General features: G+C 41.1%; 8 protein-coding genes across 9 annotated transcripts; 2 read left to right on the forward strand and 6 right to left on the reverse strand.

The window, feature by feature from the left end:
• Window positions 1–21,366: 21,366 nt before the first annotated feature.
• Window positions 21,367–30,971, reverse strand: wnt11 (wingless-type MMTV integration site family, member 11). The gene is made up of 6 exons (XM_061086124.1): window positions 30,774–30,971; window positions 28,983–29,177; window positions 27,024–27,268; window positions 25,091–25,368; window positions 24,629–24,921; window positions 21,367–22,382 (listed from the first exon to the last, which is right to left on the reverse strand). Exons 2-6 carry the CDS (start codon window positions 29,063–29,065, stop codon window positions 22,208–22,210), a joined length of 1,074 nt encoding a protein of 357 aa, XP_060942107.1. The 5' UTR covers window positions 29,066–29,177; window positions 30,774–30,971; the 3' UTR covers window positions 21,367–22,207.
• Window positions 30,972–37,696: 6,725 nt separating this feature from the next.
• si:dkey-250d21.1 (uncharacterized) lies at window positions 37,697–50,594 on the reverse strand. Its single transcript, XM_061085594.1, has 11 exons — window positions 50,255–50,594; window positions 48,197–48,317; window positions 46,847–46,954; window positions 46,725–46,761; window positions 44,737–46,532; window positions 44,623–44,653; window positions 42,521–44,286; window positions 42,335–42,383; window positions 40,405–42,203; window positions 40,017–40,053; window positions 37,697–39,871 (listed from the first exon to the last, which is right to left on the reverse strand). The coding sequence occupies exons 1-11, from the start codon at window positions 50,341–50,343 to the stop codon at window positions 38,337–38,339; spliced, it is 7,368 nt and encodes a 2,455-aa protein (XP_060941577.1). The 5' UTR covers window positions 50,344–50,594; the 3' UTR covers window positions 37,697–38,336.
• A 578-nt stretch (window positions 50,595–51,172) lies between these two features.
• On the reverse strand, window positions 51,173–55,056 carry thap12a (THAP domain containing 12a). Its single transcript, XM_061085844.1, has 5 exons — window positions 54,895–55,056; window positions 53,762–53,879; window positions 53,573–53,671; window positions 53,438–53,474; window positions 51,173–53,306 (listed from the first exon to the last, which is right to left on the reverse strand). The coding sequence occupies exons 1-5, from the start codon at window positions 54,978–54,980 to the stop codon at window positions 51,490–51,492; spliced, it is 2,157 nt and encodes a 718-aa protein (XP_060941827.1). The 5' UTR covers window positions 54,981–55,056; the 3' UTR covers window positions 51,173–51,489.
• Window positions 55,057–56,349: 1,293 nt separating this feature from the next.
• Window positions 56,350–59,154, forward strand: si:ch211-266i6.3 (cytoskeleton-associated protein 2). The gene is made up of 7 exons (XM_061086243.1): window positions 56,350–56,407; window positions 56,731–56,785; window positions 56,895–57,697; window positions 57,781–58,078; window positions 58,175–58,235; window positions 58,327–58,555; window positions 58,676–59,154. Exons 2-7 carry the CDS (start codon window positions 56,744–56,746, stop codon window positions 58,932–58,934), a joined length of 1,692 nt encoding a protein of 563 aa, XP_060942226.1. The 5' UTR covers window positions 56,350–56,407; window positions 56,731–56,743; the 3' UTR covers window positions 58,935–59,154.
• Window positions 59,155–59,806: 652 nt separating this feature from the next.
• Window positions 59,807–69,742, reverse strand: stt3a (STT3 oligosaccharyltransferase complex catalytic subunit A). 2 transcript variants are annotated; one of them, XM_061085508.1, is made up of 18 exons: window positions 69,686–69,742; window positions 68,832–68,952; window positions 68,685–68,745; window positions 68,477–68,598; window positions 68,123–68,268; window positions 67,081–67,171; window positions 66,886–66,992; window positions 66,290–66,454; window positions 65,921–66,101; window positions 65,616–65,771; window positions 65,095–65,186; window positions 64,795–64,950; window positions 63,473–63,661; window positions 62,885–63,001; window positions 62,705–62,807; window positions 61,995–62,183; window positions 61,082–61,197; window positions 59,807–60,435 (listed from the first exon to the last, which is right to left on the reverse strand). In XM_061085508.1, the coding sequence occupies exons 2-18, from the start codon at window positions 68,917–68,919 to the stop codon at window positions 60,397–60,399; spliced, it is 2,118 nt and encodes a 705-aa protein (XP_060941491.1). In that variant the 5' UTR covers window positions 68,920–68,952; window positions 69,686–69,742; the 3' UTR covers window positions 59,807–60,396. The 2 variants fall into 2 exon arrangements, with proteins under 2 accessions (XP_060941491.1, XP_060941492.1); XM_061085509.1 differs by lacking the exon at window positions 69,686–69,742 and adding an exon at window positions 69,518–69,590.
• A 652-nt stretch (window positions 69,743–70,394) lies between these two features.
• ei24 (EI24 autophagy associated transmembrane protein) lies at window positions 70,395–78,432 on the reverse strand. The gene is made up of 11 exons (XM_061085951.1): window positions 78,327–78,432; window positions 77,255–77,391; window positions 75,875–76,020; window positions 75,272–75,332; window positions 74,359–74,425; window positions 74,150–74,274; window positions 73,550–73,669; window positions 72,903–73,014; window positions 72,694–72,805; window positions 71,584–71,658; window positions 70,395–71,507 (listed from the first exon to the last, which is right to left on the reverse strand). The coding sequence occupies exons 2-11, from the start codon at window positions 77,294–77,296 to the stop codon at window positions 71,345–71,347; spliced, it is 1,023 nt and encodes a 340-aa protein (XP_060941934.1). The 5' UTR covers window positions 77,297–77,391; window positions 78,327–78,432; the 3' UTR covers window positions 70,395–71,344.
• A 3,695-nt stretch (window positions 78,433–82,127) lies between these two features.
• Window positions 82,128–88,987, forward strand: LOC133019834 (beta-galactosidase-1-like protein 2). Its single transcript, XM_061086405.1, has 18 exons — window positions 82,128–82,291; window positions 82,368–82,436; window positions 82,860–82,955; window positions 83,290–83,398; window positions 83,488–83,580; window positions 83,704–83,785; window positions 83,877–83,941; window positions 84,059–84,143; window positions 84,725–84,862; window positions 85,057–85,137; window positions 85,220–85,326; window positions 85,424–85,570; window positions 86,309–86,380; window positions 86,514–86,592; window positions 86,697–86,784; window positions 86,871–86,982; window positions 87,084–87,200; window positions 88,901–88,987. The coding sequence occupies exons 1-18, from the start codon at window positions 82,254–82,256 to the stop codon at window positions 88,985–88,987; spliced, it is 1,665 nt and encodes a 554-aa protein (XP_060942388.1). The 5' UTR covers window positions 82,128–82,253.
• A 2,822-nt stretch (window positions 88,988–91,809) lies between these two features.
• On the reverse strand, window positions 91,810–93,502 carry b3gat1b (beta-1,3-glucuronyltransferase 1 (glucuronosyltransferase P) b). Its single transcript, XM_061086285.1, has 4 exons — window positions 93,391–93,502; window positions 92,683–93,194; window positions 92,180–92,476; window positions 91,810–91,896 (listed from the first exon to the last, which is right to left on the reverse strand). The coding sequence occupies exons 1-4, from the start codon at window positions 93,500–93,502 to the stop codon at window positions 91,810–91,812; spliced, it is 1,008 nt and encodes a 335-aa protein (XP_060942268.1).
• Window positions 93,503–144,179: the final 50,677 nt, after the last annotated feature.

Here is a 144,179-nt window from a genome sequence, read left to right on the forward strand (position 1 = left end):
CGCCAAAAGAAAAAAGTACAAAAGAAAACAACTTTTTCAGGATGAAAAAATCAAAGCCATTCACATGTTTGGTGAGATAATTTGATGCCAATGTTGATGTGCTGTAACCAAGAACCCATGATTTCCACAGGTAGATTTTACATCTTGGTCGTGTCTGAGTGTTGCACATCCCGTCGCCTGAACGCTTCCAAGATCTCTGTGTTGTTGTGAGCATGTCCTAGTGGAGAATCTCCTGCTGTGTTGTTCATGTGTGAAAAGCAAACTCTGTATAATGTCCAATCCAAATCACGGGATATTCTCTCGAGTTCATTGTCTGAAAAATGGTTCAGAAACACACACTGGGTCCAGGTTGGATCGGCCGGTTTTTGATCCGCCAGTTTGGCAACCTCAGAGCGTCAGAGGAAAAAGAACCTCACAAACACATAGATGAAGAACAATATGAGATTAGAAATCCTTGAAATGTTTGAACTTTCTGTCTCACGTAGTTAAACACCTGCTGCTGGATTCAGGCCTGTGGCAGATGCTTACAGTCTGGCTGCATCGCTGTGTGCTGAGTGAAGGATTGCCGGCGTGTGACCCTTCCCTCTGATTAGCACAAGCTGAACAAATCATACCTAAATGTCAGTTCTGGGTGTTCTGGCTCACAAGGACCAACACTCTTATAGCTAATAACTCACCACGCAGATGAAAAGTCACAGGAGGGTTTGAACGCAGAACTGGAAGTGAGTTGTTAAAGCTGCACAGGCAAAAGATTTAACTGTAAAAACAAACGTGAACAGTCCAGACTAAATTATTATGAGGAAGTGTATTATCAGGCCAGAGGCTGCACATTGTCTTGATGATGTGATGTCAGCTTTGGACTCGAACACGTCCACCCGGTGTCAAACAGAAAATCTTAGAGAGGTTTTCTGCAGGTGCTGCTCTTTTTTTTGTCCTCTCAGCCTCGGCTATTACTGCTCATGCTAACTACACATTTCCTCTCATATTTATGACAAAGTAACCACTGTTGCAGCTGCGACTGGAAAAGTAAAAGACTTCACTTCCTGTGAAGCTCGGGCCTGTTCCCAGTGAAGACTGCTCAGGCACGTTCACCAGGGCAAATGTAAAAGTTTTCATGCACAGGATATTGGTTGAATTGTTGTTTTACAGTATGGCCCGTTAGATTGAAGCCCAGCTTGGCTTCAGCTCCACAGCTCACTCCATCAGGGCAGATGGACCCTCACCTCGTAATCCAACCACAGCACAGAGCAACAGGGACAAAAGGCAGCTCAGCCTCTGTAACGGACAGAAACTCCCTGCAGGGTCGGACTCCAGTAAAATCGCTGTTCCCCAGTGAGCACTACATCTCAGGTCTTCCTCAATGCCCTAGTTTGGAGCTTCAAGAGAAACAATATACCCTGTGGCTGCTTTCTCCTTCCTCCTCTCGTTGATAGTGGAGCGAAGAGGCTGGAGAGTCAGCTAGTAGTTTTAATATATTCTTTGCAGAGCTCTGACTGACATACTTCAATGATCTCCAGCACAGAAAAATAAACACTGAGTTACTTTTCAATTTAAACCTTTCCTCAGTTTATTATTTTGTCTCTTGTTTTTGTTGCAGTTTGTTCACTACATAAAGATCCTTTATATTTACGACTTGCGATAATCATTTCCATTATTAATTAATCCTACATTCTGGAGAGCAATAACTTGCTTTATAAAGTGTAAGAAAACATTCTTAAACTTCCATATTCAGGTCACTATTGTAAGAGGATAAAGAAAAACAAAAGAAAATCACAGCTGAGTTTATTGTGATCCCTCAGTGGTTACTGCCCTGGTCCAATAATGTTTTTACTTCCATTACATAAAGTGAACTGTAAACTAAAATTACATCACATCCATAATTAATATGGCATAAAAAACATGGAAATAGATATTAAAACAATGTTTTAAGATAAAACATTTATAACTAATACATTTTGTAATCCACATATATATGTAATACAAATACAAATTTAGAAAAACATTCAACATTCAAGTGACTAATTGAAGAAATCCAAACAGACTTATGAATATTGTTAATCCTGGTTTATATTACTTTCACCTTGATCCAGAGAGGAAGAACGTTGGCTGGATGTTTCACTTCTCGTGCAATCAACATTCTCCATGAGCTGTAAAACAAGTCTCTGCTGACTCACCATAAATTCTCGACAACAACACTGTCATTTCACCGATCTCTGGTTTTTGCAGAGCTATTAAAACTCCAGTTCCTCGGAGCTAGAGGAGTTTGTAATCATACACTTTCACCACACTGTATGAGATTGCTTGTGATTACAGAGACTTCTCTGTCTGAGAGGTAATTTTAAAGCGGTGGTGTGTTTGTTTCTGTTGCCATGAAGATAGGTGAATACCAGAGGCCTGACCTTAGCAGCTGCATACTTTGAGAGACAACATGCTACAACCTTCCAATTAGCACTTTGCTCTTTTGGAAGCAGTTTGAAAACATTGAGAGGAATTTGATTTAACGGCATGAATTATGATATTTGTTCTCGTGCTGAGGAGCGTGTGCTGTCCTGTAATGATCCTCTGGATGTCAGACCTCTAAATCAGCTGTGAAAGAAAGTTGCATGAATATCTAAATCATATTTTATGGGGATTGTTATTTTCCTGTCCAACTATGCCACGCTAGACTATTATCAGAACCGTCTAAATGCAGGGAAATAGCCTTGAACTTTGCCAAGTCCCGTTTGTTAATGATTCTTCAGTTGAATCTGTTTACATCTATTGGACATCTCAGCATGTGAGACAGGAGAGGCCACCATGAGAACAATGGACAGAGTAAATATTTGATCCATCTTTCCTCTCGTGTGTTTCTCGCTGTCATTACGAATAGAGGGTGAGATGCAAAAGATTGCATGGCTGGAGTTTGTAATGACTCATAAACAGCTTGTGTGAGAAATGAAATATGGTTCTAATTGAAGTATAAATGTTTATGACAGTATACAAAATATCAAAGCCACGACTGAAACTCTGTATATAACCCTGGCCGCTATCAGAGGCTGCTAATAATGCTTATCCGAGCTGTGGACCGAGTTTTCATTGTTGGGTTCTTCGAGCAAACAAACACATCTCTCTGAATATCTGTCTGTCAGTGAGAAGTGTCTTAACATCCACTTCTCATTATTCAGGCCAGTTTCCATTCAGGAGAAGCAGAATGAGGGAATACAAGATGGTAGCCGTCCTCATCGCACAAGTACAAAGAATCAACTCAAAGCACCAGTTTCAGTGGTGCTCTGAATGTTTGCATCAAAACTGGGTGAAGCCGATAAAAAACAACATGAATTTACTTCACAGGTCAAAACAAAAGTGTCATTGTTCCAGTTATATCGTGGATATGGCTCAATCCAAATCTTTAAATCTTGGGATTTATAAATGTTCACTAATCACCGCAAATAAAGCTCATTGCTAATGTGCTGAGTTGTTCAAATTTGTCTGGATTTGCTTTTGAAACTTTTTTCAATATCATTTAAAGTTGCCCTCGACTCCGCCCCTTCACTGTGAACCTTGTGTGCAGTTCGTTTTCATATATACTGTATATCTATATCTATATATATAATCAACTGAATGCAGAAAATGTCTGAGTATACCCTCAGATTTACGCACAAGCGTTAGTTTTCTATATCAAAGGTAGTCTGGAAGTTTGTCATGGTCCTGATTGAAAAAAGAAATGTGATGTGGAAAAGTTAAATCTATACACTGAAATTTACCATATATAGTGCAAAATAGGGGATGTGTCATATCATTCATGATTCTTTAAATAAACTTATTACAGTCATTTCTCGAAGCAAATAAATAAAGTGTTTTAAGGCGACTTCCTGAAACAATTAAATCACTAGGTACATCAGGTACAATTGTCTTTCACTGTTGAATATCGTATTAAATTGAATATTTTACATGGTAGACTACAGCACTTCAATGTAAATGACTATTATCTTTTCATTTTGTAAATTAAATTATTATTATATATTATTAATATATGAAATATCAAAGCAGTATTCATTCTTCTGCTTTAAAACTTATAAATGAAATTATAAAGAAAGTTTAAATTAAAAATCCCACTGTTACTGTTTTGTTCTTGTTTATAATAATGACGACACATAACTCACATATATTGACACATTATTCATTAACGCAGTAGTAGTCAGGAGCAACCAAGTTAAACTGAAATAGAAAAATAAATAAACTTACATATTATACATACATATTTCTAAACAGCACAGTGAAGTGAACATCAGATCCTCTGTCCTTTGGCCTGACCTCTCCCACACACACTCAGAGACACACACTGACACCACATCCAGATGCGTTCAAGCACCTTCTTTGCATGTGCATTTCTAGCCATGTAGCTTCTGGCGTGTACCAAGGTTTTATGTTCCCAGAAGTGTGGAGTTATTTCCATGTGCATGTGGGGAACCAAGTAACCACAGGAGCGCTCGCATTACTGTCAGTAATAACATCTACATTTGTTACTCGTTTTGATATTAAAGGTACAAGTGGCATGAAAGAAACAACTTGGATTATAAATTACCATGGCTGTTTTATCTGAATATATGTGCATACAGCCTGATTGTTTCTGTTGGAGGAGATTTTAACTAGAATCAAAAGATTCAGATTCAAGCTCATGATCAATCACAATTAAAAATTCAAATTTAGTTAAAAAGAATAATAATAAAAAGATACAACTATCATTAAACCTCTGCTGATCCAGACTGCTTCCTGAAACTGCTTTCAGAATTAAGATTGAGTAAAACTGGATTTAATCTTCAAGGAAATTAAATGAGACTGATAATTAAAACTTATGATACTACACCCAATTTTCATAATACACAGACCTATTGTATTGTACAGATGAAATATGGGTATTCTGTCTGTCATAGAATGAAAACTAAACAAGCTATTGTAAGGAGCGGTGTGTGTGAGACAGAAATGTAGCGCACGCTAAAAAAAGTTTCCAAAGCCGCGGTTGAAAGAATTGACTGTTCTAACCATTTCTCCTCCACCTCAATGGAAAAAATCATGATGTCAAAGGAAAGATACAAAGGAGAATTCCTACGGATTTAGCCAAAGACAAGTGTGGTGTGAAAAAAATCTGACTGCACTCAAACTGGGCAACATAATTATGCCGTGGCAGATGTTGTTGACATGGAATCGTCTTGTAAGTGTTGCAAGGAAATTATGGGACTGCAATATATATTTTGCTTGTGCACTTTATGCAAGTACTCAGTGCTAAAAACATCTGTTGTGTGTTTTATTATTAAATATAGTATAGTGTTGGATTATATTGCTGATTTGAATTAATTTTTTTAGTAGATATAAGTTAGTTTTCCTGTTGTAAGCTGTTTGGTGTAGGTCCTGTTATAAGCAGGAACAAGAGTCCCAACCAACACCCTGCTTATAACACCAAAATGTTTCCTTATTGTGGGAGATTTCGGGTTCCTCTCAAATTTCTAACATCTCAACTTTACTATGTAAACTAACGTATAATGTGTGTTATGATTTGGACCTATACAAATCAAATTGAATTGAATTTGAATTGAATTGCTTTATAGTCAACATTACTATTAACAGCTAGTTACCCTTCTGACAGAATTATTTGGATTTAAACATCGAACTACATTTCTCAGTTCAAGAGTGGTCCCCAGCAGTCAATGTTAACTCCTCTTCCTTGTTTCTACTGAAGTTGACATGATAACCAGATCGCCTTGACAGATTCTGATAGCAACTCACTGTAGTGTCCAGGATGCCATGAAGTAACACTACTAACAGTGCATAGTATTACTTCTTCTCATATGAATGTCACCATGGCTGAAGTGACCATCAACCCACTTCCATCAATAATCCACATTTAGAGAAAATTTACAAAGGCCACTTACTGACCTCATGTATCATTAACAATAATCAGTAATAATTATATATATATATATATATATATATATATATATATATATATATATATATATATATATATATATATATATATATATATATGTAATTTTATGTTTGTATGTAAAATCCTCATTTGTAATTTTGTATGTGTACTAAAAATAAAAAATTTAATGAGGTAAAAGTACAATATTTCTAAGTCTGTTGTAGAATATTAGCACAAGTAGACATACTATAATAATTCCATTATATTTCATTTCTTTATCCTTTGCCGTAATATTTTCACTCTGTGGTCGACTACTCCACCTTGGATGTGTCAGTGTCTGCGTGTTTTACAGAGTGTCAACTGAAACAAATTGGGATATTGTTTAGACTGCTGTCATTACTTTAACATCCCCATGGTGCTTGTTAATTTTATTTACTAACTCGTTTCACTGCATTACATTTAATTTAACCAAAAGCACTTACCATCATATGAGGTTTTTATTTGATTCTTGGTTAAACGAGCATGGAGAAAAGTGTTCATTGGGGTTATAATTTTGCGGTCAGGTGATTAGAGCCACTGTCAGCGAGAGAAAAGGCAGAGGGGCACAGGAAATGATCGTGGCCCCCGTGAAGGGAAGTCAGAGGCCAGGGCCACGAGTCCAGCTGCTGCAGTGTGTGCAAGGTCAGGAGACTGTTCAGAGAGAGAGAGTGAGAGAGAGAGAGAGAGAGAGAGAGAGAGAGAGAGAGAGAGAGAGAGAGAGAGAGAGAGAGAGAGAGAGGCTGAACACACGAGCCACAAGAGAAACACTCAGGGAGGCCAACACTTACAGAGAAGTTGAGAAAAGAAAAACAGACACACTCAAGAGCTTCATGGCCCAGAGACAAATGTTGAGTTTTTACATTTAGTTTGAATTTTGATTTGTTAAGTAACCTTGTCCTCTGGGCAGCACAGGGTCAGGCAGGGGAGATCTCTGTCTAGTTGCTCATAAATCATATGTGTTTGCTGCTGATGGCTGCTCAGACACATTGCGCAGGCATGTGGAGGAGGAGGAAGCACGCTAGTTTGATTCCCCGGCACGGCATTCCATTTAGAACAGAGGTGTTTTCTGACTCATTGAGCTTTTATTTTCAGCAGCCGAAGAAGTTCTGAAGGTGCTAATTGATTCTGGCAGAGGAGCTCTGGTTCGCAGTGAGCCAAACATCTAAATGTAAACAAATGGAACTCAGCTAATGTGGAATTTCTTTATTACCTGATACGGCCATTAAAAGGATCAGTGCCACTCCAATCATAGAAAATCCAGAGATGGTGTCCAGGTCTGTGTCATTTGAGCCAATGCAGCTTCAGCTCCACCGAACAAATGTGTCCAGGCCACGTTCAACGTGACGAGCGAGCAGAAGTGAAAACAGCCGCGAGGAAAATTCATCTGTCAAAACAAAAGTGGGATGCAAACAAACAAAGATGCAGCTTGAGCCTGCTAGAACACAGACATGAAATGGTTCCTCCCAGTCAGGGTGAGCAGTGATCAAAGGAGAAAGCCTGGCGGGGTCTTTCATGTGGGGACCATCTCGTGTGCCCCTCCCGCTCTCAAGGCCAAAGCATTTCTTCCTTCTGACTGGCGGCTACACAGACAGATAATTTCTTCCGCTGCACCCCCACCCAAACCAAAGTTTAGCTCGGGTCCAAAAGTCTCATTGCAAATAATTTGTTTCCCTTGTTCCGGTACTGCCACAGTTAAAATACCTCAGTAACCCTGGTCGTGTTTGGCAGAGAGACAGACAAATCTGAGAGCAATTGAGGGTCTTGGCACTTTCCAGAATTATGACCCAAAGAAGATTTCCGATCTCTTCTCTCTGACTTACGGCTAAAGGAAGAAGGACTTCCCTTGCCAAGGTTTCGGGTGCAGATGTTAGAATCTAACTTCTACAAATTGCAACAAATGGATAGTGACACAGCCGAAGCTGAAAGAGTAGAGAAGGATAACTCAGAATGAGTAAAACAACTTACAGATTCTGTTGAAATTAAGGAGGACGACATAATGGAGAGCTGATGCAGAATATGAATGAACAAAGGGCAGGACTTTTAGTTCTTCTCAGCAGTCCAAATCATCTCCAGTCCTCCGTTTGTCTTCTGTTCATCAGCCTCTATTAAGGCTGTTTAAGGGAAATGAGTGCTATGACCCTCACCTCAATAGAAACCAGCCGATTGAAACTGTGTGCACATGTGTGTGACAGAAAACGTTACACATGCAAAATATGAACATTTAACAATTTCCATTCTTTGAAACAGCTTTCACGCCCACGCACAGCCAAAATGCGGCCAAGGTCAATAATATGAATACACCGATTCAACGTCTGACTAAGTCGTTCTGATTGGCCAGAGGCGCAGAGAAGAAATGCTGCGAGGAGACTCATTTCAAAGTTCTCATCAAAGCCTCCTCAAATACCCCAGCCAAAATAGAGCTTGACACACAGCTGCAGCTTGTTGAGGAGCTGGGTTGATTTAATCTGTGCTAAACATGATCTAATTTAAAGCTAATAAGGCCCTTGTGTGGTCGAAGTGCAGCACAACTTCAAACTATCAAACTGATAAGAAGAAGTGACCTCTGTCAAAGAAGGACACTTTATGCAGCCTCTTCCAGGGGCAAGAGTCCTCCTTTTCATTCTCCATGATTGGTCATTATCTGTCACTTTTTAAAATCTTTGGCTATATCCATACTTCAAGGTTTTCATTTGAAAACGGCATTTCCCAACTAAAGCAATCTCTGTCCACACAAGCATTTTGGCTCCATATCAGTGTTAATCCCCCTCTGTTCTAACACACTTGAAAACGTATAGCACTTGACCACTCATGTACACTGGGCGTGCATGTGCCAGTGTAAACGGAGATTGCTTGAATAACATCTCATCTCCTATGTAGACAGTTGTGTCTTTGTAAAATGCAGAATTTAAATACACAATGACAACAGGGTCCATGTTGCGTTCTACACTGGTAGTGAAGGCTGATGATGGTTGTTTTCTTCTGGAAGAGGGTCATGTGATAGTAGCCTGACTACGTCTCGACTGAAAATGTCTTTTTTCAATCAGAGAACAGTTTGTTTCAAAACATCTCCGTTTCTCCCTGACTAAGCTGCGGCCAGAAGCATATCCAAATGTTTACATTTTAGCGTCTCTAAAACTCATAGTATTGCGGACGTGAAGCGCATTCTGCAGCAGAGTCAAACCGAAATGTAGTCGTATGGATGTGGCCTAAGTCTGTTAATTTTTGTTTAGTCCTTTCTCACTAGCAAGGATATGATGTGTTCTTCCCTGCGTACTCAAATTCTGTGAATAAAAAGTATGCTAATACAGCTAGCCTTGTAGTGAGCATTCAGCTCAAAGTGGCATTTCCAAACCAGAGCCAGGTGATGGGTGGGACACCCCCTGGCGCTGTGTCCACCTGTCACAGCCAGTGATTGTTGAGCAGCAGTAATTGTACCACGCTGGCATGAAAGCCCACAGGAAATCCCTCCAACAAAACACCCGCCAGGCTGGAATGTTGGCACCGCGCTGGTACTCGAATCTCTCGGCCTGGGGCAGCACCGGCCGAGCTCGAGGCCCATGTGACGCACAGAGGAATGCTGGAGGCCAACACTGGGTCGGAGGGAGGGAGGGGGACGGGTCAGCGGTTGGAGGACAGTGGTGGGGAACCGCCGAGGTTAGCGGAGGATTTGGGTAGGGGATTTGGGGCCAGCAGCCGAGGCTGCAGCGCTAATCCCCAATTGGCAGGCTGAGGAGAAGTGTGAGGGCCTCTATGCTTCAGAGGCCATCTGTCACTGTGAAGTGCTCTGCATCCTTTCTGTCAAACACACTTAAGGAGTGAGGGGTGTTTCTGCCTTGACTCTGGAGTTGACACAACGAGGAGTCCACTGATGGAGAGGGTCAGATAAATCTAATTTCATTGCAGATTAGCAAATGTAGAGCTGGTTATAATGTGATGTCAAAAGCTTCAAGCTCATTTCAGCTTTAATACTCAAATATAAGCTATATTGTACACTTAACTATCGATTTCATGTTTTTACTCATGAAAAGTAAATAAAAAGTTAGTAAATTATAGATATTCACAGTATGAGTAAGCACTGTTTCACAATACCATCAGGAGAGGATTCTGATCTATGCCAATTTTTTTCTGCAGCATGACATCGGCCCCAAACATAACCTGTCATTTACTGTATGTGGTTCCGTGACAAGCCAAGTGACTGCCATTCGAATCTGTGATCACAGCTGCCCAACCAGCTCAGCTATGAATTGTGGTCCACTGTGGAACGAACACTGCCATGGACATTCTCCTGGAGACATATTCACATAGGAATGCAGTGTTATCTAACCACCCAGTCAACAATCTGGTTCTGTTGCAGAGAAAAGAGATGGATGAAGAATAATGGAAAATGTGAGGAAACAATCAGTTGTACGTCTTCATCTCAATTTGTTAACTGGCCTGACGGGAAGAGGAAGGACAAACTGCAGTAATAAACATGACAACACTGTTCACCATTTATGATTTGCTGGACAATCACATAAACACACCTCCAGTGAGAGACTGGAGGCAGCGTTGATGGGATATCTCACTGGGAACTGTTCCACACGGCAGATTGTTGTTGTCTTTGTTTGTTCATAAGATGTTGGTGCTGACAGAGATAAGAAAAAAGTTTCCTTAATCATTTACTTGACGTAGGATAAACATTAAAACTGACTCAACTGCTGCCCCCAAAATAAACAGTGGTTATGGAAATTCAGTTATATTTTATCCATTGTTATTGTTATTCTATTGTGGAACAAAAAAAATGTTCCTTGGAGGTCAAAGTGCTTTTTAAACAAGAACAGCAAGAAACATACAAGAAAGAAAGAAAAGACAATTCTAGACTACTACAGATATTTACACTGACACAACCCAGATAGCATACTGATGTGGGCCTCTTCAGGCTTTGATGCAGCACTTCTGGCCTTTCTTGTGCTCAGGACAAAATGAATGTGGGCCTATAAATATTGCAAAACAAATCACAACCATTTATGGCAAACATGCAGGGCTCTAGGCAAGATGTACTCGGTATGTGAACCTAAAGTGGCCCGTGTGGTTCATGATGAATAATGAACACAAACCAATTTGGCCTAAACATAGAATGCAGCAAAACCGGCCAGGTTTTCTTGCAACATATCTAGGCCAGTTTTGGCAAAGATTTGGCACAGTCACTACAACCCAATCAGACACTCACCAAGTGACCTACATGATGCAGCAAATGTGGCCCTTTTATAAAAATAAATATTTGTATGTGGGCAGGATAAAGATAGAATATGAACAGTGGGCTAGTTTAAAAATGTACTATGGTCTAAATCTGGACCACAATAAAATTGTAATCTGGCAAAGATCTGGCAACAGGAGTGGACCGCACAAGTGTCATCATTCCACATAGATTATGGAGAGTGGACCAAATCTGGGCCAGACTATTTTGCTATTTGGGAAAGCTCTGCTACACTAAGTTTAACAATAATAAGAAGAAGATAGATAGATAGATAGATAGATAGATAGATAGATAGATAGATAGATAGATAGATAGATAGATAGATAGATAGATAGATAGATAGATAGATAGATAGATAGATAGATAGATAGATAGATAGATAGATAGATAGATAGATAGATAGATAGATAGATAGATAGATAGATAGATAGATAGATAGATAGATAGATAGATAGATAGATAGATAGATAGATAGATAGATAGATAGATAGATAGATAGATAGATAGATAGATACATAGATAGATAGAGAGAGAGAGAGAGAGAGAGAGAGAGAGAGAGAGAGAGAGAGAGACAGACAGACAGACAGACAGACAGACAGTCAGACAGACAGACAGACAGACAGACAGACAGACAGACAGACAGACAGACAGACAGACAGACAGACAGACAGACAGACAGACAGACAGACAGACAGACAGACAGACAGACAGACAGACAGACAGACAGACAGACAGACAGACAGACAGACAGACAGACAGACAGACAGACAGACAGACAGACAGACAGACAGACAGACAGACAGATTTAGTTTAGTTTTGTTTAGTTTAGTTTAGTTTAGCTTGGTTTAATTTAGTTTAGCTTAGTCTATTTCACACAACATAAATACAAAATGCATAAATTAAATGTATTTGTATTTTGTGTATTGTTTTTGCACCTAACAAGACAAACTCTGCAATTGGATAACAGTCAAGATTGGCTCACAAACACACACACACACACACACACACAAATATTAACCCGACAAATAAGGCCACTCCTGTCAGTCCATAGCAGCGCTCCTCCACAAAGTCACACAAGGCCCTGAAAGGACGAATGTTTGTTTCCCCCAGCAGAATTAATGAGGGCATCAGTTCCCTCCACCTAGGCGCTCCTGCACCGAGGCAAACTGCACCCATCTCCTGCTTTGCCTGGGCTTTAAAGCGAGAAGTAAATATTAGGACTTGACTATTTAGAAAGAGCTGGAAAAGTGCAGCCCACAGCAGGGCCATGAGAGGGGCAGCAGGAGAAATGAGCAGCTCCACTGGCAGAACATCGGAAATCTGTTCACCAGCAGGATGTGACAGAGATGTGTGCTAATTGCTTTAACCCTTCACACCTACTTGCTCCTTGTAATGGCCCTCCAGTTATCCCTCTTCAGATGAGATGAATCTGGCCTCCATGGCGCACATATGACATTTGTTTCAGTGTAATAAGAATGTAATTGGCCAACTCTGAGAACAGAAAAGTGACGACAGTATGTTGTGCTTTTATTACATCTGTTCCTTGGGCAAACTCAAACAACTGCAGATTGTCATCTTACTGTCGTGCATGAAGAATGTGTCCCCTGGTAAGACCCAGCGAAACAGGTCAATGCTTAACCACAGAGAACAATATTGTCTCAACTAATAAGAACATAATCTTTATTAGCAGATCCTGAATGTGAATATGCAGACTCTGTTGGCGAGGAGTGAGGTCAAGATGTCTAGTGTCTGTTTCTACTTTGACCAATCACGCTTGAGCATGCAAACAGTCCGCGGGGACAGCAGAAGAGGCTGAACACATTGACGGGAATGCTAACAGCGTTACCTTCTGCAACAGATTAGCCAAAATGTCGTCAGGACCTAAAACACCTACAGAAACTATACAATGTGTATTGTATGAAGAAACGTTCAACTTATTTGATGAATTTAAGTAGTCAGCCTGTAAACAGTGTACGGAAATCTACACTGGAAGCTCATAAATATTAGCTGTTGTCCCCAGTGGCTAATTGTGTGTTAATGTGGTGGGATAATAATTAGAAAAAATAGTTCCTGACTTGGAAGAGGGGTAGAGTGGTCGTCCTCCAACCTGAAGGTCGGCGGTTCGATCCCCATTCTGAACCATCTGCATGCCGAAGTGTCCTTGGGCAAGATGCTGAACCCTGAATGGCCCCCCATAGAATAACTAAGTGCTGCAAATAGATGCACTGTATGAATGTGTGTATGAATGGGTGAATGTGAAACTGTACTGTAAAGCGCTTTGAGTGGTCTTCATCAGACTAGAAAAGCGCTATATAAATACAAATCCATTTACCAAATCCATTTACCTGAACATCATCTCAAAGAAAGTGGGGGTACACAAGTTGCTGACATCATCACTGATAGAAAAAACATGATTTTACAATCACCTAAAGTCCCTTCCATTGTGAAATGATACACTTTTGCCCCAAACTGTGCATCCATCTGTCACAATGAACCTAACTGCACACTTTGTAACCAATATATAATTTTTTCTGATAAACATCCACACGTTTAAAGATTTGTATATGCCTCTATTGATGCCTTTTTCCTTGCCCATTATTTTGGAAATTTTAAAAAGGGGTACTAAGAGTGTTTAAATGCTGTAAACACGTGAATACAACCCATTTTGTTTTCAGCCTTCATGTTTTTTCTACTTTAAGACTTGGAAGCACATGAACACACTGAAGTCGGAGCAAGACGTCACAACACATCTTCCAAGAAGCACATGAAAGCCCAGTCAGTCGTCATAAGACGTTAGCCGACGGGCTCCGAGGTTCATAAGAACACATCATGTGTTGTGTGCAGTCCTGGTTTAAACATGCATCATAAAATCCTGCAACTAAGTCTGATTGATTTTGCCCTCTCCGATCAAAACACTTCATTTCCACAGTGTTTCTTGATTACTTTTATAAATGATAAACTGTTCATGTAATCCCCCAAATGGAAAATTTGCTGAAACTTTGTTGTATTAGGAACTTTTTCTAGGCTACTGCTTACGTTCTCTGTTGCTCCACGTACTTTTCCATTATTGAGTGTTGATCTGGATTCAGGTTAGACTTCTGATATGGCTTTTGGAAACATATTTCTGTTCACACAGATGACATATGTGTGTCTAATGTAGGCAAGAAATCCTTTATGCTTTCATTCTGCCTTTACATTCGTTTGAGACCATGCGTGACCAACTCCAAATATGATTTGTGTGGACAAATTCTCTGTGCATCTTGAATGTGTTCACACCTGTATATTTACACCTCTGGTCACTGGACAGAGCCCCTGCTGTGTAGCTGTGGGTGGGGGTTTTAAAGACAGCCTCTGCAGGAGTTTTTAATCCATCCACCATTGTTAGGTGAAAACAAGCTAGTGAGCAGGGTGTATCTGGAGGTGGAGCCGTGGTGGCTGCTCCCCTCCTGGCTACACCAGCGTGTAGATTTTACAGCCCAGCCGAGGGTTGAGTCCATTCCAGCACTAATGCAGGCCAGTAAATCAGGCTGGTGTCAGGCTGCAGGTATAATGTAGTGGACCTGTGGCCTGTGGCTGAGGTCTCTGGGTCAAACACAGAACAGGGGATGGTTTTCTGCACCATCATTGTGCCAAAGAGCTCCACCTACCAGAACCTGACAAAACCAAAGAATTCCCAGTATATTTTGTCACTCACCTGTGAAAGAATAAGGGCGGAGAAACATAGGTCTATTCCTTATGGCACCAAATCAGAGATCGCATATTACATTGCACTATATGTGTATCCAAAGCGACTTACAACTGGTGAATTCAACATCTATGAGGGGCCATGTAACTGCCAACCTTCTGGTTGGAGGACGGCCCCTCTACCCCTCAGCCACAGCCGCCCACATCATGTGACCACACTAGGCATGTGCGTGCCATGTACTCAGGAATCATTTGGTTGTAGGTCGCAGAGTTGCCGCAGATTGCCTAAATAATAGCCCCTCTCCTGCACATGTGAGCACTTCTATCATTGTAAATTCAGAATTGAACTGCACAACAGCTGCTAGGGAAGACAACAGGGTATGCAACACTTGTAATTGTATTTTTAGTGTGTACAAGTTATTGTTGCTAAAGTTTTTTAGTACAATTCTGGTCTATTTTCACAGCTATGGGCATCCTTTCTGTTGACAATGAAAACACTGCACTCAGGTTTATAACCTGTCTTATTCTGCCTTGTGTCCTTTGCTCCGGATTCCATTGTAGCAACACCCCTGCTCTTTAATCAACAGTTAACCCAGATAGGACAATGTCATAGGAACTGATATAAGTTTAGCTGTCATTTGTAGGTTGCAAAAACTTGAAAAAATTAAGCAAATGGAAATAAATAAAATGTAACAAGTAGATATATAATGTAAAAACATCTTGGCACTAATAGTTAAAGCAGCTGTCCTTATTCCAGGCATCAGTAATAATCATTTCTTGGTAAATAAGTAGTGTTTCCTCACAGTAAGAGGAATTGAATCATCAGGTGAGTGCAACTGGTGCTTGAAATTGTTGACAAGCTGCTTAGATTGGCCTGAGATTGATCTAATTATTTCAGAAAAATGTCAGGAGCAGTTAGTTTCCAGTTGGGTATCCCTATTTAAAAAATGTTAAAAACTCCCTCCTGTCAAACCAATGCAATGAACAGTGCAAATCACACATAATGGCTCTGCTGGCTGCCTATCTCACAAAATAAAAGGTTTTACCTCATTCAGGCTGAGGAATATGGAAGCAATTAAAGAGCAGGGGGGTAATCTGGCTACCACTCAAAATGACCCTCAGGTTGGAAATGTAGAAGAGATTGGAACAAATATGCATGTGTATAAAGTTGTTTCCCTCCTCACATCTATCGCTCATTCTCCCTGTAAAAAACGTCTCTTTTAAATGAGAGCTTGAGTTGAAAGATTTGTGAGGACGAAAGACGGATTTACTGTGTCGCGCTTGAGTTGCAGCAAGAGGAGAAATGTCTGAATTTCATAGCTGAGCCGTTCATTCGGACAACTTTAGAGAGCAGCGGCGTTTAACCACATCATTGGGGATTTGAGCCGTGCACTGAGCTCACATGGTGTGTCTGTTTTAAGCCGAAGTTGTGTGTGTACGTTTCAGCGGCTGTGGCTGTCAAAGGAAGCGGAGGAGCATTTTTAGCACTCAGGCCTCAACTCTTCGTCATGTTCTAGTGATCGGCAGCATCGTGAAATAAAAAACCTCCAAGAAGAATGATTTTCACATTCAACCTTTGGGTCACAGTCAGGGTAGATTTTTTTTTTTTTTTTTAAATAAACAGAACTCACATCTGTTTTCAATACGTCAATATATATGACAAACAAAGTCCTCTCCCAACAAAATCCGCTTGTGCATTTATTTGATAAAAGTGGACAGTGAAACAGAAGAACGCTCGAGCTGTGCCGAGGTTCAAGTGAAGATCCACAAATCAGTACAGCGTGGGACACTTTTATTGTACTACTGCAAATGTTTCCAAATTTTTTTCTCATTTAGCAATGAACGAAAAAAATCTGTTCCTCGGTTCATAGAAACATTAAAAATAGAATAAATGAATTAACCATGAACATCTGAGCATCTTTCATCTCAAAACAAATGAAAAAGTTAAACCTTTGCATCAGTAAGCGAACAGAAAAGTAATAATATTAATTCTTGTGCAACATCGGGTCCCTGTTCTAATGTTTTCGTTCATATCCCAGCTTTCTTTCATACCGACCATTAACCAGTTTCCTTTGATGTGTTGCGTTACATCAGTCAACTCGGCAGCACATGGCTGCTGACTGTTAGATTAGAACATAAGCAGAGCGAAAAATACTTCACGCAGGGTGATGAAATGCAAAGGCAATCGGCCTGACGCCTTAACTGATCTGTGGTCGTGCGGGGGGCCAGGCCGCTCCATTTATCGGATCATCACAGCTGATCTTGGCTAGGTGAATGTTTTTCATCACTGGCAGAGAGCCGCTCTGGCCTTAGACAACGGGAGGTTTCATGTCAGGGGTGGTTCAAATAGTATCCACCACCACACTCCCCACAGGACACACACGCACACACACGCACACAATAGGCGACACTCCTCTAAAACTGTGACTGAAGTCATCCTTACCATTGTGACCTGATTTCTTTCCTTGAATTATATGATAAAGTTTGCTCTGTTTAAGTCGGCCAGACAGCGGGCAAACAAGGCGGCATTTCACTAATCTTCATGTGAATGAAGCCGTGCCGCTTCCCTCTTTAACCCCTCTCTGTAATGTTAGTTAGTTAGCTATTTTTTTCCTCTGGGTTTGTTGACTCCTCGACTGAGGGCGCAGCCCGCTCTGTCGCTCCCAGATTTACACGGAGCAGTGTTTGCTTTTCCCAGAGTGCTTAGCTCGCTGTGTCTTTGATCCATATTAATTCAGTCTTACTCTCTTTTCATCTATCATGCCTTTGATAGATTGAACTGAGGGTCTGTCCTCCAGATAGGCCCCCCGTTCACTGTATGTCATGAAATTATTTTATATTATTGTTGCAGCCTTTTAAATTAGTTTTTATCCCGAAGAATGTGGCACATTATTTAGCTTATAAAAATAGCTGTGGGTGTAAAATTCAAAACACTTTTTACAAACACATGTGAGAATATAATACAGATGTTTCTATTTAAAAAGATTAACTTTGTGGATCATTTAAAATCATTTCACTTTGCTAGTGCAGCTTCACAACTTGAGTTGACTTACTGTGCCTATATAAGGCCAAGCTTTTCAACTCCTCACTGAACCGGCCTTACTTACACACATACTTTTAGCTTTGTGTGGTGTATTAAATTGCGAGCATATTTAAATTACCTTGTGAGTCTGCATTTGTATTGTATTGTCCTGTTTGAAATGTCTGATCGTGTGAGGCCACCTCAAGCAAAAAGGATTACAAACTATATTGTTTTCACATGTTGACATATGTTCCATGTTTATTATATTGCTTTTTGTTTCTCTGATGATACAGAATTAGTCTCAGATTAATACAAAAAATACAACGAGTGGATAAAAGACTTGTTAATTTTGTTGTCATTAATATTACATCTGTTCAAGGGTCTGGGTTCAGTGTTATTTAATCTTAAAGAGTAGGATCACTTAAAATGAACGTAAAGTTGGGTTTGGTTCTATTCAGACATTGTCTACCTACACATAACACATGTAAATATTCACATGACAAAAAAAAGAAGAAAACCAAAATTGTATACACATGGACCTGGACAATATAAAGGAAAATAAGAAAAAGAAAACAAGCTGTAAAGAGCATGAAACAAAAACAAGATGTTGGCAGAGAATTAAAGGATGATGTATAACAGAAAAACCTAAATTTATTGTTATTGCCATTATTGTTATTTGGATTCGTTTAAAGATCTTTGGACAAACGATTTTCCGATTAAACGCCTTGAAAAAAACTCCTGGAGGTGTGTCAGTCTGCTCCTCAGCCATTCGCCACTTTGTCTTTATCTAGAGAGGCGCATGCTTTTCATGATCTGCTATCTCCCAGCAACACGCACACACACACACACACACCAAAAAAAAGAAAAGGCCTTCAACAGCAGATACTACTGGGTTCCTATTTAAAGGCTGGAGGGTGAGGGTAGGGGTGGTGTCCACTAAAGTCCATTTACAGTACGGGTCAGTACATCTGAAAGCCTTTACCACTCCTGCCAAATTCTTTGTCTCCCTCATTCACAGCCAGTTATCTCGACCGCAGGCGACACAAAGGCAATTGGCTTTATATTGTCCGGGCCGACATTAACCCTTGATATTTTCACTGCTCTCCATTAAACTCTTCTTTTCCTTCTCTATTACCGGGCCATTCCCACAGAGCGTGGGGTCACACCAACCACTGAGAGATACTTAGATACTTTCTGACAAAGACAGAAAGAAAAAAAAAGAGAAACATAAACTGCGGAGGCGATTAGTTCCGTTTTTTTTGTTGTCTTTACTTTTGTTTGGTCTTCGCCTCGGACACAAAGGTCTCCACAGCCCGGATGAAAGCCACTCTAAAGCTCCTTTTTACCTGATCCTGCCCAAAATGGCGGCCCATTCATGTCCCGTTCACTCACGCAGCCACTGTTCAGCTCCATCACGGCCGGGTTGTGTTGACGGACAGAAAAATGGAAGAATGTTTAACAGCAAGTTCCGATTGTTTGCACTTTCATTCCTCACATGAAATCTTTAGTTGTGCAGACCACGGTATTTCAGAGTGAGATATTTCCATGGGGTTAGAAGGGGGTCAGCTGAATAGTCGCACGGCATCATGATAACAGCAGTTGCAGTTTGCCAGGTTCAGCATTTCCAGACTGAACAGGTCAAACTGGAGGCCCTATCTAATCTGCACAGGCATGATGAAATTACTCCTGAAATTACTACTGTCATGTTTTGCTTTTGGTTGGGATTGTTTCAAGTGGCTTGGGTGTGTGGCAACAAATTTCTCAATTTAAATTAAAATCATTTACCTTAGCACAATTCCTTAACGTTAGTGAATTCTTAGACGAGACTGAATTGCCAGTAAATGAAAATAACGATCATTTTGTGAGACATACCCTTGGTCTTAGCTCGGCACTTTAGAGGGTCAAGAGTTCACCTGATTCCCTCATTGTCAGACCCTTCTTTCAAGAGTGCTTAAGACATTCCATAGAGTATTTGATGTGTTTTAAATATGCATTTAAGCGCGTCTTTGTTTTTTACAGCACATACCAAATGTGCTAAGAGGAGAATCCGCCCTGCTTTACACGATTCTCCAACACACTCAGAAACATTAATAAAACTCTGTTGTCCTCAGAAGTACTCTTCCCATCCTCATGCTCTGCTATGAGACAGTTTGCACGTCCTCAATTAGCAGGTTAGGCTTCTACAGCAGGGAACTCACAGACAGATAGCAGTGTGTGGACTCTTGTATAGACACACACACACACACACACACACACACACACACACACACACACACACACACACACACACACACACACACACACACACAAACGGACACCCTATTGATCCCAACTGCCAGGCTGAGGAATGCAAGTGACTGAGGAGTCCTCGAGGCTGTCGACGGACAGACCCCCGCTCACCTGCACACAGCAGATCCCGTCTTCCTCCGAACCCCGACCATCCTAACCTACTGCTCCTGCTTTCAAACTGCCACTAAACAACAACAGGCATGGACCAGAAGACTTAGATGTCCCTTTTCATTTACTTCCCAAAGTCGTGCATCATCTTTTGTACTCGAGCTAGAACACTAAAGCGTTAAAGTTTGTATATCTTGCATCTTGGCTTTCATGATGGAGTCACATTTCTCCTCATTATATGAAATGGATGAGCCTATCCACTCTGCATAACCTAAGTCTGTATTCAAAAATAAAGTTGGATGAAAAGGTCAACTGTGAGACAAGCCTAGCATCACAAAATGTCTGAGCGACTCGTGGTAACAGCCCGAGTTTTAGTATGTGTGGTTGTTTTGGCAGTTTCTGTGTGTGCGTCCACAGGCTCGGGTCAGGAAGTGTTACAGCTCCAGTGAGTGTGCGGCTCGGCGCTGCGATTTATCATGTGAGCTCACAGCATGGGGCCTATATCTTCCACAGCTATTTCTGTCGGTGTAAAATCATGAGAACCACTTTAGCCAACACAAGGCTGGTCAGAGGGTAATATCTCGGTTCATTACAGCGCCAAGTCTGTTCCCTCTGACAGACCTACAGTCTGGCTTTATGTTCTAAATAAATTAGATTTCTGCGTTTTTTTAAAATTTGATGTTTGTCCACTGGAGGTCTGGCTCTCAGACAGATGAATGTTTGAGAGGTGAAGCCGGGCTAGGAGTGACAAAACACCCTTTGTGATGGCCTTTGTGAGGAGGTGGAATGTCCAAACAAACACTTTCCCAGGGTTTGGGTGATTCAGAGAACGGGCTGAACCCTGCAAGTCATTACTGACTGCGCTGAGCTGATTTACAGTCGCTGTGGTGGTAAACTGCTATTTTATAAGGCTGTGAATTATACTTAATGTTACTTAGAAAATAATAAGCGCTAGAGGTAATAGGTTCTGTAAGAAGAACTTTATAATACATTCTTAAAGGAAAAGGCCAAAAACATGCGCTATCCAGTCCAATGTAAAGATCATGGTGAAGATGATTTAATTATTTTATAAATACTCTTTATTTCAGTATACAAAATAACAGTATGTACATCCACACAGAAGTGGTTTACAAAATCCATGAGTTCAGCTCATATGCTCTAAAAAATAGAATATATTTTTGAACTGACTGCACGTCAGTCAGACATAGAGGAGAAAATGCAACATTTCACCATATCACAAAGTTCTTAATAGTCCTCTCTCAATCCACAGGGATGCAGGCGTGTCAGGATCCCCACACAGGACCCACGGTGAGAGTCCAAAAACATCAACCATAAAAAAAAAAATCCATGATTGAAAAGTAATTGAAGTTCCCTTTGTGTTCTCTTTTCCCTCAATAGTCCATTTCTCTGCAGAGGAAAAAGTGTTGATAGTACCTAAAAAAGTACCACATGGTTCCATCAGAACCCTTCGAATCCCGTGGAATGAAGTCAAACATTAGTCTTGGTCGAGTGACGAAAAAACACAAAGTCCTCTCCTCCAGCAAAAAATCCAATATTATTTCTTTTTAATAGAGATAGAATAAAATAGACTTTCAATATCCCTGGTTGGGATTTTATGATCATTAAAATGAAAAAACAAAAGGAACAGAACCCAGGAGGACGGCGGTCTTCACACAAGCGCACTGATGCTGTCGCCACACTCTCTACATCCAGGTTTGTGAAGCGGAAAAGTTTGGAAGCCCGACTGGCAGCTCGGAGATTCTATACAAAAATGATACTGACAAGAATAGACGACTTGTTGGTTGAGATACACATGCTGAAGCTGAAGGCCGGATCGAGCCTTCTCGGAATTGGTAGTGCTTTGGTTAATCTGCTTGCTGAGTACATGCAGAGGACTGATGGTGTAGCCGTCAGCGGCACAGAATCATTTGCAGACGTATCGCTCCACGATCCGCTCGCACTTCTTGCAGGTCACGTAGCAGCACCAGTGATACTTGCAGTGGCAGCGCTCCACCAGCTTCTCGCTGTACGGGTTGTAGCCACGGCCGCAGCACATCAGGTCACAGCTGTCACTTCCGAGGGACGTTCTGTTGCACTGCCTGGAATTGGCACAGAAAAAGAAGATATTAAATAAGACGTGGGGGCTCACATGTTTCCTGCCTAATACAATGCACTTTACAGCTTCGTTCTGAAACATTTTGTACCATCTATAGAGCGCCCACAATGGTCCTTTAAAAGTGCTCGACCGACCGGCATGCCTTAACCTTTCGTGCACTCCTTCCTCTAAACATGTTTTTCATTCATGCGCTTTTTGTCCCGCCGTCTTTGGGCAGTGGACGCTATGGAACCTCTCGTTCCAGAAGCCCGGGGCATCTTAAATGAGGAGAGAATAGCCCCACCATAAATCACCCTGAATGCACAAGGCTGCCCTCCCTCTCTTTAGCTTGCCCTCTTCACATAATTGCATTGTTTTACGATGGCAGAGTGTTAATGACCAGTGTGTTGAGAGCGATGCTGAGCCGACAGCCCCTTTGGGAGTGAGGAGGTGGAGGAGGAGGAGGGACTGGGTGTGAGACAGGTTTATGACATTGCTGAGAGCTTGGAAATAGACAGAAACTCCCACACAGTCACAGTTTATCAGGAGCAACAGCTTGTTATGTCACCGGTTGGGACTGTACATTCTGTAGTTCAAATCTGCTGCTATAGAAGCAGAGACCCAATAAGGTAATTTAGGACTAACGGACAAACTTCCCTTCCCAGGGCCATGAGATCTCCTTGTTGCACAACTGATCAAACTTTGTTCATCAGAAACTGCTGCTAAAATTCACTTTCCCTGCTCCACATACTCTCATTAGAACAAAAACAGGACTACAGAGCACGACATCTAAACCCACGCACACACACACACACACACTCACATTTACTCAAAAGAAAACACCAGCATCACACTTTTAAGTCATGACGGGTGTCTCGTCATTTGTCAAAAGGTTGCAGACTGTGCGTGGCTGTAGCGTTATCAGGCTCAGTGAGTGTCCCTGACATGAGGCATGTCTCCTGGTTATCTGTAGAGCGGCCTCAGCCTGAGGGACACATGATGTAGCCAGTCACACGATGCATGACATTTACAACATACACGACCACCACGTGCCATTTAGTGGAGCTCATTGTAGTGCAAGCTACGTGACAGAGCTGTACCTTCAGTGTCCGTCTATAAATAAGTACAGTTGCAGTTTAAATTAGCCTTCACAGTGCAAGTTAAAGTAACAAATCCACACAATTTAGAAGCTGGCTTACACAACTACGACTGCAGGCAGCTGATGTTAAATCTCACCATGAGGCAGACCCTTAGTCCCACAATGATCTAACTGTTTAACCACATTACACGTTGGCAACAGCGTTGTGAACGTTAGTTCACGTACTTGCTTAGAAAAGCAGAGCTTACTATTTGAGTATTACATTAGAGAGCACTCCATGGAACTTAGAGTATAACCTGAAGAGTGATCTGCTCTAAAATCTTTGACTCAGACTGATGTTTCTGCCACTTCTGGATTTGCGTGCGGCATATATAAACAAAGATGGCGACACTCGAGGAATGACTCAAACGACGAAATCAAGATAGGAAACACAACAATCACCAATTTGTAAATGGGTAATTCTGGACTCTGTCATGGACTCACAGCTTTACATGGTGGTATTACAGCTTGCATATGTGTCACATTCATTTCCGAGGACGTGCACAACCTAATAAACAAACAGCTGCAGGATACGCGAAGCAGCCCTTGGCGTACACGAAATTAACAGCAAGTACATGTTCTGACCCTTTGACAAAGGGTTGACTTACTGCCGACTACCTTCTCACAGACCACACACTGGATCTGAGTGGTGTAAGTATGTTTGTTTTATCTTTGGGGACCATTAACTGTTTCCCCATTTGTGTGGCCCTCTCCAATCAATATCAGCTCTGGTGCACTCAGCCCTAAGAATAACTTCATTAGTCATTGTTTCAGATAACAGGACAAACACTCTAGTCACAGTGGCCTTTTCACTGACACATGCTCAGACAAGCCACAGACGGAGCACTCTTAGGGGCCACTGGTTGTTATCAGCCAGTCTGCAAACTAAACGGTGCCACCACGCAAGGCGGCACTTCACTAGAGTCAACATCCTGGATGAGCAGACATCTAGGATTGGTCATTTCCTGTTTTTCAGCTGCGTGAGTCTGTCACCAATGGGAGTCATGCCAGCAAATCAAACCCCAAACAACAGAGAACTATAATTATCAGACAAAAAACCCTGTTTCATCTCATGCACACATAGTCAAACACAGTTGACGGGACGGTCTCACCTGTCCTGTGTGCCGATAGAGCCTAGCTTTTCATTTCTGGCGCAGAAGTCCGGGGAGCTCTGCAGGTAGACCAGCTCGTTATCCCTCACCGGCCTGATGTCGATATCTTTAGGTACCAGCTGCTTGCGTGTCCCCGTCGGCCTGTGGACCACTTTGGTGGCAGACAGGTACTTGGTCTTCAGGTCCATGGCGATCTCCCTCAAGTCCTGTAGGCCTCTCCAGCAGGTTCTTATGGAGCAGGAGCCAGACACCCCATGACATTTACATTTCATGACCAGAGCCTCTCTCAGTACCTTTATATGAGGACAGAAGACTCAGGGTTAGTCAGGGCTCACAGTGTTCACATCTAAGATACAGTACAAGCAATGTATCTTAATCCAACATAAATAGAATTAAAATTGAGACGTTTCAAAGGAAACAATGTTTGAATTTTCCCCCTTTTCTTATGCTGAACATTCTCACCTGTCTGCCAACCTCACTGTTGTGCAGGTGCATCAGTTTGTTGGCATGGGAGCCCGGGCGCTTCATCTTCAGCGGAGCATCAGAGAACTTGGAGCCCATGATCAAACCGTAGTGCAGGTTGTCGCCACAGCCTCCCCAGCGATAGCCGGGCTCTGGGATCTCCGATGGGATGGGACCACATGAGCACAGTCGCAGGTCTCCAGAAGTGCACGCCCTTGCTATGGTGTGGCTGATGGTCGCAGCAGAGAGGGCGTAGACAAACGCAGACTCTCTCGTTCCTGCAAGGACAAATATAAAAGTTATTACGGAACAAAAAGTTTCCAGGTTTTTTGTCAGCCATGAGCCTGCAACATTTAAATCAATTTAATGGGGCACTGGCCCCAACTGAAATCTGATTGCCGTCTGAAGTGTCCCTCTACTGTCAGTAGTCTTAAAAAAAACTACTGACTTAACAACAGCACTCATATAGATATGACCATTTATAAGGACATTATATTTTAAAAGCCTTTTTAAAGTATACAATGTGCTTGAAGAAGGAAAGTTTTTTTAAAACATGATTTGTGTCTTTGCCCAAAGCAATTGAGTTAACAGTGAACAAGGAATGACTTTAATGTTCACATTGCTGAATCAGGAATTGTACATGGATTTTATCGATCTCTCTGTGTAAATTGTGGCCCCTGATTAAAAAAAATCCTAGATCCGACACTGCACTGAGTCAAAGGGATGGAGAGGTTATCTGTGCTCGTCCAGCCACTGAGAGACGTGTGAGACAAGCTGCCAAGTGGACCAATCATAGTTGGCGCTGGCTGATTTACAATGACATGTAGTTACATTTCTAGGGAGCTGCACATCAGGGAACAGCGTCGGCTACGTGGCAGAGCTGTACCTTCAAGTAAAAGTGACAAATCCACACAATTTAGAAGCTGGAATATGCAACGAGGCTATTTGTGTTCTGTATCTGTGTTTTATCAATAGTTGCTGGATTCAATGAATAAATTCAACTCTACTATTTATAATTAGTAGATAATTATATTATAATATTTGTAGATTCAGATTTTATTTATTTAGATTAAGAGGATGCTAGAATCTACATTGCTGCTGTCCATCTAAATCCCCCCTTAGCTTTTCTACTGTCTCAATCAAAGAAAATCTGACTTCCCGAACAAAGTCGATCAAACCCAGTCCATCACTGCCCGTGCTGTAATGCAGAGTGAGCACCGAAGTAACTGGTGGTGCGACGCTACACTGAAAGCACATATGTTAAAGGCCAGGGAGCAATTCAAAGTAAAGGAAGAAATCAAGTATGACGGAGGGCTGGTAAGATCAAAGCTGTGCCGGGACAGAGATGAGCCTTTTCCTGTTCAGAGCAGACTGTTCATTTGGCAAAGGGCAGCTACGTCATTTCTCTCCACGGCTCCTCCAGCAAACTGACTCCAGCTCATTCAAGGTCCTTCAGGCAACACAGTCAGACAGCGGCGCAAAGAGGTGTGTGGTCAGAGGCAGTGATGCTTTAGATTTCAGGAATAACAAGCCTATTATTAAATCACCCAGAATATACGCAGGTAGTGAAAGGGGGTATTCTCAAATAACAGCTTCAGAACAAATCCCTGGTGACGGCTCCTCAGGAATAAATGTTGGAATAAACGGAACATTGAGGCCACATGTCATCGTAAAACCAGAAATAAACTTTGAAAAGGACACGATTCTGTATCTAAATTCTTTAGATACATAAAGAATAAATACCAAAAAATTTAATTGTGGCGTCGGAGCACAGACACAATTCACTGTAAACTTCACCGCAAAGCAGTACTCAGTGACCCTGCCTATTCACTGAATGTCGAGCGGGAGCATAAACACAAGACTCTTGTGGAACAAAACTGGAGTGGCTCTTTGAAAACGATACACTATCATTCCAAACTGTTTGTGAACGTACCTCGTTCGAGGTCTGGATGATACTTTGGGGAATCCCTGGGGACATCGATGGAGGAGCAGTTCCAACGCATATCAGCAAAGGTCTTCTGACACGTTTTCTTGACTTCGCGGGCAGCTTGGATGATGGTCTGCATGAGCTCCAGGTTGCTGCGGCACAGCTGAGCCTGGGAGGACACCAGGCCGGGCAGCATCTTACAGTGTTGGGTCTGGTTGACGTGTAAAGATGTGGGAGCGTGCGTCAGTGCTCTGAATGAGATAACAACACATGGGAATAGGTCAGGTTGAGTTAAACAATATATATAGTCTTCTTACTTGCAGGGGTGATAATTGCTTAATCACATGTTCTTCGTTGTATGTGTTGTGAAACAGTTACATTCATAGCGTGCTGTGAGTTGTATTTACAGTGGTGTGTTAGTGATTTGAGTTTCATCTGTGCACATTCTTCAAGCCTGTGAGACGCATCAGCTTTGGACAAACACTTAAGGAATCGGAACAGATAATGTTTCAAACAGGCACATATTTTGGCCTAAATCACAGAAAAGAACCATCTTATCAAAGTGAAAATCCCAAGGGAACCTCAGCTGTGGATTCATAAAATATAAATGACACCTTCTTGGCAGAAGGCTTTCTTTTGTTAAAGCATAGACAAGGCCTCAAGATAAAAAAATATATATATTAAAAAAAAGCTCCAAGTTTTGATCCACAGTCCGATGAAACAATACATAGATGCCTCACGTTTTCCACCCCAGGAAGCATCTTCCTCTGTGGCCTCAGTTTGACACGAATCATGTGTTTACACTATTAAAGGCTGCTCACATTTGATTTGAATCAAACCGTTAGAATTTATTGGGATTTAACTTAATAGGGAAACCACAAGCCGAGCAGGTTAGCTCTGATCTCTGCTTTCTGCGTCCTGCACTCTGCTGAGAGTTCGTGAGAACCAGTGCACCCTGGCCTGTTTTGCATTAGGGGCCGAGGGGCCGCCACTCTGTGCCCAACGATAAGCTGCGACTCCACGGGGCTTGAGGTAACCCAGCACTCACAGGTGTTTACAACTGCATCTGTTTTGCATTGCGCCGCTCGGCATCATCAGAACTATAAGACTTCTCGCTTAGATTTAGCACATGCCATCCCCGCGTGCATGGCACATCTGCTTAAGTCTTCCGTGCATCACTCGGGCTGATGAGGCGTCATGCATGGTTGAGGTAAAGATGGTCCAGAAAGTCGTGATATCACAGTGATCGGACATAAGATGCAGACACAAAATCATCAGATAAAGAAATAAGGAACAGAACATGCCGATTGTGAGGGAGCCCTCGGAGGGTTAGAAGAACAGAAAAAAAACATTCAGTTAAAACAAACCAAAATTCCGAAACAGTAACTTGGCAACCCTATGTACTTTCCAAAATTATTGCGCAAATTATCGCTTACTTTTGCTTCTACCATAAAAACAGTGTGGTGTTCAGCATGAGCAATCAACCTTTGTGTCATAGCTTCCTTCTGCAGCCACCATATTTACACGGATGTGAGGCCTGACCAGACTGCACACAGAGAGCGGTGACATCACTGGCGCTGTCTGCGGCACCATGACGCCTGGTCGTCTTATTTTCTGTTCTTATCTGTTTACTTTTATACAGCAGGAGGTCAATTCTGTCTGAGATCTTACGACTGAAACATCTTCTGTTAGTGTAAGTTAATTAAACAAAGAGTAAAACATTCATAGGGTGAAGATCTGCCTGCTAATCTACAGTCTCCTCCATCAGATAGACGTATACACAATCCTTCCCCTTAACCAGAAGCAACCTGAGGAATGCTGGAGCCTATGTCAATCTGCCACGGGCCCTCCGTGCCATAAAACACTGAAAAATACCACAAAGGGCCACATGACAACAGGACAACATGTTGTGAAATAGTTTGAGCAGTGTAAAGGTGGAAGAATGGAGTTGGCGAAAATACTTACAGCCATTTGATGCCAGAGCAGACCTGAGACAGCAGCAGAACTGTGAGCACACTGAGAGGCAGGACATGAGAGCTGCTCCTCATGGTTGGACTGTGGCTCCAGTTCACACCAGAGAAAAAAATACAAATGGTTTGTTGGGCTTCTCGGTTGAGACTCAAAAGTCAGCGCTCATGGCACGGCCTCCTCCTCTAAACCCTGAAATAAATACAATAAACATGGTCAGTGACTTTGGCCTTGCAAGAGCCGCCCAGCTTCAGTTTCTGAGTGTTTTTACTGGATGCGCTGAAGTAAACTGAGGCATAGTGAGCTTCGAAATCTCACAAGGGTTAGATGTCGCAGAGATAATTTCAAAACAGATCAAATGTGAATATGGAAAGAATGAGTAAACATTAAAGAGTGATATTTTTCACTTGAACAATCCCTGATTATTTCTCACATTGAATAATGACCGAAAAAAGATGGAAATTGTTTAATTGTTGATTATTTATTTTTAAGAAAAATCGTGGTGATTCAGTAACAGTTTTTCCTGCTAAATACAAATATACAGAAGTGAGAAGACAATTGCTATGTAACCTTTAAGACAAAGTCACATCCTAAATATTAAGAGGGGGTCTCCTAAATCTGTAGAGCATCCTCATCGCAATACTCACTTTCCTATTTAACTTTTTCAGTTATAGTTAGTTCCACATTGGATAAACTATTTGGCTTATATCCTATAGAGAGACTCCCATTCAGGGCCTATTCCACACGGTCCAAGCGGTTTTATTTCTCCACCTATTTCAGCCACGGTTGGTGTCACCTCTGCACCACTTGGATAAAGGTAAAGAGTCGGAGGCATCAGTAGAGATCAGCAGTGATCTGCAGTCAGAGGACAGGGGCAGCGCATCACAGACCCTGTATCTGATCAGCTCGGAGCTGTGCGTCTTTGAAGTGCGCGTAAAAACCGCAGGGAGCAGATAATGCGCCTTTTCATCAGCTCGACGCTGATAGGAGGAGACGCACCCGAAAGTGTGTTAAATCCCTGCTATTAATTATTGAAATGAGCTGACTGAAACTCACCACTATACTACTCTGTGTTACAACTGCTTTTGCATCCACTACACAAGTCTGACCTGTGCGTAAAAACAATAAAGACACTACCTCATAATACAGCTGACATGGTTTTCCTGAACATTTCTACAGTTTGACTGTCTGATCTGTTTAAATCAGTCACGGCCTCTAGTGCTTGAATTTACACTGGTCTCTTCATAAATGGCAGCTCCGGTTTCCCCCGACAAGATAGAGAGAGAGAGGCTCACACATCGACCGATGTGTCTGTCATCAGCCACAGATAAGCTGGGTAAAACAGGACACATCACACTTCCTAAACATCAGCACGGATGTAACTAACCAGGATCTTTTATTAGCAGCCTAATCATAATGTTATAAATAAATATCCTTATCCCTACAATACCTCATATGAATCACCCAAGTGGTGATATTATAATATACAGAAACATAAAGTTAAGATAATGTATTGTTATACATGTAGTGGGCACCGGATTCAAGGCAGTTCACACCACTTCTCCTATCTTAGACCGATCTTTGTTCCGTTTCTTTCCATATTCTTTTTCCAGTCACACCTCCGGAGACGGACCGTGTCTCCAAACAAAGCAATCAGCTTTGCATTCACTGAATAACCCCGCACTCTAAACGCATCCATTGTGCGTAAAAGCCAGGCTCCAGCCAGTGGAGCAGCAGCCGGCGCGCTCTGACTTTCTCCTCCGTGCAGCCGAACAACTTTCCACTCACCTTTGCTGCGGCGCCGGTCACTTCTTCTGAGCGCTCAATAAAGCGACGAGGAGGAAAAGAAAAGAGTGAAATATCCTTTGAGAGTGTTGTTGTCAGCCTGACGCATGAGTAAAATCCAGCACGGGGTGGTAGAGTAGCTCCGGACAGGTACGCATGGTGTGAGTGTGTGTGAGAGAGAGGGAGAGAGAGAGAGTGTGAGCTGAGAGCAGAGGAGTGTGAGTGAGTGAGTGTGAGTGGGGGCAGCCTCGGCTCTAAAGTACCCCTGCCCTGCTTTGATCTCACTGCTGATGTCAGACCTGCATTAACATAAGAAAGCTGCCTGCACCGGGACCAGAGCGCAGCCACTCGGAAGCCCTGCGCGTTGGAATGATATCTCACTGTAAGGTGCTCGGCAAAAAGTCCAATGATATTCCCACAGGGAGCCGAAGTGAGTTACTGTGTGTCTGTGATGATGAATAGTCCGCACTGACCTTATTTTAAAGGCATTCATATAGTTCCTCTGGTGTCATTATCATCTACTCCTTTAAACATTCCTCCAAGTCCCACAGGACACTTTAGTAGCGACCTTAAAATGATTAACCTTACATGTCACCAATTATTTTGTAAAGGATATGCAGACTATGGGATGTTAAATTGGAGTCAGATGAAGATGGTACTAGTAAAAAATAACTGACCTGTGTCTTTGTGAAATGTGCTTTTGGTTTACAGTTTTTCAACAGCTAAATGCCATGTTTCTCCTTTGTTTTACACAACCGCTGAAACTAAAAATGTTATGTCTCTCGAAATGATAAAATCCGTTTCAGTGATATAACATTCACAATGTTTCAAATTATTTTATATTTAATTCCAAATATATAATATACATTATGATGATATGCAAACAATTAAGTGGCAAACATTAATGCTCTGAACACAATTTAACAAAAACATTGTATCTATTATTTTCCAACATCATTTTATTTTGGAGGGAATGAAAATCTAATAATTCCACTAAAGTTAATATAAAATCCATGTAGACATTTTTTTTTACATCCAGTTGTTGTCGTGTCATCTACTATTTTTTGTTTTCTGTGCGCTAAGGCCGAACTGAAGAGAACAGCCGCTAAATTTTGATATAGGAATTCAGCTGTGGTGGATCTGCATGGTCCTTTGTCTGTGAGGAAAATGCCCTCAGAAGTAATGTTCATCACACTCCCATTCTATCATTACCCGCAGTCAAATATAATGTGCTTTTTGATTACAAAACAGCCCAGAAATTCTAATTTGAAAGGAAAATTATGTTCTGAATTCACAATGAAACAAAACTTATTTTATTAAACAATGTGAGTACATGTATATATATATTAATTATTATATGTAATACTGTGTGGCATGATTTTGTGGTACACACACGGACACTCACAAACATTGTACGTTCTTTAAAACCAAATCAAATAAAACCTTCTTGATGTTACATAGTACAGTTCTCCTTCAACGGCGGATTTCCTCAAATATTAACCACACTGTAAGTGATACGTTTCCGAGCCAGCTGTGGGAAGGAAAGGTATAGTTTCCCTGAGACTGTGCAGCACCTCCAGCACTGAGACAAAGGCAATAGTGAGCTGTTGTCCAGACCTTGACCTTGCAACTGGTATAGCTAACATGGCTGGCCTCGTGCACTGCTGGCTGCTCCACTGGGAGCAGCAGATCAGGTGTTGTCATGCTGTCTCTGGAGCAGACACATTTACAGACCACAACAAGCTCTCTTCCTCTGGGAACACCCGGATCCTGTGTCTAAATCTGTTTGCCAAACAGGGTCCACTGCAGTAACTTCTACAGGCTATGATAGCCCCATACGTACATGTGCATCTTATTTGTAGTGGGGTCGTGATGGTGGATCCAGAGACACTCCATGTGTTTTACATGGCACTCAACTGTGAATGGGCACAGGTCGGAGCGTGTGTGGGAGTCGTGGAGCTTCCAGCAGGACTGGGCCCGTCTGCAGACAAACGGTTTTACACACAGGCTCTCCATTCCTGAGCTAGGATCAACACACAGCCCCTTGATCCTCATGTCTCACCTTCAGCAAAGAGGAGGGAGGACATCTATAGAGGGATGTGAGGCGGGGGATGAGACGACCGCTGGAGTTCATGATAATGAAATAACTCATGTCACACGACAGCAGAATCAGAGTTAAGCCTTGATAGGTAATCCACATGTAGGATCCGAAACGGCCTCCCCGGAGATAACGTTACTCTGTCAATGCAATCAGCTTGTGACATGGTGTTTTTAAAAAGCTCTGTAAAGATGTGCTGTTATATTAATAGGAAAAACATTTAAAGGTTAAAAAACTAAAAGTATTATTATAATCTTTGTATGACACTCGGTTGTTTAACCCAGATGTGGTTTGGAGTATTCAATCAATCAATCAAATTGTATTCGTATAGCACATATTCACAGATCACAATTTGTCTCAAAGGGCTTTAACAAGATGTGACATCCTCTGCCCTTAACCGTCAACTACAGTAAGGAAACACTACTAAAAAAAACAGGATAAAAGGACGTAGAAACCTCAGAGAGAGCCACATGTGAGGGTATTATCAAATTAGTTTCCATCAGTAAATATATCAAATATATTCAATGATTTAGAAACAAAATAATATTTCAAAAACCAAAAAGTAACTGCAGATATAGGAACTGCCTTGTGTGCAATTTTATGTCTCATGTTTTGTGTTGCAAAATTAGTGTCATAGTTAAAATTTCCCCAAAAATCGTCATTTCTGGATTAGCTTGTTGAAGAGTGGAGTTAGTTCTGGTCCGAATGAACACAGCGTTCATATTTGGGAGGAATGAGTCCTAGGGCTCAAAGCACTGGGCCATTGTTCCCCAATCTCCAGAGGATCGAGCCATTATCATGAATCTGGAGGCTCGCTGGGGGTGGAGGGGGGAGTCAGGACACTCAACTTTCACCCACGAGGATCAGAGTCTGAATGGGTGCAGAGTTACTATTATGCCCCTGGAAAATTATCCCTTGCTCTGAGCAGGGTGCAGATAAAACTAAACTGGTCTGGAACGAACAGTGCAGCACTGGGATGATTTCCTGACTGTTTTAAATGTTTCAAGCTGATTTGAAAGGGAGATAAACACAATAAAGAAAATGGTGTGTTCCGAACCTGGTTCAGTTTTGATGACAAACTTTCAGTCCACAAAGAACAGAAGAAATATTTGAACCACAAGGATAAATTAATAAAAGATTAACTCTCTGATGAGGTATGTTCATTCCTGACTATTCAGCCTGCTCTCAATTTCCAAGTAAAACCATCTGACCATAGATAATGTCCCAATCAAAACCAGCAGTTTGATTAGCAGCCATCATAAAAGCAGTAAAGCTGCGACTTAAAAGATTTTTTTTATGGAAACAATCAGTGAACCTTAACTGTAACACTTTCTATTGCCTCTTATCTCCAACTAAATGCTGAGCGGGCCTGAACTCGGCTGCCAGCGGATTATTGCTAAATAATAAGAACATTGTGTTTATCATGGCCAGAGATCTGACAGGGCAAGAACTGTTTGACCAGTCACAGCTTCAGAGCGGCCATGTGAGAATCCAATCACCCTCCGGTGTCCCCTCTGTGAGAGCTGCTGTAGTTCACAGTGGGGATCCCAACAGAAACAACAAGCTCTGTCCAGTCTGTCTGACCGGACCCACATCATTTGTGCACCATTTGTTTATAACCTCTGTCTCTATTGAGCTTTGAGGACAACGCTCTTTTAAGTGACAGATGGGTGGCACCTTTGAACATGTCATGTGGTCCTCCAGGAGCATACATCTCGAGCGGTGCATGTGCTCACGAAACATGCAGAGAAGGGTCAGCCTCCGAAAACAAGATCCCTGTGCCGGCTCTGGTGTGAGCAGAGGGTATGACCGGTGCCTGTGGGTTAACCAGACAAGAGGGGAGTGGATACAGTCCTGACACAGGAGGGGAGCATCATAAATCTGAGTTAAATAAGCTCCAACAACAAGTTCCAACTGACCTTTACATCCGCTTTCAAGCCCAGTGAGTTTTGACTGTGTCACCTAAAATGGATATTAGAAGCTGAAGACACTAACTGATGATGTCATCATCAGGTGGTTCAATTGACACAAATAGAGACTGAATGATTTGAGTAGATGCACTTCCTGTCTTCCAAGTTGAGTTATATTTGAATGTAGAGCAGTCTTACTCCTGTGAATAGAACCTATGGTTCCGTTATTTACTGTCCACATGAGCAGCTGCAGGATTTGTCTCATGACATCATCACCACAGCCTGTCTCTTTACTTCTCCGCCGCTCCTAGACTCAGCTATACATCACTAAAGAATCAACATGCGAATATTTGCTTTTGTGGGTGGATTTACTTTTTGAAAAGAGACACTTCTTCCAACCTGAAGTGCGGCAGCGGTGACTCACACAGGTCCCTTCATCACAGTGTCTAAAGAGGTGCTGCTGAAGAGGAGCAAAAGGTGCTGAGAGCGCAGGGTGTCGTGGTGGGACAACTTGGGTGGGGTGATGTCTTCATGTCTTCAGCAGTGTCTGGATTGGATCCATTCATCTACAGATATATCACCACCCACTCCTCCTGGTGAGCACAAGGCAGAAGGGTGGTAGAGGAATCTTTAGCACCAGCCCAGCTGCAGGCCTTTAAACACAACAATAGATAAATTCTGCCGATACATCTGGCTCGCATGAGCTCAGCCCTTTAGATTTTTTGGTTGGCAAAGGAATCAGAGCTCCAGAGCATCGTTATAAACGACTAAAGCTTAATTCTTTACAAAAGAAAAGAATATTGAATTCCAAGCTCCATGTCCATTGTTCTGTGAATGTGTTCAAAAGAAATAAGAGGCTCTTGCACAGGTCAGAGCTGAGCCCTGGTTTTACAGGAGCCAATTCAGACTATCAGGTTTAAAGTTCTAAGCAGTTATAAATTAAATTTGATTCACTGCCTGCTGATTGGATGAACCTATGTACTGGTTAAAGGGCCCTTCATGTGTCACACAGTTAAAAATTCTTTAGCTTTACCATGGTGAGTAAAATTATTATTTAAAGCTACAATCAACAAGTCGGCCGCTAAATAATTCAAACCAAACGTATTGCTCATAGTATGAGGAGAATCTGAATTCAGGCCTGTGCTGCCAATTTTCCCTGAAAGAGAACCTTGAAATAAAATCCACTTAAGCCCTCTGTCTCCCCTCCAGAGTGTAGTTAAACCCTGGCTGTGTATGGACATGATTACGGAGTGCCACAGGTTTTACATCAGTGCAGAACCTTGACTTCCAGCAGGAAACCTGGTGCACGGGTCAATTACGTCTATACCTTGTTTTGCTTAAAGATGGAGGATGTTCTCCACGCTCGGACGCACAGGGTCCACCTGAGATTTCAACTGTAGCGACGTCCATGTAAATAAATAAAACACAGCTTGCAGGAAGTGTATTACTCTTGGCAGCAAGCGTAGACGTGGGGTTATTGTGAGAGGATGCTGGTGTGGTGCTGCCCTGCACATGGCTGCGGCGAGGCCTGCATGTGAACGCTCGCTGCGGCCCACAGTGGAGACAGATCCGTTTGCTCAGCAGCTGAGCGGGCACGCGGAGATGCTCCTTTCACACTGAGCTGAGCACCGACAATCAGAGCTTTGTCAGGCAGGCATCTGCTGTTACAGCTCACAGGAAGAATACGTCTCTTTAAAAACGTGCACTGCGGGGTTATCAGTGTGAAAGATCAGGTGGCTTCATGTCAACAAACACAATATGGTGGACTTTTCACAGCAGTGTATAGTCTCTGTTGGGGATGTTTCAGAAGCACAATCAGAATTTAGACGTTTAATCTTCAGCTTAAACTCAATGTGATATTGTTAAGCCCTGGTGTTTTAAATGTGTCACTATAGATTCAGTCAGTACATTTTATACCACTTGGCTACTGAAGAGAACTGGTAATCATCCAGCCGACATAAGCTGTAGAGGCTTTTAAACAGAATCTAGGTTATTATAGGTTTTACATTTAGTATCACAGCTGAACTGTGACAGTGTAACACTATATAAAACATATTTAAAGCCATAAAGTGTAATAACCGTAGAATCAAGCTTTTCTAATTGTCTGCACAGTAGCTATAACTGAGATTCCTTGTTGAAATTCATGGCAAATGATTGACAAGAGAGACAGACACCATTCGACAGCAGTCCCACTGAATCCTGAGAATTACATATTAACTAATCCACAGCTGAAACAATGGCGCTCCGAAACCACTCTTTGCATCACCGGCAATACAAGTTAAACCCGTCTCAGCATTGTCCCGGTCATATGCTTGAGACAAAGAGTAATGACATAAATATTAATCAGTGTCTAAAGATAATAAGAGGTTGTATGACCTTATACCCTCACTCTAAACTCACACTCTTGTTGATCAGTCAGTGAATCACCAGAGGAATTTTTGATTCAATACATCTTGACCTTAACTAGACGGTGGAATGGCTATGAGTCAGCAATGATTAACAACGGCCTACTGTTATGCAAATCGAGACTTTTAGAAGAGAGCATAATTAAAGTGAAACATACCTAGAGCACAGCTAGTCAGTTTGGAAAATATCTTCCTTTACTTTTCTAAATAAATCGTATTGGTAATTTGTAGCTGTGTATTTTATTTTATTTTTCACCACAAAACAGTGATACCAGTGTAAGTGTAAATGTAGTTCTAGCATCTGGTGACAAACTCTTAAACCTCACGCTATCAAGTTGCACCCGATAAAATATTATAATTCTTGCTGTTTTAGAGTCCTACCACATTCAGTTGACTCCTGTAGACAAATTACAGCCTTACTGCACCACCTAGTGTTAACTTGTAGACATGACAACACATTTGACACATTAAATTCTATAATCTAGCTTGAGGAAAAACTCAAAAGCCATTAACTTATTTTTGGAGCATTTTATTACTTTTCTGACAAATATATATACGAAGGTTTTCCCATTAAGGAAACATTCTTTCAAAGATACGTTTACAGCAAATTGATTCCTGCAGACAGACAGGAAACTTGGGAAATCATCAGAGATCATGATTGAACTAACTATGCTATTTGTGCCCAGGAAAGGTAAAGGGTGCAATTTCCTCAATTATAATGAACTTATGACAGGAATACACAAGCCAGTCTTGTCAATTTGGTAATGGCAAAATAATAGAGTTGTTTCACAGCCAATGGGACATTTTTAAACATGTGTATTATCATAATACATGGGGAGAATTATTAGTTTTGCATCAAGGCACAAGCATTGATAACTGTCAGTGGAGCATTGCTTTCTTTTGCCAAGATATTGGTCCCATTGGGCAGTACAACTGTACAAACTACAGAAAAGAAAGCAAAAAAACATAACATGGGGCTTGGTTTGCAGGAAAACAACAAAAGGAAAGGAATTTAGATCATAATGTACACAGAAATATTGAGTTCAGAACTTGCGACCTCAATGTGGATTGAGACAATAGCTGTTGAATACGTTTGTGGTCATCTCAAACGCATTATTCAAACGTGCTAACCGTGATGGAAGACCTTCAACTCTTACAGTGCATGGAGCTCAGAGAGAGACCTCTTCTCCTGCTGGATGAACTCATGGAGGCTTCTTTTTCCTTGCCTGAAGTTGCTCTCCTTCCTGGAAAATGGCAAAATGACCTGGAGTCTGAGGAGAGTCTCAATGTTACTAAAACTTCTAATCTGGGACGTCTTCAGGGTATCCAGCACGGTAGTAGGAAGATAGCCGGCCAGGGGATCCAACCATTTTTCCCTCCATGATTTCATCTCAGACTGAAGGGAGGTCTCATCTGGCAAGTCGTCCTTGTACAGGCGGAACACAAGACCACTAAGAATGCTGGTTTCTAATTTGGACATTGCGTAAGGCACAATCTCCAGACACCTCAAAGTATCCAATACCTTTTCTGTGAAGAGGTCGTCAATCTCTGCTATTGAGTGCTCTATAACTCCCATGCTTACTGATTCTTTGTAAAACTCACTCAAAGGCTCTAGGAGCACTGAATGCAACATTGTAACATGGAGTTTAGAAGCCAATGCGACAGCTTCCTCAAACCAGGCCTTGTGATGGGTGTCAACATCACTCTTCAGCTTATCAAGACATTCTTTGAGATCAGGCAAACTATTCACAGCAAGTAGCATGTCTAATGGTTTTCCCTGAAGAGACCGACTAAGCTTCTTAGTTAAACTCAGGACATTTTTCTGCACAACCGTTGTAAGGATGAACTCAAAGTTTCTGATTTCATTGAAGAACTGTGATGCTTGCTGCTGGTTTGAAACACTTCCCTCTCCTTTCAGCTCATTCAAGCAGAGCGTGACTGATTCTAAAATCTCTACCATCACTTCGTGCATGTCATGACTCTTCTCCCAGTTCTTGATGAGTTTGTCCCGAAGCTCGTTGCCCTTTACTTCGTCGTCCTGGAACACGTGAATGATCGTTTCTTCCAGTTTGTTCTGGCGTTCTGCATCCTCTGTGAACCAATGTAATATTTTACTAATGAGAACTGCTCCATCAGCTACTTCTTGAGCAGAAGAGGATTTAGCCAGCCAAATATTAAGAGGCAAAGCAGAACTGACACTTCTTACGGCTCGAGGATATTTCTCAGCTATGTCTAAACTTACAGTCCTCATCTGAGCTCCGACTTCACCTACACTCAGCAAGGCCTGTCCTCTACAGTACTCCATGTTGAGTCCCCACTTCTCAGACAGGGCCGTCACAATAGCATCTGCAAGAGTAGCATGGTTTTCACTGAAAGGGATGAAAGCCAGTGTTTCCTCACACTGGACATCCTCTTTGTTTAGGTACCTGATGCATAGGGGGACATAGAGCTCCCTGTCAATTTCAACAGCTTGCTCAGTTATGATTGTGAAGAACTGAGAGTCCCAGAGTTCCTTGAGGATTTGTTCCCGCAGCTGTGGCTCATAGAAAGACACTACTGTTGTTGATCCCTTCACGACCTCTAGTATCACTTCCTTATTAGCCAAAGTCCCCTCTCCATCCTCGGGCTTCTTTGCTTCACTGGAGTCCTGCAGTTCTGTTTGTGTCTCTTGTTGTAATTCAAAGACTCCTGATGGCAACAATAACAAATTTAAATAACAAGCAACAACCTTCACACACAGCAAACATTGAGCTGAAAAACTGCTCATTGTCTTTATAAAATCAGAACTTCATATACTGATACCATATTATCTGATGGCGATTAATGTACTTACCACTTTCCAACTTCAGTCCTTGCAAAGTTCCCATTACCTATAAAATGAGACAAACAACTTTGATTGCCTATTCCAATGGCTTTAAAATAATTATGTTTATATTTCCTACATAATGCAAAGGCAAAGTTTAATCTAGGGCTACAACCTATCCATTATCGCTTAGTTTTTTCTTTATCACTTGTTTTTTATCTAAAATGTCAACTGAGCAAAAGATATTCTGTCTACTACCAACATTTTTTGAGTACATTTCCATTAGGGGAAATGATTAACTTCCTGCCAGGAAAATCCCCTTGACAATGAAATTCTTGACAAAATGTTCTGTTGGTCAATCTATCAACTAACTGTTGCAGCTCTAGTATAATGTTAAGGAAACACAAATTTGATTTACCTGGGATAGACATGGACTGCTCTCTGGATCCACCTCTATACACTTCTCAATGACCTCCGGTAGTCTCTGCAGTGTTGTGCAGTGAGACAGGAGCATCACATGATCCATTCTGCTGCCTTTGCATAGAGTGTTCCTTAACAGATCCCTCATGGAATTCAGCGTTGTCTTCATCAGATCCCACTCCATGCTGACACTGGGCAGGACAGCAACAAGCCTCAGCAGTAAGCTAACAGTTGGGTGGCTCTTTGACTCAGGATGCAGAAGTGTTTCAGCAATGGATGATGGAGGAGCAACATCCTGGTATTTCTCACTCCATACAGTGGCCCAGATGTTGATTTCCTGCTCGGCTACTTCCGGCTCAGGAAGATCTGTAAGGTAGAGGCTGAACGGCTTGTCTGTGGACTCCGACAAAATCGGTTGGGGGTTGCACGAGGGCAGCAAAGACAGGACAGACAGGGCCTTTAGGTGGCCGTCTGAGAAACTGTACTTCATCTCATCAACAAGACTTCTGAGGAGAGGAACACTCAGATTTTCTCTGTAATATAACTCAGGAGACTCATAGCTGTGGGCTTCCTCTGAGAAGCACACTTGCTCAGGAGCTACCTTGGTTGCTAGCTGGAAGGCCTGTTCAAACCAGTTAGTGTGAAGAGAGCTCACATTCTCTAACATTTTGTTAAGAGTCTCTATGATTGAGGGGATTTTTTCAACTTCACAGAGAATGTCAGCAGGGTTTCCACAGCGGAAGACAGTGCTACAGTTCCGGAGAGGAGCACAAGCATTCTTCAAAATCACAAGGGTGACAATGAAGTCCATGTTTCTTAGAGCGGTAGAGAGAACTTGTGCATGCATCGACTTGGCTCCTGTGGCAGTAGAGCTTACAGCATCTAGGCAGCTGAGAATACCCTCTAATGTGTCCGCGAGTATGTCAAAGAAGTCTTCTCTCTTTTTCCACCTTGAGCAACAGGTTTCTGGAATTTCATCCAGGGCCTCTCTTGGCATATTTAGAAGACCATCAACAGCCTGTGCCAACTGTCCCTCAAGACACGGAGAGTCATCAAAGAATAGCATCAAGTCTTCTGTGATATCCAGCATCTTAGCTACTGAAGGGCAAGGCACACTTCCTGCTAGCCAGTGGGCAAGGCCACAAGACTCACTGGGCGTTACAACAGAGAGCGGATAATTCTTCAAGACATCCAGAGACATCTTCTTCAGACTTTGGTAACCTGAGCCCAAATGCATGAATGCTTGCCCTCGACACTGAGACATCGGTAAGCCCCAGTCTTCAGTGAGAATCTTTGCAAGGTTATTTGCTTGCGTATCAACATGACAGTTTTCATCAAATGGTAAGAAACCAATGAGCTCCACTTTCGGGGCTGATTCTCCGACATACCTGACAAAAACAGGTAGCTGTGTCTTATCAGCAATTCTAACAGGTTTGTCTGTGATCAATGAGAAGAATGGAGATTCCTGTATTTCCTTGAGTATGACATCCCTGATTCCATTTATGAGGAGGTTCACCATTTCACTATCACCTATAGAGGGCATGCATTTGTTCTCTCTTCCAAACCAGTGGCACATGCTGAGCTCCTGGATGAAAAGATCTTTCTCTTCTTCTGACAGGTCAGAGAGACTGCTATTCTTTTTTCCCAGTAGTGCAGCCAGTCTGAACACTGTTGCCAGACTATGACGATTATCTCCAGTGTGTCCATTCTCATCTGCTGGTTTCATGTCTTGGTCCTCCATCTTGTCAGGTGATTGCTCGATGTTGGGCTCCTCTGCTTCCTCCTTTATAGAATCATCTAAATCCGAGAGAAAACCAGACAACTTAACAGAGCTGTTTGGGCAAACATTCAAATAATGTAATGATAACAGTAACATTGTACTCTTATTACTATAAATATGAAATGGAAACATATTTCAACAGCCATACCTTCCATATTATTTTCAGAGTTCCTGATTAAACTTTTGGATTCCTTGTCCTGTTGAGTATACACAGGTAAATATAATGAGTCATACAGTTAATAAAATGGTCATTCATATTATTATTAGAAAAAGAGAAGAAAATAAGAAGAAAATAATGTAACAGTCTGTTTAATTAAAGAATACAAATACATACCAGACAGATACCCTCCAAGGCTTGTGGTGTAACCTTCAAACACTGGGTCACCATGCGGTCCAGGTCTCTGCTGAAGTTGTTGCCCACCTGCAGCATTGCCAAACATGGGGACCTGTCTTTAGGATATGTGTTTCTCAGGTACTCTTGGAACTTCTTGTGGCGCATCACAACACCACAGTCCTCTAGTGCTGTGCTGGGTAGCACAGACATAATCCTCAGCAGGGCATTGATGTTCCCAAAGTACTGCATGAGTGGCAGACGAAGTGTGTGAAATATCGAGCTTGGGATGGTCACGGATGCCACTTTGGTCTTCCAGGTTACTCTCCAACAGCAGAGCTCAGTGGCAAAGTTGTCTGCATCAGGAAGATCCCTGCTGTAGAGAGGAGGTTTTGACTTCAAGCTCTCAAACATGTAGCTTACTGTGACCGAGCATGGAACCAGGGAGAGGAAGTTGAGAGCCTCTTTGTGGTCTTCTGAAAAATGATCCTTCACTGCATTGATCAGGTTGTCTACCAGGGGCACACTTAAGCCATCTTTGTAAAAGCCAACTGGCTTAATCATGCCATCTCTTGGCAAAGAGTTTTCAGGCACTTCAATCTGCACTCTTAGGCTCTGTGCAATTGCACAAGCCTCATCAAACCAGCTCTGGTGAAACACCTTCATATTGGTCTTTACTCGGTTCAGAGTGGACACAATACCACTGATTTGGCAAAGCTGGGATGCGGCACTTAAGTGGTCCTTCTGGAGACCTGCACTCAGCTCTCTGGTAAAGGAGGATGCATTCTTTAAGACCACCATGGCAATGATGAAATCAAACTCCATTAACTTGCAGAGAAGGGACCCAGCTTGTGTGGATACAGAAGATTTCCATCTCTGTGAGTTGTTTTTAATCTTCTCCAGACATTCAACCAGGGGCTCCAGAATCTGCACCAACACCTCATAAGAATCATGCTTCTCTTGCCAACAGCCACAGAACTTCCCTCGATACTCCTGGACCTTTTCATAGCTCTCTCTAAGACCAAACGCTAACACATAGTCAAGCTGTTTTTCTAAAATAGCACTGCTACCAAAAAACATCAAAACCTCTTCAAATGTATCCAAGGCTCTTTTAATAGCAGGCACTGGGATGGATTTTGACCACCATGTGTTGAAAGAGTAGGTAGAGCAGTGTGTGCTTATAGCGAGAGGATATTTCTCCTGAACTTTGCAGGCAAAGGCTTTCAGCTTGTAGGAGACATCACCAGAGCCTAGGTAGGCTTGGCCTCTGCAGTTATTCAAATCAAGACGCCACTCGACAGTAACCACTTCCAGGAGACGCAGCACCATGAGATCACAATCAAGATCAGCCTCAAGGAATCCCATCAACTCCAGACGCATGACATCAAAACTATCCACAAACCGAAGGAAAAGAGGGAGATGATCTCTCTCCCCCAGTTTCACAACACTGTCAATGAATAAGGAAAAGAATGAGCTCCCCACTTCTGTGAGGATTCCTGCCCTGAGAGCGTTCTCGCAAACAGTGAGAACTTCTTTCATTTCAGACTTGGTCACGTAGTCCACCTCTCCATCTTGAGCAGAAGTGTCACTATGTAGCCTGCTTTGACTGTTGTATGCAGCAACCACTGCAGATTGTAAAGCAGATTTAAGCGCCTCTCGGTCAGTCTCGGCACACTTCAGTTCCACAAGCCTTTCCGCATCCATCTCTAGGTTTATGAGTTGTATTTCCTCCTCAGTGTCCTTTTCTGCATTGTTTCCATGAGCTGCCACTGAAATGAAAAGTGGGAATGGTCGTAAGCAGAGATTCCCTAATGATTAGTCATTAGGGGACATACTGGCGAGTAATTAAAAAGAAACACGTTAATTTCACTTCAACAAATCAAATATTTCGTAAACGTACAGTCGTACACATTAAGTTGTCTTTTTTCCTTAAAATGCACTTTAGCTTTCATATTGCAATTTTTCCATCTTAGTGTGTGGCAACCAACTTAAAATTGTAAATTGTGATCTCATTTGAGAAATCAAACTTGACATTATCCCAAGCGGCTGCATGTTGAAACGGATGTGAACATTTTCTCTGGAAATGTATGTTAAAATTTGTTCACCTTTGGCTGGCTTCTCTTTCGTGTCATCATCCTGTAACACACACAAATGTTAAAACACAGCCAATACATATAGAAACTATTTCAACAGAAATCTGCTTATTTTAGTCGGCTCACCATTTGCAGAATCCGCAGGATGTCTGGGTGCTTCTGGACATATGAATCCACCATTTGCTCAACACTGAAGTGCACGTCTTGGTTAACATAGACATATGCCATGCTGCACTGTCTTTGGTCCTCTGGTGTGCCTGTCAGGTAGGAGTGGCAGCGCTCCAGAACCATATGATATTGGCCATACACATCTGCTTCTGCGTTTACACATGGAACAGTGCCCAACACTCTCAGCAAGCTCTGCACATTCGGGTAAAACCCAATATCTGGGATCTTGAGTGTAGCAAACACTGTTGTTGGTAGGATTCTGCGCTTGCTTGCGTGTCTCCATTTCACTTCCCAGCAACCAAGCTCTTCGTAAAATGTGTCAGGCCTTGCAAGGTTGTTCAGGTTGGCATCTGCTACTTTATCCCTGCGAATGCTGAAGTTGTGGTCGGCCATGTAAGAGGGCACTAATGACAGCCACCGTAGAATCCTCACCATCTCAGTGCTGAACACTCTCTTCACTTCTGCAACAAGATACTGCAAGATAGGTCGGCCCAGAGTTTCTCTGTAAAAGTCCTCCAGTGGTGTTTCAGCTGTGTCCCCTTCGTCCATCTCTGGTTTGGTGACCTCAACTCCCAGCTTCTTGGCTCGGCCAATTGCATCTGAGAACCATTTCCTGTGGAATATTGCAAGCTCCTGTTGATATTTGTTTACCAGCTTTAAGGCATTGGAGATTGTGTACTGCAAGGTACTGCTGATGCTAATTATTCCCCTGAGACTTGAGTTGAGTATGCTCACACAACAGAGAGTGTTCTTCAGAACAACGAGCGTGATAATGAAATTGAAATTCTTCAAAACTGGCTTGAGCTTGGCCATCTGTTCAGCAGTGTCTTCGTCTACCTTTGAAATCATCTCATTGATGCAGTTCAGGAATGGCTCCAGAATATCTAACATAGTCTGGAAGGCATCAGTGCTGTGGTCCCAATTCACACCGACAGCTGCTTTGATCCGATCCACTTCTCCTTTTAAATGCCCATATGTTGTCTGGATCTTTCCTTCCAGTCTTTTGGACAGCTCTGGTGTTCTCCTGAGTAATGAGGCTACCTCCTCCACGGTGTCTGCAGCCTTCTGGATGGAGGGCATAGGCATGCAGCGGATAATCCAGATGTTGAAGGCATATGGGTCACTTGGCGACAGGACTACTTGTGGAAACTCCTGCAGAATCCTGCTGGTAAGGTCTCGCATTTTCTGACACATGCTGCCTGTAACCAAATAAGTGAGTCCCCTGCAGTGCTCCATCCTCAGCCCCCACTTGGTTCTCAACTCAGCGAGAAGCATGTAAAACAGATTCTCTGCATCCATGTCACATGGTAGGAACCCAATGAGGTGCTTTTGTGGGAACCCATCAACTGTGACAGACCTGATGAAAACAGGAATCTGCTCTTTTCCTTCTATGCTCGTCACATCCTGAAGAAGAATGGAGAAGAATCGTGCCAATCTGAGGCTGTTTTGGATCTCCTCCCGCATGAGGTCTTCGCTGAACTGCAGGATTTCTGCCCTGTCAATTTTCTCCACACAGACAGGATTGAGTGCTTGCTGACCCCTAGAGCCACCAATCGACTCATCGGCATTGATGTTTGCACCATTGATGCTGAAACCAGTCAGGGCCAGAACTTCCTTAAAATACACTTTCAGAGTCTCTTTTTCTTTAGAGCTTGACACATCCTCTTGGGTTAGGTTATCGTTTGGCAGTTCAGGCATTTCACTCTGCTCTCCAGAAAATTCTTGCGTCTCCCCTGTCACTTCTCCTCTGTTTTCTAGTTGGAAAGAGAAATAAAACTCATTGATTTGGGGAGGTGATTTAAAAAAAATAATATCGCAAATTCCATCAGTGAATTATAATTTAAAACAAGGGCTAATACATTTGAACATAGACTAAAACTCAAGTCTAGCTTAGGTTTATGTCTCAACGGGCTAAATAAGGTACAATGGATGAATTAATGCAGTACCTTTTGTTTTCTTCACAGAAGAAGGTTCCTCTTCCGACTAGGAAAATGAAAAGGGTAATTATATATTTGCATTTTTCATGTGACATTAAAAATGCAGTCTCTATAAACACTGAAACACTTACAGGATCTCTAGCTCGTTTCCTGTTGCAGGGCAGTTGATTATTCTCCGGTGTCGTACAGTCAAATATTGTTGGAACAGCATCATCACTTAGGACACAACCAGAGTCGATCTGAAAAACAGGAAGCAGGAGAGCAGACTTTTATGCAAAGCCTAAATCTTCAGACCATGTGATGTTAAAAGGAAATAAATTATACTATATTACACATTTTATTCAATCCAATAGTTATAGGAACTATAAATCAACATAAAGCTTGATGATTACCTAAAAGAAAGTAACCAGAGTGTTTATGCTAAACAAGTTGGTGTAATTCTTCAGAGTACCATGATATTTCTGACAACAAAAAAAGCTCATTGCCTCTTATACACAGTATTTTAGTTTTTTAATAAATTTTGCGAAGGGTATATTTCCCCCTGTTTGGTTTCTTTTTTGTTTAATTTGTAGCTTACAGTGGCTGCAGAAATAATTCAGACACATTCACTTTTTTCGTTGTGGATTCATATTGTAAATAGGTAAAATTTGGCCGGAATTACACGTTTAGTCTGTTGCAAGTTAGATGTGAAAGGTTTGGGACCGTTTTTTTCCATTCAGATTTTTTTCGAAAGGTTTGTGGAGGGCACACTAAGTGAGGGCTTGGTAAAACAGCCAATGTAACAGCACTTGCCAATTTCTCTAAATTTACTGTCATTCCTCTTTCAAAATCCTTTTCCGACAGAATATTTAAGGCAGTTTTTTTAGCTCAACATCTGTAATCCCTTACGTTGCTTGACAGATATTTATTTCTGCAGTGAAGACGATAGGACGTGCCATTGACTCAGATATAGTTGTAACCTCCTGCAGGTTAGATGCTGACTAACACAGAAAGACTTACAATAGACTCAGAACTTGAACCTCAGTGAAGCTTAGAGCTCTGGTGATTCCAAACTTCTTGCATGCAAGAAAGATCTGTTTTAACATTATAAGCTTCAAAAAGGCTGGAATTAGAGCTAATACTGTTGTATCAAATTGCATTAGATTGTTCAGTTGTGCCTTGTAAACTGGTAATTCTAGTTGTTCTATTACTGGTAATTCTAGTTATTCTATTGTCACACCTGGTTCAGGTGTGACAATAGAATAACGTGACAGTTATGGTACAGGCTCACCAAGAAGAGCGCAACAGTGATATACTGGTGCTATAATAACAACACAATTATTATATAATTTTTAAAAACTGTTTCAATAGAGCTTTTATTAATATGATTAATTACACCTGTGTTAACCTACTATTTCATGTCAACGTGGGTGCTATGGAAATGGTCTATTCTGTTTCTCAACATACACAGAGGGATAATGGACAATGGATTGGTTTCTTACCTGTTCGGAGATCATAGACGGCTCAAAGTGCTTTGCACAAAGTCTGTAGAGTTTATGCAGCTGCTCAGCAGGTTCTGATGACAAGTCCTGGCGACCACAGTTGATCAGCCATTGTTTACAGCTGAAAAATACAGAAGGGACAGATATAAATTATTGGGGTCACAAACATACACTTTCTTCTGTACTCTACATAGTACCGACGCCAAGGCGGTCCTGTTTGGTTTTGTGCATTTTCTTCACTGAGCTATATTAAAAATGAGGACTCCATATCTATGTTTTCTCAAGTTAAAAGGTTGAATAAAGGAATTGATGAATTTGGTTTTATTCTTGTCTGTTAGTTAGCAGGATTACACCAAGACTCCTGGGTGGATTACCACGCAATTTTGTGAAAGGATGTGGTCTGGGTCAGGGAAGACCACATTAAAATATTGTGCCAATGTGGATCAGAAAATGGATCCAATAATATTTGTTCACTTTCTTTAACATTGTGAAATAAAGCATTTTTTAAGATTTCCATAGTATGCATGGACTGTGCCATGACAGTAGATCGTGCAAAACAAGTTGTGTTTACAAATTGGGGTAGATACTTTTGTATTTATGGCCCCATCTAGTGGTAAAATATCCCAAGACTGCCTAGCAAAGCTATGACCTCTCTTCCAAACATGTTTGCTGTGTTTAGTCACAAGAGCCTAAATTTCGGCTTACAGACACAATAAAAAAAAAAAAATATATATATATATATAAATGCCATATTGATAACTTGTTATCCACCTATGTATCATTTGCAACAGTTAGTTGAGACGCCTCAAACTAGTTGGTTGTGCTTTTACCTTTTTGAATAAAGAGGCTAAAATGACAAAGGAATTTTGACTCAACACCAAGTCATTTTCTTTTGAATTGTGAAAATGAATTTCGACAGCACCACCTTGAGGTCAATGACTGTCATTTTTTGGCACCTGAGTAGTGGGTCGACTGTGTTTTACACATGCACAGGTGAAGTCATGTGTGCAGCTCAGCATGGATCTGTCACCCTCACCCGACTCATATAGATCTGCTCTGCATTCACAACCTCAGGGTTTGCAATGATACAAAACGTAGTTGCGATTTATTGCTGCCTTAAGTCTACACCAATTTACAGGATTATTGGTGTCTTTCATCATCCACTTTCTTCCTTCTCTTATTCTGTCTTTCATATTGTGTAAATAATGCAGGTGGTAAATAAGGGTGGATTAAAACGCCTAAGGGGAAATGGGCTTCACCTCCCTCAGTATAACGTAACAGCAGAACGATGGGTTGGAAAACACACTGCAGGGCTGTGGTGTACCAGTCGCTGTTTCCTCTGACTCAGAGGTTATATTTCCTCTGAGTGAGAACTGCAGCCGTCACTCACATGCACTCCTTTAATTCATCCGACTTTCCATTTTTTAATCGCAAACATGAATCGTGTAAAACGAGCCTGATCTCGCGGTGGAGTGACGGCGCCAGTTGCGAAGCGGCCACAGAATACAGGAGGCGCTAGATTGTTATTTATTCACTCGGACATCACCTGTTTAAATTACACAAACATCAGTGTGAATGTCCACCGATTTGCTTGTGGTGCTACACGTCTTAGTTTGATGAGAAACAACCACAGCGGCTGTAATATGACTGAGGTATAGCTCCGTTTCCCGTCGCTAACGACAGTCCTAGCGTTACACACCTCTGAGGCGGTAGGTGTCGTGCACCGATGGCGATTTAGATTACAACACAAAAAAGTTTTTAACTATGGTTTACTGTTGTTTGTGACGCCTCTGGACACAAAGACACGCGGACAGAAACAATAAGGAACAGCAGCGTCCTTCTCTGGCTCGAAACGACCGCTCGGAGCCCATTTCATGCGTTTTTTCCCCTTTCGAGAGTAACTAGTCTGCGCCATTTTCGACGGAGTTGTGTCACTGTTAGCCAACATGCTGTGAAGCTAACGCTAACAGTGCTAACAGTTGGGAGCTAACGCATTCATTGTGCAGGCTCGAGTCTCGTTTTTAACGCGAAGTTCAGAGAAATAAACGCAGCTCTTACCGCTCCGGGTCCGCAGGGAAGCTGAACAGTGAGGTGGTCGAGTCCCCTTGCTGGTGATCACAGCTCACCGCGGCGCAGCAGTCAGTCATTTTGGACTGCAATGTAGCTAGCTAGTAAGTTAGCTAGCTTAGCAGGCGGTTGCAAGCGGGCTAGCCTACTCTGAGCAAACCTGCAGCAGAGTCTACAGGCTCATGCCGGGGGGGAACCTGCAGCCCGCCCTGTTGAGTCTCACTGTTGTTTACGTGCAGCGTCTCTTTTGCGAACTAAGAACCGACTAAGTCCATGCTTCAAGAAGTTGATGTTGCGTGGTGAGAGTCGCCGAAAGCGTGTTATCCCATCAACCAGGAACTACACCGTGCAGTAGCCCATGTTCCCCAGCAGAGGGCGGGGTGGCTCCAACAGGCCTGAGCAGAGTTCCAGTGAGGAGATGAACTGAACAGGTCCTCCACTGTGCGGGAGCCAGGACTAGTTAATACACACCTTTTATCAAGATAGGATTTTATTCACCCGGAAATGCTTTTGCCCGCTTGCTCCAGACGAGACTTTTTTATAATAATGAATAAAACAATAGGATATTTAATTATAATATCAATGATCTGGGCCAAAGTGTCCACTGGTTAGAGCAAGTTTTTTTTCTTTTTCATAACTTGGTATCATGCAGCACCAGATAATGGCTGCATTCTCAGTTCACTCTGCAAAAATCTTCCTTTCAAATATTTTGGTAATCAGCCTCCTAAAAATTACGAAAAATAATTACACCAACAAAAGAAGTGTACTAAATGTATTGCACCATGTGCCTGACAATATTATACAAACGTCTTACTTACTTTTCCATCCACCCTGTCACAATATAAAAGTGTATGTGCTCCAAGTTGTGAATAAATGTATGGTGGAGAAGACAACCACAAACACTTTAAATTCCAAAGAATTCAACTCTTTATTTACTGTACATGTTCAGGGGAGGTTTTATTAATCCCACTATCCACTTATCAAATGTCAGCAGATACACTTTGATAACATTTATAACTGTAAACTCAATCTTAATCATTCCCTATTGATTTGAACGGTGGAGACAAGGAATGGTAACATTAATTAAAGACAACAGTCTGGCATGACACTTTGCTGCGCAGGGGTTTGTTTCTATAAAATTTAGAATGTAAATGAACATCAATATATGGGCTTGGTGAGGCTGAACCACATCACAAGAGGCTGAACCACATCACAACTGAGTTCATTCACACCTGCTCCGCTCTGGTAGGGTATGTGTTCACGTAGACCTCAACCATTGAATCCAGATCATACCCTACATCATAATTCATGTTCAAAACAGCAAGACTTTTTGATTTGAACTGGTCAGGCGTGCTCTCCATGTACACCCCGTAGCACTTGAACGCCACATCGCAGCCGTCCTCCAGAGCCAAGGTAGGCAGGATGCCAATCAGTCTCAGGACCACGAGCACATTTGGGAAGAACTTCACATCGGGCAGCTGCAGCGTTTCATGAAGGCTGGATGGCGACGTCTCACCTTTGACCTTTTTGCTCCATTTCACCCACCAACAGTGGAGCTCGGCAGAGAGGGTAGCTGCATTAGGGATTAAATTTTTAAACATCTGTATGCTCTCCTCCTCGGGTTCACTGGACTTGTTCTGCTCTATGATGGCGGGGATCAGCGACAGACACCTGAGGGTCTTCAGGTGGTCCTCGCCAAACAGCTCGTCGATTTCTTTGATGATGTGGTTCAGCACGGGAACAGACAGGTGGTTTTTGTAGTAACTGTCTGGGTCAATGGTTCCAGATTCTGAGTGATACTTCCTCAAAAATGAGCGAGGAAGCTTGACCGGGATCTCCATCGCATTGGCTAGGTTAACGGCCTCGTCATTCCAGAACTCATGATACACATCAATGTTGTCCGACACTTCCTTCAGGGAGTGCAGTACAGCTTTGAGACTGCTTGCCGCAAAATGGGCATCCTGTTCTTTCCCCTGCACGTTCTTCCCAAATGCTCGAGTGAGAGTCATTGTGTTTTTCAGCACGACCAGCGCCATGATGAACTCAAAGTCAGTAAGTGCTTTCGAAATCTCTAAGGCGCTGTGTGCGACTTGGTCGTTCCACCTCATTTCTTCGTTATCATGCACGCTGTCCACACATAATAGCAGGGCCTCTACGATGTCCACCGCCACTTCAAACGCATCGTGCTGTCTGGTCCAGCTGGAGCGACAGCTCTCCTTCAGTTCATTGGCTTTCTCCTCTTTGTCTGGGTAGAAAATCGAAATAGCATGCTCCAACTCCAGCTGTAGTAACTGGGACTGACTAAAGAACGAGTCAATTTTCTTAAAGGTAGACATAACGAGCTGAACCCCGGACAAAGCCATACTACTGGCAAGTGACACGTTCAGTGTTTGACTATATCTCAGAGCAACTACTGCCAATGGATATTTCTCAATCAGTTTGGCAGAAAATGCTTTTATTTTGCCAAAATGTGTCACAGAGTAGGAGTGAGCTTGACCTCGACACTGCTCCATATCCAGGCCCCATTTGTCAGTCATCTCAGACAGCAGCTTCTCTGCCAGGTCATCTCCATCTCCTTCAAAGTCGAGGAATCCAAAGAACCTCTCACGCAGGCAGTTAGACTGGTCCACAAAACGGACAAACACAGGGAGGGACCATTCTCCTGAGATCTTCACTACATCATTAGTGAGTAACGAGAATGAGCCGTTTAGTTTTACTTCCTCCACCAGCTTACTGCGGATGCATTTTTCACACACCTCTATCAACTGACTGAGCTCAGCTGAGGAGCAGCCCTCCTTGTTCTCATCGTACCTCTTCTTCAGGACTTCATCTCCACAATTCATGCGATATTCTAACAATGCATGAAAGTTGCTTGACCCAAGACCATCTTGTTTCACATTACCAGGCCCTGTAGGAGGAATGCGCTGTTCTCCTAAAAGTACAAGAACTTCAAATAATGACTTGAGATACTCCTTGTGCTCATCTTCCTCAGTAACAGTCGGGACATCTTCCTTTGCTGCATCTGTTTGAGACTTCTTCATTTCTGAAATTGAAACAGAAACAGTTGGAGGACAGAAACTAAGTTATTTGTTAATCTGGTGACAAATATGGGCATGGGAATCATCCCATTTTCAGTGTCAAGGAATATATTTGTGTGTGGATTTTTCTTCTTACTTTTTCTCCCCCTACTCTCCGCTTCTTCAGTTTTGGTCTACAGAAATAAAGAGACAAGACACCAATTTAAATGATTAGAAAAATCAAATGCAACCAAGAATTTTCCCCCAATTCAAAAGTATATATTTTACCCACCGTCTCTTTGTTCCGCTTCCCCTGTCCGTTTTGAGACTGGCTTGGTGCGTCAAAGATGGTCGGTATGGCATCCTCCTTCAACACTGTACCTTGAGCATCCTGAAAACAGTTAATTCCAAAAGGTTCATCACGTAGCACACATGGAGACTGACTTCAGAAAATGATGTGCAACTGGAAGAAATAACTTACACTGTCAATGGAAGACGTTTCAAAATGTTTTCCACACAGCCTGTAGTACCTGTACAGATGATCTGCTGATCTGTCTGCCAGGTCTTTCCTCTGGCATTTCTCTACCCACTTCTTGGACCTGGAGGGAGAGGGCAGATAAAATACATTTACACATCATGTCAAAAGCACAAAATGTACAAAGCAATCCTCCTAACCTACAAGCATGACTGATACAGACTCATAAAAAAGTTATTAAACCAATATGGCATGATCAAATATGAACCTCAAAATGTGTCTACTAGTTACCCATCAACCTGTAATCATGTAAAATAATTATATCATATGCATCTACTTTTTTATATATACCTGAGGGCATTTTCATGTATGTATTTGTTGTTTTTATTTCTATCTTTGAACAGATGTTAATGAAGATATGTATAAGTGGTTATATTTTTTTTTTGGGCGTTTTTTACCAGGGTTTGGATTTTTTTTTCTTTATTCACTATTCCAGGTCAATTCGATATGACTCTTACTATTATTCAATACACGCCTTGTGACTTAAAACTTGTAAACACTTTGTCTGTTGTGAATATTTGAGGAAACCTATACTTATAGGATAATGCTGCACAACAATTCACATAGGTTAGAATGTAATGACTGTCGTTGACTCAAAAAATGGATGACTTTGAAATGTCATGAATACATGCGATGAGACACTGATGCTTAGTCCAATATACACTAACCAGTCATGGTAAAGTGACAGTTTTCTAAAGGGCTCATACGTTTAATACCCCCATGGTTTCACATGACCTACTACACAGCAGATGATGGAACTAGTCCTACTGTGATTGAATATCCACGCCTTTGTTGAAGCATTATGTTTGACAAATGACCGTGTAATATTTTGAATACAATGTAAACGCAAGAGCAGGTTGAACTTTTACATTTAGTCTGTGAACGTGTAGCAGCTTCAATAAAAGACTGAGCGGATTAATTAATTAAGGCGTTAAAATGCTGTTTGATTTAAATGTAATTTCAACAACAGTTAGTGTTTTTCCACTATCATGGATTGAATTTCACCAGCAAACAACAGCGCGTTCTCAGCGGGTAGCTACAACTAGCACTAGCTTTAGCATGGAGTTAGCATGAGTTACCTTTCTGCATCGTGAGGGAACCGGAAGAGTGGCTGATTATCTGATTTACTACTCGTGCAGCTCGGTGCAGCACAGCGGCTCTGCATTATTACAAAGTCTATATCGTACACGTGTTTAGCTGTGAGGTTACTGGGAGTAGCCAATAGCTAACGCTAGCTGGCATGTCATCTGAAACAAGATGGCTTCCGATTTGCAATTTCAAAATAAGATGTACGAGCCGGCGTAGTTTGAAACCTACAGTTTGATATACGATTGTTAAATTCAGTTATGTTCGATGTGCACGTAATTAGGATATAATGTCACATAACGTCTTGATAACATCATTAAAATACCCCCATCACAACTACACAATGTTTTACTTGTCAAATGTAAGTCATGAACCTATCATCAAAATATCGAGGCATCGCCCATGAAACCACTCCACATATTCCATACATGTTCATTTGTCCCCATTTCAAAATTACTCTTATTTCTAAAGACAAATAGCAGTTTTCAAGTTTATTTTGAAGGGAAAGCGGCTTCCTTGTTTAAAAAGATCTCTGGAGCTTGACGTAAAGAGGAGCGCGCGAGTTTCGGTTTCTCCCACAATCCTTAGCGGTTTTTCAAAGTGCAAGGGATGAAAACATGTCATGACAAATTCCTCATGAACATGTCATGGCATGTATCACGTCTTGCTTTACTACTAGTGATGTATAATAATATTTATGCAATAAAGTTTTTTATGTTTGTATGTATGCACATTTTCTGTTCATCTGTTATTATGTCTGAATTATTATTCATATTTATGTTTTCCAAACTTAAGTGTATAGATATTTTACATATCTATACTTTAAAACTGGCCACACAATGGATCATTCCGTAAAAGGTACAAGTCTGATGATGAAAATATTATGAATAAATAGATAATTATAATAGTGTTGCATTTTTCTACCTGATATTTTCTTCAACATTTCATTTGGTGTGTTTTTTTTTTTAAATCATTGCTTCATGCGTGTATCACGTCGTGTTATACAAGTGTTACTGGTAAATGATAATAATATTAATAAAAATAACAATAGTAGAATTTTCTATTTGATATTTCTCATCGCCATTAACTTCGTTTTCTGTTGCTTTCCCCTCATACAGCAAGGTGAAGTGACCATGTGATGGATCCTGAGTATCACTGCTGATGGAGGTTCATAGCGGTGTGTACCGGGCACTGAGGCCGTGTATCGGCGGTCACACCTTGGGTGGAGCTGTAGCGAGGGACCGGTATCACTGGAATCCTATTTGCTTTCAAACATTTGAACAGAAGCATTGAACAGTTGGGGTTAATGAGAGATGCGCCTGTTCTCCAACTCTCGTTCCCACTTTGGAGACATCCTATTGGTCGATCTGGCTCTCTCGCGATACTAGTGTGACCAATGGGAGCGCAAAGGCGCCAAGTCAAATCGAGTTCTGTTTTTCCGGAGCGAAGAGAGTGTCACTGATCCGGAGCTTCCTCCTCGAGTTGTCCTACGAACAACCACAGCAGGTAAGTTAGCCTTTAGTACTTAACGTAATGTTAATGTATAAGAAATAACAGCTAATGTTGCGTACCGCTAACATCAACGCTCACTGTTGTCCTTGTTGTCCGTTAATTTTACGTTTCGAGCACGTTAACGTTCCACCCCATCGGCCATTGATTTATTTATAGTTTTCGTTAAGAAATCAGCTGCTTAATATCTGCACAGTTTGCACGGTTGATTGGTCAATAACACTTTTTTGTCAACTATAACCATGACGTACTCAATGACCCAGTTCATTCACAGTTGTAGTTTTATTGTGTTTTATATCGTGTTTTTTTTCATTTTCCAGAAAACGCTCCAGAATGGATAACGTCGCAGTTTCAAGTCGAAACTGCGCCAATAAAGTAAGTTTATAGTCGGTGACATCACATGAACCGGTTGGTTTGTTTATTAATGAGTAACTTTAGATTGTCCCCTGCCTACATAATAATGTCATTGTTTTACATGTTTTAGGGAAATAAGGAGAATGCTCAGCCTGCCCATGGGAGCAAATCCCTAATCCAGAAGGATAAAAAGCCTGTGGCTCCATTTAAGGTGAAAAGCAACGAAAAAGAGGAGACCTCAGCGAAACAGGGTCCTCTTAAACCCAAGCCCAAACCGGTGGACACAAGGTCCACATGTGGCGATGCTCTAACAAAGACAAAGACTGCACAGAAAGATGGGAAACCAGCGGCTGCTTCTGATGTTGCACGAAGACAAACACTCAGCCGGGCCTTCCTCACAGAGCAGGCTGTGAAACACCAAAAGATCGTTGCAGAAGTTCCAAAGCGGCCAGCTGCAGCGCAGTCTTCCAAATCGGCTCTTGGCATGTACAAAGGAAAGATTGTCGAGTCAAAGATAGGATCCATTTGGAAGTCAACTGCTAGTCTGGAGAGTGCAGACCTCAAACCGTTGGCGTCAAAAACCGAGAGACAAAGTGTTCAGAATGTGAAAAAAGTTAGGTCACAATCTGTGTCTGACCTTCCTGGACCTGGCACAAAAAAACCTGCACCAACCGTGTCCAAGTCAGCATTCAGTAGACCTGCTCAGGTATCCAGGCCTGCTGTCAGCAGCCGCCCTCCTACAGGGTCCTACTCTGCTCGCCCTTCTACCAGAACTGTCCCAGCAACAAAATCCAGAAACCCTACTCTGACCGCCACCAAGGGAAGTGGGCCACTGAACTCCAAGATTCAAGTGAACTACAAGGTCAACAAGCCTCCTGCCGTAAGCACCCTCAGTCAGTTCAGATTACCCGCAGAGACTACTGAGGAAAAAAGGTAACATTGTATATTCTACACATGCACATTGTTTGACCCTTGTATCCAAAACGGTCCCAAAATGTTTTGTGTTTTGTCTGCAGAGCAAAACTGGCTGAGTGGCGGGCTTCCAAGGGCAAGACGTTCAAGAGACCGGCTATGACAACAGCAGCACCTCCAAAAACCAACGCCCCCAAACCTGGAACCAGTCTGAAATCCCAGTCTCGTGCTGAGCCTCGGCCTGCTGCACACAAACCAGACTCCGCTGCTGACTGTGCAGACACACAGGAAGCAGCGTTAACGGCACGCAACCAAACTCCAAGGATCCTCAACACCACACTGGAGCTGCTGGAAAACTCTGATGATGATCTGTCTGTTGACCCACAGGACAGTGTGGATGATGTAAGTGAACAGTTTCTGTTGCCGCTTTAGCTGCATTTTAAAATATTCCCTCCCCCAGTCACACACCTGCAACTTCTCTATTTCCTGTAATGACAGATTGTTGTGAACCTGTGTGAGGTTTTGGAGGCAATGGCGACTCCCTCCAGATGCAGTGAAAGTAAGTTGAGCCTTTTCTGTTCACTCTGATTTTTTTAGTCAACTCAGTTCCACACAGATGCTCAGGTTTACCTAACCTTGTTTGTCTCCAGGTGAATACTCACAGGTGACAGAAGAGTGTCATGATGTGATGGAGGACGTCAAAATGAAGGATGAATGTGAAGAAGAGGTGAAGAATGAAGCAGGAGAAAGAGATGAACAAAAAGTTGAGACAGATGAGGAATTAGAAAGTGATGATGATGATGTGGTGGAGACCACACCACCGATGGGAGATGCTTCAGTAGTAAAATACAGTGTGAAGACAACTCCATACCTGCAAAGGTGAGAATATTCTTTCCTCAAATCCTTTGAATCAGCTGTTTTATTAAATACCCAAAACGTGATTCATTTTCACTTGTGATACTATTTGGTTCATCTTTTTAAAATATCTTCTGTGTGTAGTGTCAAGAGGACAATCGAAGGAGATGTCAGTTCATCCAGGAGGAAGAGCAACATCAAAGATCTGAAGTTTCTGACACCGGTTCGTCGCTCCACGCGCATCAATCGGCAATCCTCCCGCCTGCCATCGATGCTGGCGGACCATGACCCCTGTGTGTCTTCGCTGGCGGAGCTGGTGAAGCTGGATGATGATCCCAATGCCTACATTTACAGGAGAAACCCGGCTCTCCTAGAAGTTCTGCCAGACCACCCCAGACTGTGAGGAGGAGCTCTGTATATCGGTTACTAAAAAAAGAGACGGTTGGCTAATGGACACTTAATACTGATGTTAAGATGGTGTTACTAATATACATTTGTTGAAAGAATTTTAACCATATTAATAATTGTATTGTTCTGTGGCCAAAACACATGTCTAGTTATTCTGTTTTGAATGTATTGTACATTGTAGACTTTCCTCAATAGCTTTTTACTTTAAATGTAAAGTTGACACATATTGCAAAATATTCTACAATAAAAGTATTGCCATGTTGTGCTTTCATACAAGCCTTGTGAATTTTGATTAATGTCTACTCTGTAGGCTGCTTATTAAATCTGTGGCGATATCAGGTGAGGATCCAGAAACATATCTAGCATTTTCTTTCTGACAAAGGCTGACAAGTAAGTTCATTCTCAATAAGAAACACTAGGTGGCATAAGTAGCCACTTGATTTTAGTCAGCCTTGAGCTCTGCAGATTTGGCTGATGAATGCCGAATCTGTCGGTGAAATCCTCTGGATTCAGTTTCATGACAAATCATATGAGCAGTCTTTGGTTGTCGACAGATAAAAGGTGGAACGAATTCTGAAATGGATCAGCTATTTTTCATTTATATTTGTATGCAAATTACTGTTTATAGAAATACCGAAACATCTTCTGGACCTGAAACACAAAGTGTCACTGTCTTGTTTGGAGAAATGTTTGACTTGTTTCTTCTATGAAGATCTGAGGATGGAGTTTTGGCCTGGATGTCTGCTGTCTGCCGAAAGTCTCAAATTATTGGCAATACTTCAGAATAAAAGCAGCAGTACTTTAGATCTGGTTAATGTTATGTATTTTTAATTCATACCCACTTAACTGAGTCAATTAGAGACTGTCTCACAATGACACCCATGATGTGTGTTTAATCTACTGAGTATAGAACATGGGATATTACAGAATCTTTCACTGTATGTCTGGTACTATTTAGCATTCTGTGCTATGAGCGGTCCCCTTCTGAGGCTAATTCATCATAAAACAAAAGATTCCCAAATGTAACAACAGCACTCTCGTGATTATTTGACAGAATTTCAACATTAGATGTTCCACATTATTAAGTGCATTTCCTTTGTGAGAAAAGACAAATCACATTTTTTCCACGTTTAATCCCACTTTAATTGACCAGATTATAAAAATCTAAAGTGCTCAAATGAACACTACTTTCTTTTGACCACATTCATGGCAAACCCCTGAAGTCAGACCGGATGTTTTGACACTAGCTTCCTCTGATCCCAGATGAGACATTTCATTATAACAAAATAAAAAAAAAGAAACAGAATCATCCACAAAAAAAAAAAAAATCTCTGATGCAATTTTCTTCCCCGAAACAAAAAGTATAAAAAAGTACTCTTTTCCCACTCATCTGCAGACCACAGGGGAAGGTGTTCAGTGCTGTGCGCTAAAAGAATCCTCACTGCCATCTGAAGGTTTTATGTTCTTGAAAGACCTCGGTTGTCCAGATCTTTCACCTACAAAAGGGTACACAGGACAAGGTTATAAACTTCTGTTTAAATGCATCTGTTCACACACTCTGTTCACATACTATACTTTTGCAGTAACACATATCCTCCTGTATTAATATAGCTTCCACCCTCAGATAAAATAATCAGTTAGGGTTATAAATGTGTTCCAGTAGAGACTGCAACTAATGGTACGATTATTTGATGATTAAATACAGTATTGATTTGGGCTCTGAGACAATAGATGACTAAAAATATCTTCTTGACCAGGGTGATGTCACCAGGTTGTGTTAAACCAACAGGTCAGGGCCATAAAGGGATAGTTCACTGAAAAATGTAAAATCATGATGGTGTAAATGACGCTGTTTAGGGTAGAATATGTTGGGGCCTTCCAGACACTTGGATGACATCACAGGAGCAGTATGGAGGCATGCTATGTCATATTTTATTATGTCTGAAAAAGGATTCATCATTAACTGCAATTGTATTTAATTTGGCTGCAATGCTTTTTACCCCCCTGAGACTCCAATAGTGTTATGTGAACTCAAACACTGACTTTGTGATTTCTAACATTTCCCCAACAGAATCTGATCTTAATCCAAACAAGTAATTCTGATAGGCCAATATGTCAAAGAAAGGAAGCCGGCAGTGTTACCTTGTATATCCTGACCAGCCAGTGCTCTGTCGTGTAGGCCTCCTCCAACACATCCAGCTCAAAGTCTTTGTTTCCGATTTCAGCGTTCCTCACTCTGTCATAACCAGGTGGACGCTCTGCAGAGAAAATCATCACAATTACAGCACAAAATTCTTTCTGACAACAATTTACACTAAATGAGATACACCATAAAATTAATTTGAATGCATTATCTTAAGATGTTTCTGCATTCAGCTCAGAAGCTGATACAGCAGTGCCTGATCTTTGAAATCTTTCATACAGTAGTTTCCACCGAAGCCGTTTCAGACATTAACTCGCAACTGTGCATGTTCGCAAAATTGGGTCATGGCTTTCTCCGGAGTTTTCCTTTCACACATAAGGTGAGAGGTGACGCAGCATGCAGGAGGCAGGACATAAGATATAACTTCTGCCGTGGATATCACATCTTTTTATTTGCAGCACATCAACACTGGCATCGACCCTCATCACCAATCGTTCTCTTGACATATTCCTCTGTCTTCTACATGAAGTGTACGTATGACAACACTTTCTTTCCCGAGATGTTTGCTGTGTTATTTTCCAGCTTTTTTCAGCTGATTCAGACATTTCTGGAGTTTTTATTAGGAGGCTGGCCTGGAGAAACTCTGGAGAAACTCTGGAGAAACTCTGGAGAAACCTTTGTCTTCTCACTTACAGCCCCTCCAGAGAATGTTAGGAGATTTATGTGCATGTCTGAAAACAGCTCGACTCTTCAGTCATGCATGCACAACAGTTGTGTCTAACAGTTAAAATATAGAGCATCATATAAACGAAGGAGCTGCACTGATCAGTGAAAACGTAACCAAGGGTTAATTCTCAATACATATTTGACAGCGAGAGAATACAATGACAAACAGGCTGTAGAGTCACTCACTGGCTTCTGTGTAGACCTGGCCAAAGCGGTAGTAGCACATCTTGTACATTAGGCAGTTGAGCAGGACAGGCGAGCCCTCGCGGTCCACTCGGAACTCTCCAGTTGGAGTGTAGTAGTCGTGCTCCTTGATGTGTTTGCCTGTGTCTGTGCTTCCACCAATTCGGACCATCCACAAAAACTTGTTGATGTCTGTGATGAAAAGAGATTGATAACATTGATATTTATAAAAATGCCTTTAAAAATATAATATAAGTTTTTACTTTACTTTGAAATTACAATTTAATAAAAGAACAATTCAATGACAAAGTAATAAAAGCTTTGTGAAATTGCTGTCATTACTTAAACCTACAGATATAAATTAACCCAATAATTTATGGTTTGGGAAATTTTTACAAATCCATAATTATTACAGTGCACTTGAAACAATGGGAGGTGTCTGTGTATATATACAACTGTGGAGTATGTAGCAGAAATTGTATATGTATGAGATTTCTTTGATTTAATTTGACACATCTACAACTGGTCACACACACACACACACACACACACACACACACACACACACACACACACACACACACACACACACACACACACACACACACACACACACACACACACACACACACACACACACACACACACACACACACACACACGTTTTATTATTAATTAGGTAATAAATGTTGTTAATGAATCTTGGTACGTACCATCTGAGGAATAGCCTGTCAGTCCTCCAAAGATCACCAGGACGTAACTGACATCCAGCTCCCTCATGATCTCATAGGCCCGCTCTTCTGTAGATGCCATGGCCTACAGAACAAACAACAGTCCCTGTCAATACAGCAGCACCTCATAAACACAGGTGCCCTGAAGGCTACTCAGCTCACCTGTCCAACTCTGGAGATGTGAGTGTTGTTCCATGTGTTGTTGTCCACTAGAATCGTTCGATTGGCCATTGCCGTTATCTGATAGCCGTAATCCCACCATGACATCACTTTGGCATCCTGGAAACACAAAAATCTAACTCAAGTATTTGAATGGAAACACTTTGACATTATGGCGTTGACTGTGCAGAGCTAAGCAATCTTTACACAAGATAGGTCATCATCCTGATTTAAAGTGTGACTTCCTCCCTGGGTGAAAATGAGCACAGCTTTCCCACTTACGAGATGTCGACCTTTGATTTGAGTGTGTTAACCTTTTCAAATATATATAAAATATCATGATGTAGAGACTTCCCAAACTGTTGCCTGTGTGTAAGCACTGGAAGGTCCAAAACGGTTTAAAAACACTGGGTTTGGTTATGAGCCATGTTCAACCTATAAATGTAGATTTCTTTATAAATGTGGAAATAAATGTGATATTAAAACCAGCATTAATGTATATCATCAAAGAACAGTGATAATTTAGTTTATAGCTCAAACATTTAAATGTTTAGTACAACTTGAATGACTTCTTTATTTCCTATGACTGACCTCAGGGGTGTTGTGGCGGAGCCAGTAGTAGGCCTCTCTGAAGTCATCAAAGATGATACGGCTGCCGTCACCTCCACGGGCGGACAAGACAATTGAGGGAGAGGAGTAGGCTTCGCTGGTCACCCAGGTAGAGTGGAAGGTGTATGTGATGAGGAAGAAGGCCATGACCAGAATCATTCCACTGGCAACCTGGTGGGTAGATAGATAGATAGATAGAGTACTTTATTCATCCCCGAAGGGAAATTAAGTTGTCATAGCAGCCGGTATATTTGAATACAATAAAATACAATACAATAGAATAAAATTAAAAAATATTGAGGTAGAAAGAATAAAAAACAGGAGCACAAGATAAAATACAATAAAATAGGTAGATAAGGTGCAGTGGCAAGATGATGGTAATAGTACTGATGATATGATGGTAATGGTATTGTTAGAATACAATAAAATAGATAGATAAGGTGCATTGGCAAGATGATGGTAAAAGTACTGATGATATGATGGTAATGGTATTGTTAGACAGTATATAAGAATAGTACAGTATATATAGTATATAATATAACATAATATATATCTATATATGATAGTAATTATACCAATATAAAAGCAGTATATGGTAATAATGGCAGCAACAGTATATATAATAATAATAGTAATGGTGATATAATAATAGTAATTATAACATGTACACATGTATAAATATGTGTATATAGACTTATGTAAACAAGAATATACTTGTAGGCAACACAGGGTTAGGGTTTCTGTATGCCTGCTTTTATTCTGACAACTGAAATCAACTGGATTGGCACTCTGAGAAGATACCTCCACCAAGGCCAAACAATCCATACAACATCTGTCCAGATCTTATAATAAAGAGATAAAGGAAAAGGGAAGTGGTCTGATAATCTGAATAACATTGTTCAAACTCATAGATCTCAACATGATTATCATGTTTGATTTTGTACATGAAGATCCACATTATTCAGAGACAGACGAGAATGTTGCAATGTCAAGGGAAGTGATAAAAAACATACTGGATATTCAACCAAATGTAATGGGTTCTTCCCTGTCTCATGTCCCATCCCTCCTCAAGGGAAACTGGGTTCAATAGTTTTTATTTAACCCTAACAAAATTTAAAATCCAGACAAAGCTGAGAAAATATTTAGGTAGAATACAAGTTACTAAAAACCTTAATGACCATCACTGGAAAAAGAAATAACAAAATGAACAGAGAGAGAAAAACAAATATGGTCCATTTTTCACTGTGGCTGACACCACCCTCTGACAGCTATAACACCACTAACAAGTCTCTCAGACCTCGTACCTCGTTTTTGATGGGGTACGTGGCATCCTGCGTCTTCTTGCTCTTCTTGTCTGGCCGGCTCACATCCAGATTCTTCATGTAAGTGGTTAGCACCTGGGACACGCCAATGCCCGACAGGATGCACATAACTGGGGCCAGCACCAACATCAGACGCACCTGAGGAGGCAACCAAAAAGAAGGACATCAACCCATGTTACATATAAAGCCCTGACTTCATGTAAACTAAAAGCAAAGCAAATAACTGTGTCTCTGAGGAGTCGTTTGACATGTACAACATGTGCGGCTCTATACAGGACGTACCATGACAGCTGAGAAGTACATGCTGGTCACTCCATACATGATGATGAAAATTCTGGCATCAGACAGGTTGTTGAAACAGTAGTACAGACCAACTGTGAGGAAAGCAAAAGGTAACAGTCAGTCAAAAGCCAAAATGACTTACAGTAAGCTGTGTTCAGTTTTATCCAAGATAGTAATAAATCAGTCAAACTTTATTTGTATAGTAAGTTTCCAACAGGTAAGTGCATTTCAAAGAGCTTCATAATTAACTGATGAGCCAAGAGTAAACACCTCAAAAAAAGCTGAGTGATATATTTTATAAAATTGATTATAAAGTAAAAAAAAAAAAATTATGATAAATAGAGGGGAAAAAAAAAGTTTCTAGCTGCTATCACAGGAGGGTGTAGCGGGGGCTTGGCGCAAAAATGCTAAGTTGCCTCAACAATGGTTCTTGTCTTACACTTTGGACCAGCTAACTGATTCGTACCAGAGGATCTGAGTTCCATTACAGTGAAAACAGTTTATGTCGAATGCACACTTGCCTGGGAACATGAAGACCAGCAGCTGGAGGTCAAAGTAATACGAGGACCAGGTTGTGGGCTGATGCTCAGAGACGGACGCGATGATGGGGATGTTGTTCTTGGCATAGGAGGGGTCCAGCAGGGAGTAGAAACGGCCAGTCCATGGAGAGATCTTACCTGAGGAAAACATAGTTCAGGTTGTTAGTCATCGTCCCAAAGCAAGAGAACAAATCAGTTGGCAAAAAAGGGAAAGAAGAACGCAAAGAGGGTCTGAAGCAACCATTTTGAATTTCTCCATCCATCATGTCACCAAACACAACCGTTACCTGTTAGCATGAGTACAGTGCCCACAGACAGCAGGACGAAGCCCACCAGGGAGATGACGCTCTTGAACAACACCTCAAATTGCTGGGCGTTGAGTTTACTGCGCAGGAAGTCCACAAAGGCGTGAATCTGGCACAACCCAAACACACCGAAGGCCGCCATGTGCTCTGAAGACTGCACCGGCTGGTGTAAGAGAGAGGAGAGACACAGGTGAACCATGTGAATCACACAGAGCAAAAACATTAAGTTTTTATCCTCTTTGGCAGTGTTGATGTTTTGATTTAGAAAATGTTTGGTCTTTTCTTTGTCCTCAAAGCTTAGGCACAAAATCAGATTAACTGATGTGACGTTAGACATGTTTTTCTCCTCACCTGGAATCCAACAAAAGAGATCTGCATGGAGAGGATGGTGCCCAGGCAGTAGACTGTGCAGTAGGCTACATATATGCGGTGAGAGAATCGGCCTGTGAGCATCAGCACCAGGACGTGGAGGGGGATAAGGTTGATCAGGAACACGTAGCCACCCCAGGAGGAAACCTACGTACATACAAACAATCAATCATGACCCTTGTTTACTCTGAATTCATTCAGTCAAAAAGGTTCAGTGTGTAAGATTTAGGTGAAAGAGATCTATTAGCAGATATTACATATACAATAATAGTCTAGTGAAACTGTTGTGCGTGTAATCTTCTAAACTGTAAGAATTGTTGTTTTCTTTACCTTAGAATGGGCCCTTTATATTTACGGGGGCGTTGCGACTCTACACCATGTTTTTTTATATTCGTCCAGACTGGACAGACTAAAGATTTCTTGAGTTTTTTATGACAACTGAAGGTAACCACAGGTTCTCTTTCATGTTTGGAAGGGGAGGTGAGGGGTATTCAGCTGCAACATACATCTTCACCACTAGATGCCACTAAATTCTACACACTGAACCTTTAAACAAGCAGTTTTTTAGATCTCCTTACCATGTAGAAGTAGGCCAGTGCACACACCGACGACCAATACACTGACCCGGTGTTGACAGCCTTGATCCACATGTAATAGGTCAGCAGCATGCAGAAGATAGCAATTCCTGTGTAATAAAGCACAGGCGAAATTACTTATTAATCTTTTACAGATAATTTCTTTTAACAACATTATTGTGCACATCATTCACATACCTTCATTATCATATGAGCCAGCAACCGACCGAGAGATATACCCAGGCACCACTGCGATCATGGCAGCAGCCAGGAGCCCGGCACCTGCATCCTGCAGAGACAAACAACTATTCAGTGGAAGTATATTTATAGTCAGAAAAAAATATGAAACTCAGCAGAAAGCAGACTACTCACTTTTAAGTGAGGCTACTAATGGTTTAAAGGGGCACTCCATATGTTTGTCACATTCATATTATTTTACTTGTTGCAATGATTATCACTCACTCAATGCAAATACTTATATTATGTCCTCTCTGGCTCTGATGGGGGTTATCTTAAGTTATTTGGGCAATCCTGTATCAGGCTGGAGACTGAAGTTTACAAGGAAAATCTGGGTTACAAACTGGGGGTATGAAGTTTGAAAGATGTTGACATTTATTAGCCAAGAGGAGCCTAATGTCAGGGCTGCACTGGGCGACTATGAGGCACGTGATAGCTGCTTTGCTGATCTGCTGCATCTCGCACGCCTCTCTTGTTTACACAGGGAGTGTGTATGCTGCATGCCTGTTGTAGAGGTTCTGCATGAGGTGTCTGGTATGATAACTATATTTACTTGTTTAAAAAAGAAGGCCTATGTACTCTTTTGAATGCCAGGACTCTATGCTATGAAGCTGTGCATCTTCCATTCCGGTAAACATTTCAAAATATAAACCATGTTAAAATTAATTAATGGATTCAGTCAACGAAATTCTAGAGTGCGATTAGTTTGAAACAGGTATGGGAAGAGTTGGTCAACAGGTCAATCTGAGGAGGACTGTTTTAGACAGGGTAAAAAGGGTGGCGTTTTAAATGATCCTTGTAGTATTTTGACCAAAATATGTTACAAACATTTCATTAAGACCCCAAAGAACCATATCAACTGTGGTAAAATGAGCATAATATGTCTGCTTTAAGTAAAGTGATTAGCAAAAACCGCTAAAGTTCCTCATACAAGAAAAGCTAGCCATTTATATCATCAATAATTAATAACGTTTTTCATTGTGTATCTTAGTAAATGTTTTACCTTAAGCTCCTTGGTGAAGTGGTAGGTAACGACGGTGGTGAAAGAGGAGAACAAGGGAGCCAGGAAGACGCAGACGTTACGGATGTCAATGGTGATGTGGAAGAAATGAAGGACATGGTACAGGACGGCAGAAGTGATCATGAGTCCTGGTGGGAGAGAAGAGGGGAGATACAGGACAGATTGAAATAAACTTGCTGCACTGCCACAAATGTCCAGAACGACATTGACTCTTTATTTGAACCTCATGCAACTTTGGAGCTTTTGTACCTGACATTAAACAACCTAGGAAAATAGGCTGATGAACTTGCAATTGTTGACTTGCAACTTTCTCTGGTCATTTAATCAGATTCCTACCTGGATAGATGGTGCCTCCGATGATCCTGCCCAGAGGATACCATGCCCTGTCATCAAACCAATTGTGAAACTTGTAAAAGCCTTCTTCTGTCAGGAAGCGGGTGGTACGGTAGTTGAAGTACCTGGTGGTGAGATTAAGGTTAAAGTGAGACATGCAATCGATGAGGAACAACATCTAACACTTAACTGGGATACAAGCAGAACTTACGGATCAAACTCATGGATGACACTTTCGAACCTCAAAACAGAAAACAGCCTGGTGGAGAACGCTGAAATAAAATAAAAAGATGTTTATTTTTAACCATCAAAGAGACAGATACCAGTGGTGTGTGACAGAACTTAGTAGGGGACTCACAGAGGATAGCAGCCATAGACAGGATGAGCAGCTTCAGCAGCGTGTCCTGTTTCTCGTAGGACAAACGCAAGAAGCCCATCTTGGTCATTTTGGCGAGGTTAGGGACAGCTCACCGTACAACCTGCAGGGAGCAAGACAAACACTGTGACAAGTGTGGGGGGGAAAGCACTGAAAAGGCCTCTGTGGCCCAACACTGACTCAGAACATGTCTTCATGGTCCTAATGAAACAAGCCAGATGTTCAGAGGAGAACTCAAAGTCTTGCAGGAGTCCCCCTCCATGTCCAGCCCAACCAGATAAGGCCACGCACTTGGATGCTGCGTCAGGAACCAGGAAGCAGCCACTCTGGAAAACTTCAGCAGGGACTCGGGTCTCTGTGTGTCTTCCGATTGTATATTTAGAAGCCATTTGCAACGCAGAAAACAAACCATTCAGGTGGACAGAGCTGGGATTAAAGCTAACTTTGAAGGCAGCACTTTCAGAGAGGAAGCATTCGAAGTGCTGACAGCCTCCCCACACCACAGAGCAAGGCACCAGCAGCAGCTAGCATGTACTAACTACACGTCAACACACACTTTACGACACACAAACACACGAATTGCTACAGCTCGGCAGCTTCAGGCCGGTTAGGTCTGTTGCTGCTGCTCACATCCAGACTGAAGAGTGTGAGTAGCTAGCGAGGCTAACCTGCTAGCTGCTGTATAATGGACACCTCCTGCTCCGCGTCCCGTCTCAAACGAGTTCAGTGAAAACCCGGAGGCTCCTTCACGCAAGTCAGCACAACAACAGTTAGAAATCAAAGCCGCGGCTGCACAACTCGCTCCCGCTTTGAATAAAATGTTCATTCAGACTCACCCGCTCCGCTCCTGCACTCAACACTTCTCTCACACAAGCTTCACTGCCTGCGTGTCCCGCCCCCGGCGGCGTAGCTCTGCGCGTTTATTGGTCGAACGTCAGTCAACAGAAAACAAGCGCGCGTCTGATTGGTTGCTCGGCTGTTCGTCAAACCCGCTTGCCTGCCTTGTAACTGTAGTGTAGTGACGTGTCCTTAGTGCGAGGAGGACACGTGTCGACCCCTGCTGGTTGAAAACACGCACGACCTAAAAATGTCACCGCTATCATTACTCAGCACAGAAATACAGAAAAGGTTCAATACTTTTATTACCTAATACAAAACATAAATAATTATTATCATGAAAATAATTATTGATCATCATTAAATAATTATTTTTTAAAATAACAATATGATAATAATGCTTTGTTGTTTGTTGTCTGGTTCTCTCTGTGATTAGATGTGATCAATCATGGTGATATTCGACCTCTTTGCCTAAACATAATCTTAAATATTGTATATGGTTTGTATTTAGCAGTATTTTCAGTACTTTGAGAAAAAAATCACACTCACAAAGATACTCTTCTTACAATAAAAGCACAATGTATTAAAATCACTGATTATTCCCTCTGATTAATGAGTGAAAACATGGTGAGTGAGTTGCTCTGTGGTGGTGGAGGGCTGAACACTCAGGATGTGTTTTATGGGGGTAAAAAACTAAAGCAAGCAGGATGAGGTTGAACACCTGATATAAGGCTCCTTCCTTTATTACAGAGTGTAGCATTGTAGTGGTCAAACAAAACAAAGACATCGCAGTTTGGCAGTGTTTATCTCAACTATCATCTACTGAATTCACAGACTGAAAACACTGAGGCAGCTTCTTCTTCTTTGCTGGTGTCATCTTGTCGTTTGCAGAATGTACATCTCATCGGAATGAGACACCAGGCAAACCTTTAGTTAGCACACAACAAGAGTTTGAGGAAGAGTACTTGGTGTATACTCCTCCTCTGTTCTTTTTAGATGACTTGATATAGATTTGATTTGTGAATTCTACTAAGAAAAAAGCTGTAACAGGATAAAAATGCAGTTTCCCCATCAACCACACAAGGTGATTCCTGGAACTGCTCGGACACTATCATTTGACAAACCGACGTAGATCCATATGCAAGAAAGCATTCAACCCGAGAGGAAGGAATGTGACTTGCAACATGAAAAAATGATAATTGTCAACAGGTAAAACAAGACTGTGCTTTGCTCCTGAATGCAAACAAGCAAGTAAATCCTCTAGTCACAAATTTGCTTCAACATATTACAACTAGGTGATTTATTGTGCTGTAATTTATTAAAGGAGATTCACTCAAATGGCACATTATACAAAAAAAAACAAAAAAAACAATGAAAGAAAATTCACAGAAAAAAAGTTGAGAGCTGAGTATATCATGTGTTTCGAGTGCGAGGCACAGGGCAGTCGATTTTTGTGTCACACTGAAAATGTGTCTGGTGGTTTTACTTCAAAATGAAAAACCATACGGCCAGATATTAGATTAAAAACATGGAAACCCTACGTCTTAAACCGCATATCATCTTCATCGAGGGAAATCCTTCTGGAAGAATCATCTTTCTGCACAGTGAGTGAAGTCACTCTGCTGTTTTGCCATCTCGCCTCCTTGAAAGTGGATCCATCACTGGGTGGGCACGAGTCTCTGGCGGCTCGGGGAAGTGTGAGGGGAGGACAGCCTCTCTGAGGAGGTGGAGGACGTCAGGGACGACTGCAGGTGGACCGTCTTGTGGAAAAGCTTGTTACTGATCAGCACGACCAGGGAGAAGAGACGCAGCTGGAAGTGGCTGAAAGAGAGGAAATGTGATCAGGGACTCGTGCACTGACAAGGAAACCAAAAAAGTAGTTTTATTTTTCACTTACTACAGCTTAGTTGGCGTCTTAGCCTCATTAGCGCTGATGATGAACAGAGGGAAAAGGATGGAGAACAAGCAGCCACTATGGAGAAAAGATTCACAGATGGTTTCAAAGCTTTATCCAAGCACCATATTTATCTAAACAGTTTGCTATCCTAAATATAAAAAAGAAGAGCTTTATGACTGATTACAACAGTTAAAGTTCAATTGCAAAATATCTATGTTAGTTTAGAAAGTCATGTAGACCTCCAGAAAGTTAGTCTTTGGTTTTTGAGTTGTTGCTGAGACATAATTATTTATCTGAACGGCATCACATGAACCCCTTAAAGTGTTGTTTGAAGATCAGTTAGTGATCAGTGAAGAGGCAGAGAAATACTTATGCACTGCTTTGTTAATGACTTCCAGGCTACTGGATAAGAAATACAACGTACAATGTGTAGAATCATAACTTTTAAATTAATTCAAGTTATTGCAAAACTACACTAATATCACAGTTTGATTGTTGAGGTGTCAATAAACCTCTATGAATCGCTGGTCAATCTTTAATGCCACAATTGTATGTTTGCTTGACATTGCTTAAATTTCTCTGTGCCCTCAAAATGTTCAAACCTCATCAATCCACGAGGATGAGGATCCGAGAGGAATTACAGTTCGGTTCAATAGTTTTCTCGTGTGACCAAATCAGCATGAAATTGTTCAATGAGAACTGTTACATTGCGAAACACAAGTATGATTATTTGACACAGAATGATCCCTTTCTTTCTGCTATATAAATTATATCTTTCACTATTTACTACGGTAAATCCTATGTACAAATGTTTTAAAACAAAACATATTTCTCATCTTCATGAAAGTCATTTTTTTTCACTGAAGCCTCACACACCTTTCATAGACACATTTCTATGAATTATATTGAAAAAAACCTTTGCCTAATTGTCATCTCACAAACATTTCAGAGCTTGAAAACTGATTCTAAGATTATTCATCTAGCCCGTAGGGCTGCCGGAAAATGGACCTTGTTGACAGATTTGAACTTAAAAGTTGTGCTGCAAATTCAGGATTTTCATTATTTAACACTGCAGGTATTTACTTGATGAATATGAATTTACAATTTTACCTTATGATGTATGAGGAGGGCAGAGCTGTCAGCAGAGCCATAGGTAAACCAAAGCCAAAGTAATAGGGCCAGTTCCTCTCAATGTTGGACAGTCGTTGGTGCATCTCGATCCCTGAGACAAACACAAACAGACACATGTGTGTTTGAGATCTTCATACGATGCAGATTTATTCTTTAAAATGTGATGAAGTATGAAGTCAGTATCTCACCATGGTTGAACCAGCGATACTCAAAGCAGTACAGGGAGTAGAGCAGAGACATGTGCAGGAGGCTCACCATCTGTCCAATGGCATCGATGGGGAAGAGGCTGACGATCATACCCTGGAGGGCCACAAAATACACAACACAATTATATTCCCTGTCACTGTACTCACAGAGCAGTCTGTGCTTTCACTGGCCTCATCTCAGGAAGGAGAGACGCCTCTCAGCTAATTTGTGTTGAAAATGAAAGTTGTGGTTCAAAACAAGTAACCACACAACAAAACACATCCCCATTATGTGTGAGAACAAAAAGCTTCTTTATATTTTGAAATTTCTCCTAATTGACTTGAGGCCAATTTGCTGTTGACAAGACTTGTTCTCAATGACAATACTGTTTAGGGCAGAGTGAAATTAGGCTTCCTTGCACACTGGTCATGTACAGCATGACTTTGTGAGTCATTTAGAAAAGTGCACTGTGGGCAAAACATTCAGTAAATCTGGGCCGACAATTACACACCACAGCTACAACTGTGAGGGGACTCAGATACAGAGGTTGTGTCTGTCTTCACTATGGTGTGGTTTTGAAAAAAACACAAGGTATCAGTGTCTCTGTCTTTGTATGTCACACAAAAACATGTTTGTGTTTTAAATGTACCTGAATGAGGAAGAGTGCCTGGAGGAGGAGGTTGAAGAGCATATCTGCGATGATCTTACTGACGCTGGGGAATGACTGAGCTTTACAGCCGGACACTTCAAATGCAAGGTCAGCAATATCCTGCAAAAAGAATCACACACACACTCAAGTGTCTGTATCTGTGACGATGTAAACACAAATACAAACTGCAAATAAGCAAAGCACCAATAAATGAAAAAATTAGGAATGAGTATGAGTAAAGAGATAAAACATACTTGTGCTTGTATAGATTCTTAGAAGAGACCATGAATAAAGATTTTTTATGTTATGGTAATATTTATGTTTGATTTTTACTATCGTGCCTTGAGGCTCCGACAAAAACATACGTAAACTACTGTGTGTTTTGCAATTTGTGTCATTTGTCTGATAAAGAATCAGCCTCAAACATTATGTGAAATAAAATACCTCATTGTAAGGTACGGGAGAAGCAGAGCAGCCCATTGTAATGTCAACCGTAGCTGTAATTCTAATGTAAACACTATTGACAATAATTTTGTGGATAAAATGACACATCAGCATGTGATAATCAAATCATAACATTATAACAAAGCAGGGCCTCACCTGGAACCAGATGGCGTTGACTATCTTGCTGAGGACAAACAGAGGCAGAACCCAGAGAGCGCTGAAGACGGAGGTCAGGATGAACTCTAACCAGGACCACACACTGCCATGGAGGGAGGGGTCACCTAGAGCAAAAACAGCTTGTTGGCTGAATGGTTCCCACCACAGGACAGAGACCATGCCCCACATTAACTAGCATCAATACATACCGATGATTTTTGCAGTGAGAGTCTGCAGCAATGGGATAAACACCCGGTAGAAGAGGAACAGACTGAGCTGGAGAGGAGATAAAAAGCAACAATTATTCTTTCACTCATAATACCTGAAGCTGTGTTGAGTAATACAATCTGCCTAGCTTCACAGTATAATAACTGAGAAGTGCCTCTTTGGGTTTTCAGAATTTTGTATTTTTGCTCTGATAAATTCATGAACATTTGAAGGATAAATCAATCTGTAAAGATTAAACAACCAGGACATTTACATTAAATAAAAAAGATTTGCTTTTATATAATCACAATCAAGACACTTGGGACATGCAGAAATCACCCAGAAGATTAGGTACAGAAATCCTTAACATGTAGCAGTCAGAGAAGGACATGTTCCCAAAATTGTTCAAAAGCTAAAGGATGAGTAAAGGACTATACATGGCTAAAAAAAGTTTTCAGACATGAACTCTGCAAAATATCTGCACCCAGTTTCCAGAGAATGTAGCAGGAGATTGTTTAGGTAAGACGTGTTCACACAACAGGAGCATTTCCGGAGCATTCAGGTGAGGGGGGGCATCTGGGCAGAGGAGGCAGGAGGGAGAACGTGACGTATAAATTCCAGCGTGGAAAAGGAGTTCTTTTTACCTTCTGAAAATGTGTATTCTTACTGTTTCACATTTGTCATGTGTTGCAAGTTTCCTTGACACACCCAGAGTGATTTTATGTATTCTCACACACTGGTTAACTTTAACATTTTACAGGGGGGCTGGCAAAAAGTTCCAGAAAATGTCCAGAGCAACTGACTGAATTTGCATTCTCAAACACAGCTCCTCCAAACAATTTCAGGAAAATGTCCAGAGTTCAGTGCGTGTCTTATAGACAAGGCTGTACTGTTAAACTAGGTCATATATCTTACCCAGAACACGCCTCCATTCCAGGCACAGCATTGAAAAATCCTGCTGGCTACTTTGGGTTCACTGAAAGACAAATAATAAATCATGACAATGACATCACTTTAGATTAATCTAATGATAGTGTTGTTTTATTTCAATTCTAGTTTAATTAAAAAACTTCAAGAAAATAACAATTTAAGCTAATCTTGTTAATACATTTCAAACCAAATGTTGTTTTAAAGGCTACAGAGACTGAATGGATGCTAGCTGGATTTTGCTGACATGAGTTAAGCACTCCCTTTCAAACTGTTTAAACTTTTTTGCATAGTTTGCTGGGTACCAACCCAAAACATCCCACATCTTCAGGTAGATACATTTGGACTGATTGATAGAGTTTGTGGGGAAGATAAACGAAAGTTCTATCTTTGACAATCTTGTCTGTAAATCTGTAAAGCTAAGCGGTTGAGTCTCAAGCCAAGGCTTTTAGGAGAAGATAAGTATTCAGAAAACGTGCAATAATGTGTGAAAGACAGCAAAAAAAGAATCCATGAGAATTTTCTTCAGTAGGCAGTGTCTGATAACAATAGCATTGCAACCAAAATATACAGTCGCCCCCACGGTCCTACTTGTCTGGTTTTCGCTCTTCACTCTGTGCCCTTCTCTGTGCCAGGGCCCCACTAGCTCTTCTCCTCCGCTGCTCTTCCCTTTTCTGCTGGATGCGGGCATCCAGCTTGGAGATTGTTCCAATCCCCAATATGGAGTCCTTGATCCCCTAGACAGCCCAGAGCAGGAGAGAGAAAACAAACATGATGATGTTTCTAACTTGTTGAAAGGAAGTCTGGAGATGTCTCAGCAAGTGCCTGTTTAGCACAAGATATACAACATTTTGTAAACTGTTACTTATGCTTTGGGTCAATGTTCATCTTTATGTTGAAAACAATGCTGACACAAGAGCCATTTAGTGAACTGCCCAGGAGACATTTATTTATGACACTCCTGTGACTCCATATGAATGGTGGGGCTAATGGAGGCTGGATGATGGAAGGAAAATTATGCTGAAGTCCAATTTGTAGTAAAAGTGATAAATATACCAAGTATTGACCAATAGTTAATGTACACTGTTTATTGAAAAGGCAAAGTCTATTTCTCCTTTACAGGTAGCAGAGAGACCATTGCTGGGGTCAGAACAGAGATACCTGGAATTATTCCAAAGACAAATATTATCTTTGGACTTGTTAGGAGTACAGCCAGCTCACATTCAGGCGGGTCCACAGCCAAAAAGAAGTTTGTTAATTGTCCTTACATCACACATACAGCACTGTGCAACTTCAAAGAGAGACATCTAGTTAAACCAAAATGTATTCTACAGCATGACAAGAGTGCAGCCCGAGTGATGAAGAATCTCCTTCTAAGACACAAGAAACTTACACAACCTAAATCCACAGATGAACTGGTCAAGAACAACTTCTCCAAGATGCTTCCTCGCTGCCATACTATACTAGTATACGAAACAATACTAAACACTAAATATTTCCTATTTACTAAACTTTGTATGAAATTGAGTGGTGATTAAGTTCTATTCATGCTATCCTCACTTTACTTTTTGCACATTAAACATTTGCACAGCACTGCATCTCAGTCAGAGAGTTTGATGCGTTTGTATTGAATTCATGTTAACACTACAACAAAATACATTACAGGCTCCATTAGGCAGCATCTACTGTAGAACTATTGTAGGAGAGTTATTAATAACATGGAAGTGAGTTGTGTGTGGAGCTCTGCACATACACCTGTTTTCTTGACTGTATCACATGTCAGTGTTTCGTTATTATAATGTGTATCTGCTCAGCTGAACAAACAAACCTGCTTACTTACCGCTTTATTAGGTACATTCTAATGCAATCCAATAATCAGCTTTGCAATGAAATATCTTTAACAAATATCAGAAATGTGTGTGTGTGTGTGTGTGTGTGTGTGTGTGTGTGTGTGTGTGTGTGTGTGCTGACCGTCGCAACATTGCGGAGGAAGGCCCTGACGCTGTCTGTCATCTCTGCACCAGCTGCAGATCCATCAACTGCAGAAGGAGGGGAGGCTGGTGACCTGCTGGTCAGCTGTCATGGCAGGGAGGAGCTTACCAAGTAACCTGCAAACACCACAGCAACAAAGTGACGTATTAGTTTAACAACATGCATGTTACTAAATGCATGACAAAAACCCTTCTGGCATTGAAACAGTTCAATTAATCAGAGCTGTTTTGACACATGTTTGCAGTATTCGGGAGCCTATTTGTGCTGAATCATGTGTCATATAACTTTGTTTTTGAAGAATACTTGATCAACCCACCACATCAACCACATTTAATCAATATCAATATGTAATTACTCCCTTCTCCCTTAAATAGTATTATCTATTTTCATGTTAAAGAGTCTTTCCTTTGTCCTGGACAAGGAACAAATTGATGTTTTTTAAGACATCCTATGACTCCATATTGTTCTTGATGTAAACAGTGTGTAAAACAGGAAACAGCTTAATCATCCCAGGAAATGGTGAATCCAACAGGATTTACTGTTGTTGATAGCTTTTATCAACTAACTGACAACATGGATGCTAATTAACAATATGTTTAATGAATAATACTCTTATCATACTTACTGTGTAGTTGACGACACGCACACACTCGTTCTTCACATGTTAACTTCACACCACCGCAGCTCTACCTCTCTCAGACGTTTTACAAAAGGGTGAAGTGCGAAGCTGGTTCAGTTCAGTGAAACTGTTTGTTAGCAGCTGACTCGGTGTGTTAGCTCAGGAGGGTAAAGTGTGTTAGCTGCCACTCGGAACGTATTGTTAAGAAACAGTTCGATATTTAAAACCGTGTGTCTGGCCTGGTCAGTAAAACGCCTCCACTCTCACACTATGTGTCTGCTGGTTGGTTCATTGCTGTGTTAGCTCACCAGCCTGTGTTGCTAACTGTGGACGCTCAACAACTAAAATAACAGTTTTCCCTCCAGGACAACACCGAGCAGAGCGAGTGCAGTCTGCGGCAGAGCACACACTCCAGCACGGCGGGTTTCTTACCTCATGCGACGGGCTCCGGGCTGTGTTCACTTCGTCGGCTCTTTCTTTTAGCCCCTTTAATTTCACAACAACAACAACAACACTACAACCAGCAGCCAGGGCCGTTGAAAACATATTGCGCAAGCGCGGAGCGCTAAGGAGCATGGGAAGTGTAGTCTTCCTGACTTGAGAGCGAAAGATGGAGGGATACGTCTCAAAGTCTCTATCGTCAATTCAGCCAATTATTCAGGACTTAGAAGGAAGTGAAGTTTCTCTCTAATCCACAGTGTTAAAGGGATAGTTCACCGAAAAATAATGACTAACTCATTATTTACCCACCACTCTGCCGATGGAGGACTGCATGCCTTCATCAGCAGGTGTTTCCATCAGCGTAGCAACCAGATGCTGAGATTTGAATTTGATTATGATTTTCAGTTACATTCCATCAATAACTCCTTAGTGGCTGTGACAACAGGACGAATCTGACTGGACAACTTTCGACAGGAGACCTCTGATTGGCTGTTGTCTTTTTGACTTTGCCTTAAATACTGTTAAAGTTTAAGACAGATGGTTATTGCACTCTGACCTTGTGTCAGGTCATGTCTCACTCTGTTGAAGTCGGTATTTATCTAGCATGCTAACCTATACAAGTCAGGCTCATAATAAAGTTAGAAATTAGGCTACTGTAAAATATGAAGCTGTTGTGTGCTGGTTTCTGTGCTGGTTGTTGTAAAATGCTTTTATTAAAATGGGATAAACCCCTTGAGTTGCACCAACTCACTTTCAAGAGGGTGGTTGCTTTCATGACAAATGAGGGAATATTGTTGATGGCTTGTGTTTACTGCATAGCATCTGGTTGCTATGGTGACTGATGAGGGAGTCACTCTCTGGGTGTAGTGTGTGTGTGTGTGTGTGTGTGTGTGTGTGTGTGTGTGTGTGTGTGTGTGTGTGTGTGTGTGTGTGTGTGTGTGTGTGTGTGTGTGAGAGAGAGAGATGTTTCTTTTATACAAATTACCAAATTGAAGTGTATATTCTTTTTTGCTGTTGCGATTATTACTATTATCTCTCTCAGAGAGCAGAGACGCTGGAGGTGAAGCTGCAGCAGGAGACGACTCCAACTGAGAGACTGAGCTGCAGAGAGGTGGCGGCAGAGACGAGCTGGAGCAGAAAGGAGGAGGTGGAGAAGGAGAACAATCTTACAGATTCTTGGAACCACAAGAGAGCCTGTGTTTTGGGAGCGAAGTGATCTATTTGGATAATATGGGGATATATGAGCTTTTTCATATATGAAGGGGCTTAATTGTTAAGGGTTTCCGTAAAAAGCCTTGAAACCTCAATGCACTGCAGTCAAATGAAATGCATGCAAAATAGACAAAACACAAGAAAATGTTAAACACCAGCCATTTTCAATTTCCTCAGTGACATAGGGCTGAAGCCACATCAGTACCTGGCAGAGAGTTGATATAAGAAAACACTTGTTGCACGTTTCACTGGGACGGACGGCTGACGTCTACCTCTCCGTCAGAAACACTGATTGTTTCTGGCAACCTTTGCTCTCTCTCTCTCTCTCCCTCTCAACTTGCTTCCTGAGCCTGGTCTTCATGGGAATGGGAGGATCGCCTTCCTCTTACTCCTCCTCTTCCTCCTCTCTCGGTGAGCACTGCTGAGTCTCCTCAGAGGCACCTGACACATGAGCCTGTGGAGCAAAAAGACGATGTCTTGTGTGTTTTCCAATTGTTAGACTTTAATATTCTTAAACTTTACAATGATGTACTTAATTCAAGCAACAAAATAACACACTGTCATTGAGAAATGACCTGTTTCCACAGACTAATCTCACTTCACAATGACGGTTCACACTTCAGATTTTCACCCAGACAATATCAGGACAATACACATTTTCTTAGTAAAAGTGCTTGCAAATATCATATTTTCACTGTTTTGGTCGTAGCAACAGAAATAGAGGTTCTCTGGGCACTTGGCAAAGCTGACATTACTGAAAAGATGGCAGAGAGCAGTGATGTAACCCAAATAGGGTTAGCCGACAAAATCAGAAGTCTGGTCCTTTGCGTGAAGTGTGGCCCTGAAACGAGTTTTATTCACTGCCTGAATTATTGTCCCAGTCTTTTCCATCTATCTTCATTCAAGTGCGGGGTCTTTCCGTTTGACAGTAAGATTTATTGATTTCATGATCAGATCTTGAAATGCTTTCATTCAAAACTCTCCTCTCTCACTTATATAGTGCTGCCACTTGCGCTTTTTTTCACCCTAAGATGTTTTGTTGCCCCCAAACCCCCCAAAATGGTTTCTTACAACAGGACACCTTGAAAGGAAAGAATTCTAAATACAACGCCTCTTTATTTATGTTATTTAATGGCAGCCTCAATAAACTGGATTTTAAACACAGTGCCCACACCAATTAATCATAAAGTGTAAATTAAAGTCTGGTCTTCAGCCTTAGGTGAGTAACTGCTGAACCTTTAAGTGAAGCAAATAGAGAAGAGTAATTGTTCACAATATTTTATGTTGAATGGTAAAGTGTCATTGTAATTTCATAGATTTAGTAGGTTGTTGGTGGTAAAGGAAGGCAGAACATAAAATCAGTTTTAGTTGGGGATAACTCCTTACCTTCAAAACGTCACTTTGCTCTGCGGTCTGGTTGATAATATGAGGGTTCAGTCCAGGCCTTTCTCATAAAATCAATTAGGCTCCACCATATGACAGGTATATATTTTTTCATAATCTCTGATGGGTAATTTCATAATAAGGTGAATTACATTCAGAAAGGTGCTACACCGCTAAAACTAAGAGATACTGTATACTGTATATACTATATACTACAAAGTCTTTCCATAAATAGGTTTACATTATGATGATGTCATACTGTAGGACTGAATAACACTTTATTTGATTTTAAGACAAACTATCCACATTTATAAAAAAGTTTAAATGCCAAGTATATGTTTCAATAAACCAAGAATATTATCAGAAATAAATATTAGTGTACACTGGATGTAGTCAGTTTGTCTGTAAAACCCATCGAGAGACACAAACGAAGGCTGCACCCTGTTAATGAGGTGTATCAGATTTCTATGGCTGTGCAGGGTCACACCCACGAGGCGGTGCACTGTTCACGCCTGCATCATGCGTTCGTCTGTGCTCAGATGCTGCTGTTCACTTAACCCTGCTGCCACTGTCCATGTCACACACCATCCATGGTTGTCCTGAGGAAAAGAAATGTGCAGAAAAGGAAATATGCACTCATCTGTCTGTGCATTGTTGGATTCATCATGTTCTACAGATACCTCAGGTAAGTAAAGTTCTTGCTATTGTTCAGTATATTTGAGTTAAAGTTGTTATGAGGCATTTTGTGGTAAATTTTATACCTTATTGTGAATGAATATCTATTATGTTGTCTAGGCAATATAAGAATATTGTATACTGTACATTCGAGTGTAATACTTTACCATGAATCAGATGAAAATGTGAAAAGATACTAAACACTACAGATATTATAATTCATCTCTATAAATAGGATAGGAAATATGGCAGGATAGATTACTAAAGCTATTATTCAGCACAACATTATTACTCTATTTCTAAATATTGCTTACATTGTTTTTGCATTGGGCACATTAATAAAGAATATAGAATTATACTGTCTGTACCTCCCACTAAAATTCAAATATTCTCTTGCTGCTTGCCAACACAAGAGTCCGCAAATTCCTACCAAGCATGTCATGTGGTCAGTTCCAATACAATGGCCTCTGTGCTACAATAAACAACAACTCCCCTTCCAGAGTGCCAGCAGGGGGACGGAGGATAAGCAGGAAAGTGGGCTTGAGCGCCAACACCTCGCAGTTCACCCTGGGGGGAGAGCCCTTCCACATCATCGGGGGATCCATCCACTACTTCCGTGTTCCCCGGGCCTACTGGAGGGACCGGCTGATGAAAATGAAGGCCTGTGGCATCAACACACTTACTACGTAGGAACCCTTCTACATGTGTTTTGTGTCACACGCCCGGCCAACATTTGAGTATTAACAACAAATATCCTTGTAGGTATGTGCCATGGAGTCTGCACCAACCAGAGAGAGGAGCCTTCAACTTCCAAACACAGCTGGATTTGGTGTAAGGAGTAGTTTGAATCTGACTTGAAAACAAAACATTAATTTATCACCAAAGCATGTGCTCATCCTGTATCTGTAAATCGTACATTCATCGATGCAAATATTGACCTTAAAGAGACAAAGGAAAGAAATACACCACTTACAATATTACCAGCCCCAAGGTGAATTGGGAATACTCTCCTGGTGCTCGGGGGAGAAGATACAGGCTAGAGTCCCACCTGACAACAGTGGGATCTCCATGGCAACAGCAACTTATCAAGCAATCAAGCACACAGCGAGGATGAGTGACGAGGCGCATAACGCCTTGGCCTGCTGCTGTTCTTGCAGAGCACACAATCCTAAGATAATGGTATATGCGGTCTAACTTAATGTCTTGGTGCAAATAGAAACCTTTTGTTGTGTCCTTTTCCTGTCTTGGTTGCAGAGCCTACATCAGTCTTGCTGCTGAATTGGAATTGTGGGTAATTTTACGTCCAGGGCCGTACATATCCTCTGAGCTGGACCTCGGAGGACTGCCGAGGTAATACTTGTGTTCTACAAACCCTGCATATGCATGATGCAAATTTAAACAGAGGCTTGTGTATTCTATTGTCAGAGCTACAACATGTTTATGTTCCTGAATAAATAGAGTGAAGTTTAAGGAAATTTACCTGACAGCACACAAGCCACTTAATCTGAATATGACACTTTTATTTGTTGAGTGAAACCAGGGTGAAAAAGTCAAATCTTGCTGAAAGGGAGGACTGGTCCAGTATGCAAATCTCTGTTCAGTATACGTACTGTGCCTACATTGTCCCTGCAGCTCTGTGGTTTTCATCACACCTATAAGCATCTCTTTGTCTGCTTCTTTGCAGCTGGCTGCTCCAAGACGACAACATGAGACTGAGGTCGACTTACCCAGGCTTCACTCAGGCTGTCAACACTTTCTTTGACAAACTTATACCAAAAGTGGTTCCACTGCAGGTCCATGTTTATATATCAATGATGCTAGAAAAATGTGTATTGCACCTCCACATTTTTATAACGAGATGTTTGATGTGTTTTTGCTTCAGTATAAGAAAGGTGGTCCCATTATTGCAGTGCAGGTGGAAAATGAGTATGGATCCTTTGCAAAGGATGAAAGTTACATGCTTTTTGTCAAAGAGGTAATGTGATCAAAATTATATATTTTTAAATGCCCCGGATGTAGAATAGATAGTGATACAATTGACCATCCTGATGATGTCCAAAACACCTGCAGGGCTTGACATTCTGTTTTATTGTGTAAGGCTTTACAGTCCAGAGGGATCACCGAGCTCCTACTAACATCAGACAACCGCAATGCAATGAAGTCGGGGGGTGTTATTGGAGGTACACGCACGCACGCACGCACGCACGCACACACACACACACACACACACACACACACACACAGCTGAACTTGTAATCTCCTATTTTGTAGCCATCAGATCAGTGAAGCTGCAGAAGCTAAGTCAAAGAGACATCCAGGATCTGAATGCTATCCAGGTGTGTAGCTCACCTGTCTACATTGTTTCACTTGTTGTCACAAAGGACATGACACAGTTGAGTGTGGACTAATCAGCAGTGTAAGTTAACCTGTGTTTTCTGCACTCAAACTGTCAGCCCAACAGCCCTAACATCGTCATGGACTATTGGACTGGTTGGTATGACGTGTGGGGTGACCTCCACCATGTGCTTCCTCCAGAGGGTAAGACTTTTTAAATTTTACAATATTTCACCCAAGATAAATGAGAATCAAGAATATTATTTGGTTGAATTTGACACTTTGATTTTGAACCTTTTATGAAATATCAGGTCTTTGCTGAGAAGAGCCCTTTTGAAGTGCAATTTTGCGGTGGTCTCACGTGCAGCAACATTTAAAGCCTGTATGAGATGAATCCAGTTCTGTACCTGAACAGAGATACTTAGTTATCACTCAAAGTCCTTTGTTTATATGCCAGTGTGATTTTTCTGTATTTGACATTAACCACTAGTCACAGTCAGCTCCTGCAAACAAATAATCTCTGTTTCATTATTTATACATATTTTCCGACGGCTTTCCATTTTCTCAGAGGAACATCAGCTACTTGGCAACGATGCAAATACAACTGACAAACACAGGGCGAACTTACTTTTGCATGAATCATTACAGCCCCTGAGTCAGCACAGGTTCTTAAAGGTTTCAATAACATGGAAATAGCATGAAAAACTACATTCAAGGTGTATATGTGATGTAATGTTTTCTAGGAGTCAGTTTGTTAACAGCACATACGTTGACCTTGTTGTCAGATATGGTGTCCACCATCAGGGAAATCCTGAGACGAGGCATGTCTGTCAACCTCTACATGTTCCATGGAGGCTCCAGCTTTGGCTTCATGAGCGGAGCACTCACTAATCCGTCCTACAAAGCACTGGTCCCTAGCTATGGTTGGTTCCTCTTTGCATGTGCTCTGTCAGAAGCAAATCAGTTCTGTGTTTTATGCAAATGTTAACACATTTTGATTATATTGATGTAGCACTGGCGTGTTTTCCCACTTGTCGAGAGAACAGCATTGCACTCACACCCACCAGGTGGCAGTGCATGATAGTTAATCTACGGTTTGTCACACCATGTTTTCCAGATTATGATGCTCCCTTGTCTGAAGCTGGGGAGTACACTCCAAAGTACCATCTCCTGAGGGATCTACTTCACCGCTTCAACAGTAAGTTGATATGGATGAGAAAACATCGATGATGTGACTGACCCCGCGGCTTGATATCGTCTGTGACCTCTCTGTTCAGGAGTTGAGAGTATCCCTGACCTGCCATCCCTGCATTACAGAGAGGCTTATGAACCAGCTATCATGTACCAGCACCTGTCATTATGGGATGCTCTGAGCTTCACTGAGGGAGTATGTTCTATGTAAGATTATCTGTAGCCTACATGTGTAACGAAAAAAACGGTGCTTCTCCGTCAAGTAATCTTAACTGTTTCAATTTGCCTTACAGCCATTTAAGTCACTCAAGCCAGTAAACATGGAGAGTCTTCCTGTGAACAACGGGAATGGCCAGTCGTTTGGGTACACGCTGTATGAGACCACCATCACCAGCGGAGGATTCTTGAAGTCTGGAGACAATGTCCGAGACAGAGCCTTAGTGAGTCCTCGATGTGCATGAAGGCATGATTTCTGGCTTATGCAGTATGAATGTGGTGGACAGCAATTTCTTACATTATGATCCTTGATATATTTGTAGCTGTTGCAACAAAATATGTTCCCTTAAGAGTTTGAGTAGATGTTACCCACTTGTACGCACGAAGGCTGCTTCGCTTCACGTTTGGTGCGTAGGTTGTGCAGGTCCTCAGAAAATGAATGTGATAGCAAGATGCAACACCCACATAAATGTCAGGCCAGGATCGAGTCCTTAACAGGGTCAGTGGGTACGTCATCAGCAACAGAGAGGGTGGAGCCGCATTGGCAGAACGAGAGAATTGAACTTGTCGTTGTCATGACGTGTCGGATTTAGAGGTCTGACATACCACCTACGAATGCACGATCTGCATTGCTCTTCCTGTGTTGAACTTAACATCAGCCAAATATTGACCTCCTTGAGTGTCACCTTCTTTATTCAAATATTTTATAGAACCGAGAGCCCTACAATCTTAATTCTGAGGGTGTGCCCTCTACTGGAGTCCTCCAGTAACACGGGTAGCATCGAAGCAAGTACGTAAACATGAACATTCATGATGCAGCCAGTTGCCAACATGTGCGTGTGGTTAAACAGCAAGTATCTCACGGGCCTAAGACCAGTCTTGAGACATTCTCTTCATTTAAAGCAGACTTTCTGTTCTTTACTATAAAACAATGTCATCTACAGCAATATTTTTCTTCCTAGGTCTTTGTTGACAGAAACTACATTGGCCTTTTCAAGCGCCAGAGCGTGGAGCTGGCGGTTCCTGATGGTAAGGTATGGTATCAAGTTGGTCACCGAAGGCAGATGTACAATAAACGTCATTCACAGTGTTTTATTGGAGGTGATGGAATCTGAACTGCTGGCGGGTAAAACTTGCAAAAGACATAAAAGCAAACAATCCCTACAGGAGCGGCGAACCTTGAGTCTACTGGTGGAGAACTGTGGACGAGTTCACCAGGGAAGGGACCTTGACAAACAACATAAAGGTGATTGACAGACAATATTTAGTTCATTGCTATTGCATGCCATTAAACCAGTCAAGCACTCAGTGGATAGTATAAAAGTCAATTTTGATTTATGCTTTTTACAGGCCTTCTGGGAGACATTTTATTAAACAATATTCCCTTGCGGAATTTTACAATATACAGTCTGGATATGAAACCCAGCTTTATTGATAGGTTCGTATGCTTTATTAAATCTAACACGCTGCATATCACTTTCATTTTGTTTTAATAATGTATTTGAATTGTATGCCTTATTCCAGTCTTTATCAGGCACCATGGAAATCTCTTCCTGAGAATCCCAGCTTCCCTGGATTTTTCATGGGGAGGATGTTTGCGTACGGGTATCCCAGTGACACTTTTGTGAAGCTGCCAGTAAGTCACAGCAAACACATGATTGTTTTTTTGTACATTTTGGTATGATAATTACTCCATGTATGCATTGTGAAGCATTGACCTTGTCTTTGGGTCCACAGGGCTGGGAGAAAGGGGTTGTGTTTATCAATGGGCTGAATCTGGGCCGATACTGGTCCATCGGACCCCAGCAGGCTCTCTACCTCCCCAGTCCCTTTCTCAACAGTGGAATCAACCAGGTACAGCTGGAGGAACAGTTTGACATTTTGGAAATACACTGATTTGTTTTCCTTCCAAAAATATGATGAAAAGATTGATATTGTTCTCATGTCCACAAGATAAATTACCATTCGCTCAGCAACAGCACATTGGGAAATCACTCATTAACATTGTATACATCATTGATTTAATCGATGGTTACTGTGTTAGGCTCAGAAATACCCTGTAACATTATCAGTGTTTGAACATTTTTTTTACAGTCATTTGTCAATTCTTTCAAAAGTAATTGAGTTGCTGCACAGATAAGTGCCTCAAAAAGAAACAGGAAAAGTTACTTTTAAATTAATTAAATCCGCTCACGCACACATAGACCAATGATGTTATTTTAGTGTTGCTGAGAGTGTGACACTACGAGGAAGCATAAGGGCCCCTAATGGGAAAAAATAAATCTGAGATTTCAAGAATAACGTTGTAATATTAGAAGAAGAAATCGTAAATTAGATGAGAAAAAAGACACAATAAGATCGGACTAAAGTTTTTTTGAGAAAAAAAAGTCATGCTAAAAAAGAGGAAATTTTTTTTTAGGATTTATGCTGCAAGGAAAACTCATGCTCACTGGAATTTCACTCATTCTGGATCCAAAATCTTAGTTCAGAAAGACTACTCACGTTCAAAAGTTTATTTCAACAGTAGAACAGGTTAGTGTTTGGCATCCAGGCTCCATCTTAATCACTCCCCCCGATATGATTACACAGGAGTGAAGCGACTGATGAGCAAATACTTGTGGCCCCCTTTCAGAGCCGACAGGTGGATACTGGGGTTGGGGAGGGGCTGCAGTAGCAGTGCGAGCAAAGGGGGTGATGGGACAATTTTCTCTGCCAAGATAGACCACCCGATAAGGTGGGTGTGTATTATAGAGCGTTGGTGTGAGTGAGCTAGCTCGCAGACGTCGCTCCATTTACCAATCTTATTGTTTCTCGAGAAACTATGAAATCTCTTGGAAGAGAACACAGACATTTCAACACACATTTCATCCTCCACAGAATACGAAATTTCCTCTTAGTCTGTGTGGTTCTGTTGTCAGAATAGACACAGTGTCTTGTACAATCTTTTCAAGGTACTGATACTTGATGATGATAATGTAACGATACTTCTTAATTCTCATTAATGTATGAATTTATTCTAGTTAAATTAAACCTGTATTCTTGGAATCTCAAATTCTTTCCCTCTAAGTGGCCCCATTGGTCCACCGTGGCTACACTGTGTGCCAATTATCACTATAAAGTAATGGAGCAATTAAACCCAACTCACATATTTATTGGTGGCTCAACAGTCCTTCAAGTCAGCAGAGTGTTTTAATGTGAAATTACTCTTTCTCAAACATTAAGCAGACGCCGCAGGACATTAGAATTATAATTTACTGATGTGGAGAAGTCCTCACACCACCAAATAGGCTATAATGCTTTTCTGTATTTTTCCCTTGTCCTTGAGGAAGGAAAAAAACATTCATGTTTCTAGCCATCTAAATGCAGTCGGCTTTTTTTCGAGTACAGACATGAGAGTGATATTGATCTTGCATAACCCAAAATGCTAAACTCTTCCTCTGAAGTTCTTTTTCCTTGCAATAAAAATGACTTAGAAGATGAATTTAACATTAACAGTGTTTGAACTCAGCAGGCCCTCTGTCCCATACTTTGTACTTTGTGTTCAAATAAATAAGGTCATTGTGTTTGAGGAGCAAGAGGGAGACTTCAAGGTCCAATTTGAGGACACACCTGATCTTGGCATGGCAGCAGACATCCAGTGACCGTCATCAGTGCCTGTATGAACCTTGTTTTTGTGTAAAACGTGTTTATCACATCAAACCTTCCAATTCAGAAACATCACTGATAAGTAATCTTCTTTTTCTTATATAATACTTCAAAATGTACATATAAACACAGCCAAACAATTAACTTCATGTATCAAAGACAGAGTGAGACATATTTGTATGGGAGCAGTTTATAGCTATGTACATACAGTACCTTTAGTTCCAGTGACATATTGTATAGAGCAGAATCACTGTGGACATCACGTTTCCTGTGGATTCCCTGTAAAGGGGGACAGTTTCTGTTTGAGGATGGCTGTTATATATCATAGAATCAGATTTGTATTGCTTGTGTGAATATTTTGAATATGTGTTGCGTAGCAGTTACTGAACAGGAAACAGCCTGTAAAACAACAAGTACAACAAAAAATGGCAGAAGTGGTTTGAACAGCTTTTAAATGAAATCCAAGCAGCAATGTGGTGACATCAGACTCTTACTTTAAAGTGACAAGTTGAAGGTTTCAGATGCTCGCCACATCGATAACTGACCAAACTCAGAACAGTCAGAGTCTGAGAGAACAATTAGTGTTTGTGAGCAGTGCCGCTGTAAGTCAGTGGGGTATGAAATCATCACTTGCCAGCCAGCCATCCATGGTGGGAATAATTATACATTGTAATATTTGAAAGGATGCACATCCAGTTTTTAGGCTAATGGCTTCATATCCCATTGTCTCTCACAAGTAAATAGTACCAGTTACACTGAAACAATAAATAATTCTGAAGTGACACATTCAGTTCACTTTTTTATATTAGCTTATTAAGAAAGCCTGAATGGTGAATACTGAAACTTCTTTTAAAATGAGTAGAGCTCAGTAGTACCACAGCATATCAGGAAAAAAGAAAACCCTGGAGTAAAAGACTGTGTGGAATGGCATTGTTTTTGCACAATAATAAATCACTGTGTTTTTGAGTGCATGTGTGTCTGTGTGCTAATGATGTGCAGTTGAGCATGTTTAATGTGTGTTGAGGAGTACCAGTCCTCATTAGTGCTGGGTTCAGGGTACTATCTAAAAAGCTCAGTGTTGTACAGTACAGACGGGGAGGGCTCAGATCCCCCAGTGCAGTCTGTCTCACTTATGACAAGGAACCCTTTTATTCCTCTGTGCAGCCCTGTGCCTGACAGCCAGCGTGCCTAGGAACAAAAGGGTCCTATTTGATCCTGATTGGAGGGTTGGCTGGTGATGTCTGTGCTGAGAGGGCTCTTTATTGCTCATTTTGCCTCTTCTTCTTGAAGTTTAAATCACGTAACATCCTTTGTCCTCGCAGACCTCGCTTGGCTCCTTTTGGCAAGTACCACTGGGTCTCACATCGGCCTGTGCTCCAGACACAGAACAGGCAGGCTTGTTTTTGTGCAGTTGTGCTTTGATGCTCTGGTCGGCACACGCACATGGCTTTGTGCTGCCTCCTGGGGTGGATGGGTGTTTCCTCCATTACCAGGCTGCAGTGAAGAACAGCTACTGTGCTGTAATAATATTTTCGACTCTGGCTCCTATGAGCTCCGTGGAGTCTCCTGAAACAACAAGTTTACATTCAATCAGTACAAACGAGGAACATGGTCCCTTCATTTCATATCGGAGTTATCGTAATTACAAATTTCAATACAATCATGTCAACTCTAAGTCTTAATTACAACAAGTACCTGAACACAAAACAAGGACAATTAACATCCACAAGAGACTATTTTAAATTTTAAATAAATGTAACTCAAATTTAATGGATATATATCGTTATTTGCACAGTATTTTAATCCCTAAAACAACAACACTAATACTACTAATAATAACAATACTGCTACTACTACTACTACTACTACTACTACTAATAATAATAATAATAATATAGGCCTGATGGTGTGAACACTAGAAGTCAAGACATGGGACTCTTACCTATTCATACCATACTTATAATGTGAATGCAGCAACAGGCTCAATGGAATTTTGAGCTAAATTCTATTCAAACATGCTCACAAGGAAAACGTCAACATGCTATTGGAAAAGAGGTATAATTATTTACCACGTTTGATAAACTTGCTAACATGTGCTTATCTGCACTAAACACAAACTACAGTATATCTAAAACTTGTTCATAAATTATAAAACTATTGGACAAAATGTTGACCTGATGGGTCAAAGAATCAATGAAATGATAAGAATTGATCCTAATAGATAGACCCCTGTGGCATGTTACATGGCAATCATCCAACAGTTGTCAAGACATTAGAATTGTAATTGTAATGATGCCAGTGACAAAGTCAGGTGAGCACTAAAATCAGGTACGCTCTGGGATTGTGATGAAGGCCCTGAGGCAAAACACCTCGGCCTGTCAATAAAGTTGTTCCATATACTTCAGTGTTGCTGACATTTTAACATGTTCAGACTTTTTTCCCTCCTCCATGCACCTTGGATGTAGGTAAAGTTGAATCAGGAACCTTCACTCCTCTAAAATCAACACAAACATCAATTAGATATGAGCACCATCAAAATCCGTCCAAAAGCTGTTCCAATATTCAACTCTGCTTCTATTTGATTACAGGAAAAATTACATCGTGTTGAGACATTTCAATCAGAGCCAAAGTGATGGTGTGGCAGAGAAATTAATTTCACATTTCATACAAGGTCAGGCATCTGTTTGAAGTAAGGTCCATATCTCACGATGCACATGTGTGCTCTTTGAACAATCCCCCCAAAATAATCACTGGAGTCTGGAAAGGCTGTGATTTGCATTTGAAAATCTCAGTTATTACCTGCGTGAGATGAAGTATGTCATATCTCCACGTTTGAGTCTGTAAATCCTTTCTTGCCCTCATTTACGAGCACAGGCTTCTCTGTCCGCGTGTGCCATACTAATACCTGTGGGTAGGAAGACGAGAATGGAACAGAAATTCAGTCGTGTGATGAGATACTAAGACAGAAATTTTTGTTTGAAAGGCTGTGCCGTGCTAAAATAATATCTAGAGGCAGAATGTGAGCTGTAAGGGTGCAGGGTTGGCTGTAAGCTGACAGTTTAGTGACTTTAAGAACAACTTGTTATGACAGCCAGGTACATCAAGAGAAGTCCTCCTTACACAACCAGCATTTACACATGCAATTTGTTTTTTTGCCGGATCACAGTTGTTACACACACACTCCTTACTTTAGTGCAGTTGGCAGCTTTAGGCTCCAAGTCGCCGAGAGTCACCAGCTCCTTTAATAAACTGCTCTCCTGGTATCCTCCCTTCACCCCACGTAACTTGAAATATGCCTGAGGTTTGGACAGAATGAGGCGCAGGTTCACCGCGAACCCGGCCATGTCGATGGCGAAGGGCCGGTGAGGGTCGAATACAGTCTTCCAGCCGTAAACCTTGCCCAAAGTGTTCACTTTAGGGGACTCGTACCGAAGGCCGCCCACAAAAGCCACGGGCCACACCGACACCTTACGGGTGGTACGCATCTGTCAGGGAGAAACACAGACACAGATACAAGTCACTCATGTAAGTCTTTTTAAGCTCCATAAATGCAGATTTACCTTAAACACACAACAAGTAGGAAGAAAGGAAAGGAGGAAGAAACACTCAAGCAGTTGTCTGTCAAAGTCATGTGTAAACCATGTTTTTAAAGGAGCTTTATGAATAAGGCTATTATCATTAGACTCCTCACCTCATCAAACAGCTCCAGACTGTACGTGTTGTCATCGTCTGCAAAGTAGACAATCCCAGACACACTGTTATTTACGCTGAAGGTCTCCCGGAGCCACCGCAGGGCCAGGTTCCTCTGTATGGTGCCACGTGGTATTCGGGGGTCCCTCGTGTCCCCACGTACCTTGTAGTTCCTGGGAGTCTCCACGTTGAGGTGGGTGTAGTTCAGTCCGGTCTCCACGAGGAGACTGCTGACCAGAGGGGTCCTCCTCTGAGAGTCCTCCACCAGGATCCAGTGCAGGTTGGGCACGTGGAGCAAAGTGTTGGCCAAGCGTGTCAGCTCGGCCTTCTGCACCGGCCGGCTGTAAGTGGGAGTGATGACGTGGATCGTGGGCAGGAAGTCAGACCAGGGGGGAGGCCGACTGTAGACGTACTCGGTGCGCACCACCTCCACGATGTCCCGGTTCTGCAGGGAGCAGGACTCCTTGAAAGCAAAAGTATTCCTGGAGTTGGAGCGACCGTCTCGTCTGTCATCTAGTAGGAAAATAAACGTCATATGCCAGAATTACCCCTCTGTACACATTGCCGCTTGGCATTCCATCGCCATATAGCATTTTTCACTCAGCTAAGAACATATGCTTATGCTGCAGGTAACAGAAGGGCCTCTGGTGGCATCCTGCAGCCATGATGAATATTGATGGGAAAAATTCTCAGTCAAATTTAATCTCACCGTTTCGAGAGGCGAGCAGAGGAGTCATGTTGCTCTGGTGCCAAACAGTAATGAGCAGAGTCCAAGGCAACACGATCAACACAATGGCGACAATGTCTCGTCTCTTCGGCATCTCCAGGGTCAGACCTGAGTCATGTCACTACCTGTGAGACATGAACACATGACATGCTGCATTATCACAAGGATGAGATATGTGAAATGAGCTGCTGCAGCACATCTCACAGAAGAGTACAAGCCAGCGAAATATCTTCTGAAAACGTGTTTTAAATACTGCTGGACGCACCTTTCTGTATTTCATGTATACATATTTTTGCTTCAATGGTTTTCTTTTATATTTAGGGCCCGAGCACTGACAGGCACTGACAGGTGAGGCCCTATTGAAATTGTAAGGGTTATTCAGGCAAATGAATTGGCTTTTTGAGGGCTTTAACATGCTCAAATTCTTACCAAAATTTGCAGAAAGTTAGAAAGTGGTGAAAATGTACGTATGTACGGTGCCCCCCCGAGACCCCCGGAACATGTCCACATTGACTGAACCTAACAAAAATCAATACACAGGTGTATCATGACGGGACAACAAAAAAGTCATAGGTGCAATTTGAAAAACGCAACAGGAAGTCTGCTATTTTGCATTTAGTGGCCATTTTGGCCATATTCCAAATTTTTACTTTTCATTATTTTCTAAATTCAATAAATTAAATAAATGCATTTTTAGGAATTTTCTTCTAAATCTATATATTGAGGCAAGGCAGTTTTATTGATAAAGAACATGTCATACACCAAGGTAGATTCAAGGTGCTGTACAAGGACAAAGAGAAACTACTTTGAATCAGACAGTTTAAAACAATGTTTAAGAGTCAAATAAACATAATTTGTTTTAATTTGAAGGAAAAAATCATACAATTCCTATAGACAGAACTGTATCACATAATTAAATTAAAATACGAGGGTCATGACTTTGTAAAATGTTGAAGTTAACTTGGGAAGAATAAAGTTTTAAACCTGGTTTTAAGAATTGCAATGAATGGAGCGTTACAAAGACGTTCAGGCAGTTGGTTCCAGTGCTTTGCTGCATAGTGACTAAAAGCTGCTTCTCCAGGTGTAGACTGATGTAATTAAGATGTTGTGTTTGCTCTCAGATAGAGAGATACATGGTGACAAAATAATGTCTGCACAAGACTCCATATATAGCTTAATCTTTAAATGGAACATGCTTTTAGTATATACCTTCAGCCTGTGAATGAGCTTGTTTATTGAATTTTCAAAACACGTGGAGTGCATGTTGAACTCCCTGCATGGTGGCCCTCTACGAACAGCAACATGCTGTAGCTGCAAGGCTCTTACAACAAGGGAGGAGGCATTTTGTCCAGAAGCACTCTCCGCCTGATGGAGCTGCTTCTTAACAGAAAATAGGTCAGAAAGTGCTCTGAGCTTTCTTTTTTGTCTCATTTGAAAGCGTGCTTGTGTACAACACAGAACATTTGAACTCATGATTGGAAGAAGACAGGGGGTTGAAAGGGTTGACAGAGACATATGTTTCTATAGATTCAAGTATAGCCTGCTACCTGGAGGTCTTCCATCTATTCTATACTGAACTTTATTTACCCAGAGATGGTCAGAGCTTTATTTCTAAATCTTCCTCTGTTGATGCAAACTCCTTCAAGATCACCAATTAAACTTGAATTTGGACTCCATCAGTGCAGCAAATTAACCAAATATAAAAATATAAAAACATTTCTGACAGATTTTTTCCATTTAAATACTTTTTAGGTAGGCCTTGTGAAAAAACGTTTCTGACAGTAGATTATCAATCCAAGTACACCAAAGAAGAGATGATGGAGATGAAGTAGAAGACGAAAATACATTTTTGGGAATAAGAGAGACAGTTACAGCAGCAGAGTGGTGAGTATACCATTACCTTGCTGTTGCGTTAATGGAATAAGTGCATAAGTGGAAAGAACTTTTTAGGGCCCGAGCACTGACATCAAAGGTGTCAGGTGAGACCCTATTGAAATTGTAAGGATTATTATTATTATTAAGGCAAATGAATTGGCTTTTTGAGGGCTTTACCATGCTAAACTTCTTACCAAAAAGCAGAAAGTTAGAAAGTGGTGAAAATTTATGTATTCTGAAGGAATTTTCAATGGGCGTCGCAAAATGGCTCAACGGTGCCACCCGAGACCCCTGGAACGTGTTCACATTGACCGGTCTTCACAAAAATCGATACACAGGTGTATCATGACCAGACAAACAAAAAAGTCTGAAGGTGCAATTGGAAAAACACAACAGGAAGCCTGCTATTTTGCATTTAGTGGCCATTTTGGCCATATTCCACATTTTTATTTTGATGTACTTGTACCAGGGCTTTCATCGGATCAACTTAGAATTTAGATGAGTGTCATCACAACAAGACGGAGATTAAAACTGATTGAGGGATTGCTTTTTCGTCACAGGGTATGACCGTGGCGTGGCGTCAAAGTTTGATACACATCAATAAAACACAATGTTCTGTAACGAGGACATACATGGACGATGAATCCTTTGATGCTGAGCCGTAAACAAACAACTCCACTCCTGCAGTGACAGTGGTCATAATTCAAAGGAATCTTTATGTCTTGCAAAGGTGAAGTCTCTCTCTCTCTCAGAATTGGGACATTTTCTCAAACTGTGTAAACATTGAGGTGTGGCGAAGGTTCATCCTTCGCCAAAGGAGACGATGTCTGCATAACTCCACTGTGAATTGTCCTATCACCACCAAACTTCTGTCTCATGATCAGAGTCCAAGCCTGAACAGCTCTATGTGTCAAAATTTCCTCAGCCATTATTTATTTTTTTCAGGCAAAACGCATGCAACGCTTCAAAATGCATGTGCTCGGGCCCGCCCAGTGCTGCTTTGCAGCCCTAGAAATTTTAGTTAGGATATTATTTGTAGATTAGTAGCTGACCTCAAATGTCACTGCCTATAACACCTTTCATTTCTGATTTATGCAAAATGCACATGGTGACATTTATTTCAAAACTTGAATTAGATATATATATTATTTATTTGGTTGTTTTTGTAACTAATTTAAGATCCCATGTATACTAACAATAGGATCTATACCATTGTCTTATACTGACTTTCATACATCATCAATAAATCAATAGGCCTGTAACACAAAGGCTTTTAGTAGAGGCAAAGTCTGCCTCGGCTTTCTGCACTATAGTTTTTTTAATTCAACCAACCTGCCTTAAAGTTAATGTTATTATTCAATCACAGTAAATATTATAATTGACATGTGTTCATCATTTAAGATCATGAATCTCATAATATATCCATCATCCTCTTGACTTATTTCTCACAAACACTCAAACATTCAATGTATATAATGTCAGAAGCCCTAGGGAATTACATCTGGGCAGAAGTTTGGTTTAGATTATGGTTCAGCTCAGACTTCATGATATTAAAATTAGATCATGGAATATATGGGACCATAATATATGGAATTTCACAGTGAAACCCGTAATAGAAAACTATTTCACACAACCACTTTAAATGGAAAAGTAAACAACTCAGCGTTTTACCTCAGACCCCCTGGGACCCCTCAGGGACCCCATGTTGTGCTTCGACCAGTGTGACCACCAGTACTGTAAAGGTCACCACCAGCTAGTATGTCTTTATGTCTTCACCATGTGAGCTGCTACAGTTGGCTACAGGTGATTCTCATCAGGCCTTTGTCAGTGACTTGCTTGATTTTTACGGAGCAATATACAAGAGTCGCTGTGGCTCAGGAGGCAAATTAGCTGATTCCGCCTCCAGCATGTCCTCAACAGGTTTAAGTGTCCTTCAGCAAATTGATCCCAATGGTCAAACCAGCCTGGTGTGTGATTGTGTGTGTGTGTGTATGTGTGTGTTTGTGTGTGTATTTTCTTTTGCTACCTCTAAACGACTTCAGCATAAACACTGAACTTGTCACAACCAGCAGACCTCCCGGGGACCAAAGCCTGGTCCTACTGAGACAAGACATCATTTCTGATGTCATGGTGAAGGTTAGGGGTAAAATGTGTACTGTGGTCATGCATGAATTGGTCATGGTTAAGGTTAGGTATACGTTTTTTATGGAAGTCAGGTAATAAGGATAGCTGCACAAACCTGAGTGATTTTGTGTGTGTGTGCGTGTGTGTGCGTGTGTGTGCGTGTGTGTGCGTGTGTGTGTGTGTGTGTGTGTGTGTGTGTGTGTGTGTGTGTGTGTGTGTGCGTGTGTGTGTATGTGTGTGCCCACCTGAGATACAGAAAGTACAGAAGTTTTGGATAACACACTAGAGTAATATGTATAAATGCAGCCTGTTTCCATTCCATCTTACCTAAATTTATACCCAGCAGACATTGTCCTTCCAGGGGTGGATGCTTTGTTGAAGACACCTTCACTTCACTCGATTCTCCCTGCAGAGAGAAAACATGTGAAAGAAGAGAACCCATTAGACAGCATGTCATGTATCTCAGGGTGTAAAGACTATTGAAGCTGCTCTGCTGGCCATGTGACCTGCTAGAAATTACCTTGTTACGGCGGCAGGTAGTCAGTATGAGGTAGTCAAAAAATAAGATGGAGAATATGTGCATAATATAAACCTTTCACTACAGAGGGAAGAATATTATTTGTAGAAAAATATACTTGACTAAAGTGCAGTGGCACAGGATGATTGCACAAGGATGCATACTGTATTTCTGCATTAGTATAACAGATATTGAAATAAACTTATCCATATATATGCTATGTATAGACTGTTACAAGTATATTGGCAAGTATTTTATAAATATTAATATCAATGGTATGTGCTATATATGCAAAGTTAAGGAAAGTGTGTTCACTGATGAATCTACAACCAAATGCAACGAGACTTACAGTATTTACAGCCTATATACATGATGAATATTTTACATTCAATGTGGAAGCAACTTTTTTAATTTACATGTTTGTTGGGTTCTGATGTGATTCATTACAAAAGTCTTTATGTTTCGGTATGTTCAGGCATTCTTCAGCCCATGACGACCTAAAGCCATGATACTTATGTCAAACTGCTGCTTCAAAAAAGGAAATAATCTAAGTTGTCAAAAATGTGACAACCAAAAAAATCTATAATGCGTTTCTGTTTTTTATGAAGAGCCCTCTGTGCAGATTTGGTAATGACAACACTGGGTCACAACGGGTCAAATATTTTGTCATACACACTGTCATCCTCTGTGGATATTTTAAACACAAACACACAACTGAAAAAGGACTGATTTAAAGCTGCAAAGGAAAAATATGAAATCACACCAACTAATGTCAAAAACAAGACGTATGTTGATGGGAAAATAAATGGGATTGGTGCAAGGTGGTGATAAACTGATGCAGTCAACTGAAATGTCAGAAATAAATGAATGCACTTTTGTGAAGGCTTCCCCATGACTGTGGCTTTAAATCTGAATCAATTTAACCTTTTCTACCATTTCAGAAATCAGTAATTATAATGAGGGATACAGATGCTTGATCTCTAATGATGGGTGGAGGGAAGAACAAGAACATTTGACCAGATTCATCTGATATTTATTCTGTATATTTGTTTTTCTGGATGGTTCTTTACAAAGAAATGCAGACTTATTACACAATGTACATGTATGTGCATGTCCCTTCTCAGGTTACTGATTCTCCATTTGCCCAACATGCCGTTCAGTCCTTAGTCTTCACATCGCAGGCATCTGTGATCACAACTACACAGGCTCCAGCCACTAAGTGTACTTCTTTGCAGATCCTCTGCTGGTTAATCACAAGTATATAGACCTAATTAATCCCTGATTAAAAAGGATCAAGCTCAGTCTGAGATCAAAGGTTGTGCAGGATAATTAACACATCAGGATGGGTTTAATAGGGTCACATTTAAACAGCATGGCACTGGTGTAGATAAGCTAATTATCCATGCATATCGCGTTTTTCACCTCTTCACCGTTTTGCATCACCATTTTAAGGTGAATTAGCATTGTGACTGCAAGCAACCGCAGAACAAACAAATATGAGACCAGACGATAAAAAAGAGCAAACACCACAAACCGCAGGAGAAAAACGGCGAGAAAGCGTATACTGAATACACAGAGTCTAATTGAACAACACTGTGTGTATCACTATGAATAGTATCATAATGTCGCAAGCTGATTTTTGGAAAACAGCTAAATCCAGGGAATATTGCAATGTACAAGTATGACCTACAGGCAAAATGCCGGCAAATTTATCTGCAGTGATTGAGTTGATATGAGCATTTATCATCTAAATGTGGTTATACTTTCACAATGTGTTCAAGAGTTATGGCAATTTATGACAGAGAGGTCATGTCGGCAGGTATGGTAATCAGTGGATGAAACGTGCATGATCTATTGATAATGTTGGATCAATCTGAATAGAGAAAACATGATAATTTAATCCAACTGACAACTGGTTAAAATATGGAGAAATTCCCCTAAGGCAGACTTGAGATGTCATATTCAAAGAGTCCACAGTCCGCTTTAATCTTTGACCACCCAAATCGAATCAGTTAATCCGTGAATCCAAGTGAACAGTCGTGTCAAATTTGAAAGGATTCTCTTGAGGCGTTCTTGAGGCGTCATCCTTTGGTCCAAGGGAATGTTTGTGCCAGATGTATTGAAATTACCGTTGCGTGTTCCTGAAATAGCACGTTCCAAACCACAGTGACTTTGATCTTTGACCACCAAAATGTAATCTTGAGTCGCAATGAATGCACTAAATTTGAAGATATCACTCCAGAACCCATTGAGATATCGTGTTGACAAGAACAGGTTACAGCGACCTAGACCTTTGACCTTTTACTACGAAAGTCAACCTCACATCAGTTCTTCTTTAAGTCAAGTGACCACTTGTACTAGATTTTAAGAAATTCCATCAAATATCCCTGAGATGTTAGGTTCACAAGGTCACTTTATTTTACATTAATAATTGTATTTTATTTGTATTACTTGCACTATAACGTATTACATTTTTACATTCTTTTTTTTTATGTACCATTATACCTGTAAAGCACTTTGGTCAACCAAGTTGTTTTTAAATGTGCTATATAAATAAAATTGACATTGACAGCGAAATCTAATCAGTTGATCTTTGAGTTCAATTGAATGTTTGTACACAATTTGAAGAAATCCCCTGCTTTTCCCTGAATGGATGGACAATCAGAACACACAATACCTCTGTCCACTGGCTTTCGTCAGTCTGGAGACAAAACCAAGTCTAACTACATTTAGTAGATCAAGAGTTTTCAGCAAAATGGAAAGTTCTCTCGGCCTCGAACACGAATCACTGTTTTCTTTCTATTAAACTCCATCTGTTCAGTCAGAAATCCTGCAAACTAACAGACAGAGAAAGAACAGATAAAGTGGAACACAAACCAAACCTTATTGGTGGAATGAATTAATGAGGAAAAACACAATAACTAGACTGTCGTCCTCCTGACAGATGTGCTGCAGTGAAGCACCACTCTCCCTGTCAATCAAACGCAGTGAACTTTCTGACTGGATCTGATTGTTACAGTTGGTCACGTCTGGCTGTCTGAATATCCGGTGGGCACCAGTGACTCTGTTCACACTAACATCCAGTCGCTTCAACACATTTATAAATATATCCAAAGTCCCAACGCTTCAACTGGCTGATGGTTTAGATTTACAGTCGATGCCAGTATGATATGTACTAATGCTGGTAGTTAAAACACTCTACTCCACATATTGTTCTTCACCAGCAAATCTGTTTCATTCTGTTGTTCACATAAAGACAGCAACTAACCAACCAACCAACCAACCGACCAGCGTTCAAATCCAAACAAGCCATGTGCAACAGCTTCCACATTATCAACTGATGTTTTTACAGCAGTGGCAGCCAACAAATAATAGGTCCCGGAAAAAGATTGATTCAGTCAAACAAAATGACTACAACACACAATTTAAAGCTACTCAAGATGATTATTGTTTTTAAAATGACACACATTATGAAAAAAATATTTAACTCCTGAGTTTAGAATTTGATTATGTGCCAGTCCCATTATGGATTTGGAGACAGAGATTGATCTGGTCTTCAGCTGCTGTTGCCCTAATTTCATGGCTTTTTTTTAAAGAACAATGCTCTAATTCATGTGGTTAAAATGTTGCCAAGTTTATCATCACCCTCACAATGTTTGTGGTCTTAGCTGAGTTCACTTCCAATTACAATGACTGCGGAGTCATGAGTTTATAATAGTTGCTTATGTTACGAGTCAAATTTTAAATGAGCAGTATGAGTAGCCTCATTTTGAACAGCCTCTTTGTTTCATGTCTATTCTTCTTTGCAGATAGTATTGTCTGGCTGATCATCAATGTCTCTGCTGCTCTACCGACACCACATGAGATGATGTTTGTTGGAATAGAACAGCAGTTTGCGTAAAAGATTAGTGTAAAAAGAGGCAAAATCAGTGCCTTCAATGAAACATTAGTTTAAAACAAACAACTCAGCCTATTATAAATGTTAAAATCCGGTTTTAGTGGCTGTTGCAATTAAATGTGCATGAGATACAGGAAGCTGTAGATTCACACCAGAGTTGGAATTGACAGTGACATCCCTTGTCATTTCAGACTACCTGAAAATAAATCGTGGAGAAAGAAATACCCTGAAATCTATGCCAATCAAAAGCTCTCATTATAAAACAGGTTATATCATGATGATATTTAATTGTTTATAGTATTTATGGAGAAAAATAATAATGATGACATATGTCTGATTACTATTCTGCAACGTTGAATTTCATATATTGTAATGTGTCAATGCTTTACTAGACACCAATTATTTGGTTGGTTGAAACTTTATAGCAGTAGCTCATTGAACACGTCCGCAACCATTCAATTTGCCAAAGCAACGGGGGCCAGTGACAGTCTGATGTTGTCATCTTCTACAGATGAACTTCTGTAGGGAGCAAATGTTAAGGAAACACAGGTTCACATTCCCTGTTTTTTAATGGGGGATATACATGTAAATCTGCAGTTCCCATTTGTTTCCAACACTGATATAGTAAAAAAATGCACAACGCATGATGGTAACACCATCACTATCGCTTATCTTTTCCTTTTTATTCCTCAAAGATAAAAAGGGAAATATATTTTAAAACAGTCACACATGAAAATACAGTAGCTCCATTTATGTTTAGAGGTGTTTTTTATGTAAACCCATCAGCTGACAAGGCACAAGTAAAGACAGGCGTCTAATAATGAGAACAACAATCAACAACCTGTTTGCCCAGAGGGAAACCACACAGAACTGACCTCTGCACAATTACTGTGCATCATTATTTGACTGTGACTGCACAGTGAACTTGTGTCTACTTGGCTACAATGCTGTGATTGTGCTTTCCGAAGCTGGCTTCTTTGGCACACAGTGTGTCATTCTGTTTGTTCCCTATTTCAACTGCAGCAGACATAAGAAATGACCAAGCAGCTATAAATAAACACATCTGCAGGTCAGTGCATCACAGGTGGTGTACTGTATGAGTGAATACAGCCAGAGAGACATGTGGATCTTGCTGTAATGCTGGAAAAAAACTCAGGTGTATACATTACAAATCTAATGATTCCCAGCCAGTGCTCAGTGATGACAGACCTGGATCACAGAGGCAGGATGGAGGGAGGATGGGTGGAAAGGGCTGCCAGCCTCACTTAACACTTAAAAAGATTGAAAGATCCTTACTTAGGTCTCTCTTGATATCAAACCTTGCAGAGACTTGTCTTTTAAATCCAGTCTCAGCTGGGAAATCCATACTAATGTTGTAAGTGCTAATGACAGTCAAATGGCAGGGGCTGCTGGGGGCTATGAGGCAGATCCAAACCGAGGGCAGGCTGGTGAAAGATGCTCCACTTAAAGAGCAATAAGTCTGGAGAACACTCACAGAACAAAATATAGGTGAGGCCTGTGATGTGGAATGTAAATACAGCCACATTTAGCTAGACATTCAACACTAATGACTACATCTTTTCATTATTTTTCTTTGTCATCAACCTCCAAACCCTGGTTCTGACACTGTCGAGCGTGTCAGACAGACAGCCAGCCAGCCAGCCAGCCAGACAGACAGACAGACAGACAGACAGACAGACAGACAGACTGACAGACTGACAGACAGACAGACAGACAGACAGACAGACAGACAGACAGACAGACAGACAGACAGACAGACAGACAGACAGACAGACAGACAGACAGACAGACAGACAGACAGACAGACAGACAGACAGACAGACAGACAGACAGACAGACAGACAGACAGACAGACAGACAGACAGACAGACAAATGAATAAACGAATCAATCAATCATTCAATCAATCAATAAACAAATAACTATATAATCATATTTTCACAAATCCCAATTTGCCTCACAGGACTATACAAGGTGTGATATCCTCTGCCCTTAATCCTTGACTAGAGTGAGGAAAAACTACCCTCCAAAAAATTGTTTTAATGAGAGAGAAAACATAGAAACAACAGAGAGAGTCACAAGTGCGGGATCCCTTTCTCAGGACACACAGAGGCGCTATAGATGATGCGTGTAGCAGAGCACATTAACAAAATAATAACCTTATACACATTATATATTATACATTTATATGATTAATCTGGAGAAAGCCACGCAGCTGCTTAGCAACAACGTTCTCAAGGATTTTAGAAAGAAAGCGGAGGTTGGTCTGTAGTTGTCTAAAACCTCAAGGTTCAGGGTGAGTTTTTTGATTAATAGCTTTAATTACAACTGTTGTGGTACATAACCTGATGGTTATGATGATTTATTGTACTGAGTACATTATAATTTATAAAGGGCACATATTCCTTTGAGTGGCTTTGTTGCAATAGGGTCTACGAGATAAGTTGCTGGTTTAGAAGACGAGATAATTAAAGTTAACAGATCAAGGCTGATGTGAGAGAAACCATCAATATAAATGACAGGATTCTCAGCTGCTCCTGAGATTTCTGTGCTTGGAGATACATTAGCTTCAAGGAGATGATGAATTTTGTTTCAAATAATTACAGCTTTTTCATTAAAGAAGCACATAAAGTCATTGCTGTTGAATAAATACATAAATAAATAACTTTTGCAATATATTTTTGTCCTGTCATAGATAGAAATAGGATTTATGGCTGCAATTAAATTCACTGCAGAGGAAGCTTATGATGAACTTTGGAGAACTGTTTATCCTGGCAGCTGTTAGCATTAACATAAACACCTTCTGTGACCTGTGCTTGTGATTATTTATGACGGCTGCAGGTAATGTCTGATGTGTTAATGTTTCTGTTTCCATAAGACTCTTATATATGTTGACACAGTCCCTTTCAACCGGTGCAAGGTGTTGCAGCTCTGCCAGAGTTTTAATATTGAGGAGGGATTTTAAGGATGAGATCTCTCTGAAATAGTTTTTCACTTCAGTACCCTTCATGTCTGCCTCTCTCCTGCAGGTGCCCCTCAAAATGTATTTGTGCTTTTTGGGTCACAGAAAAGTTCATTTTATAAAAAATGTCTTATTAGACAGCATTTTAACAGTCATAATATCAATGAGCCCTAACTTTCAATTTAACAAATTCAATTAGAATGTTAATTCAATTCATTAAAGTAAAAATAATCAAATGTTACTCACATAAATCAATGATGATCCACTTTCCCCGTCAGTCTAATGCTGTTGTGCTGTGTTAATGATGGAGGCGGCTGATAATGTTGCTGAGCCTCGATGTGTCAGTTGGGATGAACACAGGCTTCCATCAAGTCTTCCTAGTGAAGGAGAACTCAGTTGGTGAACGTACGAGCTGCAGAGTTGGGATGACGACTAAGGGATTTTGTTCACTGCATCCGGTGGGATCTATCCAATCCTTGGGTAGGGTTGTGTCCTCAGTGCCAGCCCCTGTAGAGACAGAGGAGGTCATCCCTCTGGAAGAATGCTGCTTCTCATTGCAAAAACAAAGGCTGGGATTGTCAAAGCTGGTGGCAAGGGGACAGGCGGAGGGGCAGCCATGGCCGGAGGACTCAGGACAATAGAATAAATCACATAAAAAATGTCACAGCCCCACAAATGGAATTCTTGCTCGGGGATGAAGCAGGATTTGAGAAATTGAGAAAGCCATGCATAACGAGGGGGTTGTTTATCTGAGGCATAAACACTGAGTCACATGGTCCACTAGTCATACTGTAAGAGCATTGCTATTCACTTTGCTTTCATTTCCTGAAAGGCATATGAAAGGACTACATTCTGAATGGAGCCCTATGCTTGAAAAGTTTAATAATGGGACGGGGTAAAAATATGCCTTGATCAGAAGACGTTCTTAGAGCTAGCAGAGGAAGCAGTGAAATGCAGAACAACAATGTCACCTAGTAAGGAGGTTGCTGGATGGTGAAAAGCAGTGGCTGTGAACGATACTATAATAGATGTAACTGTGTTAGTTAAGATCAAATCTAGACTCTTTATTAGTCGGAGAAATCTTGATTTGCTGACCAGTTTAATGGCACTCTGACAGTAGGAAATAGACTTAATGGTCAATCTTAACAACAACCTAATAAAAGCTCTTCCCAATTAAAAGCACAGATGTAACACTGTGTTTCCAACATGTGGTAACAGATATTCATGTCAGCTTCGAATTTACAGTTCCAAACTCAGACTAAGCGTCTATACACGATACACCAACTGAAAGGCAGAGGTTGAAACATCTTGGAATATGTCATCACTTAAAGCATATTGTGGCTGCACCAGAACAATTAAAAATGACTGTGATTATTATTTCATAAAAGCTGTTATAGGCTATTATAACAAGACATTTTCACCTTACTATGATGTAGAAACTTCAAAAATCACATAACACAAATAAACATTTCTTGTTATAACAAAATACCATAGAAAATAACAACATTTGACAGTATAACTGATAACTTATTCTGCATTGTTATTACTGGTGTTTCAATAAGGAACCAGTGCTTTGAGAACAGATCAATCGAGGAATAAACTCATTACTATGACCTGATGTTCTAATCAGTCTTGGGTTGAGACATAGTGAAATCCTGCTGTTACTGAGAAGTGTGGGGGAAAGTGAGCCAGTTTTCAACTTTAGTTCACCTCATTCAAGGTAAATAGTATATTGTTGAATCAGGAAAGGCTCATATCGGTTTTTATAATGTGATAAATAACATATTTTGCATGTTTTAAATATATATATTCAGTCAACTGCTTCTCAAAGTGATGCATCACGTGTTTGTAAAATTGGGTCTAATGATATTTTAGGAAAATACTGAAGTGAAAACCCACCATGAAGAGAATCCAATGGGCTGCTATGCAGACATCACTGGTTGAAATGTGCAATTTTCAAATGAACAGCTATACTATTATGGTAATAGGTATGTTTGTATATTGTTTTTGAGCTGCTCTGCCCCCACAGCAATCAACAAATCAAGTCTAATTTAAAAATGAATCACACATCCCACCTTGGCATCAATGCATTCTGCCTCTTTCTTAAGGCATCAGGCAACAGATTGAAGTGAACAGCATTCATCCTTAAAATGCAACTACATGCAGCTACTTCTCAATTTCCACTCGCTCTCACATATAAACCAGCCCAACCTCCATTTCACATTTTTACGTCCGTCTCCTGGGTTATTATTATCTCAGTAGTGAATAATTCAGATCAGTCATCTAGAACATTTCTTAGAAATTAAAAAGACTCTTTGGATATGTATGCACCTGATCACCTGCATCGGTCTCATTTCCCTCCAGAAAATCTATTCTCTGCTGTTTATCCATGCATATGTTAATAGGCAGCAGAATAATATAAACAGCCTTTCATGACCGAGAGTATGAGCTGCTTTATTATCTGCCGAGCTATTTGAAATGACGTGTGCTTGTAAACAGACTGATAGCAGAAGAAGAATTGCTCTCAGCTCCACTGTCAATATGCTGCCCTGTCCTCACCTGACTTACTGAACGCTTCATGTTGCCCACACATGCTGCAAGAGACTTTTTGAGATGAATCAGAGGTTTGGGGACACATTTGTATTTTCTGGTGCCCCCTGTACAAAAGGCTTTGACATCATCCTCTGGTAGTTCCTCTGGTCCTCACACACTCCGGCCATTTTATCACCTCTGTCAATCCATCAATATTCTGTGTGCATCTGTTTATGTGCTGAGGATCAGAGAAATGCCATTCAGCGTTTGACAGATGGGTGATTAATGATGTAGTTTCAAAGGTGTCACATGCAGAAGCAGAGGTGTGATATTAAGATGCTAATCATTCAAATTCTAATTAAATTTATAGTTCCTGCATCTGGCGCCTTTAAAGTGTATGTCAAGAAAACACTGTGGATTTTCAGGTGAAATGTGTCTGATGATAATTTGTGGCTTCACTGCAAGAGCTCTATCTCCACTGGTGTCATTACTCTCACTTCAGTTGTATTTTAATTTACTGGATACATCTTGTGCACATGTGAGTGTTTGCTTTGAGACTGGAAATGGTATTAAGACCAGTCTGCCTGGGTCCACTATGGTCCTCTTGATGTAAATGTCGCCATCCACCCGTTCACGTGCAACCCAAAAATGTGTGACCAATCTGACTCTAGACTACGGACATTTAGTTATTCATCACTTTCCAGTCCAGTTGGTCGGGTAGGGTTGGGTTGCAAAAACTAAAAAAGAAGAAGACGAAGAACATGTAAGCTTGGCTGCTTTCTGAAAGTCAATTTTGCTTTGGAATCGTCCTAACTGAGTGAAATGACCTGGAAGTATTTCAGCGTTGCTGCTATAACATGAGCTGTTCAAAGTCTCTAAAGGAAAGGAGCTTCAATGCTTCCTATCTCATCTCCTTCAGCAAAGGAAACATCGGACCATCCTTTACGAGATGATACAATTTAAACATTGACATTTAAAGCGATGCAAATGATTTGATCAGTAAGGGACCTTTTCTTTTAACAGTATGTCATACCCACAGACAAACAATGGATGTCATGCTGCTGATGTAAAATGATCAAATTGAAGGTTGCATCAGTTGCATCTGTATTTAGAGCATTAAATATATATAATCATTGATTAATTTCCATGCAGTCACAGGTGCTGAAACTCTTGCCTCAATAAAGGTAAGGGTTAAACCGGATCGTCTCTTCAGTGGGAAGAGGAATGAAGCCTATCCGGCGGGCAGTAAGTACATCAGTGAGTTAACATGTTGTTAGTAGTTGTAGTGTTGTTTTCTAATCAAGCTGCTTCAGACCTGAAGGCAGGTGGTTCAGGAAATGGGGCTGGAGGGGCAGGTCACTGTCTCCAACAAGTGGGACAAGCTTAAAATCAAATACTAGGTAAAGTACATAATTTGATTATGCACCATAAATAGTATGGTGTACAGCTAATACAGGCTTATATTGGCTACACGTGCTGTTTAAATGGAATCTAAAAAAACATGTTCTAAAAAGGTAATTTGATTAACTGCCCATTATAAGAGTCATAAAGAAATAATTATAAGCCGCACAGCAAGAATCCGTTTGTAACAGTTTTGACAATTCCACTGTAGGTGACCCTGCATTCTGCCTCAACTACCTTTTGTCTAACATTCTGTTATTCATGGCGTGAGTTGCCCCCCCCCCCACCGGCACAGGCACAGACAGCAGTGAGGCAACAGCAGCTTCTTGATGCCATGCATGAGGCACTAGGGGAAGGCCTCTCACCCTTGTTGCCTCATGCTTTGTGCCAAACCATGGCCAGACTGCTGCTGAAATCTCCTCATTTACATGTGCACAGCTGGACACAGATAGTGAGAAGGAGCCAGAGCCCATGGTCTCTACCTCGTCCCAGCCACCCACAAAAAGGCCGACGCAGGGTTGCAGCATGCTGGCCCTTCTTAAACAGCAGGCTGAAAAGGAGGAGGCAGGGGACGCTGCATTAAAGCAGCAGAACAAACGTTCTCTGGATCTATTTGAAGAGCTTGTACTGTATATGTTGAGCATGACTACACATGCAGGGGCTTCCGAGGCACCTTTGTTTTTGCATCTCACAGAAAAACATAATAATAATATATATGACATTGGAGAACTAGCGTACAAAAGCTAGGGGGAGCTATCCATTAAAAGGTGCCCTAGAAATGAGGGAAGAAAGAAAATCTAAATTATTAACTTTTACAATTGTTTTACTGGTGTTATTCTCATACTATTGTGTCTAAAACTTCCAGCATCATCAATGTATTGGAGTTATTTGTGCTGAAACGTGATGTGATGAAGGTAATTGTCTATAATAGACGAGGCAACAGCCAAAATTTACTGTACAAAACAATTTGTGTTCATTTTCATGTGAGCAACACATGAGCCAACAAGAGAACAACACAGTGGAAGCTTTAGAAATAGACTTTAAAGGTATAGTTTGTGAGAAATAAGAAAGAAATTAAAGTGAGAAATAGTTAAATAATTTAATATATTGGCATATGAAACTACAGCTTTCTACTGTGAAGATATTCACAAGTACACACAGTGTGAAGTCATATCAGTGAATGTGTTAATGATTACCAGATAGCACTGTGCCAACAAAGCATTTCACAGCTCCCACATGGAAAATGTTCTCACCTACAGTCCACTTTGCATTGGTAAGTACGATCATCTTGTGTGCATATGGCTTGATTAAAAAAAACACAACTTCGGAACCATAATGAACAGATCTGATAAACACCTTTGGCCACTAAATACCACTGGGGCAGAGTGTTTTATTTAGTGTAAAATAACAAATTAAAGAACAAATATAGACTTGTTCAAGAAATAAGACATTTTCTTCTTATAAGTGAAAAGTTATAGTAATGAGCATGAAACACACCCCTGATCATCTCAGCCCACTCAGGGGTTTTGCAGCTCAAGCCATTGTGGTGTGACTAGGAGCGAATTGTGGCTAATCTTAGCTAAAGTTAGCATCTACACACTCTTCCATTTGCAGCGCTGTTGCAATGGATTAGTATTTTTATATAAATGCTAAACGGTCGTTTAAATGCATAGATTCTTCCGTCACTGTCAGTGGCTGCTGTTCAGTGAAACTTACATAGGCTTGGTTCCGAAATAAATCTGTTAAATATACAGACCAGTAAAAAATCTAAATGAAGGTCAAGAATATAACAAGAAAAATGAAAAAGCATGTGTTTCTGTGCAAGCACATTAATTAATAGTGATTGAATTGATGCTGTAGAGCATTTGGCATCAGATTTCCGTTAATTCATGTTTTTTAAGTTCCAGAGCAAAATTATTTTCCTATTCAGATTTTCTAATGTTCACGATCAAATAGCCCCTGCTTGTGCTTAGATTTGCTTGAGCTAAAACTGTGCCCTTATATATTCTTTTGCTTAACTTGAGCTCTTCTCCTCCTGCCCCCCCTGCTCCTGTGCACACAAACAGCTGTTCTAGGATTTGTGGATGTGTTTTGCATCTTTTTCTACTTTAAAGCTGCTTTCAGACATGCACTAAACTCCAGAGATTCTCCACACTTTCTCCTGAAGAGTTGTTTGTGTGAATGCAAATGTCCAAGGGAGAGCCTCCAGATGACGCTTCGATCACGAGTCAGATGCAAACAACAAAAAACAAGAAAAAAAAGAGCCAACGCTGTTGTCAATGTGCTGTGAATAAAATCAGGTGATCTCTGCAGCAGTAGTAAAACATATCTTCCTGTCGCTGCCTGCAGCTCCACCTGTCGCCTGAATAATGTGTGGATTTGTTGCTGTTGTGAACGCGTCTGTGCAGAGAACTTCCTGTTGCGTTGTGTGAAGTGTGAAAAGAAAACTGCAAATAAAAACTATACATTGCAGGTCATGTCTAAAAACGGCTTAAGAGACATACACCCATAACGAGGGCGGGACACATAGACTGTAAATAAAAAGGCAGGACAACACGACACCTGACATAATATTGCTGCATTGAATAAATCCAAGCGCAGAAGAAAAGATCCAACTGCAGAGGAGAAAACTGAGAGCAGACGCTTCATGTGGGAACAGAAGCAACGTGAGAGCGAGGATCGTGCTGACTGTCAGCCTCCTCATCTTCAAATGCCAACCAGCCTCTACATCAGCTGGACACTGACACATACAAGTGAAAAGATACAAAAAAATCTCTTTGGCAAGCACATTTTGAACTCTGCCCAGTTTGATTTTGAAAAATCTAACGGAAAACTCAATTATTTTCATAATGAAAATGCTACAAAGCTATTTTATTAATTGTATTTGTTTCCAAATGATCCAATACCCATATTAAGCCAAGACTATTCAGTCTTGATGTGATGGTCAGTAAAATCATGAAGTTCCTTTACTTGTAAACTACTGTAAATCGGTTTGCAAAAAAAAATGTCACGTTGAACTACCCTCTCCCTTCATGCATGAGGAGTCCAATCTCTCCACGATAAAATCTACTTTCATTGTCCAAGTCATCTAAATGTGTAATTTAGACTTTATCATTGTTTGCTTCACCATTTTCTATCTTGTGCGCTCAACTGAAACTCTTTAACACCAGAGACTAATTGAATACACTTAAAAGTTCTGAACTTGTGTCAAACTAAAATCATTAATTTCAACTAAGATAACTGCTCTGCAACAAAAAGTGAACCAGTACACCTGCGCACATTCTCTGGATTTGGTTATAGGCACACTCTAATCTAATTATTGCATGCACTTGGACTTTAAGAATAATTTTTCAGTCTCTTCCCATGTTCTTGTTATTTTGCAGACTGGATTTGTTGATGGAGTAAATCATGATGTGCTTGTTTCCCTTGAGGAGATCAACATTCATCAATATTCATGTCTCATCCCGGTATCAATTCACTAAATATCACCATAATCAAAGTAATAATTATGTTGAGATGCTTATACGGCCATGTTGTAACCACCGCATTCTTATGATAGAATTTAAATCAGCAGCCAGAGGCAAAGGACAATCAGTTCCATCAGAAATCAGAGTGTATACACGATTGCTGAGCACAAGTGTAATATTCTGCTGGGCATGTAATTAGTTTAATCCAATTATTCTCATGATCAAAGCAAGAAACAGAAATTCTGTGTAAGTAGTTACAGCTAATGGAGCAGCTTCTCATTTTGCCTTGAAGTCAGGGAATATTTTTGCCTCTACATTTGGAAGACATGTGGCAATATTCACAAATATGAGATGTACAGTTTATTTTTGAGAGACCTTGAGCTAAAGTAAAAAAAAGCATCTGATTCACATAAAGTACAGATGCAACAGCAAACAGATTTTATCATGAAACGCAAATAAAAACAAATGCAACATAATCGCAGCTACATACAACAAAGCAAGCAACCACAATCAGGGATGAAGTGAATGGCTGGGCTTTATATTACATACATCCACACAGTCAGTGTGGCTACCATCAAACATAATACAACCATATTCTGAATGTAACTATCCTTATTGAAAAAACACGCACAACACATATTCTCAGCTGTTGAAAAAGTGTCTCCCAACACGGGAACACTTTAAAAATAGTGCAGGGACATTTGAGTAGTCCAGTCGTCACCAGAATGTCTCATTTAGTTGAGGAGACCCACACTGCTGCTCGTTCTCTGTCAGTCAGCCAGTGATACTGATGGAGGAAGCAGGACAAGGGTCAGTGCACTCATAGTCAGCAATCACTTTGTTGTTCTTGTTCTTGTTCTTGTTTTAGGGTTAGGGTTAGAATTAGGTTTAGGTTAGGTTAAGGGATAGGGTTGGGCATTGAGTTTGGATGGTTAGGGTTAGGGTAAGAGGCTAGGGAATGCATTATGCCAATGAGTGTCCTCACTAACATAGCTATACAAACATGAGTGAACGTCTGTAAGTGTATCAGAGACCGAATCGCACTGTTTTTCCATTTTTCCAAATGAGACAAATTGTCAAGTAGACCATGGGAACGCTTCCTCCTCTCATGATGCCCTTTCTGTGGGGTCCCACAGGGCTGTATTCTTGGTCTCATTTTATTAAATATAATAAGCATGTTATTTCGTGGGCAGACAAAGCCTGGTGCCATCATGTGTCATCTCATGATTGATGAAAAAAAAGGCATTTGGGTTATTTTCAACTCAGAGTTGTCAGGAGACTAAAGTTCTACAATCCTGCTTTGTTCATCTGACACATTTAACCAAGAGCAAGTCATTACTTTCATGCGCAGATCTTGAGAAGGTCAAACATGCTTTGATCTCATCCAGACCTGTCTATTGCAACGCCCTTCATTCCAGTGTCAGCAGGTGGAACAACCAAAGACCACAGCTGATACAAAACACTGCGAATCCCAGCTGACACTGGGCAAGAGGTGCGGTACTCCCTGGACAGGTCCATAGTGTATCACAGGGCCAACATACAAAGAGAAAAGACCATTTTCACTCACATTAACAGTGAAAGATCCTATCAAAAGTGAATTATTACTGTACTGTACTGGCATGCTTATATTTTATTTTGATATTTGCTAATTTACATGGTGTATAACGTACTGCAGATTTCAACAGGTCTAACAGTTGGCCTCATCAGACTGAACATGTGTAACCACATAAACCATGATTAGCCAATCAGCGTTTTTCAACCAGAAATGTGCCAGATTGTGTTTTATGACTCTATATAATTAAATGTTTTACTAATTGGATAAAAGACACTTGATGATGGCGCTAGTTCATGAGACATTCACTCAAAACCATGAATGTGAACTTCACAGTGGAACTAAAAGAAAAGGAGTCTTCAAAATCACTAGGATTACAATCCAGGTGATGGCATCCAGTACTTCAGAACAACGTAGTGGACCAATCGACAATGAGACTGACCATAAATAGAATCACACCACTAGAGGCCTTAACCACTAAAATACTGCAAATTTCCTTACAGGACATAGTAAAGTGAAAACACATCATTACAGGAAGTCAACAACCACTTCACTGCCTGTTCACTGTAGCATCTACTCTCTGTGATCCAGTCATTTTTCAGTTTGCATTAAGTAGGTTACTTTAGATGAGATGGTTGTGGGAACTTCCTGAGAGGAACTGAGGAGAGTCCCTTAGAACTAAGTCATAAAATTCGTTATTTCTGATCTACAAATGATCTACAACTGAAAATAAAGATGTATAAAGAGTACAATGATTTGTAAATTTTAATCTAAACCAATCCACACACCAACACCAAGCAAGTGGAACACATGTAAATCAGTTCAACAAGTGCACACTTCACAACAAGGTTAAATATTTATATATATTTATTGATCATTTTCACCTTTCAGAAGCTTTCTGTGTATCCTTCTTTCATTGCAGATGCATCATTAGCTTACTTGTGTGGACTTGGGGCAGCTAAGTGTTCCAGAATGCAGTACATGATACAATTTTTGTCCATGGAGAAATTGTTATATATTATTGTATCACTTCGTTAAGTTTCGAAAATTTTGGAAAACACTTTTATCCAAATACTGCATTTGGAAATTTGCGACCAGCGATGGTTTCATCATCAATTAATATAAATGAAAATGATTGATTATCTTACTCCGAGGTTACAGAGGTCAATGAAGGTTGTATTCTACTGGAAGGGAGTCACTTCATATAAGCCCAACGAATTAGTGACGACCACTCGAGCTACAAGACCCAATCAGCAAGCGTTTGTCCTCTTTTCCAACATCTCAGTTTCTGCCCATCCAGACTAAAATGCATCCTGGAGTTTTCAAACTTAAACAGGTCCGGCACAGTTTTCCAAACTATGCCAGGTACTATCTGTACCAGAGTTGATGTCGACATGAGATCACCCAGCCTCCTGCATTGTACGATGCTGATTGATGCTGTGTAATCTCTACTACTCTTTTATTCTTCTCATGCTGGTTGAGCGAGGACGCGCTCTGTGTATTGATCTGCTCACACAGCTTTTCCTTCCGCTTAAAGTGAGAGCTTGCCTCTGATCCTAACCAGCTTTCAAGTGGGCAAAAACAACCTCAAACAATCTGACTCAAAGGCACTTTTTAGTAACATACTGTACACAGCACAGTATGCAGATACAAAAAATGGCAAGAGCGCAAAGCTGGTCCAAAGTGTAATGCTCTTCTCTTGGACCTCCTTCTTAGCTTCTGATGCATTTGATTTGGTTTCCATAGGAACTGATGCGGAAACAAAATGTTTGGGAAGGATTTCAAATTCTCCATGAAATTCTCTTCTGATGAATCTCCAGACAGGTTTTCCTTTTACATCAAACTATTCAAAAGGGACCACTTATGAGCAACATATTACCAAACAACTCCTTTAGACTTAACAATCTATCAAATATAATTCAGCTATGATCTACTCCTGTAGCAGTCAAATATTATATATCTGACAAACACTGAGGTGACTCCGCACAGACTCTGAAGAGACAATTTGTTTTTTTAAACATATTCTGCACATATAAGTTAGAGATGCCCTCACTGTCTATCCTGCTTGTGGCTCCCCACAGTTTACACCGTGCTTTGTATGGAAAACATCTAGCTCTACTGACTCACTTGTACACTCTGGGGGAGGTTTGAGTGTAGTATACTCCATATGCAAGTGAACAGTGAGACTCATAGAGCATTGAAAGAGAAGTGGATTTAGCTGTTGAAGGAATGTTGCTCCTAAAGTCCGAAAATTATATTTTGTAAATATTTCAGTAGGGTTGGAGTTTGCGATTTTATCAATACCACTGAAATAACATTGTTTTAGTGCTTTGTTGTTTCAGATTGATGGATGGATAGAAAGATGGATAACGGGATAGATGGACAGATGACAAATAGCTATAGAGATATAGATATAGATAGATAGATAGATAGATAGATAGATAGATAGATAGATAGATAGATAGATAGATAGATAGATAGATAGATAGATAGATAGATAGATAGACAGATAGACAGATAGATAGATAGATAGATAGATAGATAGATAGATAGATAGATAGATAGATAGATAGATAGATAGATAGATAGATAGATAGATAGATAGATAGATAGAAAGTGTGTTTCTATGGAGGCTGTGCAAATATTCAACAAATTGTCAATTAATATATATATTTAGAAAAACTGAACTTTAGTGAAGGGAGACATAACCTTGAACCAACACTTAACATATTGTGAATGGAATTACTTATGTAAAGCATTTGTCTGAGTAGGCTATGCAAATTGTCAACAAATAGTCAATTGTTATTGAAAAAAAAATATTAGACTTAATTAAATGAAAAACCTGACCTAAGACAAAAAGCAAACATTTGAATTCTACAAATACACTTCCTGCTATGGTAACAATTAGGTTTATTCCATTCATCACTCGGTAGTAAGATGTATTTATGTAGCAAGTTGGTATCAAGATGCCAGACAGACTCCTGAAGATCGTCCAAAGTCTCATTCAATTTGTTATGTTCATATATAGTGCTCAGCAGAGCCAAGAATGACAGGGAACAAAGGCATTTCCCAAACAAGACCAGATTTCATGCTTAAAAAGATGCTAAACATACCTGAAAAACCAACAATTCTTGCTTTTTATAAATCAGCATCAAAGTTCTGTGTAGCTGAGCCACAGACAGCTGGTTGGACAAACTCATCCCTGCTTTAGCTTGAGTTTTAGTCAACGTGCACTACAGTATGATGTTAAACCCAGCAAAGCAAACAACAGTCAGGCAGAGTATGTGTCATGTCTGTCTCTCCTGAATCTTCCAATGTGCTGACAGAAAGAAGAGGAAAAGGTTCAGACCTTAATTGTGATGTAGACTGTGCACGTCGACTCCTCCTCATCCTCCTCTTCCTCTGCTGCCTCTGCCTCCGAGCTCAGTCTGATCTCATCAACACACACGTACAATGCTCTCTGCTGCCGTCAACGTCTCAATGGTGTGGCTGCCACTCACATGTGAGCGCTGCGTCCCTGAATGAATGAATGAATGAATCGAGCTTACAGGTGTACATGTCTGGAATGCACGCCGGAGCTCGGGCTCTGCTCCAGTGCTCACGGACTGAGATGTGGGAGAAGAGGGGGCAGCTTATTTAGCACTAAACCCTCCCTCCATCCCTCCCTCTATTCCACTCTCCCCCCTCCCCTCTTCCTCTCTCTATCACTCTTTCTCTCCTCTCATTCCACTTAAACCATTTTTTCTGCTGCTGTTCGGCTCTTGCACCAAACGACTTCCATCGACTTCCTCCTGCCTGCTGTTTATATTAATTGTCTGATTCCTGCAGGAGTGTGTGTGTGTGTGTGTGTGTTTGTGTGAGGGAGAGACACTCTGAGTGTATTTATATGGGACTGAGGGAGTCTCTGCTTTGAGGACAGGACCAACCCCCATCCTCTGTGAAACAAACAGCCCCTGGCCCGTACTGGAGAGGGATTGGCAACCTACATGGTACAAAAGGATGAGGAGGAAAGATTTTAGCATGTGTCTGACTCTCTCTCTCTCTCTCTCTCTCTCTCTCTCTCTCTCTCTCTCTCTCTCTCTCTCTCTCTCTCTCTCATAAACACACACACACGCACATAGATTAAGGAGAGATGATCAAACTTCTATATGCAGCGTGCCAAATGGAAAAGCCACTGATTTAAATAAGCACAAAATTGGCGTCCAAACCAGTGGCGATGTAATTACAGTTCATGACGCTGAGTGATCACCCCTCAGGAACCATTAAGTGCTACTTTTCCTGTTTTTGAAAGGTGTGACATTTAGGAGAAATGCTAAGCTACTGAGGGCAACACACAATACTTGCACCTAACCTTTACTAAATAATGGATTGTGGCTATACGCATCATGTGAAACTTCAGTAATTAGAAACAAACATGAAAAACTAACACCTCAGCAGTCGTAGAGCCACAGCATGTGTGCACATTAGGAGATTTCATAATGCAATACACTGATTAATAGTGAGACAACAGTGTTGTTTTAAGTCAGACTTGTACCTCAGACAAGTAGTGATGAAGTGAAACCACCTCCTGAAGCCATCAATCATACTTTGAATCTTTCCGCTCCAGTTGTTTGACGACGTTTCTCCACACCACAGGATAGAAGTACTTTATACCCGTCTCTTTAAGAGCCCATGTCATTATATTAAGTATAGTCCATCATAAAAACACAAAGAAAATGCTGATGAAAAGGTATATAGCAGATTGCATGTCAGATGCACTGGAAAGATCAGTGCCTGCTTGTGTAAGCAGATTATTATGTGTAAATAAACATGTTTTTGTGTTGATATGCTTCATGCTACAGTCCTTCCTCAAGCCAGTGAGTGACGAGATGGGTTCTCCCTCCTACCTTCATCAAGACGAGACCCGAAGGTGCTGCAGCTGTGGCCTTTCAAAGTTTAAATGGTGACCTTTAAATGTTGTCCCCCATAACAGTAATTTATAGGTAGGGCTGGATGTGAGCGCTGTCTTTGCTTTGTTTATTTTCAGAGAAAGGTTGCAAATTGTGAAGAAAGAAAAAGTAAGTGAAACTTTTATTACACTTTTCCTTCTTTTTTAGCCGGAAAGTGAAATGATTGCATCATGTCTCATCTCAATCAATAAATCAAATTCTAAATGAATTAATCATACAAAACAAAGTTTCTATTAAATTTAGATTTTTGCCAAATATCAGAAACCTTTCCAAGTTAATTGTCCCAAATACACACGGTGTAATGTCTATATTGTTATTTAAGGTTATTGGAATTACCAGTCAAAACAATGTTTGGTGTTTTCTGAGCAGTTTATTAGGAACACCATGTTCACACTTGGCATGTTGTATTGATGAAATGTTTTCTGTAGCTTTTTTTAATGGTTATTTTTAATGATGAGATGAAGACACTTCCTGCTGGTGTGACAGATAAGTATCTTCCATTTTATCAGGAGTGAGACGCCTTCAAATATTAGTGTATCCATATCAAATATCCATGTCAGTGTTTTTAAACTTGGAAACAAGATGCCAGACAGTGTCTTCGGAATTAAAAGATTCATATTTCAGAAGTACTGAGCGGAGCCGAGAATGGGAGGCTACGTCTCAGCAGACGAACCTCTGACAGTGACATTACAAAACAGAAATCACAAGAATGTTTCGACTATAGGATCAATGTTATAGTCATTAAGGAATTTCACAAACCACATCAGATTTCATGCTGTGAAACAAAGAAGGAAGTAAGAAATGAACAAAGATGATGATGATGTTCTGCAACAGACACAACCCTCTGGTATCTATTGTCCCACTTCCCTCCCATTCAAATGTTTAATGTGAGCATCAGCTCTTGAACTGTAGCAGTGTGATTTTACTGTTTATATTGTACGACTATGGGATAATTGCATTAATAAGCAGGTGTAGAGATGTTCCTAATAAAGCAGAAGTAAGTGTAAATCAATATATAAACAACATTTTTTGTTGAGATTATCAATCAGCATGAAATTCGAAGGGTAGAAACTACAAACATATACAGAGAGCACAGGTCAGGTGTTATCAGAACAGGGAATGTACATATGATGGTCTCTTAATTCCTATTGGTTCATCTGTGAGCATGTAACCCACATTACGCAATACATCTATGTGCTGTGGGAAGTTTTTGGCTAAATAACATCGTTCTGTTCCATCCAAGTGTTGGCGGTGATGTTCGGATGCTTTACAGTTGCGAACAGTTTTCTGTTGCTCTACGTCTCCAGTGTTTGCCTTGCAAAAGAAACAAGTAGGTCAATGCGCCTGGGGACCCTGTGCGCCTTTTGACAGACTTCCAGATCTCCTGGAAGTTAGTCTCCAGAGGGGTGGAGGCAATATTTAGGGCAAAGCCTGCAGAGTCGTCTCCTTCCTGCAGCTCCAGCATGTGAAAACTGGGAATATGAATGTATACAGTATATAAAAACACACATCATATATTAATAAAACATGAATACTGTAAATATGAAATGATGTATATAGTGTATATAAAAGGAGAGCTTGATATATGGATGGGGTAAGGAGTCTGATGCTTTCATGAGAGGATTTCAACTTTATTTGGTTTATAGGTTGTTTCAAGAACAGTAGAGTTACAGCAGCTGATGTCTCATGGGAAACCATCATCTACCTTTTCACTGCCACTGTTTCCAGACAACAGCTGCACAAACCTTAGCAATGGTGGCTGAGGGAGGTAGAACAAGGCAGAGGAAGTCGCAAGAAATAAAACGGCTCAGCCGAGCTGAATGGTCGGGGGCTTTGTCTCCTGGTGTCTCAATGGGCGGCTTACAATGTGTGTTAATTCATTCTTCACAAAGAGCCTTGAAGCGAGGCTTTCCCAATCCAGCAAACAAATCACTTCCCCGGCTCAATTGGTATTCTAAGGCTGATTCTACAGCCTTTGTGTTGTGAAATGAACACATGGAATAACAAACAGATTCAAGTTGTAGTTGTACTTCACTTACTGAGAGGTGACTTTTTATTACCTATATGCATTGGGAACAACCTTGTCTCCCCTAGGACCACAGCAAGTGTATGGTTTGTAGAGAAAGTGGTTAGTGGCTGGATTTTGTTCATTTGCAACACAAAACCATACAATTTTATTTTAATAGGCGATTCAATTTGAGGCAAGTAAAATTAGACAAAAACAAGATACACACATGTAACATCAAACACCACAAAAACAATAACACATTAGAAAATGAACAATGAGGGGAGCCCTCCTTGATTTGACTGCAGCAGTCACCAGGGGTTGGATGGCAGACGTACAGAGCACACAACCTGTCCTCAGAGACCAGGATTAATATTTAGAGTGCCATCCAGGGTTTAGGCAGGGGACGGGTGTCAGAACAAGGACATTAACAAAGCAGAAGCAATGTATTTGGTTATAAATCACAAATCTACATTTCTTGATCACCTTGGGCTGCATGTGTGACGATGACGAGTTAAGTCAGATATATACTTATATATATGGCTTCACGTAGAAAACAAGACGCTTTCTGAGCTTCTTGCATACTTGCTCTGTACTACGCCTGTTTTACACATGTGAGGAAACACCACAGATCTCAGGACATCCAAATTTGCATTCTATAATAAGAAAAGGTTAGCCTGTGGTTTCTTCTGAGACCATGGCAGAATAAGCAATTGATGGATCCATTGTAGATTGCAGGAGAGGACCTTAAATCAACCACGTCCTGACAATGGCAACTGCCGACTGCTCATGTGTGTATTGCATCTGGTAGTGTTCATTTCTGAGGACGTGCTTAACCAATGTACTTAACTGATGCAAAATGAGTAAGACAGCTATGCTGCGTATACAATCACAGAAACACTGACACATATTATGATTTGTATCCAGTATACAAAGCCATCAAGGGTTAGATGTTAGTGAATTATGAAATTATTGAAATGTTAAATAGAAATTAGTATATTGTCCTATGGTCCCTGAATTTCTTTGCACTGTTGAGAAAGAATTGCACTTTATTTTAAAATATTTCTGTAACAGCCAAGAAAGCTAAACTGGATTCTTCAAATAAACTCTCACAAAAGATACCTGTATATAAAAATGAAAAATCTGGGCAACTTAATCAAACTTCACATTTGTAATACCATATTCCAGCATTGGGATATTTCTTTATTTTCATACGTTCAGCCAAGGCTTGGTTCAAGGTTATTTCACAGTGTAGTGTGAATTATTAATGAACCAACTGGCCTTGCTTCATTATTCAATAACAAAGGGTGCAGGGCAAGTGTCTTGTCTCTGTTGATGTGTCGTGGGTTTAGGGTTCTGGAAGAAGATTCTTCCAGATTCACTGGAGACAATCAATATTTAAACGAAGAGAGAAGATTGCTTTCTATTGGGAATCGTGTTTGGTCTGCAAATTTTGGTTTTGAATTCATGAGATTATTGGTTTTATTTATTTTTTCCTCATGCATTTCTAATTCATCATTCTAACACCTGATTTCCCTTCAGCAAAACATTGCATTTCATTAAACTTGACAATTTATTGCTTTGCTTCAAGTACAAATGTGAAGCATGAAACATTTGATGTCCTGACAATAATTAAAGTATAATGAAAATTTGATGATGGGTTTGGGTCCAATTTTAAAATCCATCAAAAACAGTCTATGTATTAATGAGGACTTAAAAATTAGGCTCAAGCACAATCTGACTACTTATATTTCTTAAAAAAAAACAGTTAATTATTTATAACCATCATCAGATCATGTTCCTGCTGATTGTAAATCTGTCATAGTGTCATTTCTGATTTACAGTATGTTTGCAACAATGTGTCTCTAAACACCAGTGGTGGAGGCAGTCGTCTTCATTGTACTGAAGTAAAAGTACCAATTAAAAGAAAACATTGTCTTAAGGAAAAGCAAATGTACCACGTTAACTTTCCTTCTTGAGTAAAAGTAAGTACTTGCTTTGAAATGTACTTAATCAAAAGTAAAAGTACTTTTTGAGTTTAGCCTTTTCCCTAAGGGCTGCTGCACACTAGAGGATTTTCAACTCTTGTCGGATTTGGCCAGAACGTGAGACTACCCACTTTGCGTTTGTAGGAGACAATTTCACAGTGGTGATTTCCACAGAATTGAAATCTCCCAGAAACTTGTGAAATCTTCTCCTTCTTCAGTTTATTTACGGAGGTTGCCAATACATTCTTAGGTACATTGCGGCCACCTTCTTAAATGGAATGTGGAACACTTGCATGATTAAACTTGACTTCAGAAGAAAAATACAAACATGGAGGCGGACTGACATCGTGTTCTGTTTTGCAGCGAACCCCCCCCCCAAAAAAGAGCCTGATTATCCTGTAATGTACAGCAGCATCAATGCTGTGTTACATCATCAAGGACTCCTCAGAATCAGTTTTCTTCACCAGTGATGCTGCTTCTGCAGACCTGCGTTGCTCGAGTTGAAGGAAGGGGGGGCTGCCTGCTCACTCTGGTGGGATGTTATTGATTACTTTCTAACTCCAGTTTCATCTCTCTGGTCATGAATTATGAGAGTCGTCCACACTCCGTGTCAGGGAGAGATTAACGTTAACCTTTGACTAGGTTTTTGTTTTGTTTATCAATGAATATTACAAGTGATGTTTGACTTTTTGCAAGTAGCTTAAAAATACACTAAACCTAATGTGAACCAGTTCATACAACAGGTATTTGTGCAATGCCCCCGGTGTGCCCTCTGTTCTCATTCACTGCCCAGAGGTTTGGACTGAGATGAGAAATTAAAATATTCATGAAATCCTTGGTGCATGTTCTGTTGTTAACCTTCAGATTTCCACCGGTTTTGTTAGTTTGCAGGTACAGCAGAGTTTCTTGGTTGGCTGGTCCACTACTACTTTGCAAACTACAGTCCCATCAGACTGAGCTGTACTTTGTGTTTAGTGCCAAAAAGCAAATCTCATCACACAAATACACCATTGTGCAATGATCAATACAAATATACTGGATGAGGGTCATAAGTAAAATCATTTTCTGTTGACTTCTCTAAAGAAAACTCTCGTTTGGTATTCATTTATAGCTGTTCTTTGTTCTGGGGGCATCCTGTACATGAGGCTCAGCTCTGTCTCATCCAGTTGTGCGTTTTGTTTGAAATGTTGCATCACAATGTCATTACTGTTATTTATATGTGTCATATCACAGGACATCACTGGGAGTGTGGAGGAACATGGAGCCTTCAAATAGAGATTAAATAAACGTCTATATACAGATCTCCACATTTCAATGCATGCTTGATTTTGCATCAGACTTTTACACAATATACATATCAGCTATTTGTATGGAACTTTATAGACCTATAAACCTGAATTACCAGAGTAACTTGCAATATAAATCTCATCATCCTAAGTGTGTTTTCATATAGTGTGGGCACAATTTGAGAGAGGGCACAAACACCAAAGTTAATTATTTTTCAATCAGAAACAATCTTTTGTAATTCACTTTTGCATGCCTTGCATTTTATGAATGCACCTTCTATGAATTATACACTAAAGTCTCCTCAATAATACATGTGAAATATACAGGCTTTAAATATAAAGAGTACTGAAGAGAGGTGTTGTCACTGCTTTGCATGAACGTCATAAATACTTGATGTTGTGCAGCCAGTGAACCTCACTACCTTCCCCTCAGATCCCTCTCAATGGTCATACATTTTGAAAAAGGTTTAAATGAAGCTGCAAACACTTTGTTGTGATTGTTCTATTTTCACAAAATGCTGAGATGCTGTAAAATCAACAGCCTGCAGTTCTACTCCTTCTGGAAAATGATAATGGATTATGTATATTTGGTTAATAAAAATGAATTCTGTTACTGCAGTGTAACGCTACACTGGATGATACTTTCCTGACAGATTAGTGACCCAGTGGAATCCAGTATATCTACTAGATCTAATTCTAAATTATGAATCTGAAAAAAAGCACTGAAAATACTGTCCGTCAGTTTTTGTTTGTTGGCATAAATGTGACATAACTTCACTGTAAAAACATATTACATTTATTTTCCTGCAGACGTGGGGACTTTTGTGCGCATTGAAGTCCAACACATTCCTCAAGATATCCTGGTTGGTGCTGGATTCAGCAAATGCAATCTCATACATGAGCAAACAAAACCAGTTATTCCTGGTTCAGAGCTGGAGAGTGGATGACATTTCAAACAGTTTTACCACTGTTATTACACATGACCTCAGGGCTTAAAAAATAAACCATATATACAGTATATATTCCATTGTCTATCGTATTAAGACTCCACTCCATTAGGTATATTCTTAATGTACAAGAATGGAGAGATAGTCCTTCACTCTGAGAACCAAGGTTACAATGAAACCAAATGTTCTGCATGCTAGTCCTTGTATTCCTATTCCAGTGGCCCACTTTTCCACCAGTTTACCTATACCCATTGTAGGAGCCATATTAACCTTTGTTATCTTTCTTTATTAGCCATGCGTGTGTGTGTGTGTGTGTGAGAGTGACACTGTCTGTAGGTGTTTTTACCCCACCTACAGGACGCCTGAACTGAACCTGAGAGGCGAAGGGTGGAGCCAAGAGGAAAGGCTTAAAGAGCCAGCCACAAGAGCATCTGGGCGTGGCTGAGCGAGGCAACACTTTTTTGACCATGTTTTGTGACGTTCAATGTGCTCTACGAGAGACTCTTTAGTTGAATGTAATTAGTTTGTTTCAAGCAATTTGTAAACCATCTTTTTTCTACAATAAATGGCCAAAGGGACCAACCGGACAAACCTCTACTCCTCATCTTTTATACATGCGTCAGGATCAAACCCAACTCAACCACCAGTAGCAGTAAAATAGAAATTGCTGCTACATTTAGTCAAAAAAGTGCCTTGGATGGATGACCTTGGTAAAAAAAGCAACATTGGATGGATGGATACTGGAACAAAGGAAGTTCAAGTCTGAATTCAGGTGCATGTGCCACTCGGGAGTGGTAGAGGACCAAGATTGAATCCAACTGAATCTGCAGAAATCGGTATGTGTATGAAGAAACTTTAAAGGAATCTTGTTTATTGCCTGAAGAAGAATCATTTTTGTTGAATATTGATTTATATTTTTGAAGAAAAAAGGACTTTGAGTTTGTCAAGCTGAACAAAGAGCTTCAGTTTCCAATATGGCTGACCATGCTGTTGATTCTGAAAGGCAAAGAGAAATGTTTGAGTTTGAGAAAAAGGAAGCAAAACAAGTTAGAAGGAATAAATTGGCTGCTTTGACTCGCAAAATGAATAGGATGACTGAACTCATGTCTGATCCAGCAAACCTGGAGCAAGTAAAGAAGAACTTGCAGGAATATATATTTATGTTTGAGGAGTTTAATGAATTACACAAAGGATATCAAGAGCTTTTATAAAAGGATGAATGTGTTACAGACACAGGAGAGTGGTATGAACCGAAGAGGATTCATTTTGAGGAGTTTAAGACAAGGGCTGAAGAATGGATTCAATCATGTCCTGTTGTTGCACCTCCAACAGAGAAAGATGATGAAATTAGTCCCAAAGACAGCATCTCTTCAGTTAGTAGGGGATCTAAAAGTTCAATATCAAGTTCAGCTTCAGCTCGTCTGGTGGCACAGGCTGAGAGGGCAGCACTTTTAGCAAAGGCTGATGCTATGAAAGAAAGGCAAGCTTTAGAAGAAAAAGAAGAACTTTTAACGAAGGAAAGAGAAAAAATTAGAAGGCAAATGGAGACTTTGAATTTTGAAGCTGAATTGTCTGCTACAAATGCCAGGCTTGCAGTGTATGCTGGTGCTGAGGAGCAAGTGGCTTCTACCCCAGCTGATGGCATGAATGTGTACTTCGAGGAAAGGAACCTGGAACTCGACAACATCGACACACTGCAACAAGTGGCTCACACACCCAACATATTAGAGGAAAGGATTGTTCGACCAAAGGATCAAGTGAAACACATACTTTTGTTTCAAGCACGCAGCAGACAAGGTGAACTGGGTGACCATAGAGGACACTGGTTACTCCAGGAAACCCCAGAGGCCGTGGGTCCAGATCAAAGGTCACAGTCTACTTTTAATCTACAGGCAGATCGTGCAACTCAAGGAGGTAATGATGTTCTGAAACTTATTAAGGAGAAATCCATTGATCACTCTGACAAAGTTGAGCTCAGTACAGAATACAGACCGCTAGTTGATCTTGTAAACTCCAGGAAAGACATGGCAGGTCCTATGCTGCCTGAACAAGGGCAGTACAGGTCATTACAGGACAATGTAGATCCCATTAGTCTAATTGCAATCTTGAATAGACAAAATGAAATCACGTCTATGCTTCTCAGACAGCAGCAATTATCTACATTGCCACCTAAAAGTGTTACTGTCTTTGATGGAGATATCTTAGAGTTTAGGTCATTTATGAACTCTTTTGAACATAACATTGAGAGGAAAACGGACAATGGACAAGACAGATTGTTTTACCTTGAACAATATACAAAGGGCCAAGCTAGGGACCTAGTAAAGAGCTGTCAGCACATGGATGGAGATCAGGGTTATCTCAGAGCCAAACGCTTGTTACAGGAACATTTTGGCAATGAGTTTAAAATTTCCACCGCTTACATTAAGAAAGCTCTTAATTGGCCTATCCTGAAGCCTGAAGACCCAAAGGCATTGAATGACTATGCTCTGTTTCTGAAAGGATGCTGTAATGCCATGACAAAACTGGATTACATGAGTGAACTGAATGTTGCATCTACCTTGAAAGCCTTAGTCATGAAATTACCCTACAAGTTTCGGGATAAGTGGAGGACTAAAGCTCAGGAGAAACTGGATGGCAACAGCAGGATAACATTTGCAGATCTTGTACAGTTCATTGAGAAACAGGCAAAGATATGTTCCAACCCAGTATTTGGAGAAATCCAAGATTCAGTTGCAAGTAGGAGTAAAAGGCCAGAGGAAAGCAAGCCCATGTTTAGGCTTTCAGGTTAATTATGCAGCTAATGTGGCGGCAGTAACCACTCCAGTGACTTCAAAAATGGACAGTGATGTCAAATCCCCATGCCTCTGCTGTGATGGTGCTCACAGTCTGGAGCACTGCTGTGACTTCAAGAAGAAAACACACAGGGAAAAGTTGAATCTTTTAAAGGAAAAGGCATTCTGTTTTGGATGCTTGCGTATAGGACACAGAAGCAAAGACTGTCATGCGCGTCTGTCATGCAACATCTGCAACCGAAGCCATCCCAGTGTGCTTCACATCAACTTTCAGGTCAAAGGTGAGACCTCAAAGTTAGCAGAGCCACCAAAGAATATCAAAGAGGTGAAGTCCAATGTTTGTCGGCATAATGGGGCCGGGAACTCTAAATGTGCACTTTCAATCTTACCTGTTCAAGTGAAGTCTGTGAAAGGCAACAGAATCATTCAAACTTATGCTTTTCTCGATCCAGGCAGTTCAGCAACATTCTGCACGGAGAGGCTGGTGCAGAAATTGAGTCTGGAAGGGAAACCAACAACTGTTTTGCTAAAAACAATGGCACAAGAACGGCCTGTCAAGAGTTTGTTGGTGTCAGGTCTAGAAGTGTGCGAACTGAAAAGTAACAATTTCTTTCCTTTACCTGAGGTCTTCACTCAAAGGTCTATGCCAGTGACAAAGGACGACATCCCAACACAGGCGGATTTAAGGAAATGGCCTTATATCAGTGAAGTTCAATTACTACAAATAGACTCTGACATTGATTTACTAATTGGCATGAATGCAGCAAATTTGATGGAACCCTGGCAGGTGATCAACTCACAAGAAGATGGGCCCTATGCTGTAAAAACCCTACTAGGATGGGTAGTCAATGGTCCATTGGGAGGATGCAGTAAAGGTGTGGACAAGACCACAGTGACTGTTAATAGGATCTCCCTGGTTAACCTGCAAGAACTTCTGGTGAGTCAATACAACACTGATTTCATTGAGAGAGCATATGATGAAAAGAGTGAAATGTCAGTAGATGACAAGAAGTTCTTGAACATTGCCAATGAATCTGTTAAAGTGATAGAGGGTCACTACTGCATTAACTTACCTTTTAAAGCTGATAAAGTTACGATGCCTAACAACCGTGTGATTGCAGAACAACGCCTTTTGAATCTGAAAAGGAAGTTCAAAAGAGATCTGAATTATCAAAAGGAGTACAGAGAGTTCCTGAGTGATGTCATCCATAAGGGCTATGCTGAAATGGTTCCCCCAGCACAGGTGAACAGAACTGATGGGAAAGTTTGGTATATCCCTCATCATGGGGTATATCACCCAAAGAAGAAGACCATCAGAGTAGTGTTCGATTGCAGTGCAACATTTCAGGGGACATCCCTCAACTCTGAACTACTCCAAGGCCCAAATCTGACAAGCACACTGATAGGAGTGCTCACACGTTTCCGAAAAGAGCCAGTAGCACTGATGGCAGACATACAGGCCATGTTCCATCAGGTCAAGGTCACAGAAGGTGATACAGACTTCTTGCGCTTCTTTTGGTGGCCACATGGAAATGTGGATGATGCTCCTGCAGAATTCCGAATGACTGTTCATTTATTTGGAGCGGTCTCTTCACCCAGCATTGCAAACTTTGCACTCAGAAAGACTGCAGAGGACAATGCAGGCAACTTCCCTCCTGAGGTAACAAAGACAATATTGCAGAACTTTTATGTGGATGATTGTTTAAAATCTGTGTCCACAGAAAAGGAAGCAGTAGAGCTGATCTCAAACCTCACCACAGTCTGTCACCGAGGAGGATTTCATTTATCAAAGTGGATAAGCAACAGCAGAGCTGTCCTTGCTACTGTTCCACCAGAGGACAGAGCCAAAGAGGTAAAGAAATTGGACTTGAACAAAGATCAATTGCCCATGGAGAGAGCCTTAGGACTTCAATGGTGCGTGCAAGGTGACTCCTTTAAGTTCAACAGCACAATCAGTGAACGTGCACTTACCAGAAGGGGCATCGTATCCATGGTAAGCTCAATATACGACCCCTTAGGCTTTCTGTGTCCACTTACTTTGCCAGCTAAACTGTTGTTGCAGGAACTTTGCAGACAGAACTTTGGATGGGACGTGACCATTCCCCTCACTCTATCGGAGCAGTGGACAAATTGGAACAGCAGTCTGTCAATGCTTGAAGGCTTTGAGGTACCACGCTGTTTCAAGCCAAGTCATTTTGGTGAGTCAGTGCACAGCCAGATCCACCATTTCTCTGATGCCAGTGAGCTAGGCTATGGAACAGCCAGCTATCTCAGAATGACTAACGCAAAGGGAAAAGTCCATGTAGCATTCTTGATGGGCAAAGCGAGAGTAGCTCCATTAAAAAGGCAGACCATCCCGAGGCTGGAGCTAGCCGCAGCAGCTTTGTCAGTCAAAGTGGACAGAATGCTCAAAGCAGAACTACCATCAACAAGAGATAAGTCAGTGTTTTGGTCTGACAGTACAGCTGTGTTAAAATACATCTCAAATGACCACACTCGCTTCCACACCTATGTGGCGAATAGGACATCTAGGATTAGGGAAGCCACACAAGTGTCTCAGTGGAGACATATTAACACAAAGCGAAACCCTGCTGACGACTGCTCTAGAGGTGTGAGTGCAGAGAGGTTCATGAGGAATCAAAGATGGATCTGTGGACCAGAGTTCCTCTGGTCATCAGAAGAGGATTGGCCAAATGAACCAATAGACAGGAGTCAGCTTTGTATGGATGACCCAGAGGTCAGAAAATCTGTAACAGTTAATTCCATCATGCAGACATGTGAGGAAAGGCCCACAGACAAGTTACTCAATTACTTTTCAGATTGGCTGAAGTTGAGAGTAGCTGTTGCATGGATAATGAAAGTGAAGAATGCATTGAGGAACTTGGTGCAGAAAAGAAAGGACTCAAAGAAAGACTGTCAGTATCAAAAGGCAACCAGAATAAACACAAGGTCAGTTAAGTGTGACATGAAAGAATCAATAACAGCTGAAGATCTAAAAAGAGCAGAAAATACAATACTTACCTATGTGCAGAGACAAAGTTTCCCACAGGAAATCAGCATGCTGCAAGAGGGAGCATCCTGTGTGAGAAAAGGCAGCAGCATCTACAGACTGGATCCGGTGCTGGATGGTGGCATCCTCAGAGTGGGTGGGCGTCTAAGGAGATCAGCAATGCCGGAGGAAAGGAAACACCCTGCCATTCTGGCCAAAGACCACCACGTGTCCACTCTGATCCTGCGCCACATCCATGCTCAAACTGGACATGGAGGAAGGAACCATATGCTATCCCAGGTACGAAAAACATACTGGATTGTAAAGGCAAACACTGCTGCATGAAAGGTTCTCTCTCACTGTGTGACTTGCAGAAAGAACAGAGGAAAACCTGGTGAACAAAGATGGCTGATCTGCCAGGTGAAAGACTTGTCACAGACTTGCCACCATTTACGAATGTTGGTCTTGACTACTTCGGCCCTTTTGAGGTGAGAAGGGGCAGGAGCATGCTGAAAAGGTATGGCGTCATCTTTACCTGCATGACCAGCCGAGCAGTACATCTGGAGGTGGCCTGTTCTTTAACCACAGACTCTTGCATCAATGCCATCAGACGTTTTTTGTGTCGAAGAGGCACAGCACAACACATGAGATCAGATCATGGCACTAACCTTGTAGGTGCAGAGAGAGAGCTGAGAGAAGCACTTCAAGCCATGGAACACAGAAAGATCCAACAAACTCTAAGGAAGGACGGAGTTCAGTGGAGCTTCAATCCCCCCACTGCCTCTCACCATGGTGGGTTCTGGGAACGCCTCATCCGAATGATAAGGCATGTCTTATGTTCAGTATTGAAGCAGCAAACTTTAGATGATGAAGGCCTAACCACTGTTTTCTGTGAAGTAGAGGCAATTCTCAACAGCCGGCCTATAACAAAGGTATCTGATGACCCACAAGATTTAGAAGCCCTAACTCCCAATCACATACTTCTGTACAGAACTAACCCACTTCTGCCCCCTGGAGTCTTTTCAAGTTCTGACCTTTACCACAGAAGACACTGGAGACAGGTCCAGTATATAGCTGAACTATTCTGGAAGAGATGGCTGCTAGAATACCTCCCCCTCCTCCAGGAAAGACAAAAGTGGTCAAGAACCAGAAGAAACTTCGTCCCAGGCGACATTGTACTAATAGCAGATAACAACGCTCCTCGCAGCTCCTGGCTACTGGGAAGAGTCTTAGAGGCCAAGCCTGATGCCAGAGGCCATGTCCGCGTGGTGAAGCTGCAAACAAAGACGAGTGTACTGGAGAGGCCAGTGTCCAAAATCTGTTTACTGCTCGAGGGTGATGACAGTTCCTGTAAGGAAAAACCTGAACACCAAAAGAGTTCAAGATAAGTTCATTTATTCACTTTGAGTTCATATTTTGAGATTATGTTTAAGATTGCCAAATGATTGAAAATAAGTAAACTGCAAGTAGAAATGGCTCATTTGTAATTTAAATAATTGTCTTTGCCTCTACAAACACAATTAGGGGCCGGTATGTAGGAGCCATATTAACCTTTGTTATCTTTCTTTATTAGCCATGCGTGTGTGTGTGTGTGTGTGTGTGTGTGTGTGTGTGAGAGTGACACTGTCTGTAGGTGTTTTTACCCCACCTACAGGACGCCTGAACTGAACCTGAGAGGCGAAGGGTGGAGCCAAGAGGAAAGGCTTAAAGAGCCAGCCACAAGAGCATCTGGGCGTGGCTGAGCGAGGCAACACTTTTTTGACCATGTTTTGTGACGTTCAATGTGCTCTACGAGAGACTCTTTAGTTGAATGTAATTAGTTTGTTTCAAGCAATTTGTAAACCATCTTTTTTCTACAATAAATGGCCAAAGGGACCAACCGGACAAACCTCTACTCCTCATCTTTTATACATGCGTCAGGATCAAACCCAACTCAGCCACCAGTAGCAGTAAAATAGAAATTGCTGCTACACCCATAATCCCAGTGCACTGCATTTCATCACAGATGATACTTTTCTAACCATTTCATCGCACATGAAAATGTTGGATGGTCCTGTAGGGAGCAGCATTGAGATGATTGTTTATACGACTGCTCTGCAAAGTCTGCACAGTAACCTCTGTTCACTGGTTACTTTTGATTAAACAATTTACAAAGTCAGGTCACAGGACCTTTTAACATTCACTGAACCTCTCACTCAAACTGAACTTTGAACAACTGTAGGTTTGTTAATTCTCTATGTGTCAGTCCATGTTTCAACTCTGTTTCCTTTTTTTTACACCTCCACCATGAACGTTTTCGCTTATTATCTCTGACTCTCTCAGTTTGTTGTTGGTTTGTCCTTTTCAGGTCACAGGTGTAACGACACATGATGACAAACGGTGCACAGATTGTTAAGCAGTTGGAGCTTTGTAACACTAACCGGCTTGACTTGCATCCGTCTCCCACATTCCTACTCTGACGTGTATGAAACCAGCAGAAATCAGGTCCAATCATTGCTTCTCCACATGAATGATAACACTTTTGCCATATGCTGCTCAGAATATTCGAGCTAATGGCGACAGGCTTAGTCACATGGGCAGAAACTCTGCGTGGAACTCCTCCAGAATAGAACTACCTATAGAGACTGTACTATTTCATGTTGTTGGCCACAGTTTAATGGTAATTGTATCACATAAATCATGCAGCTGACAATATGCTGTGTGGAAATATACATGTATGGTATGTTAATGATACATATAGTGCAGAAAGATGAAATAAATAAATTACAAAAAATGACTACTACATTAAAATACATATACTGTAGCACATGTGAACTGTCATGTTACATTTCACATCTGCTGAATGAAGGGAGATCACTCTACAGCTGCATTCACACCAAACGTGAAGCAATGTTCACATTGTGTTTCTAATGCAAGTCTGGCCGTATTTGTGTTTACTTGTGGTGCTCGCACGAGCAAAGCAAGTAATTACAATTCAGGATTATTCGCCTGATCTCCGACAGAGGAGAGGAGGACTGCTGAGTGAAGTGACTACAATTGCTGAGTTGTAAATGTTGTGGAAATGCAGGAGAAGCTCTGGGAATTTCCCAGTCGTCTCCAGGAGGTGGTTCTGGCTGACCAGTGGCCGGTTTAATGACCTGCATTCTCCATTTCAAAGTTTTTGTGAGTTCAAATATTTCAACTTGAATGAGTGAAGGGGATATTACACAAATTTAACGTGCACGTTCAGAGCCTTCGCGATGTTTGCATCACCCGGCGTGACTGATGCAAAATTTGTATTTTTGCAAATCTTTGCACCAAAACACATGACAATGTACACCTCCTACACTCCTCTAAATGTATCACCTCATATCAATTTATTTTGCTATTGGGTTTTTGAAAGGTTGATATAAACTTTATCCCTAAAACATGACAGACTGTGCAGGACATGAGAGAACAGGCAGCATTAATTGTTCTCCATCATAATTTCCTTTTTATACACAATTTCTCTCACAGGCAGTTAGACTATAGTGTAGTTGTGTTTAAATCTGCTTGCATTGCAGCTTTAGTGCACCAGCCTTGTGTCACCCTTTGTTACCAGTCAACAAGAAACATTGCTAGCGCCTGTCCACCAGTCTTTGTCAACCTATCACAGATATAAGGGTGTCTGCCAATATATTGTCTGATGTGAAAACGTTTTGTGCCGAACATAAGGTGAGTTGAAAATAGGGAAAATACAGGATACAATAGTTCCAAGGGCGGCTGTGGCTGAGGGGTAGAGTGGTCGTCCTCCAACCTGAAGGTCGGCGGTATGATCCCCAGTCTGAACCATCTGCATGCTGAAGTGTCCTTGGGCAAGATGCTGAACCCTGAATGGCCCCCCATAGAATAACAAAGTGCTGAAAGTAGATATACTGTTTGAATGTGTGTGTGAATGGCTGAATGTGAAACTGTACTGTAAAGCGCTTTGAGTGGTCATCATCAGACTAGAAAAGCGCTTTATAAATCCAAATCCAAATTGAGCTAAGGGCTCATTTCCATACAGACCTACATCCACGTCAAACAACTTCGGCCAATGAGAACTTTTTTAAGGCTCTAATGTCAGTGTCAGAATCAAACATCCAGTATCCAGGCTCAACTCCTTAACTATCCTGAGTTACACACACAAAGTGAAGAAGCACCACATCTAATCAGACCCTCTGCCTTTATTTCCACGTCCTCCCACAACATGAGGAGACAAACAACCTTGTTTTTAATAATGCAAGCCCGAGCGAGAAGACCTTTATCTCTGGAGGAGACTGCAGAAAAAATAATGGCACTAATTAACTGAGCGTTACTCCTCGCTGAGACCTCCCGAGAACCCCCACAGTCGTTCCAGCGCCACATGTGCCACCTCCTCCTCTGCCTAAATTGACACTGCTGCCTGGTTTGACATGCTTGCTCACACATCGGGGAGCAGGAAACTGTTTTGTACCGAGAGCTGCGACTGCACTGCTCTTCATGCAGTCAAGGATCCAAATACAGATGCAAGTATCCCACAAAGAATACTTTTTTTACATTCTGATCACTTTAATCATTAGTGTGAAAACAGAAACAGATCGGTCGTCAATGGGGGATCATAACCGATCATTTAGTGCTGTAACTTTGCAACGTGTTAATCTGAATGTAGAGCATTTGTTCCAGCGGTTGCTGCTGCACACTTGGTGCCGCTGTGACAGCCCGCAGTAAATCACTATGCCTTGATAATTTATGAACACGAGCAAAAAGAAAGGGAGGCGTGATCATTATGCTCTGACAGCTCATACAGTTACTTCCCACATGCAGAGCCGAAAGTATATTACCTCCGACAGGTTTACAGTTTCATCCAGGCCCTTTGCAATGAGAAACTGCAGTGCACAGCCTCAGGGCCCCTCAATGAGGAGGATTCAATAAGGGTTTTGTTTTCCTTGTTTGTTTTAATAACACCTGCCCACATGCTCAACCAGAATATCACTAGAGCGCATACCTCCGCCAAGGCCCAACAGTCAGCTTAAATTCAATAAAGCTGCACCAAGTTGCATAAATTAAACCCCCCAAATGTGATTCATGGAGAGTTCTCCTATCTCGCAATGTCAAAGAAAGGGATAATAAGTCCGTTCCTCCCTGACCCACATCCTTCTACAGGGTTTCATGTTAATTCGTGTCATAGTTTTTTATAGAACCCATATCTGACAAAACCCAACCTTCCATTTATGAAAACACATTTAAAATTACTTGATCCAAAATTTGAGTTGGATCTGAACATATTGGACACACTCACGAAAATCTTTCCACTAATCACAATCCTTGAACTATTGTCTGAGAAATCAAGCACAATCTTGAATAACACTCACTCTGTAATGTTCCTGTCCCAGCCTACCGAGTTTTGTAAAAATCAGCCCAGTTGTTTTTGTTATCACAAATAAATGAACAGGGGTGAAAATAGGTAACAAAGCAGAAGTGAATCCAATACCCTGAGCAGACAAAGATTAGAGCCGCTCCAGTACTTCATCATGCAATGGGCAGAACGTCTCAGGATGGAGGCAGAACAGAGCCACACCAATGGGTTCTTCCACGCCTCCTCCAAACTGAATGGAAATCGGTTGTGTAGTGTTTGTTTAATCCTGCTAGCAGACAAACAAACAAACAAACAAATGCATGCGAAAACATAACTTCCTTAGCAAAGGTCCGTAACGTGCATGATATATTTCTCTACTGAGCCATTTAATATGTAACTTGTACAGTCTACACCAAAAGGCTACAGTATTTTGACAGGAAGTGATTTGAAATCAGCTGTTACGAAGCAGGTTATTTTCGACAGGACAAACATCCCCTGCTGTTTCATAAACCACTCTGCTGTCGATGGTGGAAACATATTCCACCTGATCTTTTCCTCCTCCTGCCTGTGGCTTTCTGCTGGAACACACGCAGCATTTATCAGCTGCTGTTCCTGGAAAGTGTTGAGGATGTGGAGCCTCATGCACAGCTCGCACCGCTCTGTCTTTTCAGTAAGATCCACTCATTGGTTTGTGTGATTCGAGCAACAATCATGTTGTTGTGAGTCATTGTGTTGAAACAATCACCTCTAATTTGAGCTCTGAGCCTCTTTTAACTTGAGAAAACGATGTCTCTAATGCAAACAAGCTCGCTGTGCTGAGTGATTTCAAAGTGAAGTGTAATCAGTCGAATGAAACACAAGAACCAGGGAAGCTGACAGGCCTCACATCAGCAGCTTGACAACAGACAGCTGCTGTGACAACCACTGCCCCCCCTTCTCATGTCTATCCTCATGTGTCTCTCCTCATGTGTCTCCTCATGTCTCTCCTCATGTGTCTCCTCACGTGTCTCCTCATGTCTCCTCATGTGTCTCCTCATGTCTCTCCTCATGTCTTTCTACTCGTGTCTCTCTCCTCATGTCTCTCTCCTTATGTGTCTCTTCTTGTGTCCCTCCTCATGTAACTCTCCTCGTGTCTCTCCTCTTGTGTCTCTACTCATGTCTCTACTCATGTCTCCTCTTGTCTCTCCTCATGTTTCCTCCTGTCTCTCCTCATGTGTCTCAATTTCTCTCTCTCCTCTGTGTCAGCTCTGTAGCAGCCTTTGGAATCCAGGGAGGGTTGATTGCCCACTACTAGTCTCAGTTATGCCAGTCAACAATCCCTGGTTCACCTGGAGGTTATCTGAGTTTCCTCCTCAAACCACCATCACTCAGGTGATGGTGGTTTGCTACAATCCCAAAACAGCCAGAGATGAACCAGCAGCCTTTCAGCATCTTTTTTATTCTCAAACACAAGCGAAAACATTAATTCAAACAACTCAGCTTACATTCTCCAGCAGTTTCTACATATTACTCCGATGGAGCTCTGGAGCATCACCACAGACTGAGTAACAGAACATTGTAAACAGGCACAACACTAGTTTACTGAATGTCTTAATGTTGGAAAAATAATAATGAACAAATTCTGGTCTCAGCAACATCAATCCTACTGTGTTGGTGGCTTCGTATAGAATCCGGCCCTCATTTATATTCATGATACAATTGTTTGTTTTTAAAATTCAGTACAAAACATTAGGTATATTTGGGACAGGTTACGTAAAAGATTCTCGAAGCCATGCTGTGAACTGCTCAACTAAAGCTCATATATTCAGGTTTCTGGGGCAATTGATTATTCGCAGGCCTCACACATGTGATCCATTCCTCTTCATCTGACTGTCGGCCGTGCCCACATGACAAATGACATTACAGCCCTGGGCTCCATGGAAACATGAAAAGCCATCTTACAAGACAAAGTAGTTAGGCACCAGGTCTGAAGGACTCATTCTTACCTGACAGTGATACTGCCTCACTGTCAAAAAGATTCATCCACGTCCTGGCCGGGGTATAAATCACACCCAGGGTTTCACATGTTCCACAGGAAGTGGTTTCCGGCTGGTTAAGAAGGTGCTGCATGAGGTGGAGATTCAGCAGCAGCAGCAGCAGCAGCAGCATATTATCCTGTTACTCACAGTGGCAATATGAAATGTGCACTCTATACAGTACATCTGTACACAAGCATGTAAACCAGACACTTGCAGGATACAGATGATACTCCAGGCTTGGTCAGACAGTTTCTCTTGTCGTTTGTCATAACACAATTACTTGTCGGTGCAGAGTCTCTGTTACAAAGTGTACGTTGACAGCAACATGGCGCATAAAGACATCTTGTAATGTCATGTAGGTAAGATTTAAGGTTAGTCCTTTTTTATTTTTCTGGATGACAATGAAATATTTCATTTTTAGAAATAAAAAAAAAGACATGTAAGATTGAATTTTGTTATTCTATCTTATGAGTGTGGGCTGCATACTTGTCGCACAAATGAAAAAAAAATGATGACTACAAAATGACTACTAAGTAAGTTGTCAATTTACACTAACAGAAGTGTGTACCAGGTGGATGCACTGTGTCCCCTCCACTTGAATCTTTCTGACATTTGGACATGGAGGAGCCACATGCAGCAATTTTTAATAGGACACATTTAGATTGAGTTGGGTCCTGCATGTAAAGCTCAAGCCCACTCATTCTCCAGTTATCAAAACAACAGCCACGTTAAGGCACTAAAGATACGAAAGGTCGTCAAGCAAGAAAGAACCAGGCCCAAACCTTGACCCTGTAAAACACAACTAAGTGCAAATGTAGTAATACTAAAAGCCATATTTTTGCTGTTTATCACTGACAATGTTAAACCCAATTAAATATTTACACTTTACACAGCTGTATAAACTGATGCCAGACTATAATTTATTCATGTATTATTTTTTGTATTAATGTTCTTCAGAATACAGGCTCAGAGACGGATGCAGCTTTAGGAGGTCTATTGTAAAACAGTTCTACAGACTGGTTTTACAGAGGCTCTGGACTGGAGACTGGGAGAGGAGGAGAAGAGCTGGGCAGGCAGACAAGGTCTGAACTGAGGTTCAGAAACCAGGCAGATGGTGAGACCCACAGAGACTCCAAATGGGACTGGCGGGAAAAGATTGTACTGGATTTGGCTGGTAACTGGTGGACAAGACAAGACAACAAACAGAGGCAACCCAGCTCACATCAAAATGTCAAACCAAAGGTAGATGTGGCCGAAATGTTTGTACAACTACTGGTGACTGAATGATCTGGCAAAGACGGAAGGAACAACCCGAACATCCCATTTCAGTAGTGCAGCTGTTGGGAGGATGATTGAATCCACACTCAGCTAAATCCACACCCAGGCAAATACAGGAGCAAGCTATGACAAGATGCCCTTTATCCTCAGGAGATACAGATTGTGGATGTTCACCTTATCACAACACCAGGATGGCAAGTCGGAACACAAAAAATAATATAACTAATCCAGGGTGTTCCAGAAGAGGCCTTCAGGCAGCTCAGGTCAACCATCTGTGAAACATCATTTAAGTCAGGCATCATACACAATTTGAAAGGTAGTAGTGTGTTTTAATAACATATTCCCTGAGAGCAACAATCTAAGTGGGGTGTGAGAAATCCCTAGGAGTGTAGAATGGACTGAGCCCCACAGCAAACGTCTGGACCATTTGAAAGCTGCTAAAAGAAGGGATGGGATGGCTTCTATCTGAATGATCCTTCCACCCTTCCATCGTCCGTCTGCAGGAATGTCCTTCGTTCTGTCGGCCATGTTGGCTAGCTTCAGAACAATTAGATGACACCTGGTGGTTTAACAATGTGACCGTGTAGTGGCTGTGTGTGAATGACAGGAGGCCAATGCACAGGACTGAAACAGTCACATCAATACTATACAAAATCTCTTATGTGTGGTTTCCTTTTTTACATGTCTTAAAGGAAACTACCCACTATGATTTGATACTGTATTGTTCCACATGCTTTAAAGCACATGGCAGTGGTGCTTGAATGGATGTAAGAGTTAAGGTTGTCATATGCAGTCTGTGGGTGGGAGCCCATGTTCCAGTATGAATCAGTCCAGCATTTGTAAAGAGGTATCACAGCAAGTTATTCACCCGAGACCATAAAGAGACACAAAAAAGACAAGTTGTGATATTTTAATTTGAAAATGCTCTTGACAACAAAATAGGTCCCTCCATGCTTCTATCACTGACAGGTGTCCAGGAGAAAATCGAGTCCCGAGATTGTCTGGTGTTATTTCTCTCCCACTGCTGTCATTCATCCAAGAACAGCTTGTTTTCAAGTCTGTACTTTTCCACTGGAACACTCTGCAACTGGTCTGATTGCAGTGTCCTTAATGGTGAATGAGGAAACACAGACATGGCTTTGGATTACACTTTTCATTCATTGGTAATAACCAAAGGCCTTGCAGGGAGACATTAGAGCTTTTATTAGAGGAAGACTGTAAAAAAAGGAGGAGGAGACTCAGGGTGGGAGCAGAAAGGCCTCACACAGTTAGAACACGTCATGGGCACAGTGTTGTATTGGGTATGGTTTTGTGCTGTGTTGAATGTAATGGCTGCAGGGTTTATGGCAGGTCTTGGACTTGCAGACTACAGCCTGTGTGCAGCAGTGAGGTGGAATACAGATGGTTCAGAGATAAATAAATATTCTGCCAATCCCACCGCTGGTCTCCCAGCTCTGATACAGCTGAGTGAATCACAGTGAAGCATGACAGCTCAACAACTGAATCAAGACCCTCAACAAAATAATATCGCTCTCTGGATGTTGCAGATCGGAAATGATGTGAACGGCAAAACATTTTTTCAACACAAACACTTAAAAGCACGCTCACATTTCTATCAAGATATCTACATAAAGAAAGTGAGGGGTGCCACTTTGGCTTCATCTTTTCACTGGTGGTATTTGAGGGAAAACATAATTTTTTTATTCAAATATGTAATGTATGTGATATGTTTTTAATGTGAACTCCTGCTTGATTAAATTTTGTGAGTTTCCAATAAAACTTGCAGTTTGCTTCATTAATGCAAACTGTATAAACTGTACCCATGGTATCCAAAATATAGGATGATATGTTGTTTCTTCCTTGATGGAGGACAAATTTAACTCTTATCCGTCTTAACTTGAATGAATAAGCTGCTGACAACAAGCAGTCACTCTTAAAGTTTTGATGGGACCTCTCTCAAGAACATTATTTGCATCCGCAAGCATTTAGCTTGTATTTACATTCAAACCTGTTTGTATTCAGCCGATGCAGTTTTTTATGTCCTTGCTCATATGTTGAGCGGACACCTGACACTAATGCTGTAAATGTCAATGGTAATCAATGTGTACTGCCCCTTCTAAATATACTTGTAAGTGATACTGGTGGTGGTCGGGCAGCTGAGACCTCATCCAGGACGGGACAGAATGAAATGATCTTAAGTTCCAGACATTTTAATTTATCCTTTTTTTATAGTGAAAATCGTTACTAAGAAATGGGAAAATGTGAAGTATGTGAATTGTCAGTGTGATTAAAATGACTGTCTTTCATGAACATTAAAGATAAATATATATTTGCATGGGCTTTTTTACATATACACAAATTACAGAATATGTATCTCATGCATATTCAATAAGAAGTCAGCTGTGTGGGTGTAAACTTTCAGTTCAACAAATACTCCTCAACTTCTCACATCTAGGCCAAGGAAGAACTGCTGGAATTTAAACAATAGACTCACTGCAAAAGAGTCTTCAGCATCATCAGGGGAATTCAATTATGGTAAATGTAAAAATTACTCTTTATGATATTTTATATGCACAGTATTTTTATGAATTTGATAGTTAATCGGAGACTCTCCTAAAGTTAGTCAGTAAATCAGTCGGGCAGTTAGTTAGTTGGTTATTCAGAATTCGTTTTTTCAGAAGGCATGTGAACAGCTGTTCCAACACTACCTCGACATAAGATTGTTAACAAATAATGATAATTAATGATTGAATTAATTTATGGTTTAATGGGAAACTGTTGATGTATCTCTTTCCTTGATTGTCTCCTAAGCCTATTAGACAAGGATCATTACACTTTTGAAGTCCACCCACCTCTCCTTTGAGGGTTGCAGGTGGAGCTGGAAATAATCCCAGTGGTCGCCATCCCATCACAGGGCAAACATGAGATATGCAGAGATATATAACCATTCACAACTTCCAGCAATTAAGAGTCTCAAATTAAGTTTAAATGTAAGTTAATTATAATTTTCTTCTCTCTTTTAGACCCACACTAATCTGGACAATGTTCTTTGTAAGTGATCGCCTGAGATACAATGCTATAATTAAATGGGTTGTCTTCATAGATTAGTCATGATATAGATAGACTGTAATAACAAAAGATCAATACTTAAGTGCACCCTTAATATTCATTAAAATGTACTTTGTGAGACAAGTGGGAATCCTGTCATTATTTGAAACAGGATGATTTCTTCTTTTTCTTTCTTTGTTAGATTTAAAAGAATTAAAAACATCTCTTACTTTAATTGTGTATTTGTCTTGAAAAAAATGCTTCATTGGGGACCAGCCTCTTTATATAATTTTTACACAATGGCACTGGAGAGCATTGCCAGTGTATGAGCAGAAAATGCAAAAGAGGCTCTCACAATACACACAGGGCCACAGTTACTGAATATGGTTACCTTTTGTTTTTGCCCATAGAAGAGCAGCATCTTATCACCTGAACCGTGAAGCAGAGCGAAGAGTGACAGAGCAGAGTGAAGCAAACACACCACAGGGCAGTGATATGTGTAGAGAACAAGTGACCATCAGGCCTGATATTACTTCTGATTCCTGCTGCCTGCGGACTCGCTGCAGCAGTTTGGTTAAATTACACAATTTAACAACAACAACAACAACAACAACAACAACAACAACATGGCTGTTTGTAGAACTAAAATCTGGTTTACTCACTATCAGAGGTATCGCCTCCATCAGCTGGAGAGTGAAATCCAGGAAAAGGGAGACTTGTTCCATATGTTTTGGTCATCCCAGTCTGAGCATTTAATTTATATACAGGCATCCTTCACTATCTGCTAGTGCAAAATTACAGATCGCCTAAGCTTGTTAAAAAATAAATAAGACGGAGGTGTCTTTTACAGGATATTCAACCCTTGTGATGTGAGTAAATACTGCAGCCTTAGTTCTTACAAAAAATCGAAAGTGTAACGCATCACCCCCATTCTCGCCTCATTGCACTGGCTACCTGTCACGAATTGATTTGAAAATTGTACTGCTAATTTTTAAATCTCTTATAACACTGACCTTCTAATACCGAACACACCTGCTGGTAATCTCAGACCTGCAGATCAACTGTTGCTTCTGGTTCCCATGTGAGACGAGAAACTGAGTGCGGTAGAGCTTTTTCCGTAAGGGCTCCACGACTATGGAATAACCTTCCACCGGGAATCAGAACAGCTACCTCACTGTCCTCTTTGAGATCTCCTTTAAAGACACATTTTCATAATATGGCTTTTACCTAGATTTCTTAAGTCTTTGTCTATGCCCATTTTCTGTTTCTATGTTTGTGAAATACTTTGTAAACTTGATTTAGCAAAGTGATATATAAAAAGGTTATATTATTATTTTTAGCAGTTCGTTTTTGCTGACTCGATGAAATCTCACTCCAAGCTGAGCACAAGAATTGACAGTGTTCTTTCTATTTTTAAGGCTCAGCCCAGACATCTGTCGAAGAAAACTGTTGTCTCATAAATCAGTCATACACACAGTAATTTCCAACTTCCTTCTAGGCACATGTCTCTACAGTGTCATACATGCAAAATAAAGCAATGTGTCAATCAAAAAGTATTGCTGGCAAAAAGAAGTACAACAAAAGTGTTCCTAGAGGCGTCCATCTTGGTTTTCCAATTTCCTGAACTGGAATCCGATCGATTCAGGTGTGATGTCATGTAACTTCTAAGGTAATGGAACTCATAGCGTCATCGAGATGCTACATAATGGTACCAGTCTTGTTAAAAAAAGGCATGATGTTAGGTTTAAATACGGATTTCTAACCTGACCTACTTTTCAAAGTGTGACA

The sequence above is a fragment of the Limanda limanda genome, chromosome 14 (assembly GCF_963576545.1).
Source record: "Limanda limanda chromosome 14, fLimLim1.1, whole genome shotgun sequence".
In the NCBI taxonomy this organism is placed as follows: domain Eukaryota; kingdom Metazoa; phylum Chordata; class Actinopteri; order Pleuronectiformes; family Pleuronectidae; genus Limanda; species Limanda limanda.

Bases quoted from the DNA above. Each gene is read 5' to 3' on its own strand.
- ei24 (XM_061085951.1), bottom strand. From the start codon at position 77,296: ATGACAGACAGCGTCAGGGCCTTCCTCCGCAATGTTGCGACG. The intron at 76,021-77,254 runs GTCAGCACACAC...TGGGCTGTCTAG, and splicing joins TCCTCCGCAATGTTGCGACG to GGGATCAAGGACTCCATATT. The intron at 74,426-75,271 runs GTAAGATATATG...TCTCCTCTCCAG, and splicing joins GGAATGGAGGCGTGTTCTGG to CTCAGTCTGTTCCTCTTCTA.
- si:dkey-250d21.1 (XM_061085594.1), bottom strand. From the start codon at position 50,343: ATGACTGACTGCTGCGCCGCGGTGAGCTGTGATCACCAGCAAGGGGAC. The intron at 44,287-44,622 runs GTGAACAAATTT...TTTTCATTTCAG, and splicing joins GAAAGAGAAGCCAGCCAAAG to TGGCAGCTCATGGAAACAAT. The intron at 42,204-42,334 runs GTATGGCTGTTG...TCTCGGATTTAG, and splicing joins CTCTGAAAATAATATGGAAG to ATGATTCTATAAAGGAGGAA.
- LOC133019834 (XM_061086405.1), top strand. From the start codon at position 82,254: ATGAAAATGAAGGCCTGTGGCATCAACACACTTACTAC. The intron at 82,437-82,859 runs GTAAGGAGTAGT...TCTTGGTTGCAG, and splicing joins CAAACACAGCTGGATTTGGT to AGCCTACATCAGTCTTGCTG. The intron at 83,581-83,703 runs GTAATGTGATCA...TTATTGTGTAAG, and splicing joins ACATGCTTTTTGTCAAAGAG to GCTTTACAGTCCAGAGGGAT.
- stt3a (XM_061085508.1), bottom strand. From the start codon at position 68,919: ATGACCAAGATGGGCTTCTTGCGTTTGTCCTACGAGAAACAGGACACG. The intron at 66,455-66,885 runs GTAAGGAGATCT...GTATGTACGTAG, and splicing joins CACTGGCCTACTTCTACATG to GTTTCCTCCTGGGGTGGCTA. The intron at 64,951-65,094 runs GTACGTCCTGTA...TTGCCTCCTCAG, and splicing joins TGTACTTCTCAGCTGTCATG to GTGCGTCTGATGTTGGTGCT.
- wnt11 (XM_061086124.1), bottom strand. From the start codon at position 29,065: ATGAGGAGCAGCTCTCATGTCCTGCCTCTCAGTGTGCTCACAGTTCTG. The intron at 25,369-27,023 runs GTACGTTCACAA...TTGTCCTTGCAG, and splicing joins TCATCCAGACCTCGAACGAG to GAACGAGAGAGTCTGCGTTT. The intron at 22,383-24,628 runs GTGAGACCGTCC...TGCCAATTCCAG, and splicing joins TCTATCGGCACACAGGACAG to GCAGTGCAACAGAACGTCCC.
- si:ch211-266i6.3 (XM_061086243.1), top strand. From the start codon at position 56,744: ATGGATAACGTCGCAGTTTCAAGTCGAAACTGCGCCAATAAA. The intron at 56,786-56,894 runs GTAAGTTTATAG...TACATGTTTTAG, and splicing joins GTCGAAACTGCGCCAATAAA to GGAAATAAGGAGAATGCTCA. The intron at 58,236-58,326 runs GTAAGTTGAGCC...GTTTGTCTCCAG, and splicing joins TCCCTCCAGATGCAGTGAAA to GTGAATACTCACAGGTGACA.
- b3gat1b (XM_061086285.1), bottom strand. From the start codon at position 93,502: ATGCCGAAGAGACGAGACATTGTCGCCATTGTGTTGATCGTGTTGCCT. The intron at 92,477-92,682 runs GTGAGGAGTCTA...TCTCCCTGACAG, and splicing joins GTCTGGAGCTGTTTGATGAG to ATGCGTACCACCCGTAAGGT. The intron at 91,897-92,179 runs GTAAGGAGTGTG...TCCTACCCACAG, and splicing joins AAGCTGCCAACTGCACTAAA to GTATTAGTATGGCACACGCG.
- thap12a (XM_061085844.1), bottom strand. From the start codon at position 54,980: ATGCAGAGCCGCTGTGCTGCACCGAGCTGCACGAGTAGTAAATCAGAT. The intron at 53,880-54,894 runs GTAACTCATGCT...CTCTCCCTCCAG, and splicing joins TTCCCTCACGATGCAGAAAG to GTCCAAGAAGTGGGTAGAGA. The intron at 53,307-53,437 runs GTAAGAAGAAAA...TTTCAATTTCAG, and splicing joins GGAGAGTAGGGGGAGAAAAA to AAATGAAGAAGTCTCAAACA.